At 41.5% G+C, this 136,451-nt stretch overlaps 1 protein-coding gene across 4 annotated transcripts; it reads right to left on the reverse strand.

Moving 5' to 3' along the window:
* Window positions 1–19,094: 19,094 nt before the first annotated feature.
* ERCC6 (ERCC excision repair 6, chromatin remodeling factor) lies at window positions 19,095–99,026 on the reverse strand. 4 transcript variants are annotated; one of them, XM_047825244.1, is made up of 21 exons: window positions 98,931–99,026; window positions 93,235–93,670; window positions 91,275–91,395; window positions 88,604–88,715; window positions 83,835–84,552; window positions 65,812–65,937; window positions 59,953–60,111; window positions 53,299–53,434; window positions 43,337–43,507; window positions 42,713–42,889; window positions 37,992–38,108; window positions 33,877–33,972; window positions 31,196–31,411; window positions 30,153–30,263; window positions 29,627–29,746; window positions 29,105–29,199; window positions 27,283–27,428; window positions 26,490–27,197; window positions 24,519–24,723; window positions 23,849–23,927; window positions 19,095–22,246 (listed from the first exon to the last, which is right to left on the reverse strand). In XM_047825244.1, the coding sequence occupies exons 2-21, from the start codon at window positions 93,654–93,656 to the stop codon at window positions 21,827–21,829; spliced, it is 4,455 nt and encodes a 1,484-aa protein (XP_047681200.1). In that variant the 5' UTR covers window positions 93,657–93,670; window positions 98,931–99,026; the 3' UTR covers window positions 19,095–21,826. The 4 variants fall into 4 exon arrangements, 3 of the variants coding, with proteins under 3 accessions (XP_047681200.1, XP_047681201.1, XP_047681202.1); XR_007145338.1 differs by having other exon boundaries at window positions 22,180–22,246; window positions 23,849–24,187; XM_047825245.1 differs by lacking the exon at window positions 65,812–65,937.
* Window positions 99,027–136,451: the final 37,425 nt, after the last annotated feature.

Raw genomic sequence — 136,451 nt, forward strand, 5'->3', positions numbered from 1 at the left:
TCATATATGGCTTTTATGATCTTGAGATATGATTCTTCTATCCCTACTTTCCTGGTGGTTTTTATCAAGAAAGGAAGCTGTAATTTGTCAAATGCTTTCTCTACATCTATTGAGAGGATCATGTGATTCTTGTCCTTTCTTTTATTGATGTGATGTATCACATGATTGTTTTGCAGATATTGAACCAGCCCTGCATCCCAGGTATAAATCCCACTTGGTTGTGGTGAATAATTCTTTTAATGTATTGTTGGATCTGGTTTGCTATTATCTTGTTGAGGATTGTTGCATCCATGTTCATCAGAGAAACTGGTCTGTAGTTCTCCTTTTTAGTGGGCCTTTGTCTGGTTTTGGAATCAAGGTAATGCTGGCTTCATAGAAAGAATTTGGAATTTTTCCTTCCATTTCTATTTTTTGGAACAGCTTCAAAAGAATAGGTGTTAACTCTTCTTTAAATGTTTGGTAGAATTCCCCTGGAAAGCCATCTGGCCCTGGACTCTTGTTTGGGGGAGATTTTTGATTGCTAATTCGACTTCTTTACTGGTTATGGGTCTGTTCAAATTTTCCATTTCTTAAGTTTCAGTTTTGATAGTTTATATGTCTTTAGGAATTTGTCCATTTCTTCCAGATTTCCCAATTTACTGGAGTATAATTGCTCATAATATTCTCTTATCATTGTTGGTATTTCTACAGTGTTGGTTGTGATCTCTCCTCTTTCATTCTTGATTTCATTTATTTGGGTCCTTTCCTTTTTCTTTTTGATCAAACTGGCTAGGGGCTTATCAATTTTTTTTAATTCTTTCAGAGAACCAGCTCCTGGTTTTATTTATCTGTTCTGTTCTTTTGTTTGTTTGTTTCAATAGCACTGGTTTCTGCTCCAATCTTTATTTTCCATCATCTGCTCGTTTAGGGTTTTATTTGCTATTCCTCTTCCAGCTTAAAGAGAGACTGTTTTAAATGATTAAAGAAATTAGAGGGGCACCCGGGTGGCTCAGTCAGTTAAGCGTCCGACTTCGGCTCAGGTCATGATCTCATGATTTGTGGGTTTGAGCCCCATGTCAACCTCTGCTAACAGCTCAGAGCCTGGAGCCTGCATCAGTTGCTGTGTCTTCCTCTCTCTCTGCCCCTCCCCCACTCATGTTCTGTCTGTCTGTCTCTCTCTCAAAAATGGATAAACATTTAAAAAATAAAAAAAAAAGAAATTAGAAGTCCTGTAAGAACAAGAAACTTTGAAATATTAGCTAACAAAAAGGAAACGAAATAAAATATTTAAAGATGTAAGTCACAGAAATTCAAAATGCAATAAGTTTAAAAGTGAGTTAAATGCCTGTGGGGGGAGAATGAGTGAGAGGGGCAGCTCTGAGGAAATCACCCAGCATGCATCACAGTAAAAGAAAAGATGGAACTCTTTGAGGAGTTCAAGAACTATACACTAGGATGAGTAGAACTGACACATATCAATAGGCATTCAGGAAGGAAGGCATGTGGGGAAGGGAGGAGAAGCGATCTTTGAGAGGTTGGTCACTTTAAGAAATTATTTAAAAAAAAAAGTGAATCCTCAGACTGAGGAAGCAGAAACAGTCATGAGCAGGAAAAATGAAAAATGAACCCATGGCTATACCTCACTAAGAATCATTTAAAAGGCAAAAACAAAAAGAAAGTCTACAGAGCAACCAGAGAGGAAAGACCAATGACCTTGCAAGGCAATGACCATCTATCTGACTGACAGCAGGTGTCGAAAGAGTAATAGAAGAAGCCATAAGACAAGAGAAGGAAATCTTCAGCACACCGGAAGCACATACCTATTAACCTAGCATTCCATACCCTGGTGTAGAATAATAGTTCCAGAATGAGGGGAAATAAAGTAATTTTTCATTCAAGTAGAACATGCCATTACAGTCACTCATTTACTCACTCACTGTGATAACTATTTAGAAATGTACTTCTGAAGCAAAAACACTGGACCTAGAAGTAAGGAGTGAGATGCTCACAGCAATAATGAACAAAGAATTGAGTGATCTGCAGGTACATCTAAGTGAGCTTAAGCTGTACAAAGTAACACTATGATCAGTGGGCATCATTGGAAACAAGACAGACCAAAAAGCAAGACAATGAGCATGCAAGTTAGGGGGAGAGATACAAAAACAATTCAAGGTCCTGTGGCTCTTTTATTTTTCAGAAAAATTATAAAAATGCTGATTTTTTAAAAAGCATATTCAACTTTTAAAGAATAGGGATAAACTACATAACAAGTAAATAAAAGTTAAAGGGAATAACAAAAATTCGGTTAATTCATAGAGGACAGGACACAAAAAATGAAGTTGAGGATTGAAACTAAGCATGATAATAATAAATACAAAAAAAGAAGTAAATACAGATTTATTAGTAACCTCAGTTATAAACTGACTATATTTTCCCATTAAAATACAACAATTTCAGATGGGATTTTTTTTAACCCAGCTATATGCTATTTTGTAAGAGATGCAGCTAAACACTATGACACACACAAAAACAGATGAATGTAAAAAGGTGAGAAAATATAGGAGGAAAATATTATTCAAAAGAGAGCAACTGTAGCCATACTTATATTGGACAAATAGACATGACAAAAAGCATTATTAGAGTAAAAAAATCATACATGATGATAATGAGAACAATTCAACATAAAGATATAAAAAATCCAAATTTGTACATTTCTAACAACATAGTTATAAAACAAAGAAAAAATCAATACAGTTATAAAAAGAAATTGAAAACTCCACATCATAATAGAATTTTATAACCCCCCACTCTGTAATTGATAAAGTAGAGGGAAAAAAATATTAGTAAGGACACAGAACATTTAACAACACAGTTTACAGGTTTTATCTGACAAACAGTTACAGTATACCCAACAATCAGCATCTACACAGCAAAACTGACCTCAACAAATACAAAAAAAATCAATACCATGCAGATCATGGTCTCCAACCACAGTAAAATAACATTAGAGATCAATAACAGGGGTGCCTGGGTGGCTCAGTTGGTTGAGCATCTGACTTCAGCTCAGGTCATGGTCTCATAGTTTGTGGGTTTGGGCCCTACTATTTGTGCAGAGCCTGCTTGGGATTCTTCTCTCCCTCTCTCTGCCTCTCCTCCACTCACGCTTTCCCTCTCTCTCTCTCAAAATAAATAAATCTTAAAAAAAAAAATCAATGACAGTCAACCTCGCAAATGGATTTGAAAATTCAACACTTTAAATAGCTTATGTGGTGAAGAAGAAATAATACTGGAAATAAGAAATTAGAACCAAACAATGATGACTATATAAGCTTAGGAACTTTAGGATCCACCTAAAGTAGCACTTAGAGGGAAATTTATAGCTTTAACTGCATGCACTAAAATACAAGGAAGATTGAAGACTCATGAAGCAAGAATCCAACTCAAAGTGTTATTAAAAGAATAAAAGCCAAAACTCCAAAAGCATAGAAAGAAGAAAATGGTTTTTAAAAACAAGTTCATTTGGGGAAATAAATGAAATTGGACCTCTACTTCACACCATGCATAAAAATTAATTCCAAGGTGCATTAAGTACTTAAATGGCAAACTAAATTTTTTTATAGAAAATGTAAGTAAACATCTTTCTGAATTTGCTGTAGGAAAAGATCTTTTAAAAAAAATTTTTTTCAATGTTTATTTATTTTTGGGACAGAGAAAGACAGAGCATGAACGGGGGAGGGGCAGAGAGAGGGAGACACAGAATCGGAAACAGGCTCCAGGCTCTGAGCCATCAGCCCAGAGCCTGACGCGGGGCTCGAACTCACGGACCGCGAGATCGTGACCTGGCTGAAGTCGGACGCTTAACCGACTGCGCCACCCAGGCGCCCCGGAAAAGATCTTTTAAACAGGAGATAGCAGGTACCAGCATTAAAATAAAAGTTTGATAAATTTGACTGTATCCAACTAAGAATTTATGTTTATCAATAAACACCTTAAAAAAAGAGCAAAGACAAGCTAACTGGGAGAGAATATTTGTAACATGCACAGCCTACACTAGATTAGTATTAAGAATATGAAGAACTCCTACAAATCAATGAGAAGGACAAACAACCCAATAAAAATGAACAGGAGAAATAAATGAAGAAGAAAGAAAACACATATTAGGAAATGTTCCCTATCATTTGTGAGTCAATGATCAAGGGAAAATCAAATTAAGATTAGGAGATTTTATACTCATTTGATCCACAAAATCTAAGACGTCAATAGCATCAACTGTTGGAAAGGATATGAGTTAATAGGATTTCTTATACTTTGCTTGAAGGGATGATTTTTGGAGCAATTCATACAATTGCATTCCTGGCTATTGTCCAGTAAAATATGTCCAAGAGACAGCCCTACTCATGTAATACCAGGAAGCATATATCAGAATATTGATAGGTACTGTATTTATAATTTTAAAAACCTGGAAATAACTGAATGCCTTTCAATAAGTGAATAAATTATTCACCAAATGGCATGTCATACAATGGTGAAAATTGAAGAAGTACAGCTACATGTAGCAACAATGGATGAGACACAGTAGTATAATATTGATAATATTGACTTAAAAAAAAGAAGTCCCGGGGCACCTGGGCAGCTCAATGGGTTAAGCATCAGACTTTGGCTCAGGTCATGATCTTGTGGTTCGTGGGATCAAGCCCCATGTTGGGCTATCTGCTGTCAGTGAAGAGCCCACTTTGGATCCTCTGTCCCTGTCTCTTTCTGCCCCTCTCCTGCTCACACTTTCTTTCTCTCAAAAATAAAAAATAAACATTAAAAAAAAAGTCCCAGAGGGGTGCCTGGGTGGCTCAGTCAGTTGAGCGTCCAACTCTTGATATTGGCTCAGGTCATGGTCTTGTGGTGGTAGGATCAAGTCCCACGTCAGGCTCCCCACTGAGCGTGCAGCCTGCTTGGGATTCTCTCTCTCTCTGTCTCTGCCCTTCCCCACGTTCTCTCTCTCTCTCTCTCTCTCTCTCTCTCTCTCTCTCTCTCAAAATAAATAAACATAAAAAATAAATCCCAGAATATCACGTACCGCAATATTCCCTTTTTATTACATTAAGAGCACCCCAAAATAAACAATGTTCTTTTAGAAATATACACAAATACGGGAGCAAGAAAATGAAAAGCACATGGTCCGGAATAGTAGTATTCAGTTGGAGGAGAAAGCTGAGGGAAGGCGGGAGGAATAAATGGGTAGATGTGAACTACTGGGGTTGTCCTCTCTCTAATGTTGAGCAGTGGGCTCCAGCCTGATTATTATTACATACGTAAACACAATAAAACAGGCCATGGCAGGATAATGATGAGCATCCTGAGCCAAGAATTCTCGCTTATCCAATTCTGAGCACCTGAGGTCCATTAGAAAGTTAATAACATAGTAATCGAAGAAATAATAGAGAGAATGACAAAACCTAAAAGCTGGTTCTTTGAAGAGACTAATAAAAGAGACAAACCTCTAGCACAATAGTGAGATTAAGGAAGGAGAAACACAAAAACAATCTCAGAAACACAAAGGACCATAATTACAGGTACAGTCAAAATTGAAATAACCATTTGAAAATCAGATGAGTTAAGTTTATGCCAATAAATTTGAAAACCTGGATAAAATGATATATTTTCTACAGAACTATAACAATAAAGTAACACAAAAGGAATGAAAATGCAGAATAGATTCGTACCTATTTAAGTAGAATCAATAGTTGAAACTCTTCACACAAATACAGACATATACAGTAAAACAGGTGGGTTCTTTCAAAATTTCTAGGAACAGATAATCTTACACATATTACTCCAAAGAGTTGAAAAAGCAAGAAAACTATCCTAACCAACATGTATTCTAAACAAGAATAGTACACAAAAGGAGAGTCATACCCTGGATTCGTTTATGAACACACATGCAACTACCCTACATAGAATAGCGGCAAATGGTACCTAACAGTATATTCAAACATAGTAGCAAAGTGGGATTTATCACAGGAATACAGTGATGGTTTCACCTTAGACATCAGAGCAGTGTGCTTCATCACATGAAAAGATCAAAGCAAGAAATAAAACCACAATCACCTCAACAGATGTAGAAAGAGGATTTGATAATATTCAAAAACCCTTTTGTGATTACCATTCTTAGTAAAATCAGAGAAGGAAATTTCCTTAGTCTGACAAAAGCCAGCTACCAGAACCTAAAGCAAATATCATACATAATAGTGAAACCTTGAAATCATTACCTTTAAAACAAGGAATAAGAATTTTCTGCAGAGGAAAAAGCAAGAGACCCTACAGATAAAACTAATAGACCTGATCAGAGGATTCAATCACCAGCTGAGAAATATATCAACAAATAATGAGAAAATGTACATTTCTAAAAGGTATTAATCCCAATAAGCAATAAAATCTATAGATACGTTTGACTAAATCTAACAAAATATGTGTATGAACTTTTATTGTTAAAAGTATAAAACCTTACAGTAGGCTATAAAAGACCTACATAAATGGAGAGCATACCATGATTAATGGACTACTCAAATCATAAATACAGCAATTCTCACTAAAATAATCTATAAATTCCATGCAATTCTAACTTAAATCCAAACAGGATTTTTCATAGAACCCAAAGACCTGATCTTAAAATTCCAATGGGAGGAAAAAAACCAACAACATGAAAAGCCAAGTCTGTTCTAAAGATAGAGATGATAGACTTTCTACTTCACATATCAAGTCTTACCACAATGCTACAGAAATTGAAACCATGAGATTTTATATATATATAATTTATATATATATTTATATATAATATATATTTATATATATTTATATATGTATAAATATATATATAATATCATGTACACATATATTGTATGTGTGTGTATGTAAAACCTGTTATCTGACAGAGGCAAAATTATCTGAGGAGAAGAAATAAATAAATCATTCTGGGTCAATCAGCTATCCATATGGAAAAAGAATCAGGTTCCTGTCTCACATCATCCACAAAAACAAATTCCACACAGATTGAATACCTAAATACAAAAAAACTTTAAAACTTTTAATGAAAATACAGATGATCTGGGGCATCTGGGTTGCTCAGTCGGTTAAGCATCCAACTTCTTTGGCTCAGGTCATGATCTCACAGTTCGTGAGTTTGAGCCCCACGTTAGGCTCTGCACCGGTGGTGTGGAGCCTGCTTGGGATTCTCGTTCTCTCTCCCTCTCTCTGTCTCTGCCCCTTCTCCACTTGCTCTCTCTTTCTCTTTCTCTCTCTCTCTCTCTCTCTCTCTCTCTCTCTCTCAAAATAAGTGAATAAACTTTAAAAAATTAAAAAAAAGAAAATACAGGGGGGGGCACCTAGGTGGCTCAGTCGGTTAAGTGTCCAACTTTGGCTCAGGTCATCATCTCACACCTGGTGAGTTTGAGCCCCATGTCGGGCTCTGTGCTGACAGCTCAGAGCCTGGAGCCTGCTTCGGATTCTGTGTCTCCCTCTCTCTCTGCTCCTCCCCGACTCATGCTTTCTCTCTCTCTCTCTCTCTCTCTCAAAAATAAGTAAACATTAAAAAAATGTAAAAAAAAAAAAAAGAAAATACAGATGATCTTTATGACATTGGGGAGAGGGAATGATTTAATAAACATAGGCTCAAACCCTAAATAAAAAGACTAACAGCTGAAAACTTCTCTGATAAGAGATACCTTGCACAAAGTAAAAACACAATCTACTCAAAAGCAGCTTTTGCAACATACAGATAGAAAGACTGGTGTCTAGACTATGTAAGTCAGTCCTAAAATCAGTAAGAAAAGAGTAATATAAATAAGCAAATGATATAAACAGCCAATTCACAGAAAAGGAACATGAACAGTCTCTTGAGCAAATAAAAAGATGCTCAACGTTCCTAGTAATCAGAGAAATGAAAATAAAACAGTGAGATACAATTTCACTATCTATCCATTTAAAATATATTTTAGGGGCTCCTGGGTGGCTCAGTCAGTCAAGCATCAGACTCTTGTTTTTGCCTCAGGTCATGATCTCACCCCACATTAGGCTCCGTGCTGACAGCACAGAGGCTGTTTAGGATTCTCTCTCCCTCTCTCTCTGCCCTTCCTTGGCTCATGTGCTCTCTATCGCTCTCTCTCAAAAAAAGTAAAAAATTTTTAAAAATCATTCAGAGGGTGCCTGGGCGGCTCAGTGGGTCAAGCATCTGACTTCGGCTCAAGTCATGATCTCAGTTTCGTGGGTTAGAGCCCCGCATTGGGCTCTGTGCTGACAGCACCAGGGCCTGCTTGGGATTCTTTCTCCCTCTCTCTCTGCCCCTCTCTTACTCACGTTCTCCCTCCTTCTTAAAAGAAATAACAACAACAACAAAAATGAACAAAAAAATTCCATTTAGTGTATGGCTAGGCATATAGTCAATAAATAAAAATATGCCTGGAAGAACACAGGTCAATTTTAGAGGGTTAACATATGCCAACATTAGGAATCTAGTTACCTCGAAGAGAGGAAGTGAAAAGGAATTGAGATGGTGGATTCCTTTGTCACATTTAGTTCTCTAAGAAACGGATCTGAAACAAATTTTGCATAATCTTCACATTTGCAAAAGCTCGGCAAAATATTCTGCCTTCATGAAAGAACATAACTTAAAAGGTACTTCATTGAAAACTAGTAAGAATCTACTTAGAAAAAGGGGAAATGCAGGGGGTAGGGAAAGTACCATACAAATGAAGATTTATCCCCAGGAGTGAGAAGCTTGAGAGTCGGGGCTGAAATCTCTGAAGAACAGGTGAGCAGTAAGGCAGAGAGTTACCTGGGTGGAGGCAGAGAGAAGCAGCTGGAAACACTATTAAGATACCACCTTCCTGGGGCACCTGGGTGGCTCAGTCAATTAAGCCTCCAACTTCGGCTCAGGTCATGATCTTATGGTCCATCGTCCATAGGTTCGAACTCCATACTGGGCTCTATGCTGACAGCTTGGGAGACTGCTTTGGATTCTGTGTCTCCCCTTCTCTCTGCTCCTCCTCCTCTCACACTCTGTTTCTCTCTCTCAAAATAATAAACATTAAAATTATATATATCACATTCTTGCCTTGATATCTCAGAATGTTTGAGGTTCCAAAGTGTGGTTATTAAATGGAGGGAGACTCCTTTTTAATGCAAATTAAAATTATTCTAAAATGTGACCTATTATTAAAGTTCAACAAATGAAAAAGAACTTTAAATCCACTTTGTCCTCTTAAAGGCAGAACAGCTGTTTACATCTTTCCCTGTTCCTCTGCCTTTTACCTGGATACAAACTCATCTTATATGGTGCACAATTCTGCATCCTGATTTCTTAACAGTGAAATGTGTGGTCCCACAGTTCCCAGGGTCTCTGCAGCCACTCTCCCAGGGGGACATTCTGTGCACCCCAGGTGTCACCCAGGGCACAGATTTTCCAACCCTGAGCGCCCTCGGGGCTGAGTTCCATCCACAGCACCAGCAGCCTGTACCGACTACAGCACAGCTTTACAAAGCCATTTTCCTGATATCATGGGTTTAAAAATGGAGCTTTGGTTATTGCGATTACTGGTTATGACCCACTAAAAACCAAGGCAGAGGAGGCAGAAATGTGAAAGAATGAGGAAGAAACAAATGAAAGCGGGGAGAGATGGTGTTTCAAATTTAAAGTAAAACTTTACCTTGTGAGATAAGCCAGGACCGTCTCCTGGGAGCAAGGGAAACCTGAGGCACCTCTGTCCCTTGCTGACCATCTTCTCCCACCCTTGGTGTTTGTATCCAAACAAGACCCCTGCCCTGGAGGTGTCGGCCTCTCCCCAAAACTAAAGTGGACAGCCACAGTTACAAAGGTCTAACTCCCATCCCCCCCACCTCCCAACCTCACACCGCCCACCACCTCCCCCACCGCCCCGACCCCCGGCCAAGGCTGGAGAGTTAAACGCCTAGTTTTCAGAAGCCGTATCACTGTTTCCAAATTACAGTTAGAGCCCTAAGATCAAGGTTACCAGAGAATGTGAACCACCCTCCTCTCTGGGCCTCCTCCCTGAGGGTCCCCATGTTGAGTGGGAGTGGTCTGGTCTACCCTGTCGTGAAAAACAAAAAATGTTTGTAGATTTCTTTGTACAGTGCCTACAAGCTTGAAAGCACCAAATTCATTGTGGAAAAGAAAATGATAAATGGAGGTGGCCAATATTCAGATACACAGTTTCTCAAACCAAGATTCAAGCTAAGGCGCTGTCCTTTCTTCTCCTCCAAAGAAGCAGCGTGTTCTAACAAGCAGCTTAGAAGAAGTTATTGACAGTGACAATACTAATGAGATGCATCAGTCAGATGTAAAGATGTGTTTGTCTTAAATTCAGACTCTATCCAAAGCCATAATCTAAATCGAAGCTGGTTTTCGACTTTTTTCAAATCTGAAATCCACAAAACAGGTAAAGGAAATAGGCAGAACAAAGGTTTTTAGATCTGAAATCTACAATACACAGATGCAATACATAGGTTTGGGGGCACAGGTCTCCCACACTCTTGCTGGGTTGGTCTTACCAGGGGGCAGGTGGTCGTAGAACTGCAAAGAGCCTCTTCTGTGGGGATGAACTGATTATAGTCCTGTTAGATTCTTCATCTCCCAAATTTCATTCCGATAGTTAGTGAAAAGTATTTTCCATTTACTCTCAGGTTACTTGCTTAGCAAAATGAAATTTTTATATTCCAGGGAAAACAATTTCAAAATTATATTCCAGGCATTAATTTGAGGATTAAAACATGTCCAACAGACTAAAAATGTTAGTTGACATTCTTCTCCTGTAGATAGTTACTTAGTTTGCCTTCACTTCAGACACTTGTGCCAATGGAGGTATAAAATGTCCCCTTGGTGTGACTGGATCATCAGGAGGTTACCTTCCCTTCCCTCACTGCATAAATGAAGCTCCCAGAGATTTAACAACAGAGGACACTGAATGGGAAAGTGAAATTCAACTTCTGAAAGAACCATTCCCACTTGGGCAGTAAATTAAGATTCAGATAAAAAATATGTTCTAAAATTACTCCCATGAATTAAATGTTAATACATTTAGGTTAAAGAAGTTAAATCGGAGTCATTACATGGAGACTGAATGAAATGGTAGACTGAGCATAAATATTTGACACCCCTTCCAGACAAAATATATATACACATATAAAAATAGTTATATATAGTTGTATGAGATATATAGATATATCAATAAGTGTTGGAAGATGAATAAAGGAGGGCCCACTGTGAATCAGAAATTATGAAGCATCCCTGAAGGGCAGACACAATGGGATGAGAGCAGGTGGCGGCTGCCAGTGTGGGAGTGGCTGGGTGCTGAGCCCACAGTCAGCGGTTCTGCAGGCAGCAGCAGGTCATTTTGTTAGGATGAGGCAGAGGTTGGGCCCTCTCCCCCCGACCTTCGCCCACCCCTACTGTGGCCTTGCAGGCAGGTACTTGAACAGAGGGGCTTTGCCATGCCCTCTGCTGGAAGCAGTCAGGAGAAAGGGGGCCCGCACGCACCTGAGACTTGCTTTGGAACTCCCTCCCTAGCAGCAGAGCCCGGTTCCCTCCACAGTGCTCAAGACAGGTTAGGATAAACATGAGCATCTGTAGACAGACCGACAGAGGAGCTCAGAGATATCAATGCAAACATTAACTAAGAATCAATCATCAAAGAGGAAAACCAGCACCATAAAAATTAGTACCAAAACAATGAACTGCAGCACTGGAGTTCAAGGAAAGGAACTGACTAGAGGCAATGAAAGGAGATATTAAAGATAATTAACACACTGGAGGGATAAAAGAGCCTAATGCATCCGTGACAAAGGAATAGGATATTAGGAAAGAAGGACCAATGACAAATTTCAGAAATGAGCAGTATTTTGTGAAATTAGAAGACACACAGCAGGGCATAGACAGACTAACAGAATTAACATTGCTAAAGATCAATTTAATGAATGGAAGGATCAAGCAGAAACATTCACCCAAAAGGACCAAACCCAAAGAGTTTTACAAGCATTCCATCAAATGTTCATATAAATTCCCATGTTGTATGAAATCTTAGAACAAGGTGGGAAGTGTCCCGATTCACTGTCCAAGAGTAATATAACCTTCATACACACACATGCGCGCACACACACACATGTACACACATGTACACACACAGAGAGCACATCAAAAAATGAGAAAAAAACCTGTAGAGCAAATTCCCTTATGAACTAAAGGGTTAAAAATCAAATAAAGTATTAGCCAACTGAAACCAGCAATATATTTAAAAGCAAACTATTATCATGACCCGATAGGGAACCCCCACCTCCAACCCAGTATTGAGAACATCCCAGGATTGATTGAATGAATTGATGCAACAAAAACTAGATCTACTATACTAATTTCTGTAGCAAATTAAGGAAAAGTCTTGTCATCACAGTAAATGCAGAAAATGCAAATGAAAAATTAAACATTCATTCTTAATAAAAAATAATTTGTAAGCTAGGAATAGGAATAAAAGTTTTTAACGCATTAAAAAGTATCAACCAGAGGGGCATCTGGGTGGCTCAGTCAGTTAAGTATCCAATTCTTGATTTTGGTTCAGGTCATGATCTCACGGTTCATGGGATCAAGGCCTGTGTTGGGTTCCACGTAGCACAGAGCCTGCTTGGGATTCTCTCTTCCCCGCTCTCTCCCTCCCTCACTTGTGCTCTCTCTTTCTCAAAATAAATAAAAATAAACATTAAAAAAAAAAGAAGTATCAACCAGAAACAGCACAAATACTCTTAAAATATGGGAAGTGGCCACCCTTATCACCAATCCTGGCTATCAGTGGGCTTGAGAAACTAAGTAAGAAAAAAATAAGAGGTAATAGTATTGAAAAGCAAGAGAAAATTCTGTCATTATTTGTAGATGATATTTGAAAGACCTAGAATATATAAGAGAATCAGCTGTCAAAATCTTAGAACTATAAAGATAATTCAACAGTAACAACAACAACAAAATAATAACAGCTAAGCTCTTACTTTTTGTGCCAAGCACTATTGTAAACCTTTTTTACCAACATGACTAATCAGAAAATACCATAGTTTCAGCAATATAACACATAGGATCATCTAAAGGTCTTTGTAAATAAGAAACATTCTATAATGTAAAAGCTGAGCTCTTCACAAAGTAAAATGTCAGAGCCTACAAATGAAAAAGAACCTGAAGAATATAGAGTAGTGCATGCACAGTGTAAAGTGCTATTTCTGGGGGCACCTGGGGGGCCCAGTCCGTTGAGCGTCCACCTCTCGTTTCGGCTCAGGTCACAATTTCATGGTTTGAGCCCTGCGTTGGGTTCCACGCTATCAGTGTCACTGACAGCGTGGAGCCTGCTTGGGATTCTCTCTCATTCCCTCTTTCTCTGTCTCTCCTTCACTCGCGCACTCTTAGCGAATAAATAAACTTAAAAAAAAAAAAAGTGCTGTTCCTGAAATCTAGAAATTTGGATTTACCACCAAAACATGGATAAGAGACAAGGGAGTCAGAGCAGGACCCCCACTTATAGCCACAATCCTCAGAAAAACAATGGGCTCCTCCTGGAACAAAGAAGTGTTTCTCTTTGAGCCTGAATTCTTCCTGGGGGTGTTTTCCTCTCCTCATACCTCACCCCTACACCCACCCTCTGACAATTTATAACTATAGGCTCACATGGGTTAGAGTTCAAATTTACACACTACCATGTGATCCAGGAAGCTTCAAGCCAAGAAATTAACACAAAAATTGGTCTCAGGCTGATAATATCATGGGACATCAACAAATGCAAAACCACATTGGAGAGGCATGGTTTACACCCACAGATAACCATCCCTCTGAAGAGAATTCACATCCAACGTTAGAAACCACACAAAACAATCCACTGTGGGGAAGAGCCAACAGACACAACACAGAACAGGACAAATACCAAAAACTTCAGCCCTTGCGGTAATTGGATGCAGTCTTTAAAACAACTGCTTAAAATTATAGCCATAAAAGAAAAATTCAAAGAGAAAGATAGTGTGAAACAAACTCAGGAAGGTTTGGGGTGGGGAGCAGCTTTAGAAATAAAAATTTTAGTTTTAAAACTAAAAATGGAGTTACAAAATATAAAACTAAAAATGCAATGGATGGCTTAAATAGAAAACTAGAAAGAAAGGGTTCCACAAGGATGGGAATAGAGAAAACTGGGAGATGCATATTCAAAGAAATAATGCCTACAGTTTTCCAGAATTATTGAAAGACACAAATCTTCAAATTCAGGAAGCACAAAATCCATATACGATCAAAATAAATCCACACAAACTAGAATGAAATGCAGAACACCAATGACAAAGAGATGATACCCACAAAGGAACAGCTTTGAAAACTTAGATAAAATGCACGATTTTGCAGAAAAAAATGTAACTTACCATATTGACTGAAAGCAATATTGAACACCTGGAAATATTTTAAGTGCTTTCACTTAAAATTCAGTGACCTTTAGTACATTCACAATGTTGTGCAGCCACCAACTCTGTTTAGTTCCAAAACATCCTACTCACCTCCCAAAGAATACTGCGTACGTATTAAGCAGTCATTCCACATCCACTCCCCTACTCCCAGCCTCTGGTAACTTCCAATTTACATCTAGCTCTATGGATTTGTCTATTCTGGACATTTCATGTAAACAGAATCATACAATATATAGTCTTTTCTGTCTGGCTTCTGTCACTTAGCGTAATATATTTGAGGTTCACCCATGTGATAATATGTATCGGGCCTTCATTCTTTTTCATGGCAGAGTAATATTCCATGTCATGGGCATGCTATATTTTGTTTATCCATTCATCTGTCCTCCTTTACTCTTTTCTTTTGCATTGAATTCTTTTGTAATGTAGTATTTTAATTTCATTAATGATTTTTCACTATTTTTTTAGTTATTTTCTTAGCAGTTGCTCTAGGGTTTACCATATACCAGTTAACAGAATCTGTTAAAAATTGTTTTTCTAGTTTAATTCCAATGATGTATAGAAACATAATTCCTCTATATCTCTATTGCCTTTTCCTCTTTTTTGTATTACAGTTATACAGATTTATTAATGTTACAAACCCAACAGTACACTGTTATAATTATTATTTTGTCACCTGTCACCATTTCATTAGCCCATTACAGCTCTGCTCCCACCCACCTCCTTTGTGTTGTTATTGGCAAAGGGTTGCACCTATATTACATTTCTGCATGTTATAGGCTCAACAATACAGTACACACATACTATTTTATACAATTGCTTTTTGAATCAGTTTAGGAAAGAAAGGAGAAAAAATATGCATTTATAGTGTCTTTTATAATGACATGATTACTTTTACTGGGGCTGTTTATGTGGACTTGCATTTCTATCTGAAATCACTTGCTTTCGGTTGGAAGAACTTCCTTTAGTATTTCTTGCTAGGCAGGACTGCTAGCAACAGCCTTCCTGTTTTTATTTGGAAAAGTATGTATTTCATTTTTGAATAATATTTTTGCTGGATCTAGGATTCCTGATTGATAGTTTTATTTCTTTGAGCACTTTGAGTGTTGTCCCTGCTTTTTGACCTCTATTGTTTCTTCTGAGAAATTGGTCATCTTACTGAAGTTCCCGTGTAAATAATGCGTCATCTTTCACTTGCTCCTTCCAAGATGTTCTGTCTTTGATTTCAGCACGTTTACTATGATGTGCCTGTAGGTCCCTTTGTGCTTATCCTGCTTGGAGTTCCTTGAGCTTCATGGATGTTCTTCAATAAACTTGGGAAGTTTTCAGCCATATTTCTTTGAATATTTTTTCTTTTTCTCTTCTCCTTCTGGTACTACCATTATGCACACATTGGTATACCTAATGGTATATTACATTTTTATGAGGCTTTGTACATTTTTCATCATTCTTATTCTTCTCTGCTCTTTGGATAGCATCATCTCCATCAATCTATCTGTAAGTTGGTTGACCCTTCTTCCCTTTCAAATCTGCTGAGCCCATCTAAATTTTTGAATGTTATTATACTTTCTAAATTTTTTTTACCATTTATTTATTTTTGAGAGACAGAGCACCAGCCGGGTAGGGGCAGAGAGAGGGAGAGACAGAATCTGAAGCAGGCTCCTGGCTCTGAGCTGTCAGCACAGAGCCCAATGCAGGGCTTGAACCCACAAACTGTGAGATCATGACCTGAGCCAAAGTCGGATGCTTAACTGACTGAGCCACCCAGGCATTCCTGTTATTGTACTTTTTAACTCCATGAACTTAATCCCTGCAACTTGGAGCTAGAGGGAATGAGAAATGCTGGTCACATACTCCTCCCAGTGAGATACTGTACCCTTTGGGAACAGACGAAGGGAGCCCTGTCTTCATGGCTAAATCCACCTGGATTACAGCATCTGTCATCACAGTGAGGTGGGAAAAGGCAGGGAAGAAATGGGTTGTGGCTCAAGAGTCACAGACTCTTGCTGTTCTTACCAAGATTTAGTTGATTTTCTTGACTGTGTCTTCATTTGCAGTATGTCCTTAGGACTATTTCCAGAAACATTAATTGATCTGGCAGGGGAGGGGGGCTTTCTTGATATTTTGTCCAATTATAGTTGTTTTCTGGATAGCAGGTCCATGGACTCCCTAACACTGTCAATCTGGAAGTCTAAAAGATATTTTAATGCTGGAAAACTTGACTGTACTTTATGACACTAAGAGAGATATTTAAAGGAGAAAAACTAACAGATCAGTAGATGCAGAAAAAGCATTTAATAAAATTCAGCACTGGATTTAGGACTGGAAAGAGCATTTTCTTAACCTGATAAAGACCATGTGCTAGAAAATAACAGCAATTGCATATTTAATGGTAAAACTTTAGAAGTTTGTCTTTGATGTCAGGAATAAGACAAAGATGCCAATGGTTGTCACCTACATTATCAGGTTATCATATTGGAAGTATTTAAAGTATGTAAGAATTGGAATGAAAGAAACACAATTGTCATTATTTGCAGTTGACACGATTGTTACATACACGACAATTTATAGACTAATTAGTAAAATAGTTTAGCAGGGTTGCTACATATACACCAATATGTAAAATCAACAGTATTCTTATCAACTAGAAAATGTCTTTCTAATGTTATTTACTGTAGCAACCAAAACTATAGGATAATTAGAAATAAATGTAAGATGTATATGATCTTATTGTAAGTGAAAGACCCGGTGGAATTATGTCTTCATAATAAATATGTATTAAAAATGTCCTATTTAAAATATGGAACTAGGAACTAAGGCATTTTTGGAAGATGAGGGAAATCATTCTATCATATACAATAACCAATTATAAAGCTACAATGATTAAAACAGTGGGTTATTGGCAAAGTTAGATAGGTGGACCAATTTAACAAAAGCCCAGAAATATTCCCATAGTTACATGAAAATTGGATATAATCATAGCGATAGCCTCACAAATCAGGAAAGGATGAGCTGTTTTTTTTAAACGTGCTAGAAAAATAACTATCCATATGGAATTTACAAGACAATTTATGAGAATGTAATAATGACATCAGGTTAGGAAAGGGATCCTCAAATAAGGAAAAATATGTAAAGACTGAATTTGACTACACTTAAATTTAAAACTTCTGTATGATAAATGGTATCATAAGGAAAGTAGATACATGAATGTTATGATTCTCCAAATTTTTATGTAAGAAAGATCTCCAACGAAAACTAAAAATCTATATAATACCTAGGAATAAGCCTAATATGAAAAGTGGCAAGATCTTTATGAAGAAAGTTATTAAAAATGTATCCAAGAATATAAAAAACTTTAATTAACAAAATGAGACCTATCATGATCCTAATGGGAAAATTTGTATTAATTTGAAGAAGTCTATTATCCTCAAGTCAATAAACTAATGCAATCCCAATCAAAAGAACAATACAATCTTAGTGACATTATAAACTGATTCTAAGACTCACCTGGAACAGGAAATAAACAAGATGGCAATGCGGGCAGAGGCAGGGAGGACTAGGAACTTGCCTATAGAAAGCAAAACATAGTACAAAATCAAATGACAGTGAAGAGTGTGGTTGGTAGAATAGACATCTAGATCCATTCTCCTTGAAAAGACAATTTAGCATATGATAAACCTGGCATTTCAAATCGGTGGAGAAAAGAATGAACAGAGAAAAGAACGAAAAACGAAAAAGTTCAATAATAGTTGGGGCAATTGCCTCTTCATTTTTCTTTGGGGGGAGGGACCCTGAAAGATTAATAACCAATTGTAAAACTAGACAAACATGATATGAACAAGCAACACTCAAGAGAATCTACAAATGGCCAAAAAACATGGAAATCTTTGGTTTTCAGGGAAATTCAAGCTCAAACAAGGTATTTTCAAACACAAGGCTTGTTAAAAACAAAACAAACCTCCCAAGATTGATGCTACCTACTGTTGGCAAGGGTGTGGAGAATGGGGTCCTTTCATGGATGGAGTATAAACGGAAGGAAGCAGTTTCACTATATCCATTAAAATTAAAATCTATGTAATTTTTTAAAAAATTTTGAGAGAGAGTGTAGGTCAGGGAGAGGGGCAGAGGTAGAGAGTGAGAATCTTTTTTTTTTTTTTTTAATAATTATTTATTTTTCGGAGATACAGCACAAGCAGGGGAGGGGCAGAGAGAGAGGAAGACACAGAATCTGAAGTAGGCTCCAGGCTCTGAGCTGTCAGCACAGAGCCCGATGTGGGGCTTGAACTCACAAACTGCGAGATCATGACCTAGGCCGAAGTCGGATGCCTAACAGACTGAGCCACCCAGGCGCCCCGAATCTTAAGCAGGCTCCATGCTCAGTGCAGAACCCAATCCGGAACTCAATCCCACGACCTTGGGATCACCCGACTGACTGAGCCACCCAGGCACCCTGAAAAAAATCTAAGTTTTAAACCAGCAGTTCCATGAAGGTAAAGCCATAATTGTAGGGATGAAAAGATATCTTGCATATAATGTCCAATGAAAAGCTAGCTGCAAAAAGGATGACATAATCTACATAGATCACATATCCAAAACAAAACTGGAGGCTGTAATAAACAGACTGTAAAAGGCAGTGGTTAAATCAGGAATTTATTTTATTCTTAAGGAACAGGTAAAAAGAAAGCAGTTCAAGGCTGGCAGGCCAGCTTTTCCAGCCTCAACACACGACCTATGTCGATCCCATGTCACTGCTTAAGGTCCCCCGGACATCTCGGCAAGAAGAGTGTACACCAGTCCCTTATTTAAGGGCCCGATCTGGAAGTTCTGCTCATATCCCATTGCCCAGTCACAGGGCCACACTTAACTATAAGGGAGGCCGGGAAGTCAAGTCTGTAGCTGAGTAGTCACGTACCCAGGTAAAACTCAGGAAATCTTGTCAGTAAAGGAAAAGGGGAAAATGCACATGAGAGCAGCAGTCTCTGCCATGGGTATTTATAAATGCCTGGGACACAGCCTGGAAGAATACACACGACATACAGTACTTATCTCTGGGACAGGAGCAAGAACAGTGAGGAGACAAAGTATTGCCTGAAATTTTTTACACAGTGATAGTATATTCATGTATAAATTAAGGAAGTTTTAAAATTTCAGAAAATTTTATAGCTTGATACCAATATAACATGTTAAATACATTAAATCTATCTACATTGTACAAAGCCTTTAAAGTTGCAAAAAGTAGATTTCATCTAAATGAATAAGTTACTATTATTAAAATCGTGACACTTAGAGCATCGTCCTCTAAGCCTGTCCACCTGGGAGGCATGGTGACAGTGTTCATAGATGTCACACTGAGACACAGGCAGAGCAGCGACCTGCCCGAGGTCCCAGCATGACAGTGGTAGTGCTGAGACAAGAACTGGAGTGAGGACCACCCTGCTTTGACTGCATCATCCCTTTTGATAGCATTTTCTACTTGACAAGAAGCGTGCAACTTCTCTTGCTCAGCAGAGTTCAGATCTCAGACAAGAAAGATAGAATGAACTAAATTCAATCAAAGAACAAGGGGGAAGTAGTTTTCTTATAGGCTGATTATTACAAAATTAAATTAAAAAAAAGAACTTCCCAGTTCTTCCCAGAACTTCCCAGGGAGTTTTAACTCCCTTCTGAGCCAAATTCTCAAGTTCAGGATTTATTGAGCTGTTTAAAAATCCCATCTATGACTTTTGGATAAAGACAGCAGACTAAAGAAAATAATAGCATCTTCTTCCTCTAACATATAAATCACTCTAAAAACAGAATAAGATGAATAAGACAATTTTTTTTTAAAAAGCAGAAAATCCTAGCGGGAATGACTCTCTGCCATCTCCTGTCTACGGGTAGGGATGCCTGGGCCCAGGCTATCAAACAGAACCTCAGATCAGAGAGGTAAAATGCAAATCCTCCAACCAGGGCTGTGTGGTGCCCAGCAGAGGCTCTCCCGGACCCCCAACCCAAGTCCTTTCCCTTCCCTCTGCGTCACAGGGAAGAACATACAGATATGGGCAGAGCAGCTCTCTTGCAGCAGAAGCAAGATGTAAAGAAATGGCATAGGAGGAAGGCAAGCATGATACAGAAAAAGCAGACAGGAAATATAGCAGGCCAGAGAAAACAAATCCAAGAAACAAACTGCACTGTGACCGCTCTAGAAGAAATGCAAGCAATACAACGAACTTAAAACAAGATTTCAGAGCTGAGATGATAAAACAAAGGGCAGGAAACGAGAAAATCAAGGCTAAGAAAACAGAGGATCAGAACAACACCATCACAACAGCCAGGAAACAGCTACAAAGCAAACCTCTGGAGCAGGAGAGTCACAGCAAATGCAAAGCACAAAGACAGATGAAAACCGCTGGACAGAAGATAACACACAAGGGGAACGACGGTGCCTAACACAAAGTAATCAGCATCCTCAGAAAGCAAACAACAAATAAAATAAAAAATGCTCCAAATTACCGCTCGGCATGTGAACAGAGGGAGCAGGCCGCCAGGGTGGTCACTACACAGTAATCATGGTATATCGGCTGTGGTCCGGAGTGACATTTGTGTGCACGTGTATGTTGGTGGTTTCATTTGTACTTACTTCTGGTTCTGCTTAAAGTTTTGTGTATTTTTTTAAGATAACACATTTTATATTCCTAAAAGACAGTCCCCGTAGGGGGTAGGAAGACGCACTTGGCTTAAAGTAAAGCCAACATAAGCTTAGTAACACTACAACCTTTTGCAAGTATAGGTCTTATTTATTACCAAGCTATTTCATGCTTTACTAATGAAAATGCCTGCTGATTTAACAGTATCTTAAAAGGAAGACTATGAGACAGATATATTCATAAGACACCAAATCTCATTTTTTATGGGTAACAAATAAGTTTAAATGTTTAAAACCTATGCCTCCAAAATAAGTATCTGTTACCAGATATTGATGAACTAATTTATTGAACAGGTCTGAATGAATATAAGACATGTTTTTAGCACCAATAAAAGAATTCTTGAGATTTCTGGTCTACAAACATCTAAACGAGCAGTAATGTGCTCCCCGACAGCATCTTTTGGGTAGAGGAACAAATGCGATCCAAAGATTAACTATCAGGTCCCTGATTTTATAACATAATTCATAGTGCCAAAATGAAAACATCAACCCAAGTATTTTTAAAACTTTTAAGTTTTGGAGATGAATGTCTTCTTCCTTGAAATTTTAAATTATGAGGTAGATATCATTCAAAGTAAACATCAAATGCAGCCAACTTCTGTTGACAAACATGATTATTAGTTATAGGATTAATAACCAGAAATTTCCATTAGGAAAAGTCAATCGAAAGTTTAGAAAGTAATGTCAGCAGTATTCTGGCTTGAGTTTCCAAATTCCTTCACCACTAGAAGTCCTATGAAAAGTGCACAGATTTCTCAATAGTTCTCGAAAGACACAAGACTGTGAGGCTGATAACTTGCACTCGAACTCCTGCAGGATCTCCCGAGTGCTGGCCTGGCCATCAACATGGGCCTGAAAAGCAATGAAGTTTCTCATTTCCACCAGCAGATCATCGTGTTCCGTGGTGGCAGATGGCGGAGCAGATGCCTCTTGGTGCGTACTGTCACTTTCCAGTCGCTCTGGCAGAATCAGGTGGTTCCTAGCTCTCATTTTAGCCAACAGTGAAGACGAAGGGAGGGCCCCGGGTGAAGACTCTGCATCTTCCACTTTTCCACTGAAGTGCTCAGAAGCATTATCCTTTCCATCCTTTCTCGTGACGCCGTCCTGGAGAAAGAAGACCACTGCAGTGATATGCCAGCTTCTAATTCACGCTCCTACTACTTCCCCCAAAACACTGAGGAGCCATAAGCAAATACTAGTGCCCAGGGTAGTGAGGCTGACAGGAAAGAATGAGATGGCATCGAACAAAAAGGGGCAGGGGGCATGTCAAGCACTGAAACCCACCCACCATTATATACCATTTTTTTAAAAACCCAATTCCCCCAAACTATACTCTTCACTCCATCCCTTTCTGTGTGGTGAGAGGAGGGGGATGGGCAGGGGGTGGGGTTGCAGCCTCCCTTGGGTGGGAAAGCCGGCTCTAGGAGGTGTGGGTTGTGCAGACTTTTCCTGCCCTTCCTCGCGAGCCCACCCTGATCCAGGCACCGTGGGCTAAGAACAATCGTAGAGCTGCACTTCCTTCTCTTCACTTTTAAATCTTTTGACTCTTTCCTACTTTACACTTCATGTGAGTTTCCCTAGAGCAACAACACAAATCTAACCTTTTTCACATCCCTATTGCTAAAAGAACAGAACATGGAAAGTCAAAGAAACGTTCTCTGTTCTACATGTGTTCATATTAATCTAAAATAGGAGTCTGAGGGGTGCCTAGGTGGCTCAGTTGGTTGAGCATCAACCCAACTTCAGTTCAGGTCATGATCTCACAGTTTGTGAGTTCGAGCCCCGCATCGGGCTTGGTGGTGACAGCTCAGAGCCTTGAGCCTGCTTCAGATTCTGTGTCTCCCTCTCTCTCTGTGCCTCCCCCACTCATGCTGTACCTCTCTCTCAAAAATAAACATTAAAAAAAATTTTTTTTTTTTAAGTTTGAAACAGGAGTCTGAACTTGGGGAGTTTTCAACTTTTATCAGTAACATAACCCTTAACTAGCAAAGACCAAAGAGCACTGAATAAGAGTCTGCTCCAGTCTTTTTTTTTTTTTTTTCAACGTTTATTTATTTTTTGGGACAGAGAGAGACAGAGCATGAACGGGGGAGGGGCAGAGAGAGAGGGAGACACAGAATCGGAAACAGGCTCCAGGCTCTGAGCCATCAGCCCAGAGCCCGACGCGGGGCTCGAACTCACGGACCGCGAGATCGTGACCTGGCTGAAGTCGGACGCTTAACCGACTGCCCCACCCAGGCGCCCCGAGTCTGCTCCAGTCTTTACTCAGTGAAGCACTCAGGGCATCTGGGGGTTACAGGACAGGGAGAGATGGGCACAAGGTTCTAGTGGCTAGTAAATTACAAACAACATCCCAGGCGGTTTTCTCAACCTTCACGTTAGAGGGTAGGGCTCTCCAGAACTGGTACGTCACCACCGAATGGAGCAGGCTGCAGGGGCAGCAACTCCCACATCCTCTATCCCTGTGTTAACTTTCTGAGGGCAAAACAGAGATTCTGCTGTAGATCTGGGTTAAAGACTGTCTTTTACAAAGTTGGCTGGTCCTTTCAGTTTCACATGAAGGTGCTTCATTAATCAGAGCATACAACACAGATACCGGGGGCCATTATGCCAGCGATTTTCTTCACATCTGAATCAGGTTAAATTTTCACAGCAGTTCTATCAATTAAGACTCACATACGAAAAGCAGACAGGCTATCATATTACCTGGCATTTCTCCTTTGAAGATGTTGAAGAAGGATGCTGCAGAGAGAAGTTGGAATTCCTTTTCTGACCAAATCTACTCCTAAATAAGGAAAAGAGCCACAGTAGATGAAATGTTTGCTCTTGTGGACTTAGAGACGAAAATGCCCTTTCAAAACTTAATCTTTTGCTGGAAAATTTTCTTCTTCATGGTTACTGTTTCATAACCATGAGGCTCATCCCCTTCAGTCTTTCTATGTTGCTCTCCTGGGAAGTCACAGCTGCATCTCAAGTAAGAACCACTCAGTATCTTGTTCAACAAGTGATGGCAACTACCCACAAATTCCAGGTAGAAAGATTATTCTGAACAAATGAACCAAATAGCATAGTAGTTACTGATTGCTGAACACTGGCTAATCATCTTACTTAAGTTTAGTTATTATTCTGTATCTCTTATTTTTAACAACATCTCTTGAGCAAAACAGATCATGCCGCCTTCCCTGAAAACTCAGCTTTGGAACGCAGGAGACAGTGTGAGGAAGAACGTAAGACTATAAATGTTTTTCCCCAAGTCATGCAAATCCAGTTGCCCCAACCCCTCCCTGCAAGACTTTCTACCACGCCTGCCCTGGCTTTATTCCTGGCCTAGGCGGTTTGGCCACCTCACATGCATGGGAGAGCAGCAATCTCTTACTTTATTCCTGCTGGTGCACCAGAAACCCCCCGATGGCCTGTCCAGGTGGGAACACCGGACACTGCTCCCAGACACCGTTGACGAGAGAGCCTCAGCGCTTTCAGGGCGTCCTGGGCCACTCGGTTGGCCTCTGCCTCCACCAGCACATAATCTGGATTGGCCCCATCTATGATGGCATCGTGTTTCATGACACTGTGCACACCAACTAGCAAGAACAAAGGAAACAGTAATGTGTTATTCCGGTTTGTACACAATATGTTTTCTTCTATATTGGCTAATCTTGTTGTGGGTGGAGGAAAAACAATGAACATTTTTAGCTGCCATTTGCCAAGTTGACTATCACGACCCAGGAACTTTATAAATGCTGTTGCTAGTCACCTTCATCACCACCCTACAAGGTATGTGGGATTACTAACGACCCTCAACTTATCTGCTACCTGGAAATTTTTAAAACCATCTATTAATTCTTTACTGAAGGGAAAAATGTAAAAATATAAGCCAGAATTATAGAGTTTCTAAAAACTAATGATCATGAAAATGCCACTTATCAGCAGAACTTAATGAAGTTATCAGTGGTAAATTCATAGCCTTAAATATTTATGTATCAATAAAAATGAAAGAATAAAAATGAATTAATTTCTTTTTTTATTTTAAAAAAGCATTTTTCTCTTTTTGAGTTAGAGAGAGAGTACCCTTGGGCTTGTTCCCTACATGCACAGATGAGGTGGGGAGGGGCAGAGGGACAGGGAGAAAGAGAATCTTAAGCAGGCTCTATGCCCAGCACGGAGCCCAACTCAGGGCTTGATCTCACAATTGTGAGATCATGACCTGAGCCAAAATCAAGAGTCACACACTTAACTGACTGAGCCACCCAGGCGCCCCAAATGAATTAACAAATTTCTAAGTCAGTCTTATAAAAATTAAGCCAAAAAAACTCACCAAAACGCAAAAATAAATAAATAAATAAAATAAAATAAAATAAAATAAAATAAAATAAAATAAATAAAGGAAGCACGGGGAAGAAAATAATAAAGATAAAAGCAAAAATTAATGAGGTAGAGAACGATAGACCTAATTAATAAATCAAAATGCTGATTTAAAAAAAAAAAATCACAAACCACTAGCTTAACCTGACCGAAAAAAAAGTGTGGCAGAAATCTACAAAATTAGAAATGACAAGGGAGCAACTGTCTTGAAACAGAAGCAAGTTTCTAAAAAATTACAATAACATTTTCAACGCCTCTATGCAAATAAACGTGAAAACTAAACAAAAGACACCATTTCCTAGGAAAACAGACCAGTAAATGGAAAAGAAATAGAAGGTAGGAGGCCCAGAGGGTTTCCTTCTGAAATGCCATACAGAAACCTGCCCTCCCGAAGTGAGACCCACAAACGGTGATCTCTGGTCACTCGGGCCATCACACTGTGAACGCGATGACTGCAGAGGCCTGAACAAGACAACATTCCCAGGGATGACTACGCTGTGCAGGACTGCCTGTCCTCCCTGGTCCTGAGCAACTGTGGAATCTGCTTTCCTGATTGTTCTCCCTCGATATTAGTGATCAGCTTTCCCACTTCCAGAGTGCCTGCCTCTGGCCACGTCCCTGCCTCTCCCCTATGACGGTTACTTTAATCTCCTGTGCTGGAAAATGACATAAATACAGCATGTCCAGAAACTTCCTATTAGTGTTCAGGTCACACAAATCTACTTACAGCACTGCACCCCTCCTGTATGTGGTTGTAAGTCAAGTACTGTTGTTCCCCAAAGGTTTAATTGCTTTGAGGTCTTCAGAAAAGAGAGGTGAATAAGATTTTCAAAATGTCACTATATTCCAAATCTGAATTTTAGAAGAAAAACTACTTCCGGCTGAGAGCCCATTTGGCCCTGTGAGTAAAGGCTGCTACTGCTACAAAGAGCCTACCCATCTTCTGTTCCTAGCACACCTGTGGCACGTTCAGCAAAAAGATTACCTGACTTTTTGAAAAGCTTTTCCAAGACATAATCGTCATTGCTCTGCTGGCTGGTCTCATTCTCATTTTCACTGTCTTGCTTCTGGTACCGCCTTTTCTTCACTAGGTGTGGAATTCGAGTTCCTTCAAACTTGGCATCTCTGCGATGCTTAGAGTTCTTAGGCTTTTGCTTCAGCCTGCGATGGTGCTCCAGGGTCTCTTCTTCTGGGGCACTATGTTTTGTTTTAGACTTGTGCTTATAAAAATTATTTTCCGTTTGCTTATTCTCCTGAAGAGGGTCTGTTGGAGCCTGGCAGCTTTCTCTTTTGTCAGAAAGACCTTGTTTTTCATGGATGCTTTCTTCACTAGACAGTCCATCCATTTTGCTGATTCCTGGAGAATCTGAACATTCCCCATGTCCACTAATCACTGATGACTCCTCTGGTCTAGGCACTGCACTCGCCTCTTCTCCAGGCCCATCACCACCAGTCAGATCTCTAGGCATTCGAGGGGCATCTTTCAAAGGATCAGATGTTACTTGATCAGATGTTACTGCATTTACTTCAGCTCCTGTCGCTGTAGACTTCTCTTCAGATGATGTGGCATCATTTGCAGATGCATTAGAATCAGGGCACTTTTTGCATATTGAAACATTAGGGTCTGTTCCAAAGGCTGGCAGAAGTTTTCTTTTTAAAAGGCGTTTGGGAGTCTGAACATCTGAACCAGTTCCTATAAAGGGGAAAAGCACACTCAAGTTACACTACATAATTCTGCTGCAATTTATTACTCTAAGTTAAGTTATTTTATGTAATACCTGCAAAAATAGCACTTGTTTCAGTGCTCTGGGATGCATCGGGGCTTGTCAGAGTGAACAGCTCATAAAGATCATTGGACTTGAAAAATCGCCTTTGCTTCGGATCTTTCAGCACTCTATTTGTCAAAAACTGCTTGAAAATTTGTCTAAAAAGATAAAAATTAAACTCGTATAAAACAATGCTTAGCCGTGCCTCAAAATCCTAATTATAAAACTATGACTGATATGATAACTGCAGCTGAACAAATGTCTAAATAATACCCAAACTTCTTGCCTTGGAAAATTACAATTCAGAAAGTACATAAAACATTGGATGGTCTCCCATGTTTAATAGAACCTGAAATACAAAGAATGTCATATTATTTATACCCAGTGAGCTTTTTCAACCTCCAAGATTCATCACATGTCAGACAACACTTTTCTACATGTAATCATGTGATTCACAGCCTCTCTGAGCTGGAAGGAGTCAGCTTCCTGGCAGGTCCCCTGCCCTGCCCTCTTCAGGACCCTTCCATGATGGCATTCAGGAAACTCTCTTAACTGAGCTTTGTACTTGAAGCCATCTCACCCACTTCTGCCTGCTGATTCACTCTATGCTGAAGCTCCACATCATCATCACCCCTGCCCAGACGTCCCCACAAAGCAGTCCTGCTTCTATCACCCAGGCTACAACATGTCTCTCTAAAAGGAAGCTCTCCCTCACGGGACTCAGCTCATCTCCAGCCCTCTCAGAATAAGAACTTGAGGGGGCGCCTGGGTCGCTCAGTCAGTTAAGTGTCCAACTTCAGTTCAGGTCATGATCTCACGGTTCATGAGTTCGAGCCCTGCGTTGGACTCTGTGCTGACAGCTCGGAGCCTGGAGCCTGGAGCCTGCTTCAGATTCTGTGTCTCTCTCTCTGCCTATCCCCCAGTCACACTCTGTCTCTCTCTCTCTCTCTCAAAAATAAACATTAAAAAAATTACAAAAAAAAAAAAAAAAAAAAAGAATAAGGACTTGAAGAACACATACCTATCTGGCAGTAACCCAGTGCAGGGTAGAAAGCAGGGAGCCTTGCTTTAAGAGCTAGGGTGCAGTTTGAGAATAAAGTCTTCAGCAGAGGAGAGGGGAGAAGGTGGCAGTATCTCCACCCCACTGTTAAAGCGACCTCTGCCCAAACCCCTACTCATTGTAGAGAGAGATGGAAAAAGAAACAGGTATCCTGGTCAACTTGTCTCTCAGGGGCATCTGAACCAGGCTACCCCATGCTGATCACACCTGCATGTTATGTGAAAATTTCAGTATGTATTTCAACTCTGTCACTTCTTAAAATTTTTGAAAAAAAGATGGTACACTATAGTAGATAGGTACATTTCTCTTAAATAACAGTTAACATGAAGTTTACACATAAGCAGTCCTTGATGTTTAATAAGGTACGAAGACATTCAGGTTCAAAGACTTTTACTTTTTTTTTTTTAATATTAAGTAAACTCCATCCCCAATGTGGGGCTTGAACCCATGAACCCGAGATCAAGAGTCGCATGCTCTACTGACAGCTAGCCAGGCACCCCAAAGACGTTTTCTAAAAACTCAAAATAAGCCATCTGAGCTTACTTTAATAAGAAAAAATACAAAACAAAAACAACCAAAAAAAACCCCCAAAACCCCCACATATCCTTTAAGTTACAGCAACTAGTGCTCTAAGATGAAAAGACTCTTAAAGCAATGCATGAAAAAAATTCCCAGCTCCAAGCCCTGGAGGCATACTTCTAGATCTACATCCTGCACACGCCGCAGCGGGGAGAGCAGTCTCCAGTCAAGGAGCGAGCAGCCATCTGTACTGACCGGTGGTAAATCTTTTCTTCGATGGTGCCTGCAGTCAGCAGCCTATACACCGTCACTTGCTTCTTCTGGCCGATCCTCCAGGCTCGCTCCCGGGCCTGCGGCAGAGAGATGCATGGTAACAAGCACCCTTCCCAATGACAAGCACTTACCGAAAGAAAAGAGAGACAGCCGGTTGCTTCCTTCCCCTGCCAAAGCTAAAATTTTGGCTACTGATGCTAAAATATATATAAGGCCTATTAAGGAAGATAAATAGGCAGGTGACAAAGGCAGACGGAGCCATCTCCACCTGAAAAACAATGTGTGTAACTTTGCACTCTCTCTCTGTACCCCAGGTGTAGCGATGAATGTTACAGATAAACTGCTGGCGACTCTTCCTGTCTGTGAGACCAGACGGTATCTTCCTCCACGCTGAAGACTGGGCAACAACCAAGATGTCAGCTCCATGCAGAAGCTGACAGGGGCGCCGAAGGACACTCCCAAGTGCTGGCCACTCACCTGTATGCCACTAATACACTCCCTTACCTGTGTGTCTGTACTTGGGTTCCAGTCGGGATCATAGATGATGACTCTGTTTGCCCCCGTCAGGTTGACTCCTATGCCACCCACCCGAGTGGTCAGAAGAAACACAAATATAGATGTGTCCTAGAGGTAAGATGTGCAACATTTAGCATGCTCATTTAAGACTAGTTACAGCTCTTCACCTCTGTCTTTACATACTCTACACATGGAAACCTCTTCCCAATACAAAAAATGGGTTATGTCCTGGAGACTGTGGGTCAGTCAAGATCTCATCCCACAACTCCTACTTTTAGTATCAATTATATTAGAAATATCTCAGAGTTGGCTTTTCAAGAAGGAATACACATTCTTTGTTTAGACACACAAACATACACAAAATACAGAAATGCACAGAGTTTAAAGCAGTAAGTCTCTCCCTACCCACTGCCTATTCCCCATGTACGCATGGCTCAGGTGAGTGAAGCTATTCTCCTTCCTTCCTCTGCACGGAGTAGCACTACTTGGTTGTACTGTTATATACACTGGTTACCTCGTTGTATCTTGTAATCAGTGGTTGTCTTGAAGCTATTGCAGTGGTACCATCCATCTTGAGGTAAGAATACTTTTGGGCTCTAAGGAATACTTCAAGTATGTCCAACATCTGTTTGGGAGAGGGGGGGAGGGGAAAAGAGTTTAAAAATCAAAAATACACTTGCAGTGAGTACTCTCACATTTCTCTAAACAGTCAAACCTTCCCCAACAGGCTTAAATTAAAAGGGGCTTCTTGCTCTGAGGCAGATAAATATAATACTTACTACAAGAGTATTTTTGGCATTTCTCTACTATTAATTCTTCTCAGTTTTGTAAAGAGCAGGACATCTATTTGAGTTCAGACCCAAACCTACCCACACCCTAGAATCACATGGTAAACTTTTTTTTTTTTAATTTTTTAATGTTTATTTTTGACAGAGAGAGACAGAGCATGAGTGGGGGAGGGGCAGAGAGAGAGGGGGAGACAGAATCTGAAGCAGGCTCCAGGCTCGGAGCTGTCAGCACAGAGCCCGACGTGGGGCTTGAACTCACGGATCGCGAGATCATGACCTGAGCCGAAGTCAGACACTCAATTGACTGAGCCACCCAGGTGCCCCTTTGGTAAACCTTTTTAAAAAGCTAACTTCGGGGCGCCTGGGTGGTGCAGTCGGTTAAGCGTCCGACTTCAGCCAGGTCACGATCTCGCGGTCCGTGAGTTCAAGCCCCGTGTCAGGCTCTGGGCTGATGGCTCAGAGCCTGGAGCCTGTTTCCGATTCTGTGTCTCCCTCTCTCTCTGCCCCTCCCCCGTTCATGCTCTGTCTTTCTCTGTCCCAAAAATAAATAAAACGTTGGAAAAAAAAAAAAATGTTAAAAAGCTAACTTCTAGGCACCAACTCTAGAGAAAGATCCAAGCTCCCAAAGAGATCTGTAGGCTTTCCACCTTAGTATCAGGGGGTGAATTTACTTTTAAAATCATTATTTTAAATTACATCTCATTTTTAAAATTACTGGTTGTTAAGTCTTAAAGAATTGTTGTTTCTTGTATGAGGTCTGTATACTCACTTGTCTTGACTGCGAAAATAGCAATACTCGTTGACCTTGTTTGTGCCATATTTTCAACAAGGACTCAACTACTATCATTTTCCCAGAACGTTTCCAGTATCCAAACTGATCTTCTTCTAGTTCCTCATCTGGAATACCTCTGAGATTCTTGGGGCCTCCAGAAAAGAGATCAGGGTGGTTGCAGATTTTTCTCAGAGCTACAAGTCCAGAGAAAATCTATGGTATAAAAGAATTACGTGCATTTGAATTATCCCACTTAAATAACATTCGCTTGGAAAGGGAGGGAAGGATGATATTCAGTATGTAACACAGATTAAAAAGGAATTCTTCACCAGCTTCTTAGCTTCCTCCACATCCACAGCATATTAGGAGCTGGAAGAAATCAACCTTCATTCATCTTCTATCTTGCTAAGGTAAGTAAGTTCTCTAGAAACAAAAACATCCTATTGGACTGAACATCTACTGGTCATATTTAATTTACTGATGATTTATTTTCTCTCACTAGAAAAAAAGGTATGCAGTTCACAGCATATAAAAACTGACTCATCTTTTATGTGAATAAAAAAATGCCCATCTAAATTTGGAGAAATCGGGCAGGTGACTGAACAAATGCATTTAAATATTACTAAGTACACCTCACTGAAAGTTCTGCAGTTGAACATGAGTCAGAGGTTGAAGTTCCATTTACTTTTAACTTTTTTTTTTTTAATGTTTATTTAGTTTTGAGAGAGAGAGAGACACAGAGTACGAACAGGGGAGGGGCAGAGAGAGAAGGAAACACAGAATCTGAAGCGGGGTCCAGGCTCTGAACTGTCAGCACAGAGCCCGACACGGGGCTCAAACCCACGAACCATGAGCTCGTGACCTGAGCCAAAGTTTAGACGCTTAACCGACTGAGCCACCCAGGCGCCCCAAGTTCCATTTACTTTTATATTAGAATATCAGAAAACGTGTCTGCCTGGAAAATATGCAAATGGGAAAGACATGAGGGTGGTTCATTCAGCAGAAGGGCATAAGAAGAGACCAGGAGTGCCTGCCCTCCAGGCTCCCAGCAGAAGGGCATCCTTCACAGCTTTCTGAGTATGACTCAAATCAAGCTCAGGAGTATAAAAGCTCAAGTAGAAAAAGATGAACCATAAGTGAAGTCAACAACGGTAGTTTTAACTAGCAAACAACAGTTAAACAAAATAAACAATAAAAAAATCTGAACAAATCAGGAACATTGTCAAAATTCCTCCTAAGAGTCATCTGTAACTCCCCGTCTGCCTCTAGATCTGTGCTTCCAATACAGTGGTCACAAGCCACAGAGGGCTACTATGCACACACAGTGTGGCTAGTCCAGGGGCACCTGGGTGGCTCAGTGGGTTGAGCATTCAACTCTTGGTTTCAGCTCAGGTCATGATCTTGCGGTTTCATGGGTTCAAGTCCCACATCGGGCTCTGTGCTGGCAGTGCAGAGCCTGCTTGGGATCCTCTCTCTCTTTCTGCCCCTTCCTGATTCGCACTATCTCTCTCAAAAATAAATTAATTAAAAAAATAATAAAGCATGGTAGTCCAAACTGAGATGTGCTGCAAATGTAAAATATCCAATTTTAAAGATGTAGTTTTAAAAAGGTAGAATATTTCATTAATAATTTAAAATGTTTGATTATGTATTAAAATGACATTTTAGATACATACATCAGGTTAAATAAAATTCATTATCAAAATTGATTTCACTTCCTTTTACCTTTTTTAATGTGACTAGGACAATTTAAAATCCCATATGCAGCTGGCATTGTGTATCTACGGGTTGGTGCTAATCTAGACCACCTACGGCTTCCCAATTCAGAGGCACACGAAGCTAAGTTAAGGGACGATTTTGGAGAGATGAATAAATGTGAATGATTGAAGAACCTCCCATAGATGCCAAAGACAGATGAAGTAAGAAACTGTGCGCCATGGCTGAAAGAACTGAAATGACTTCATCTGGAAGAAACAGCACGCAGACAGTACAGGACACGGGCAGCCCATCACCCATTCTCATCTCTTTGTCAACCTCTGTGTATAAGCAGGGAAGTGTGTTTCGGAGAGTAAGGTGTTTGCCACTCAGCTGTACCTCCCATGAGGACAGACCAAAGACTAAGAAGTTTTATGTGTCAAATAAACAAAACACAATTCACACTTTAGGACACTGAAGCACAATGAAACTGAACAGTTTATATGGAGCTTCAAACTAAATGCTGATTATAAAGCCACTATGCTTATTGAATAAACCTTTACCCCCATCTACTGCTGAGTACTGCCAGTAACTAAAATGTTATCACTCGCACAAACATTTATAATCCTAATTCTTCCTTCATGCACCTGCTAACCCCAGCAGTCCAGGGCCACTTCCCTGCTTTCTGCAAAGGACCAGACATCCCTGCAGGACTCACCACTAGAGACCCTGTGTCTAGCACTACTCTTCTGGACCACGAGACGTGGGGCTCAAGTGTAACTGTGCTGCAATACAGGCAAAAGGAAGCATGTCAAATGGAACTGTATGTTCTCTTACTTCTGGAAGGGCTTTGAATTAAGTGACGGTGCACACCCGAATGTTTCTAAGAGGCAACCATGAATCCTTGACTAGTCCTAGTTTCCTTTCCTCCCCTGCTTCCCTGCTCCACATTTCATTTCTCTACTTTCCATTATTTAGCTGACCTGCATATCTCCATTAAGAATTCTGTAAACTTCTTTGGAATCAATAAAATTTTGGTAGACTTTAAGTTGCTCCTCTGTAAGACGGCAAAATAGGACCTATAGGGGAGAAAAAAAAAAGAGAATTTTTTTTTTAAAAACTATGAAAACAATTAAAATATCAACAAAATTTTCCAATTAAAAAAGCACAACACATACAGTTTTAACAATGTACCTCTTATTTTAAAAAGCCAAAATTGTGCCACATCTCAAGCTGAAAACACAGTCACCCCTTTACATCAGCCCCTCCATTTCTGTCATCCATCCACCTCCATATTTCTACCCACTCTCCCGACAGTCCCTGAAGACTGGCTTCCTCTCCACAACAAAGTTCAGGGACAGGTGCACAGAGCCTCCTGCATCCTAGCCTCCAAGAGTTCAGACCATGTCACCACCTGTGCCCCGCTCCCACCTTCACTTCCGCAGACCTGACCAGGGACCTTACCCTCGCCTGACTTGTTCCCTTTCCTGGAGATGGAAGCACAGGTCCGTAAGTTTACCAGACTCGCCCACCCTCCCAACCCAACTGTGCCTGTTACTCCATGCCAGAACATTCCTTGATTTTCTGCCTCTCAATCCTCCTTTCTCCACGTCCACTGCCGCCACCTCATGGCTTGACACTATTCCTTAGTCATTAAAACAAGATATTCTCCTTCAGCTACCCCTTTGCCACCCACTATGTCTGCCTTGTAAACTTTCAAATGAAGACTGACTCAACCACCTGCCTTCTCTAATCCTTTCTGGTAAAGTACTGAGCACTGCTGAAGAACACTACCCATCGGGGCAGTGTCCTGCCACTCTTGCTCCTGGTCTCCAGGGGAAGTCTCTATGCACTCCCCGCTCAGCACCTTCTGTAAACCTAGAACAACTGTGACAATACTCCTCATTCTCCCCAAGCCTCCCACCTACCCACCTTTGTTACCCACCTTTGTCTCAACCTCTACTTAAAAGCAATCAAACGGACAAAACATCAAAAATAGAAACTGAAGCTATCAGTCATGATTCCCTGACTTTCACTTCCTAAAATTCATCTACTTTATCCACCTCACCTGGTTTTCCTTTATCCTCAGAACAGCTTCCTATTTGCGATCGGGGCAACCCTTTGACCTTCACACTGGATCTGAAAACCCTCTCCTCTTCCTTAGGACAGTGCTCCACCACCTTACACTTTCCAAAATCTGAGGGGGAAAACTCCCTGAATGGATTATGTACAATCATCATCCCCACATCCTCTCCTGGACCCAGCACAAGCCTGGAGCACATCCACCAGGAAACTGCCGTGGATGAGGTCACTAATAACTTCCTGGCAGCCGGCCACACAGGGACCCTAGACCTCATGATCCATTTCCCCTAACCTACCTCCTGCCTTTCTACATAGGCCTCCTATCCTCCTGGCTAGTCCCTCCTGATACCCTCTCCACAACACTGCAGCTTTTCTCTTCTCGTTCTGTGCATGGGCCTCAGGCAAACTCATCCCTGCTTGTAACTTTCACCCCTTCCCTGCTCAGACGTCACAACTACATCCCAGCCTAGAACTCTCCTCAGAACCCAAGACTCATTTATAATTGCCTTTTAAGCAGGCAGATATTTCGTGGGTGCTTCAAACGACCCGAATTAAACTCGTCAGCTGTCTCCTCCATGTTCTGTCCTTTCAAGCCTCTGCAAGAAGATCCATCCCATCAACTACACAGGAAACCCCTCCTTGATTCAGACTCATCTTTCCCCTCAGACTCTATAAGGACTGGCTAACTCATCCCTGTGCCTCCATTTTCCTTCTCCTCCAATGCGTTCATATGCTGCCTGAGTAATCTTCCTAAAATATGAACCTGAGTATATGTAATTCCTGATTTCTTAAACTCATATTTCAGTCCTTTGAATACAAAGGCAACAGGGAAAAGCATTTCCTGTTAATTACAAAGTTAACTGAACAAATTATTCACCAGATGCTTCATGTACGCAAATCACTGTTTTAGGTGTTACGTGGCATTTTAAGATGGGTAAGACAAAGTCCCAACCTCAAGGAATTCTAGTCAAGAGCCTCGTAGGATCTTAAAACTCCTGTGTGTAGGTTTGCTGGAGTGTGGGATGGATGGATGCAGTGGGGTGGAAAACCTCCAGGCAGAGGGAACATCCAAGCACATGGAAAGACAAGTGGCTCATGTTTGGAAAACAAGAAGTGATTTGCCTTGGCTACTACATGGAATATAAAAAAGACACATTCTGGGACTCCACAGCAAAAATAAATTGGTGCAAATAAGCTAAATCAGGTATTCTTGATGGAAGAGGGACACTGAAGATAACTGGCAGGAAGATGAGCCTTGGAAAAACTAATCCAGCAACACTGCAATACTGAGGACAGTGCCAATCAATGGTGGGAAACGAGACAGACACTGTGTGCATTAATTTAGGAGGATGTAGAGCAAAGAAGCGAAAGCATGAAAAAGGACAAATAAAACAGCACAGCAACTGGTGGATTTGGAATTAGACAAAGAACAGAGCATTGTGGCCTGAGACACTGGTGGGAAAGAGAGACCTGCAAGGGGAATGCTAAGATCAAGGGCTGAGTTTGGAAATAAGTCTGGGGGAAGGGAAGAGGCAGGGATAGAAAAGCCTTGGTGACAGATCTCCAAGATCTTTTATATTTTCAACACTGAGAATCTATATTGTACTTACTTTCAAAAGAAGGTGTAGTCATTGGTGGAGATAACAGACCACCAGGATGGCCTTTAAAAGGATGCCCCTTGCACCTGTACCCCAATGTTTATAGCAGCACTCTCAACAATAGTCAAATTATGGAAAGAGCCTAAATGTCCATCAACTGAAGAATGGATAAAGAAATTGTGGTTTATATACACAATGGAATACTATGTGGCAATGAGAAAAAATGAAATATGGCCTTTTGTAGCAACATGGATGGAACTGGAGAGTGATGCTAAGTGAAATAAGCCATACAGAGAAAGACAGATACCGTATGTTTTCACTCTTATGTGGATCCTGAGAAACTTAACAGGAACCCATGGGGGAGGGGAAGGAAAAAAAAAAAAAGAGGTTAGAATGGGAGAGAGCCAAAGCATAAGAGACTGTTAAAAACTGAGAACAAACTGAGGGTTGATGGGGGGTGGGAGGGAGGGGAGGGTGGGTGATGGGTATTGAGGAGGGCACCTTTTGGGATGAGCACTGGGTGTTGTATGGAAACCAATTAGACAATAAACTTCATATATTAAAAAAAAAAAAAAAAAAAAAAAAAAAAAAGGATGCCCCTTTTACAACCTAAGTCAGATGACATCATTCCTTGGCTCAGTATCTCCCTGTGAACCACCTCCTCCCTCACAGTAAAATCCAGTCTTCAGCGTGACCAGCAGGCCCTGTTGATCTGGCCAGCCATCTGACTTCTCCCTCTGACCACTGTCATCCTTCTTCCTGCCCTCAGGCCACAATGCCTTCCTTGAAGGCCCTTCCACTTCCATCTACCTAAAATGCTCTTCTTCCAAAAACTCCATGATTCACTCCTTCACCTTCTTTAGGCCTCTGTTAAATGTCTGTTTACCAGAGAGGAGACCTCTAACCATCCCTTACAAGAAGCCCCCTTCCCCAAATCCTTGCCCTTACTCACCCCATCCCCCTCACCCTGCTCATTTTTTCCTCCACACTACTGCTGCCTGCCATGTGACATATTTACCTATGACTATCTCCCCTCCTCAAGAATGAATGTGAGTTTCATGAGAGTGAGCGTTTGCTCTGTTCATTGCTATCTCCCAGGAATGTGACTGGCACCTACTATGATTTGTGGCAAGAATGAGTTGGGGCTTGAGGAAAATAGAGAAGTTTACAAGTGCAGCTGCAGGAATATGTGTGTTAATAAGCAAAAGAGCAAAGCCTGTGGACAGAGGAAGAGTCCTGACAAGGGCAGATGACACAGCAGGCTCACCTGTCACATACAGATGTATACAAACATAAAGCAGCAGCCCAGCAGCACCAGCGACCACACCTGTTAGCCTCGCCAACTTTGCGCATGAAAAGTAAACAGACAGGTACACCCACGCTTCAGAAATGTTTTGGTAACTTCTGGATTTACAGACCTGTTCATTTTTATCAGGCAAAGAAAGGCTCATTTTGACATCTGACTTCATTCTCCGCAGTAGGTATGGATTTATGGTATCTCGTAAGACACATGCACATTTATAAGCAGTTTTAACCTTTAATAAGAGAAAAAGGTAAACAATTACTTATGTTTAAGAAATACATTTGTTCTTACCTCTCAACTGATTCCAATGTTTAAAACAAAATTTTTTAATGACCTCTGGTTGTACAAAAGGGGCTGGAAATGGCTGGAAAATGGTTTGGAAAAATTAGGATAAGCTCCATATATTCCATTAGGTGGCAGATTTCATAAGATCTCATCAGTAAAAAAAACTTACTAATCAAATTTACAAAAAAGAACTGGTAATTCTGTGCCCTATTTCTCCTCCATACTTTGCTTTAATTATTATATAGTTAGACTTTAAAGTAGAGATTGGTTTGGTTCTCGACTACCCTCTAGGGAAAAAACAGCTTTCAAATGAATCTCTGTTTATAATCTTGCATTCTCCAAAAGCTACAAAGAAACTGCTGCCCTGCAAGACTGAAGATCAAAAGCTAACTCTGGGGGAAAGCTGCAGCAATGGGAGCAACCAGATAATAAGCTGAGATTACTGCCCACTGGGGACTTAGGAGAGTAAGTTCAAGAAAAGCCCTATGATCCCAGAAATAAAAGGTCACTGTAGCCTAAGACAGAGCATATGGTTCTGTAATGGAGCATAGCCACATGAGATGGGTATTAACTGTATGTAGAAAAACAAAGACCCACAGCTCAGGAAACACTCCCTCTGCAATTCACTTAAAGGCAAACAACGAATTCAATAAATTATTGATACCTGGAAAAATCTAAATAGGCTTAACAACCTAGTAAGGAGGACTATTTAATGAAACAAGAAAAATTCCAAACAAAGTTTAAATTTAACAGAGTTAGCTGCAAAATGAAGGGCAATAAAAAGAGTATGACTGTGTAATACATACAGAAAAACTCATGTGAAAAAGTAACATGTAAAAAACATTTTAAAAGATCCTAAGAACACCTTACTCGAGTCTGTAGACATGTTATGTGCATGTATGTGTGTGTATCTTGTGTGTATGGGCATATATAAATATAAAAACAGGATTTACTTGGAATAGTAGACAATAAACAAACAAGTTCAATAAACAACTTTTAATTATAGGTAACCTCATAAATGTATCATTCAGACACTGATAAAAATTACCCTGAAGATGATGATCAGGAACATATTATTGCTTGTAATACAGAGATGATAAATTTCAAAACTTAACATGACATTATAGTCCCACCAAGGAAGCAAGTGCACGGTTTAAATTCTCCCTAAAAATACCTACATTATGTTAAGGAAACTGTCCCCACATCCCCACCTCTACCCACATTTCTGATCTCCAGAAGCATGGGTGAGTGGATGATGACTCAGGAAAACCAGGGCTGGGCTGGTGGGTCGCCTGGCTACTCATTCCCACTCTTTCTTCTGTCTGTCCACCCCTCTGGAGAGTTCTCCTTCCCCCACCCCTCCCTGCTCCTGGCCTACTGTGGTGAACTCACAGGGGTCAGACCTCAGAGTGGCTGGGGATGGGTCTGTTTTTCATACCCAACTCTCTTCAAAGAAAGATCTAAAGCTCTGGAATGAGGTGGAGATGGGAGAGCAAGGAACACCAAGAAACCCAATTTTAGCCTGGATGTCAAGCCATGTTCTCAGTGCAACTTTCCTAGGCTATCCTGTGCTTCATGCAATAAAGCTGATTCTATATTTACTCCCCATCTGCCTCTCTGTCTCTCTGTGAATAAACATACATGGTGGGGATCCAACTGTATTTCTCTTAACTATCCCTCCCAACTCGCTAGTACCATGGAAAATAGAGACCTAGCTGAGCACGCCCGTGCTTCCTTCCTACTCCTGTCAAGGTGGAGTGATTATCACTCCCCAGTTCTGCCTGTTCCAGAGCTGAGTGACCTTAGGCCAGTCACCAAACCACTGAGTCTCAATAACCTTGAGCAAGAAATGAGGAGGTTCTTTTCAGTTCTAAAATCCCCGCACAAGCTTACTAACATGCAAATCCAAGAAGCAGTCCATGTTCTTGGCAGTTAATGTTCTTCTCCCTCACCTTCCTCAGCCTAGCATAATCCTCTCTCTCCCAGGGAGCCTTTCTTGACTCCCACAAGCTCTGATATTGCATTATCTCCCCTGATCACAGTCCTCATTACCCTGTACTACGATCATCTGTTTATCACGTTCCCACTGTGCACCCACCACTGGAGTGGATACTATTCAAGGTAAGGTTCTGGTTGCCAGCCACTTCTCATCATTTTAGCCCCAGCCTGACACAATAAATTATCTGCTGACAGACTATCTTCTTGGGATTCAGTAATTGATGGCAACCATGGATGTATAAAAGCAAATGTAAAAACAATACCTCTGCTCCCAAGGACCTCATAACCAAAAAAGAGAAAAAAAGAGAAGTACACAAACTTCTGAAACAAGGCCTTCAAAGAAGAAACAAGACCATGTTTACAGGTCTCAAAGTCTCTCCCCATAAGTGATTTATTAATTCCGAAGGAAGTGGTTAACTTCAAAGAGTTTAGAGATCTGGTAAATACCCACCACCACCAACTACAACCACCACCAATGAAGGGACAGGCCAACAGCGTGAGCCTCCAGATGTGAAGAACTGAGAAACGCAAGTCACAGAGAATGTGAGACAAACCCAAAGTGAGGCACTTTCTACAAAACAACAGGTCTATAGTCTTTAAAATTATCAAAGTCATGAAAGGCACAACAAAAACAGAGGAACTGTTGCAGATTAAAGGAGGACTAAGCAGGGAAAGTACTGGAACAACTGGCAACATGTGAATGACTACACCTCAGAATTATACCAGTGTTGAATTTCCTTCTGATTTTGATGTTTTTACTGTGGCTATGTTCTTAGGAAATACACCCTGAAGGATCTGGAGGAAAAGGGCATAATGTCTGCAACTTGCTCTCAGATGATTCACACAAATCAGTATAAATTTGCATGCACATGTACAGAGAGATGGGGAAGAGAGAGAGAAGGAAAGACCTAACAAAGGTGGCAAAATGTCAGCAAATGCTAACAAGTGGTGAATCTAGTGAAGAGTGTAACAGTTCTTTTTACAATTCTTGCAACTTTCTGTTAAGTTTGAAATTATTTCAAAGTAAAAATTTGTTAAGAGAATGGTATAAATGATGGACAACAAGAACTCAGTGGAGGAAGAAGGCTCTTATAAAAGTTAGTTATAAGTCATTCTATCTCAAAATGTAAAAGGTATTAAAATGGTGTTAACAATCCTCTAATTTTAAAGGGCTAAAATTCTTTCTCTAAATATTTTAAAACACGTAAATGTCTCTTTTGGTGGATGGCTTTATTTCTGGGTCAGTCATGACCTGGCAGGTACAAGTCCTGCAGGAGGTCTGTGCAGAGACCCTGCTCCTCACCGAGGCCGAAGCCTGCCTCCAAGTGCCACAAACTGCCCTCAGGTCAGCCTCCTGACGTTCCTCTCGGAGCAACTCCCCTTTCCCAGTCACCCAGACCTAAAATCTCAGGGTCTGCTGCAGCAAGCTCACCATGTCCGCTCCATTTCCTTTATCTTGTCGGCCCCCACATCTTACTTCTTCTGCCTACAAAGATGCCACTTAGAGCTTTTGCTCTTCACCTTCCTCCTAAGAACCACTGCCCAAGTCCAGGCCCAGGTCCTCATCACCCTCACTCCTAACGATTCCTGAGGGTCCCTCAAAGCCAGCCTCCCTCCCACAACCATCTGCAGCCTGGGTGACTCTCCGAGAGCAACCTCCTTTCAGCCTCCTACTTGGATACCTTCTGTGGCTCTTTGCTGCCTGAGCACCTCTGCCTGCATCCCTTTCAAGGCCCCCATTTCTGGCATCCGCACCTTCCCTGTGATATATCTCACAAGCATCTCCAGTGCAATCAGGCATGTCTCTTCACTGCCCGTGGCCATATAACGTGGCTGCATTCATATTGCTGCCCTAATCTAGAATGCCCTCGCTCTTCTTAGAGGGAGGCAAACCATACGAAACTCTTAAATACAGAGAACAAACTGAGGGTTGATTGGCGCAGGGGGGAAGCAGGGGAGAGGGGAAAATGGGTGATGGGCACTGACGAGGGCACTTATTGGGATGAGCACTGGTTGTTGTATGTAAGTGATAAACACAGGAATCTACCCCCAAAACCAAGAGCACACTGTATACACTCTATGTTAGCCAACTTGCCAATAAATTATATTAAATAAATAAATAAATAAACAAACAAACAAATAAATAAATAAATAGAATGCTCTCACTTTTCTTAGCCTGTTTTCCCAGAATCAGGTTAAGGGTCACTTGAGTGTTGCATTAAGTCCTCTCTGAACAACTCAATCCTCCCTGGCCTCCCCTTTTCTAAGCTTTTACACTACCTTGTAAGATGTACTAAATTATATACTGTCCAGAACTGATTCATCCTTGTTTCATAATTCTGACTGCTCCTGAATACTTTACATGAGTTTTTAAAACTCATCTGGAAAAATATATGCTATCAAGCACAAATGATTTTGTGATTTTTGGCAGATACTGGTTTATAAGCTTGGCCATTTCCCTTATATTATGAATGACTTGGCTACAAAGTATAGTACTTAGTAGGCACATTTAAATATTAAAATGCCTGAAGTGTTACCTGCCCAATACATTACCTGTACTGGGGAGGCATTTGAATATCCCCCCATGGTGATAGGAACCGAGAACTGCTCCATGAACACGGGCAACGTGCCTAACTTTCCTGGGAAGATGAAGTCAAAGAGTGACCACAGCTCCCGGAGGTTATTTTGCATCGGTGAGCCGGACAAGATGATGCGATGAGGGGTGCGGAACTATTTCGGGAAAGAAAACACTTTTTTATTAAATTCACTTTCCAAGGGATGACTACCATCCCAACCCCAAAATACTCCCATGCAATCCTGTTAAATTGTAACACTTTTACATATCATTTTAGTCATCTCCAAAACATGGATACTTTATGCAATTTTAATTCTTCAATTACATGTAAATAAATAGGGAAGAATTTTTCTTATTGTTCAAGCTGAATACTACAGACCAGAGTCAGGTTTGGTTACATCTTAACAAATGACCCCTAAAAGAGACATTTAGTAATGTGAACAATTAGAATTTTTAAAAATATGATAATGGGCAAAAATAAAGAATTTTCTGCATTAAAGCAAAATGTGTATTTCAAATCCTTTATGCAAAGCCCCTAAGTGTGTTACTCTCGATTAAACACTATTTTTCACCTGGAAATCCCCCAGTTATAAAGGTCATACCTGTTTGCAAGCAAGGGTGACAGCAGCATTTGGATTTCGAATTTTGTGCCCCTCATCCAATATCACATAGTGCCAGTCATGCCTGCTAATGTCATCTTGCATCAGCCGAATGTAGGAGTAAGAAGTGATCAAAATGCCATGACAATGAGCAATATCTCGAATTAGTTTCTCCTAAAATATAAAATGGAAAAGCCAGTTTTAAATAAGCTCATTTAAATAAGTTAAATGAGTGTTACTCTTTAAGTGGCAACCTTTCTTATAAATTTTTTTTTTTCAACGTTTATTTATTTTTGGGACAGAGAGAGACAGAGCATGAACGGCGGAGGGGCAGAGAGAGGGAGACACAGAATGGGAAACAGGCTCCAGGCTCCGAGCCATCAACCCAGAGCCTGACGCGGGGCTCGAACTCACGGGCCGCGAGATCGTGACCTGGCTGAAGTCGGACGCTTAACCGACTGCGCCACCCAGGTGCCCCAAGTGGCAACCTTTCAATCATGATATAATCTAATGCACTTTTAAAATATGTATACAAACATAATATACACAATTATACATTATTAGCACTGGAAGTTTACTTTATGTTTCATTAATCTGTAAATGGTACACACAGACTACCATATCTACTATTAAGCGGGGGAGCCTCAAAAGACGACTAGAAAAAGTTATAATATGTAAACACTTACCCAATTTTTATTTTTCTAAAATATCCTTCCGTGTCAATCCTTGTTAAATTTAAATCAACAAGGAGATGGGAAGTGATTATTTTAAAACCAGAAAAAGAAAATGAGAGAAAAACCAAGGAGACAAGACAAATCCAGGAGCTCTACCAGTATAGAACACGAAATCCGAGAGAAGAGAGTAGAAAAGGACATAAAAGCAATGATTTTTTTTTTTTTAAGGTAGCAAAGGGACAATCTCTCCATAATTGTAGGGGGAAGGCTTTGACCCTGGAATTCTGCATTGATCCAGACTAGCAGTCATGCCTGAGAGAAACAATAAATTCACCTTCAGACAGGCAGAAACAGAAAACAAACTAGAGACAGATTGGTATGTTATATATCCAGCCAGTGAGAGGTGACTGCACCAAAGAACATGGTACCTTTCCAAGGGCAGAAGAAAGTGTGTCTAAAACACACAGCACTCTGCAGAACGGCGACAGCAGAGCTCCCTGAACCGAAATGCTCATCACACACAGAGCACTTGCAGCAACTCTATGAAAAAGGACAGAGGTCCTATTACTAACCCCTGTTTTACAGATGAGGAAACCAGTAACAGACCAGGTCACACAGCTGGTAAGAGGAGGACTCACGATTTGAAAGTATAAAGGCAGCCAACTCCAAAGCTAGCATTAACTAAATATTAGGCAATGCTGCCTCATACTTAACTGTAAAAGAAAAAAAAATTTAAGGAAAAATTACATGTAATATATATATACCAGTTCTCAATATAAATAACAGGTATCCTCTGCTTCAAACTAGCCACTTCACTTTTAGGAAAGACCTGTATTAGTATCTGTTTTTGCCAACCAACAGAAATCCAAAGAGGATTTCGCTTTTATGAGAAAAGGTGAAAAGCAAAATTAGCGTTCAGTGTTTGTTTAGCAGGGAGCCATTCTAGAAGCATTATGCACCCCAGCAACTAGAGTGGCGCCACCAGGCTCCTTCTCCAGGAACTACACTCAGCATCTTGGCAGTAAGCTGCCATGCTTGGAAGCGGGTCCATATGCGTTTGGTGCTGTATTTTGACTTGTTTTGTGCATGTTAGCAAGATGTGTCGTAAAGTATCAGAAAAGCCTTAGAGAGGTTATTTTTGCGGACTGGGGATGCTCGTTTTTCCATATAAATTAATGACAAGGGCTTCTTCACTTCATGCCACTTCAGTGTATGAAAGGTTTTATGGGAACGCTCTACTTTTGGGTAGTGGGGAAACCTATATTAAAACAGTAGGTGGGGGCGCCTGGGTGGCGCAGTCGGTTGAGCGTCCGACTTCAGCCAGGTCACGATCTCGCGGTCCGGGAGTTCGAGCCCCGCATCAGGCTCTGGGCTGATGGCTCAGAGCCTGGAGCCTGTTTCCGATTCTGTTTCTCCCTCTCTCTCTGCCCCTCCCCCGTTCATGCTCTCTCTCTGTCCCAAAAATAAATAAACGTTGGGAAAAAAAAAAATTAAAAAAAACAGTAGGTGAATATGAAAGCATTGTTTTAAATGCTAATGAAACTGTTCAGAATAAATCTAAAACACAAAAAGGGATATATTTTTAAGTGTCACTGAAATTCCTGTTTGGTTTAAGAAAACCTAGAGTGTGTACCGGAGAAAATAAAAGTGTACTAAAAATACCACCCTAAGGACAGAAAGGGGCACAGGTGACACACACTGTGTGGTTCTTAATTGTGAAAGAAAAATAGGTTGGATTTACATTTGTAAAAAACAAGCCCACCTACTGATCCACAGTTGCTACTTCAACACAAATACAAGAAAAGAAACAGACTGCAGAATTATCAAGGGGGAAAGGTAAGAGAAAATAGGGGAAAAAAGTCTGGAAAATAGAACACAAAAAATACAATAGCTGGTTTCAGACTAAATGTACCAGGGGTCTCCACAACGATAGCAGGTCATTAGCAGCAAGACTTTCCAATGGGTGGGTACACACAGCCAAACCCTTAGACCCAAACTAGACTGGCACTGAAAGTTGAAAATATGGGAATTACCCAAGAAATGCAAACAGAAACAGGGCAGATCTAGAAATACAAATATCAGACAAAAGGAACTGACCAGAAAAAAAGAGGGGCATTTGATATTTTAAAGGAGACAACACACCAAGGAAGAGGAGCCAGGCATGGCCAGGCACCTGTCTACCAAAAAGCCCTACAACAACCCACGAGCACAAGCACTCAGAGCTGCACTGACGAAACAGTACACCTGCAGCCTGCAGGACAACCGACCACAGCCTCCCAGAGTTTTTGACAGGTCAGAAGAGAGAAAGTAAGATTAAAGAAAACAAAAGGTCAAAAATTAAGATACAAATGTTCTGATGTGCACTCTCCATGAGCTCCTTGTAATAGCTATCCACAGAGCTTTTGACCACACAGAGAATACTCGTTCTTTACGTGCCACTGAGGCAGATATCAAACTAAGCAGTCAATGCAATCTGCTAAAAAAGGAAAATGAGAGAACACGATAAAAACAAAAATTAGTGGACATTTAAAAAAATAAAATAAAAACCCTGGTAGAACTAAAAAAGTAAAAATCGAAACAGCTCACTGAAAAGACCAGACAAACCTCTGTAAACTCAGCCCAGAAAGCAGACTCAGATGCACCGCATGAGAAATGTCAAAGGAATACAACCCAGATGTAGACAATACACAAATATGTATTCTCACCAACACCACTGGTGAGCTAATGCCAAAACCCTGAACACTTTGACAGAAGATGTCTATTAAAAACATAAAGTACCAAAATGGACCCAAGAAAAATGAGACAAACTGATCAGACCAATTACTGAAGAACTTGAAAAAGATGGTATGCTCTTCTCACCAAAAGTCAACCAGACCCAAAGGGTTTCATGACTAAAGTAAGAATCCGTCCTGTTGTTTAAGCTGTTCCAAAAAGCAGGAAAAGACAGGATGCATTTCAATTCATTACTGTAAGACTAGTAAAACCTTGTTTTCAAAACTAATAGACACAACACACACGTGTGTGCACTCCCTACTAGAGATCCATTACTTTATAAATAAAATCTAGTAGTATATTAACCTAATAAGGCTCATCACAGGAATACAAGAGCAAAATATTAGGAAACCTGATGTAATAACTCATGTAATCACAATTATACAAATTTTGTAAAACTCAACATCTTCAAAAATGACTTTACTATTACGTTAATAAACTAGGATTGGAATATTTTTCAATTCAATAGAGTATAAAAGGGTACAATAGGAGCCGAAGAATTTTGAAAGAGAAATATAAAGTGGGAGAAATGACCTTCTCATGTCATAACACACTCAAAACTTCCAAGTTAATAAAACTGCCTTAGAGGATAATTAGGATATCTGGTATGTTAAAGGTTCAACGGGAGATCTGTATTATCATTATCATTATTATCATTATTATTATTATTATTATTATTATTATGACTACTACTCTGCCATCCCCCTATTCCCAATTTTCAATGCCTGCACAGTACTACACTGAAGACCACACGTGATTAACCATTTCCCAACTTTGTACCTTATGATGAATGTACAGTAAAAACCTCAGGGCTCACAGCTTTACAAACACACATATAGGTTCTCCTGGGACTCACCTCCCTCCACTTTGCCCTTACGACGCTGCTATTCCAATGCCACTGCCCCCACCACAGCTACCAGTAGTGCCCACGAAGAAAAGCAGGCTGTCCAAAGAAGCACTACTCTACCTCAAACACCTCATCCCGTCAGTCCTGAGATTTTTTGAAGCCCGAGTAGATGTTAATAATTCCTCTGCATCTAAATTTTCCCCTGAGACTGTGGACAGGCAGCTACCACAACTCTACTCCCATTTTCCCCTCCAGGAGAGCAGTGGCTGCTCAAAGTCATGAAGCAGGTAGGACCCAGGAAGATAGCAAACTGAAATACAGAACGTGAGTGCTTAATTTCTCCTCTAGACCTGGAGCTCTGTGTATACATAGAGAGAAGAGGCGGGTGAAAACAAGTACAAATGTTTGGGGCTTCAAAAACAGCACAAGTCAAATTACCACTCACGTTTATAAAACATCCACTGCATTGTAGCCAAACCCCGCAAATGTAGGCCTGCTTGCTCATGACCCTGAAACTCCTGTTAGATTCAGGATGGTCATTCCATTAACCCCCCAGGAATACTGCTCCAAACTGGATTCTGGACATCACTTCAACAGAGTTAAACAAATGAGATGCCAAGCCCGTCAAATACACACCAGTGGAACCATGTTCAGCTTCTTTTGCAGGTATAAGGATCAAAGTTTATTTGGAAAATTCTGTAATGTTAAGCTATAGAAATACAGAATTTCTACCATATTCAGAAGATATATGACAGTGATTAAGAATCAAAAGGACACTTTTATAAAAAGAGTAAGAATCTTTTTAAAAAAATATCCCTATTGAAAATATAACCTCCACTTAACAGCCACTGGGTAAAAACACCATCTAAGATTATTTGTTTTCACCTGATTCAATCTCAGAATTCTATAACTGCCTAGACTGGAGTTTCAATAATGGTGAATTGTTGAATATTATGGACGTCTCTATCCAAACACTTAAGACAAATCATCTCGGGCGGTTTCAAATTAAAAGCTTGTAAAATATGTAACCTCTCCTAGTTTTTGCAATTAATAGGGTACATCTGCAATTAGCCTGACTTACTGAATGCAGTGCTGTTGTCATTAAAAGATGTCTGTGGAAGTGCTGCTGTTATTATGGAGGCTCAGGAGACCAATCCCTCCTAGAGGGCAAACAGTGGACTGGTAGAAAACAACAGCCATAAATCACACTGTCAGGCAGCGGGGAGAGCGGAGTGGAGCACAGGCACATGAAGGCCATTCACGGTAAACACAGCACGGCAGCTTCCCGGGCAGGATTTACTGCACCTGTAATTAATTAAAATTTCCTTCAAGCTAAATCTTTAATAAACAAGGATTTGTGCTGACAATGAAGAAAAAAGGGCTCCAGCAACATAATTTTACAATATACTTCACAGAACAAGCATAGCATCTATCATTTCTTGTATCAGGTGTATACACTGTCTCTAAAGTTAATAGGAATTACATCACTTTGTGTTATAATTTGTGTACTTGGAATGGGTCTGAAATATTTAGGATGCTTGAGGGACCATGTGGTCCTTTTCTACTTTTATCTGTTATGTCTCTACTTGACTCCCTTCCAGCTCGTTAAAAAGCCAAGTCTTTTGACTCCTAGCATTCCAGAAAACAGGCCTTTTTTTAAAGAACACGTGATGGCGGTTTCATCAAACAGCCACGTTTTCCTGTGGTTTGTTCTTTAATCGTACCTTGCATTTTGCAAAAAGAATTTCAACATGCTATTTCATTGTTTCCATTTGGGGCCAAACGTATCTGGATGTGAGAAAAAAAGGTCTAGAAGTGAATGCCCACGAACGTGTTTGATAAAGCAAGTGTGAACCTTCTATCTAGAATGTATTTATACTCAGTCAGAAACATCAGAGCATCTTTTCTTGACTACTGAGAAGAAGGACATTCTTTGTTTCTAACAGTAAGAATTAACTGAGTTACATGCCAAGGACAACACTAAGCTTTTGTGTACATCTATTACCCCAATAACTCTTCACAAAATTAACAAAAAAATACTCATTTTTCAGGACATCAAACTAGGCTCAGAGAAGCTAAATGACTTGCCCAAGGTCACAAAGCTATCAAACGGCAAATCCAAGATTGGAACCCTAGTCTGGTAATGACAAAATGTATGCTTTGGAGCCTTTAAGCTATTGTTGCATTTCCCACTCTTCTGCCTCTAAGTGCCACAAATTTGTCAAAGTGAGATTAAACTCTTTGAATTATCGAAAATATTCCACATAATTACTATATCCTACATAGCAGGAAAAGGTAGGAGAGACAAAGTGACAACTGTTTCAGAATATAAGCATGAAATTTCTCATTATGTATCTTCCAACAAATTGAAAAAAGGGTCCTTAATAATTAAACTTCATAACAGTGCTAAAGACGCCACCACCCACTGTGAATTATGTGAGAAGTATCACAAAACTGCCTTCTTTTATTATCTTTTCACATATTTTCTTTCCCCAAGAAAATGGGTTAGCTTTTCAAGGTCAGTTAAAAACATCACATCCATTTTTTGGAGCCCTAACAGCATCAAATACGTACAATATCATGTTTATAGTTATTCAACAAATGTATGCTAACTGACTCATATCAAGTTTCTCTCTGTTAGAAAAAAGGGATCATGAAACACAATGAGAAATGGAAAATCTTAGATTCCTATTAGATGAGATTTCAATTGACCATTAAAGATGATTCAGAAGACTGAAAATGTCTTTATCTGATTTGATTGTTTGGCTGAAATATTAGCCACATATATTTTTGCATGGCTCCTGGGTTTGCACTTGATAATTCTAAATTATGCTGTCAATCAAATACAATAGTAACAAAGATAATATAGGGTCACATGGTGAGAGAGGTGGGAAGCTACAAGGCAATGTAAGGAAGAAGAATGATAGATGTGTTCCATTCAGAAATGGTTTGATCATTTGATGTCTGTTCTCTAAATGAAATTTTTTTCTAGTTTTTAAATTTTTACACCATATCAGCTACAACAAATCATTAGGAAAATCAAGACAATCTACTTGAATAAGGAGAACAATTCTTGAATTATTACTTTTAAGTTTTCTAAAGAGAATTTCTCTTCTGTATTTTCTCTATCACTGAATGTCCCTATGCCAGAGCACCATTATCACATTTAGATAGGACAGCTACTGGACACAGAAAGCCCCACCATGGAGAAAAAGAATCTCAGCTGATAAGGACAGAAAGTAAGTTAGGCATTACATGCTGGGTTAGACGTCAGACTAGCAATGACAGAATATTTGAAATATGATTAAAAAACATAAACTGTACTGCAATGTAACACATTATCTGTAAGCCAACAGGAATGCGTGGGGTGGTGACAAAGATCTTCACACATAAATATAAAAGGAAGGGGCAAAGGTATCAAATGTCACTTTGGTGTTTGAATCCAACAGCTGGAGTTCTGATCTCAGGAAGTGTTAGTAACAAGGTCTGTGCAAAGGATTTAAAGTATTTTCAATGTGTCCTCATCACAAATAACAAACTGATACTAACAATAATGAGTAATAAACTGATTGTGTTTCTAAGTCAAGACTAGTCTGTAAGATGCAAATGAACATCTTTTTTATCTTTTGCATAACAACTTACATCTTTAGAGATCTGGAATACTTCATAATGGAAAAGAAATGGTAGAGTTAATTAAGGGTCAGAGGAAAAACACAAGTCTACAGCTTTTCCTCAAAAGTTAGATAAGAAACTTCAGGTTAAGGTCCTTGGTAAATGGTAAAGCACTGAAAAAATTATGAACATTCATATGTATGCAGGTGTCTGTGTGTGCAAAACAACCTCAGAAGATGAAACCACTGTAAACAAAAGTGAAATATCTATTCTTTAAAGTTCTGCCCTCCAAACAAGGAAGCAAGTCGCACCAACAGAGACCTTACACTTATATGAAGACAGTTCTTCAGGGGCGCCTGGGTGGCGCAGTCGGTTGAGCGTCCGACTTCAGCCAGGTCACGATCTCGCGGTCTGTGAGTTCGAGCCCCGCGTCGGGCTCTGGGCTGATGGCTCGGAGCCTGGAACCTGCTTCCGATTCTGTGTCTCCCTCTCTCTCTGCCCCTCCCCCATTCATGCTCTGTCTCTCTCTGTCCCAAAAAATAAATAAATGTTGAAAAAAAATTTAAAAAAAAAAAAAAAAAAAAAAAAAAAAAGAAGACAGTTCTTCAGTTTAAAACAAAAGAGGAAATGCAGGTAAGCCACGATATATGGTGAAAGTGAATAAATGCCCTTCAGTATCCCAAAAGAAAAGAAAAGGTTGAAGAGGAACATATGAAAAGTGTACCTCTTAAAGAGAAGCATCAACTAATGAATCCTGCTGCAAGAGTTTGCAGCATAAAACATTAAGAAACATCAATAGACAGACAAGTGAAAAAAGGCATCAAAAATGTTTTACAGGGTTGACGGAAAGATAGTTACAATTTAGTTTGACTAGAAAGAACAATCTGAACTGTTATTTTCATGCTGTTAAAAATCACTGGATTTTTTTTTGTTTTGTTTTGATCACAGCATTAACCCTACTTCATTAATTATTTTAATTCAGTTTGTTACCATCACTTAAAATTCAAGGCAAAGTCGACTGATTTTAACAGCAGCTACTATAAGCAAGATTCCATCTCACCAACCTTGAGCTACCAAATTATAAACAGTCCTTATTCACTTCTATCAAAAGTTCCACTTACTCACGATCATGAACAAAATGGGACTCTGGGAGGAAAGGGGTACTGGGTGAACCCGCGGAAAGTGGAGTTTAGTGGTTCACATGCATCCACCTCAGTGAAGCAAACATTCAGCAGCTCTTTCAGGTACGCTGCTCTTGTGGGGGGAACACAAGAGCTCACTCAAGAGCCCCAAAGACTTGGGAAAGAAAGAACTCATAACAAACCGCCACTTCCCGTCAATAATGTAACCTGCAAACCCACAGCAAAGAAGGGTAATTATTCATTTAGGCAGAGTCTGGATGGTCAGAGATGAGAATTTAAACGTATAATACAACCTCTCTATGCTACCCATTGGAGCACAGGTAAACTTCCTTTTTAATGTGACTAAAACTACAAATAAGTGAAGAAATTCAACTTTCAAAATCCAGTGGTTATGCTTACATGATGACCAAGAATTCAGAGACCAAAAAAGCAACTTAACTAAAAAAGCAACAAAACAAATTAGGAAATTCGCAAAAAGGAAGATTGTTCTTTCGTCACTAAGAATATATTTAAAAGCACGTTAAATGCATTTACCAATGAGGTGTTCTATTACTCTTTCCTTAAACTGTGTAAGGCCACTAATGCCCAAAATCCAGCTGGCTGACTGTTATGTAAGCCCCGATGTACGGTCCCACTCATGCTAGTAGGCTTGTGGTGCCCCGTCTGTGACCAGTTGTACTTTGCTGGACAACAAACATGTCTCAACACCACTATGAACTGTTAGAATGATAAAGCTTACATTCCTAATTGTTTTGAAAATACAGAGATCTAAATTAAATCAGTGACAATAAGATTAATGCAGAAAAGAAATACGAACATACATGTGAGAAATATAGGCATCAGAGGGAAAACAAATATGTAAAATGGAAGACTTTAAAACCAAGCAAACCATAAGGTACTGAAGTATTATAGTGTTACCTTTTTGTGAGTGTAAGAGCCAGTTTCATGCAGAATTGCCACTCTGAACGGAGGCCACCACGTGTGAAATTCCTTCACCCACTGATGCATCACTGTCGTTGGACAGACAATTATAGTCGGGCCCAACCCCTTGAACCTGCACCCAAAACATCCAAGAAGAAAACACAACCATGAATGACAGCATATGGGTGATTAAGCACTAAAAAACAAAAAAGGAAACAAGTAGAAAGCTAACAGTTTAAAAAAGAAGAGCCTAGCTATGGAAATTTATTTTTTCTTTAAAGAAAAAGCTATTGAGGTTAAAACCCAGTAAGTGAAATCTAGAGTAAAGTAAATGGAAATTGAACAAAAATTACATAACAAAAATACTTTCCTTTCCTCTTCTCCAGATAAGGGAAAATATTACAGGTTTCTTCAAACCAAAGAGAATCTTCTGTTTGAAGCTTTACAGCCTATGAAGAGTTTTCACTCACACAATTTCAATCAACTGCACAGCCCTAGAAAGTAAGCAGGACAGGAATGCTGCAGTGTTCCGGGGCTCTGGAGGCCGGCACGCCTGAGGCAACATGGTTACCAGCAGACGCGGCAAGGCCTAGAGCCAGTCTTTGCCCACCACAGCCTGCCTTCACTGCATGGTGCTGCTCGCTCCTCTGGAGGGCACCACAGTGACCGCTTCCACTGGAAAGCCCATGCCACGAGCACAGCTGCGCTGTTCTCACAGAGCAACAGAGCACTACGTGGCAAGAGGCTTAACGACAGTCACCCACTGACCCAGCAATCCTGAAGAAACATTTATGTACTAGGATACGCACCATAGCATATTTACGTTGTGGAAAAAGTGAGTGCTACCTAAACGTCCATAAAGACAACGACTGAACAAACCATCCCATTTCTTTAATTCAGCACAAGCCAGTGGGTCTGGACTCCAGCTCTGCACACATATGTGTGCTCTTGCACACATAAAGTGCAAGATCCTGGGCACATCAACTTAACCTCTTTGAACCTCAGCTTTCACATCTTAAAATGGGAATAATAATAGTACTGATCATATAGGGTTATATAAAGATTAAATCAGTTAACACCTGTAAAATGCTCACAACAGGGCCAGATAGCAAATATTACAAGCTTGTTAAATAAGATTGAATATCATATAACCATTAAAATCATTTTTGAAGAATATTTAAAAACCTGGAATAATACTCATAAGAAGTCTTTTAAAAAAACCAAATTATGGAATCATCCCATCTCACTTACACACGGAGAGCCGGTGGATTGGTCCTGGTGGCCACTATCTCAACATCCATCTCTCCTCTCTCCTTCCTAACAGAACCACCATTTTGTTAGGTATCCTCTCTTCCTTCCCACACATGTACTTGATGGGACTGACGACTGCCTGGCTGAGGCGAGAGGGGAAAAGCAGGAACCCTGGTTCACGCACAGCAGTCAGCACACAGTACCCCCTGGTGATGCTCACTCTTCCACTCAGGGCCTGGCAAGCCTGGTTCACTCAGGGTAAGGACGGACTTCCATTCTAGGCTGGGGCAGAGTTTGCTCTTTTGGGTGCTCCTACCAATGGCTGATGGGCAGTTGGGTTACAGTGCAAGGAGACCTGATGACTAAGAACTGGCCATAGGAGAAAACTGAAGTCCCTGGGTCCCCGATCACATCACTGAGCTGCTGATCATACTGTGTCCACTGCCCACCTCCTCCATAGGTTCTTAGGTATACTACACGTACTGTGAACATTGACTCGACATAAGGTTTCCCTTACTGGCAGTAAAAATATCCTGATACACTGCACACCACAGGTAACTCACTGCATGTGTACCATCCTGCCCTTTCCCCCTGTTACAGTGGAAAAAGTATCCCTTTTTTGTCTGACCAATCCCTTTGCCTGTCCTTACCTCTCACTCATTCTGGGGCAGAGTCACTGCCACTCTCCCCCTCCCCCACCTTTTTCTGCCCCAAAAGGATGCTGAATATCTGATGCTAGATGCACACTGCATATGCTTTCCCCAAGCTACCTCATTAATTCCCATAGTTGTAATTTCTCCCTTTACACTGATGCCCTCAAATCTAGGTCCCCACCTCAGATCTCTTTCCTGAACTGCAAAGTACCATACTCTTGAATGTCTAATTGCTAGCTGACTTAGATGTCCCCACAGCACCACACATCATTCTTCTCTACCTCGCCCTCCTCCCATGTTTCCAAACCCAATGGAAAGAACTGTCACCCACTGTCCAGGTATCCAAATTAGAAATGCACGCTTCCTCTCTGATCTGTCCCTCTTGTTCTCCACCATACCCAACCTATGCTGACTTCATGCCATGTCTACCTCCTAAATCCCTCTGAAAGGCACCCTTCTCTCCATCTACACTGTTAATGCTCCAGTTCTGGCCACTATCACCTCTTACCTAGGTTACTACACTTTTTAGCACAGTCATTTCAGAAAGGCAAAATCTGAATGTCTCATCCCTTTGCTTGAAAGCCTTCAATGTTTGCCCACTGCGCTTGAATAATCTACACACCTTAAGCTGGCTTATGAGACCACAAGGATCTGACCTCTGCTCACCTCTTCAGCCTCACCTCTCTCACTGCCCCCATCCCAACATCTGCCTCTGTGGTTCAGCACTCCACCTTCCAGTGCTGTCTTCAGTTTCTACAAAGTACATACTCCTCTGATCTCTCAACCTTCCCCTTGTCCCCTCTTACCCTCTTAACTGCCATCTACTTGTGCTTTAGCTCTTGAGCTTCTCCAGGGTCTTCCTCTTTCCCTCCAGATAGGTTAAGGATCCTTCTGTGGTATATCCACACTAGACAGGACCCCATACTAACCCTACCGTGACACATATCACTCTTATCGTAAATGTGTATTAGATCTTTCCTAAGCTCCTTGAGGGTAGGAATGGCCTCTTCTTCAAATGATCTCAATGCCCAGACCACAGGAGATAATGTATATTGGCCTTTTTAAATGAAAACATTTTCTTAAACGTTGTTAGAAAATATACTGAAATGTTAAAAGAGATGATTTCTGAGTTAAGGAATCATGTAATTTTTATTTTCTTGCTACAGCTCAGTAAATAATTCCTGAGCTTAAAAAAAATTTTTTGTAGGTTACTCAGAATAAATCACACAGTGCTTGATATATTAAAAATAATCTTCTGCACAACTCAAAAATACCTAATAGAAAACAAGCCATAACCAAAATGAGGCTTACCCTTATATTCCAATGTGACAAAATGCCTCCACCCACTTCTAAATCCTCTCACCCTTCAGCTACAGTCACTGTCTCTGCCCCTCTGCTCCATATTAAGGTCTCAAGAAGTCAGAGGCTACAACAGACTGACACTTCTCACTGAATTCCCAAGCCAGAATCTGCTCCTCACTAAGGGCAGGTCCCATGCAGGACCTCAAGCTCCCTGGGGAGGGCATGACTTTGCTCTGGCCTCTTCCATGGCTACATTCCTTTCTAAAAGGATTAAATGCACCAGCTTCTTTACATCCTCCAAGGGGAACAAGAGTTATCATCAATATGCACTTAGCAGGGATTAGGAAACAACCAACCAAAACCTCTTTAAAATATTCACAAACTCACTTTCAAGTAAGCATGAATATACATACACACTGTATTCAGTTATACAGCATTTTTTTCTTTTTATCACATGCTTTCTGCAAACGGCTACATTGATGACTCACACTTTGTCATTTAAGGCCAATATTTTATTCTAGCTAATCATCTATCTGGCATTACTATACCCTTTAATTTCTGCCATTTTCCCTCTATTAGAAGACTATGAAGATTTTCACATTGAGTGGAAATCTAGGAACAGACCTAGATTGTTCCTGAACCACAGAAGGGTCAATCAAATCCATTAACAGTCACATCAACTGAATCACCCTTTTCCAATCCTCAATACCAGTGAGATGAGCATAAGAAAAGGCTAAATGTACTAGAATGATTAGCATCAATTACCAAACTAGCTAAAATTTCTTTCATCTTTGATTATCATTGATTATCTAATGAGTTTAGGGCAAGGCAATAGCTCCAACAGTCAAATACTTCAACCTGCAGGATGGAAATCTGCTATACATTGGTTAGAACTTACCAGGAATTACAAAGTAAAATATTTACCTTTGGAAGTTCATTAATTTTTTCAGGCCACTTATTGGTAACCAGAAAATTACTAAATGATATCCAAGACTCTATTAACTGAAGTTTGAAAGGTAAGTAATTTATTTTCTCTCCATCATGAAATTCAGGGGGCCTATCATTATAACAGGAACAGCCCCAGGAAGAGAAGGTAGTATGTATACATGATGATCTGGGATAGATTTTTACAAATGCATGTAATAAGCTACTCCCTCTTTTAAAACCAAACACACATGCAAAATACATTAAAAAACAAAACCAAAAGAACTTCTTTACCATCAAGTTTCTTCTTGGCATCCCAGAGATTTACACTGTTTTAATGATCATGGACCATAAAATTGCAACACGAAGACCATCTCAGGTCAGGGCCCCAAGTCTATGGCTTGCAGGGGTTCAGAGAAAATGTAAATAGCCAAGGAAGCAATGTCAGCTCATGCAGAACTTCATGTGACCATCTGTCTATTTTTCTTTAGGACATAAGCACAAAGAAGAACTCCAAGTTCATCTAGTTACAGAGGTGGACATGTTATAAACTTGTGAGGAAAATGTGATACAATTTGGTCTGGCACATGGAAGTGGAGGGGACCAAGCTCCCCAGTACACCTCTATCCATAAAGGGCCCGGTGGTTTGGGTGATACACAACTGCATCCTGGGAAGCCACTTCTACCAATACTATTTTAATAAAGACAATCTGGGCTACAGTCCAGCATGAATAGTCCACACTATTTCATTATGAAACAGAGGATATGGGCATTGATGGTTAAGTGATTATAGCTGCTGCTCACTGTTAACCCTGATTTCCCTCCTCGTCAGACTGCCACCACTCCAGAGAGCAAGTTTTAATTTTTAGATCAAAACTACACTGCAGGGATGACCTGAGTTTTCCTAGGCCCAGCATATCAGACTCTACACAAGTTTCATGATAATAGAAAGGGAAGGAAAGATAAGAGATGGGAAATAAGAAAATCCCAGATATCATTTAAGGAAAGAAAGACAGTCTTAGAAACCATCAGGGGCAGCTTGGGGCATTCCAGTTATCCAAAAAGAAAGAAACAAACAAACAAAAAAACACCCATGTAGACATGCAGAGCCAAGCCAATCAAAGCGCTTATTTAGAACACAGAAAGCACTTTTTAAAATGCTAAACTGACACTCATAGAGAAGAAAACACACTAACTGTTCATTTTCAACTATGACTTTTCCCTCGGGCTGGAATCTTTCCACCTTTCCCAGCAAAATATGTAATAGAATTCTAATATTGGAAGCAAAACCTCTGCTTCGGTATAACCTCCATGTAATAACAAAATATTTAGTATTTTTAAATCTCCAAATGTTTTTTCCCTTTCTTATGTCATGTAAATATTCCTAAAATATTCTAAAACTTTAAGTAACACTCATGAGAAGGCTGATCTGTTAAATTAATGGAAGAGTAATGAAGAAAAATAAAGCACTACTGAAGATTAAAAAAAAAAAAAGTTCTTTACTCAATAGTTTATGGTTTGCATTTGGCTCCTACCAACATAACCATTTGGTAGATATCTTGCTATTGTTACCCATTAGATAAACCTATTCAAATACAAGGAGCTCTCAGATTATTTGGGTTCAAGAATAAATACCCCACACGATTTACCTACTATTAGTTTTACCAATACTGATTTACATAGAGCCAATTTATAGCTTCAATATGGAAATAAATGCTCACTGTATTTCAAGATAAAATACTTCAATCCCAACACACTGAACTGATAGTTTAAATGCTTATTCTTTCAGAATACCAAAGCTTTAGTAGTTCATTTCAATTCCTAAAGAAAATAAAGATTGCAATCTAAACATAATTTTCTATCATTTTAGGCAGTCATTTAGGCTTTGGCTTTAGAATTGATATAAAAATCTTGAAGATTAGGAGAGGGAGAAGAAAGCAGAGTGAGCAGACAAGTAATTTCATGTAAAAAAAAAAAAAAAGCACTATCTATAAATACTATCGAGCATACTGATTATAAAAGAAATTCGGCAGAATGGCTTCTCCAAAGCTCCAACCTTCCCCATGAATAGACTTTGCACTTACTGTAATGCTCACCTGGTCTCCTGCCAGAACAAAATATTTTAATGTAAAATTTAATAAATGGAACTAAAGGTATTATGCCCAATTTAAAATTCCATATTGTGTAAACTATCGATATTAACATAATTGAGTTTGTAAACAATCCATTTGTAGAAGCTAACCTTAGACACTGTATTGACCCAAAATATCTAGTGGGGCTCATCTGCAAAATGAAGCATCAATGCCTGGAATTCATTAAAAGTGTTACATGTTTAATTTCTCCTGCCCTACAGCTCCATTGTCTCGTAAAAATTTTCCTTTGATGTCCCCCACTAAAAGAATTAAAGGAATATTGTAATTGAAATGTCATCAATAATTCACAAGACCCTCCTCCACAGCAATACATCTGATGAAATATTAATTGAGCTCCACAGACTGACAGTCTGCAGAGGAGCACTTGCCTGTAATTTGAACCACGAGTCCTGATCTTGCTGTAGCTCAGACCTGCCAAGAAGGCAATTATCTGGATGGTCTTGCCCAATCCCATTTCATCTCCCAGAATTCCTCCTGCCTGCTGGCAGTGCAATTCCCACAGCCACCTAACACCTGTCTGCTGGTACCTACAACAACAAACACCAACAAGAAAGAGAAAATGGCAAATGGTGGATAATACAGATCATAACAGAAAGTACTCATGAATTAATCATTTGACTAGGTTCTAGTACCAGTCAGAGAAACATGCCGGATGTGTGTTTTACATGAGTATTATATTTATAAGGTCATACATTTTTGATTACCTAGGCATAAAATCACAAATTTTTCTTTATAGAACACATTAACACATTTCTAATTAAACTGATAGATGAGGTAATTAGGGACTATTTCATTTCTTTTTCAACATTAGAAATAGCTTAGTAAACAAGCAAAAATTTATTGTCTTTTATTCAATATCTTTCTGGAAAAAAATCTCACATATCTTTAGTTATATAAAGTTCCAATAATTTGTCTATGAAAAAGAGGCATTAACATTTACGTTTTCTATCTCAGCAGCATCAAAAAGCAAGACAGAACACCACAATTTACAGCATATACTGTTGAAAAGTCACTTGACAATTACATTATCTTTTTATAGGAAAATTTTAATTGAATTTTGAGGCCATAAACAAGTCTGAATAAAAGGGCTGCTCACAAAATTAGTACATGACAGATGATTCTGTCATATTATTAGCAGATGCAAAAAAAGAACAGTTTAAAGACAATACAAAAAATCTTTTTAATATTTTAAAGCAGAATTTGATTCAGAGAGTTTATCATAAATACAAAAAGATCAGAGCTATTAAAATTTTATTTTTTTTAATGTTTATTTATTTTTGAGAGAGAAAGAGTGTGAGTGGGGGAGGAGCAGAGAGAGGGAGACACAGAATCCAAAGCAGGGTCCAGACTCTGAGCTGTCAGCACAGAGCCTGACGCGGGGCTCAAACCCACGACCACGAGATCATGACCTGAGCCGAAGTCAGATGCTTAACCGACTGAGCTGCCCAGGCGCCCCCAGAGCTATTAAAATTTTAAATAAGGAGTACAAAACAAAAAGAAATAATATGTTCCCCTCTTAAAAAAAAAAAAAAAAGTTGGTATTTTCCTTTCTCCACTAAAGGGATAATTTACAATCTAAAAATGAAGCTTAAAAAAAGGAATAATGCAAGAGGCATTTCTGAGAGTGAAGGAAAGACAATATCATGGAATGGTATGAAAATTACCAAGTTTAAAAAAAAAAAAAATCTAAGGCAAAAAACACTTACAGGACAATAAAATCTACAGTTTTTTCTTTTTTTCCCCCAAAGAAAATACCAAGGCTGATGAGTGCTCCACCCCATCACAGTTTGGGGGCAGCTGGGTGGCCACTGGTTAAGCGTCTGATTCTTGATTTTGGTTCAGGTCATGATCTCCCAGTGGTTGGTGAGATCAATCCCCATGTCAGGCTCTGCACTGTCAGCAAAGAGCCTGCTTAGGATTCTCTGTCCTTCTCTCTCTGCCCCTGCCACGCTTTTGCGCACATGCTCTCTCGCTCTCTCTCAAAATAAATAAATAAACTTAAGAAAGAAACAATACAGGTGGTTTTCTTGTTGGTTTACTGGGTCAATATTTAGTCTAGTATGTGATCTGTCTACCTAGAATCTCTCTGTGAACTCCAGTCCTTGCTGAGCCACACTTATCTAATCTCTTCTTAATTATATGTTATAATTTCCCCCCAATAGTTTGCAAATCAATTCCAAAAGTGTAACTCTAGCTGTTGCCGTTACTATCGTATTAGGAAAACTTTGAATAAGAATGCTGCTGCTCATTAAGTTTGTTAATATATACACTGATTATGTCCCCTGAAGAAGAGGATTAAAAATCAAAACACAGTAAAGTCTAGTATGGATAAAAGAACTTTAGATCCAGGAAGAAGGACAAGTTCTATTAACACACGGTATGTACAGAGAATGATGGCTACCAACTCCTTTAGAAGCCAACTGCTGGGGAGGCAGCTGGCCAGGTGGTTTGGATACAGCCCCACAACCATCCTGCATAAAGATGATCAACCCATTTTATAGTTAGGAAATGAAAGCACAGAGGTTAAATAACTTGCCAAAAGTCACACCGCTGGGAAAAAAAATGAGCAAGCCAGAATTGAAATCCAGAACCTCTCCTTCCAAACTGACTCCACTTAGGAGATAATCTTGACCAGCAGTTCTCAATGGGGAGTTATTTGGTTACCTAGGGGACATTTGGTAATCCCTGGAGTCATTTTTGGCTGTTAAAATTAGTAAAGCATAATTGTCATCTAGTGGGTTGAGTCCAGAGATGCTGTTCAACATCCTACAATGCACAGAATAATTCTTACAACAAAGAATTATTCTGCCCAAAATGTCAGTTGTGCTCAGGATGAGAAACACTGATCTAGGCTAAAAGCTGCTGTGAACCAGTTACACTGGACCAATTTCAGCTGTGGATAAAGATGTGGTTCAGGGGTGCTGGGGTGCCTCAGTTGGTTAAGCTTCCAACTCTTCATTTCAGCTCAGGTCATGATCTCATGGCTGTGGGGTCAAGCCCCATGTCGGGCTCTGTGCTGAGCAGGGAGCCTGCTTGGTCTTCTCTCTCTCCCCTTCTCTGGCTCTCTCTCTCTCAAAATAGAAAAAAAAAAAAAGATGTAGTTCAAAAAACTCCCCCAAAAAACTGATGTACGATCGGAATCACTAAATACTGACAAACCTCCTTTTTCTGAGGTGCAGAACAACTATGAGACCAGCTCCTCCAGGCAGAGCAGGGACCTCAATCTCCCAATGATCATTCTAGTGTTTCACTTTTAAACTACATGGCCTCCCTCCAATAAGGGTGCAACACCTCTCTTCGTTTGGGGCCAATCAACTTAAGGCAGGAAAAATCTAGAGGAGCACTTGAGAAGTCATCAAAGGAATAAAAAGTGGCAACTGGCATGGTATCCCAAAGGGAGTCTGGGAGGGCATTAAGACAGCTGCATCCTATGTGACCCAGGAGAGGCAGTAATAGCGTGCCCGGTGTTTCCTCAGCTCCAAATGTAATCTCCAAGGGTACCTGAATAGCATATGATTATGTGTTTATAAAATGAATAACACTAAAGAAATGGTTTAAGGAAAAGTCTCCATTAGGCGGCCCTGTAAGTCGTATCACGACTTTCTACAAAGGCTCTCAGACTGCACCCGCATATGCTGGCTGAGGCATCAGGGGCCCTGGGTTCTGGTTTCAGCAGCACCACTGACAGACTAAGGTTCTGTTGCTTTCGTTTCCTAATAAAAACTGTAAACAGTTACACACTTCAAATGAAAGCAAGTTAACACAATTCCGTTTTCAGAACCTTTAAAAAGCATATAAAAATTACTCCTTCAGAAAAAGTTAAGGATTTTTTACAGGCTATTATAAAATAGTAAAAAATGACTATACTGTGCTTCCCCCATGAGACTGAAGTATCACCAAATAACCACAAATAATTGGTTTTTCTTGGCACTGTCACACTAACCCAAGACTGCATTTGCTAGTGTGGCTAAAAGTCAGGTCAGAAGACTGAAGTTTGTCATTTGATTGCTACATTATACAGATGAATGCATTTGCTGGGCAAATTTTCAAAACAGAATTTTAAAAGTTAAACACGATCTTGCAGAAAATAGCACTTAAATAGATAATTGTACCTTCTGACTCCCTTGTGTACAACTATACCCTGTTAATTTAATTCCACAGAGGGCGGTAAATACAGCAAAAATATATCTACAGCTTAAAATTAAACTGGCCTGGCTAAAACTTAATCATCAAAGAAAAATGGAGACACATCAATCCTATTAATTTTTCTCATATAGCAGAAGAAAAGGAACAGAAGTTTAATAACACTTATGAAATATTTAAAAACCTGTTTTTGAGAAATGAACACAAAATACTTTCCAGAAATGTGCAATTAAGACTAATTAAAACAGGGGCGTCTGGGTGGCTCAGTCAGTTAAGCACCCGACTCTTGGTTTCGGCTCAGGTCATGATCTCACGGTTCATGAGATCAAGCCCCACATCAGGCTCTGCACTAATGGTGCAGAGCCTGCTTGGGGTTCTCTCTCTCTCCAATCTCTCTGCCCCTACCCCACTTGCTCACTCTGTCAAAAGTAAACAAACATAAACATTTTTTTTTCTTAAAAAGACTAAAACAAAGAAGCAAACGTACTTACATTAACTACTATAGGGTTAATAGTCAATACCCTGAATCCTATATGCTCCTAGTAATCAAAGTTTGGTTCGACTGTGAAATTTCCTTAACAGAAAATCTCACACTTTCACAAAAATGCACTCAACTTGACTCTTGAGCATATTTGCCAACTCACTTACTACATGTGTAGAAGCATCCTTATTTGTTAAATCAATTTAATTTATAATCTGGGTATTCCTTTTGCTTGTACAACACTGATACTATTTGGCCTGTTCCTTAAGAAGCAATCACTTTAGAGCCGACAAAAAGAGAGTTGTCAATAAATGCTGTCTTTATGAACCCTTCCATAGTTAATTTTCATGTGGGAGAAGCAATAAACAAAGAAGCCACCTCTCTGGGGTATAAAATGATTCATCTGCAAAAATTACTAGGGAGATTCTGGCCTGAATTTCCACATAGGTCTTCTTCTGTCCAGTTAGGACAACCCAACCAAGACACTTCACATTTTCAGGATTTCAGCTTTCCTATACATTAGTGGGATAAAGTAACTACTCCCAACTCCTTCTGCCCACCCTCTCCTCATAGAGATAAAAACTGAAACTATAAGACCTCTGAGAGAAAAGATAAAAAGCATGTTATTTTTCAATAGAGATCTTGCACAACTTTTCAATAGAGACTATTTTCAATAGAGATCTTGCATGGTTGACAGGTGAATCTATGAAGGAGATTAAACATAACTGTCTCAAAGAAATTAAGTTCACATCCTGCACCCAACTACCAAGTGATGCTACTAGACAGAAAGCTATTTAATGGTTTAACTTCCTCTATGCATTGAAGAAGCCTTCCTAAATTATCTTGTTAAGTAAATCCCAGGAGTGATGAGACTGAAAATGTGCCTCAGTATTTACATTCATCATAAGAGACTGGCCCAGGCCAGGTAGGCTACAGGCACACATCTATCACACAGCTCCCAGTTATCTGGAACACTTGGCCACTTCACACATGAAACATAGTCTCACATAGCAACTTAATGCTAAAGGTGTTTGCCTATACCTTCTCTTTTGACATTAGAACAACATCTGCATAAAATATTTAGATGCACATTTGGTCAGCTCAGAAGTATTCTACCCTTAGGTACAATATAAAACACTTAGATACTACTCTCAATAGTTTTTTATTTCTACACAGAAGTAAAAAAACAAAAACAAAAACAAAACAAAACAAAAAAACACACCCCAATATTGATTTTAATATACATCTCTTCTTACTTAATCTGACTTAAGAAATTAGAGATTTGGTCCCTTAAATTTACTAAGAGCAAAAAAATAATCTGATGGAGATGGCTTTTAAATGTGTGGCTTCTAGGCTGCAGAGACAGGTCCACATAGACTCAGCAGCTTACAAACATGCCCAATGTGAACATTAGTCAATTTATTATCATCTACTTTTAATGAGCAGCACGTGGCTAGAATTTCATTTGATGGTATCCGTATCTGCAATACATTGTTGCAAGTACCTTAAGGGTCCACAGGTAACTACTGTGTAATTCCTGAAATATTAATTTGTACACAATGGCTTGATGACAGACATAAAGGAAAGAACACACAGCACATACTTAAAAAGTTTTTTGAACAGAAAACCCGGGATTTTAAAATCGTCAAACTCGGCATCGCTCTCCTCAGAATCGCCTTCAAGCTTCAGACACTTCTCTTTGTCCCGCAGCCTCAGCTTATTCCATCTCCTACCATGAAAATAAAAATCATATTTCCATTATTTTGGTTGCATGATTAGAATATAGTTCTAGATAATGCACAAGAAAAAGAAGAAAATTAGAATGGTCTTTTAGCTTTCTACTACCATCATTATCCAAAACACTGATACTCAAAAAAAAAAAAAAAAAATTCTCTTTTCCTTCTTTCTCAATTCAATTCTTATTTGAATTATTATAGCTGCTTTAGAAATATTTCTGGAAGGTCCCATTTCATTATCAAAACTACTTGTTCCTCTCCTGGCATACCCTAAAGGGAAATTTCTATGCTAGTTCCTAAGATATATGAACTTAATTCTAGAAAAGACTCAGTGAAAATTTCAATATAACTTAATCTCCAAAATGACAGTATAACAAAAAATAGATTTCATTTATAATTACTATTTCTGTGCCAAAGGTATGATAGTCATAGCATAAAACAGCATAGTGTCTTGAACATAAAGCAAATTTTTGGTCAAAACTGCTATATATCAGATTAACATATGAGGGGGCATCAGCAATATCAAAGGACTGACAATTAACTTAGAAAAAATGTTTCCACTAAATAAAATCTAAGTTATAAATTTAGTAATAAGATGCTTTTAAGATATAAAATAAGATGAATTGTTACTCAAAAACTAAAAATAGAACTACCCTACGACCCAGCAATTGCACTACTAGGCATTTATCCAAGGGATACAGATATGCTGTTTCAAAGGGGCACATGCACCCCTATGTTTATAGCAGCACTATCAGCAATAGCCAAAGTATGGAAAGAGCCCAAATGTCCATCGATAGATGAATGGATGAAGATGTGGTATATATACACAATGGAGTATTACTCGGCAATCAAAAAGAATGAAATCTTGCCATTTGCAACTACGTGGGTGGAACTGGAGGGTATTATGCTAACTGAAATTAGCCAGGCAGAGAAAGACAAATATCATATGACTTCACTCATATGAGGACTTTAAGAGACAAAACAGATAAACATAAGGGAAGAGAAACAAAAATAATATAAAACCAGGGAGAGGAACAAATAGAAGAGACTCATAAATACGGAGAACAAACTGAGGGTTGCTGGAGGGGTTGTGGGTGGGGGGATGGACTAAATGGGTAAGGGGCATTAAGGAATCTACTCCTGAAATCATTGTTTCACTATGTGTTAACTAATTTGGATGTAAATTCTAAAAAATAAAAAATAAAGTTAAAAAAATAAGATGAGTATTTATATTTCAGAAGGGTGATGCCATGTATGTGTAACGAAAAAATGTCAAAAGATCTGAAAGTCTTTTTTTTAAGTGTTTATTTTGAGAGAGGGAGAGAGAGAGAACACACGCACACTCAGGGCAGGGGCAGAGAGAAAATCCAAGCAGGCTCCACACTGTCAGCGCAGAGCCCAACGCTCAGCTCGATCTCATGCTTCATGAGATCACAACCTAAGCTGAAATCAAGAGTTGGATGCTTAGGGGCGCCTGGGTGGCTCAGTAGGTTGAGCAGCTGACTTCGGTTCAGGTCATTATCTCACGTCTCGTGGGTTCAAGTTCCACATGGGGCTCTGTGCTGACAGCTCAGAGTCTGGAACCTGCTTCAGGTTCTTTGTCCCTCTCTCAAAAATAAACATTAGAAAAATTAAAAAAAAAAAAAAAAAGAGTTGGATGCTCAACCAACTGAGCCACCCAGGCGCCCCTAAAGATCTGAAAGTCTTAACATCAAGACTATTGAGAAAGTGCAGCCATTTCACCAGACTAATTCTGTATCCAAATAACTATGATGAATATTGGTGTCATGAATTAAAAAAATATACATACAAACGTCAAAAGCCTCACTCTACTCACTCTCAAAATAAATGGATGACCTTGCTCAGCATGCATGCAGCTCGCAATGTGAATTACACAAAATGGTGGGAATAGGATAAAGCAATATAGATAAATGCCTTCAAAGTCAAAAGCTCACAGGAAGGGAATGAGAACAGTAACATATAAGAAGACATTTATCCGCCATCGATTATGGAAGAATGCTAAGAGAATACGTGAGGAAATGTAAATGAGAAAGTGGAAATAATATCACACATACTGTCCACTTAAATCAATGTTGTGTTCCGTATTAATTAGCACAGGAGGCCAAATACATGAGTGACAGGCAATCCCATCCAGGTAGCTGCTGGAGGACCTTCAAGTACATCCTCTGATAAATTCTTGCTTTGTTGAGGATGTTAACTCTTCAAGTAACAAAGGGGCTACCTGAGGTTTAACTGTGATCAATAAGGAAGAACTAGCTGATGATCTGAAACTCCTTCAGGGCACTACGAGTACCAAAAAATAAGCACTGTTGGTAATTTCCAGAGAAGAACAAACAGCAAATTTAAGAGGCAGCTTATAGCCGAGCCTAATAACGGTCATATAGCCATGAAGTTTAATGTAAGATAGTCTTTTTATACAAAAATTGTAATGACCTTTTTTGTGCTCTAACTTCTAAAGGCAATCTTTTCCTCTCTTTTTTTCTTCCTTAAAAATTATCTCCGGGGCGCCTGGGTGGCGCAGTTGGTTAAGCGTCCGACTTCAGCCAGGTCACGATCTCACGGTCCGTGAGTTCGAGCCCCGTGTCAGGCTCTGGGCTGATGGCTCGGAGCCTGGAGCCTGTTTCCGATTCTGTGTCTCCCTCTCTCTCTGCCCCTCCCCCGTTCATGCTCTGTCTCTCTCTGTCCCAAAAATAAATAAACGTTGAAAAAAAAAAATTAAAAAAAAAAAAAATTATCTCCATGCAACTGACGAAATGAAGTACGCCTTAGTGGCTATAATCAGCTTTGATCTTCTTCTGAGTTTCCGATTATCTACAAATTTAGTTAAGTGCAATGGTATACAGCACTGGATCTCAACCAGGGGCAATCTGGCCATCCTCCCCCCCACCCCAAGTTAATTTGACAATGTCTAGAGACATATCTGGTCATTACAACCGCTGTGAGGAGTGAGATATACTACAAGCATCTGGCAGGTAGAGGCCAGGTGCGCTACTAAACATTCTGCAATGTACAAGACAGTCCTCCATAACAAAATGTGACCTGGTCTCAAATGTCAATAGTGCCAAGTCTAAATAAAAAACCCTGGTAGATCAGTATACCCACTATTGGAACTTAGAAACCAAAATGAGGGGTGGTGCCTGGGTGGCTCAGTCAGTTGAGCATCCAACTCTTGGTTTCAGGTTGGGTCATGATCTCACAGTTTATGAGTTCGAGCTCAGCATCAGGCTCTGTGTTGACAGTGTGGAACCTGCTTGGGATTCCCGCTCTCCTTCTCTCTCTCTCTCTCTCTCTCTCTCTCTCTCTCTCTGCTCCTCCCCGACTTGCACAAGTGCACATGCACACCCTCTCCCTCTCTCAAAATAAAGAAATAAACTTTAAAAAAAAAAAGAAATCAAAATAATGTACATACATTTCCCTGTGTATATATTTGGATTCTTGCTACCTACTATGTGAAATTTAGCAAGCAAGCAATTTCACATGAGATATTCCTCAGTATCCAAATTCCTTACCATCAGAACTCAAAAACAAACATCTGCAAAACAAAAGATACTTCTATTTAGTAAATTTATGAATAATACAAAACTGATAAGAATCACAGAAATTACCATACTCACTTAAAAGTACTCCATTTTGCAATTACACAAAGATAACTCCTAAGAATCACAAAAATTATATCCACTTAAAAATACTCTACTTTGCAATTACACAAAGATAATTTTACAGGAAGAAAAAAAAAACACCAGAAGATACTGGTTTCACAAGTTTGGCATAAGGTCATTGAATATTTTACATACAAGAGTATCACATATTTAACTCCACTGATAGATAACAGCTATTTCCTTCAACTCAGCCAGTAAATCTTTGGGGCTGTTAAGCTTCCCACTGCATCACTCTGTGTCAACAGGGTTCAGCTTCCTCCTTCTCCCTCCTAAAATGTACAGGCATCATGTCTCCACAGCACACAGCACCTAGGAAACCACATTAGCCACCACAGAAATTATTGCATTCCAGTACCTTCCGCTTCATAAAGATGAGAAGAGCCAAACATTTATTCAGTTTGGCTAAAGGATGACTAAAGATGGTAGGGAAAAATCATTATTGCCTACAAGTATTTGTACCATTGTGAAGACAAATCGCCCCAGCAGAGTCATCCACACATATTAAAGACAGAAAATACCAGAGTTATAAAACCACATGCATATGCGGCTCAGTCTAAGCGATCCTTCTGTTATATAAAGCAGTAATTCCTCATGGGGCTTGGAGCCAGAACAGACCTCTGACCATCTAACCAGTGCCCGCTGAAACAGTGCAGCACCTAGTGCTGATGGACAAGAAGGACCACATGGCAGACTGGGGGCGGGGGGGGGGGGGGGGGGGGGGGGGGGAGGAGTATCACATTCACCTGATGCCTTTCCCATCCTAGATGCTATCAAGAGTCTTAAAGTTGCTCTCAACCTGCCTGTCCTGCAACCTGGCAGGCCGGGCGACCTGTCTGGCCAGCAGGTGTAAAGGGATCTCTGTGCTATGAATAAACTGGGTTTAACACACAGAATAACCACAGGCCAAAACACAGAAGTCTGCACCCGGATGGTCTAGAATCAAATCCTGACTGCTATTTATTAGTTCTTTAACCCTCAGCAAGTAACTTCACTTCTTCAGCACCTAAGTTTCCTCAAGTAGGAGACGGGGAGAACAATGGCATCTACTTCCCTAGATTTAGGGAGGATTAAATGAGGTGTCACATGTAAAGCACTTAGCATGAGCCTAGAATGTAAGTGCTTAACAAATAACTACACTATTACATGTAATCATATCTGCTTACTGAAATCCTCACACAAACACAATCCTCAGAGCTGTTACTATGTTCACGTACAGAGGAGGAAGTGGAGGCAATATATAACCCAATATAATCCATCTGTGATAAGGTAATGCACCACCAGTGTTTATTAACAGAATTCAACAAGTATGTGTGAACAAAAACAATGTTTATTAATCAAATGGATGCTCAGAAATTATGAGTACCATGCTCAACATGAGTAAACACACTTACCCATCAGAAGATACCTGCTGGAATACTTCAATTTAAAAATTCTGTAACAGATTTATAAACAGTAAACTGTCATGAAGTATGGCTGCCTTTTATATGACAGTAACAAAAAATTGATACAGAATGACTTAAATTGGTTGGGGATGGGTCAAGATTAAGATCTGGGCTCCAGTGATTTAAAATCTTAAAAATCAGTTATGGTCCCAAAACGTCTAAATTCTGTGTTTCAATAAGTAAGGCAGATAATGGATTTTAAAAGTGGAAGGGGGCAGTAAATAGTCCAATATTTACATTTTTGGAAAAGAAATAACTTTTCCATGTTTTTTATCCTCGCATTTAAAAACATTCCGCACATGTAATAGTCACAGCTGCAGCCACATAAAAGCAAGTGGGCCTGGTGTTCCCTGGCAGGGTTTCTAACTCTTTGCGGGACTGCCACAGTCAGTCTGCTAGCGACTCCACTGGCAGCCACTTAGAAAAGAACCCAGTAATAAACATAAACTTACAATTCCAATCAGATGCAGGCAGAGAAAATGCTCCCTGGCTTTGCTACATTCATGCAAGAATGAGAACCTGGCCCAGGCTGTGGGGCCTGGGGCTGATACCACAATAATGATCTGTCAGAAGCAATTCGGACCCAGGGCCAGGCTCCTGGCAACAAGGCACAGCTAACCAGTTGAACTACACCAGGAACAACACTTCCTCCAGTTGCTAGGGCACCTTGTCAACAGAACCCTAAGAATACACCTGAGAGCTAGTTGCCACCATTTAAGGTTATTTATTTTCAAAGAATTTCCCAAACACCAAGAATGTTTAAAATATATAAGTGGAAAAACACAGCTAACTGCCATTATGCCATACCTTGCAGTTTCCTCATATCTGTGCTATCTGCATTCCTGTACTGTCCCCAGGCTCCCCCCAAACACATATATCCCCACCCCACATTGAGACCTCTGCCCAAGCCGTGCCTCCAGAGACGCCTTCTTCGATCAGAGTTAGGTGTCCTGTCCTCCAGGTGCCTTCTCAACCCCATAGCACCTTGGACACACCTGGTGTTTCTACTAGAGTACTCACCAAGTGTTCAGCACCACTTGAAAATCGTATCTAATCTTCCCCATTAGACTGGGAGACACCTGAGGCCACAGACTGTTTTAGTCATACTCCTAGAGACCAGTGTAATGCCCACCTAAACACAAATACTCAGTAAATGCTGAATGAATGAATGAATGAATGAGGTTCAGAATTGGGCTGGAAATAAGGAAGACATCACAGACAGAAGCATGGCCTGAAAATGGTCAAAGTGGGTCATTCAAGAATGAGTTTGAGAATTGTCCTATTTTGGGTGCCTGGGTGGCTCTGTCGGTTAAGCATCTGACTTTGGCTCAGGTCATGATCTCACAATTCATGAGTTCAAGTCCTGCATCAGGTGAGTTCAAGCCCCGCTTTGGGTAAACACGAACTCTGCTTCGGGTGAGCCCTGCTGCTCTCTCTGCCCTTCATGGGATTCTCTTTTCCTCCCTCTCTCTGCCCCTTACTCACTTTGTGCCCTCTTTCTCTCTCTCAGAAAAAAAAAAAAAGTCCTGTTCCTTTTAAATTTTTAAATTTTTTTAATGTTTATTTGGGGGGGGGGGAAGAGGGAGAGAGAGAGAGAGAAAGAGAGAGACAGACAGAGAGAAAGAGAGAAAGCAGGGGAGGGGCAGAGAGAGAGGGAGACACAGAATCCGAAGCTGGCAGCACAGAGCCCGATGTGAGGCTTGAACTCACAAACGTGAGGTCATGACCTGAGCCAAAGTCAGACACTTAACTAATGGAGCCACCCAAGCACTCTAGGAAGTGTCCTGTTCTATCTCATTTACAGCCTACCTCCTGCTGCATTCCTGCTCTTTCTACATGTATGATGTTAAAGAACTACTCCTAGATACATCCACTGGGTAAACATGAGTAAGGTCCACTACAAAGAATGAGGCATGACAAGGACAAAGTCAGAGAAATTCTTGATTGTATAAGGAGGAAAAAAAAAAAAAAAGGGGGGGACAAGAAAGGAAAGGAAACTCCTTTATTAATAAAAATTTTGCAAGTTATTTTCAAGTCCTGAATTGTGTTTTGGGTTTTCCAGTGGATTCACTCTGTAACAACACTGGTTTCTGCACACCAGATCTTGGGAAGAATCAGAAGCCCCAAGTTTGCATCCAAGCTTCCCTAGGACCAGGTGGAAAAGGGTGGGCAAAAGATTCAACTTTTTAATGAAAGAATTCATCTTCTGAGAGAGGAAAACAAAAAATTTAACTAGCCCTAAACTACAATGACAATACTAGAAAGGAAATAATGTTTTTGATGGTCCCACCATCTTTTTCTTTAATCTACATATGTAATAATCACAGCTGCAACCAAGTAAAATGAAGTACGTTATTCACTGGGGAGGTTTTCTAACTCCTACAGTTCCTCAGACTTCGGTGGCAGCCCCTAACGGAGAACCCAGTAAAAAACACAGATTTAAGATACCCACTGAGAAGTGAAAACCAGATGTGGGCAGAGAGCTGCATTTCAGGTCTCTAACTGGCAAGGAGAGGTGTGAACTTTAGAAGCATCATTTAACACCACTGCATTTGTCTCCTCTGCCACAAAATGAATCAAATAAAAGTTTCACACAGCACTAAATGGTAACATATGTACTACACCCTTGGGAAACTACTTTTTTTATATACTACATGCATATCAGATGCTATCTTGCAATTAATTATTGGTAGATTACACACAAAAAAGTAAAACTGACAAATTTTTGTTAATTGCAGGTTATATATGAATACAAAATAACTGTTAAAACACCTACTGTAATCTTGGGCAGGCAGGAATTAGGTGTAGCTCCTTAGTCTAGAAGGCCATCACGCTATTCCACCCATACCATCAGCAAAGATTAAGATTATCACAGTCCACTTAGGGAACAATGTCCTGCATATCTAGCACAGCAAGGAGTGTGGAAATCAAGCCTTACAAGGCACAAAAGAATGATCTGGAACACGGACCTTAGAACAGAGAAACCTGTGAGGAAGCAAAGTGTAATCCTCACCTATCCACACTCAGAAGCAAGGAGCAGGCTGTGAAGTTTGAAGAATGCCCCCTGGGCAGAGGTCTAGTGCCCCCTAGTGCATTCAAAGGAGAAATATTTTTTGATTTCTCCCAAAACAACTACTGACAATGTGTTTATATTTGTACAACTTTTTTATCACTAAGTGGACCTTATCATATTAATAAAAAATGTATAAAAGGGAAAAGAAGCCTAATATCAACAAAACTAAGTATATAATAGCTAATGATCTGGCTATGCATACTAATACCAATTGTTAAACTGCCTTTTACTTTAGAAACAGGACACCTTTTCATAGATACCATTATTTATAGGCTCTTCATGATTCTCACAGACCTCTTACCAACTTGATGAAATCTTTGTAGTAAATGTTTTACCTGGTGGGCATGCAAATAAGAGCAGCTAACATTTATTGACTGCCTGACATAAGCCTAATATCTTAGACATATTATCTTTTGTAATCCTCATACCATCTGTGAACAAAGTACTGCTATGACCCTCATTTTACAGATGAAAAGATGTACAGAATCTCATGGTTACTAGGTGAGACTCTGGCACTGGACTCCATGGCCTGTGATTTCTAAGCCCTATGTCACATATCACCTCCTTGAGTAACAACGGCTAGCTCTGGACCAGTTGTGTTTTCAAACTACACATACAAACATCCATATTATGTATATATTTTTTAAACTCAGAGTCAGAAAACAAATACTAAGGAATGACAACAACTAATAGTTACTGATGCTCACCGTGTGCCGGGCACTGTTTTAAGCAATTTACCTGTATTAATTTATTTACTCCTTGCAAACCCTGTGAGGCAGATACTATATTTCATCTTTTTCACAGTTAAAGAAAAATAGGGACAGATTAAGTAGCCTGGCCAAGATCACCAACATGAAGATTCAAACTCAGATAATCAACCTCTAGAGTCTACTCCTGTTACATAATCTTGTCTCTCAAACGTATTTTCCAAACTCCCTAAAACCACCTCTTTTCTCATAGTGCAAGCCAAAGAGTCAATAATCGCTTCTTTACTGGCTACACAATGAAAACAACTGTACAAGAGCAAACCAAGTTCTAAAAGTCCAATTCACAGATGTCTCAAAAGATGTCCTTCCCTACCTCAATATTGCACAGTGAGCCAAAACTCCCTCTTCAATGCACAGTTGCCAACTTTTTCAACAGTAAAATCAGCTTAGCAATTCTTTTGACCACAAATAATCTAGACTCAGCAAACACATAAGACATATTTAATAAACAGACAAACCAACGAACTGCCTATACCAACCCCCAAAAAAGGCAAAATATACCTATCAATAGGAATTGTCAAACATTAGTAGCTTCAGACCGTATAGTAAGAAAATGAACATGCCTGCTCCAAAACTCCAAGGAAGTCATATATTGAGCTGCTTGAAATTCACAAGGGACCTACTGCTCTGCCTTCATTTTTACACTGCAAGAGCCACCAAGCCTGGAGCACTTCAGACCTGCACTGTGAGGGAAAAGTCACACACCATATTGTTAAATCATTCTCAATACAGGGTGAAATTTCAATCTCTGGCTCATTCTGCACTTACTGCAATATCCATGAAAGAAATCTACAACAGAAGCACAATGAGTACAATTTGATTTTTAAAAATATATTCAAGGCACCAAGCTGGGTATTTAATATAGTTTGCATTTCTGTAGTGCAATAGGTTTTCTATTTCAGACAGCTAAGAATCCCTTACAGATTAGTCTAATTTGCTAAATTGAGATACTCAGTGTTTTACTTTTCTTATCTGCCTTTTTATGGTCTATCTGGGTGGACTTAATTGGCACATCTGAGCAGATGAAATACCCTCAGTTAGGAGTCCAGATCTCACCGAGTAAATTAAGACTGATGCAGACAATTATGCACTGAAACTGGGAATGAGAGGTGTGTGCAGAGCACGAAGCAGAATTAGTCTTCATTTGTGTCTTAGCTTTGTCATTTCAAAGAAGCCAAGATTCTAAGAAAACTCTTTAAGGGAGTAACGTTTCCTTCTGTCTAAAATATAGAATCCTAGGGGGGGAGAAAAAGAACACAGGTTTATTTCTTGAGACATTAACTCCTAGAAACTGATGGTAGTAAGAACAATCTTCAAATCATTATGTTTAGGTTTCTTGAATAAATCTAGATTAAACTTAAAAATTCAGATCTTAGACATCAAATGATTTGGAGATCAAATGCTTTTTACAAAAAGTAATAAGCTCTACAATGTAATTTGGCCTTTCCTACATGTGACCTTCCTGAAAGTGCTAAATCATCATCCAGTGCAAACAAAGATCCAATTGAAGAATAAATGAGAAAATCCCAGCGCAAAGGGAGCCAGCTCTAGGCAAAACAAGACAGAGAGGCTCTGTAGGGATAATAAAATGGAGACAGAGCAGCTAGGAGAGGGTTCTAGGAGGCACAGCCTTCAGCAGCATTTCAGGCATGGAATGGGACCCGCAAACAGTGTGGAACTGGTCCCCATCAAGTGAAGGCAGAAACCTGTTGCTGAGGCAACGCTCCTCCCAGTCCATCACACCAACCAAGCTGATAGATCCCACCTGACCCAATCCTCCTCGGATCCCTTTCTCTTCTCCAGCCTTCTCCATTTACTGCTGTCTTGGACAAATTATATCAGCTTTCTGGGCTCAGGTTCCTATTTCCTAGGGTTTGTGAGGATTAAACCAAAGAACCCATCTGACACAAAGCACTGCCTAAGTAGTAAGCGTTAGGTGATGCTACCTATAGTTGTTCTCATAGAACCTTTCTTCCAACCCCCACATGCCACCCTTGCTCAAGCCATCAAGGCCTCCAAATTTCCAAATCCAAGAGACTTCTCCAACATTTATTATACTTGGCTTGACCCCTCTAAGCACCTGAAAATGCTGACAGCCTTTCTCCTCTAGAACTATGCAAGTATACAGCCAAACCCTCCAAACCAGGATCCAAATCGCCTCTGGCCCCAGTAGCTCCAGTGCTTAAGGGGAAGGACAACAGAGATACTGTTTACCCAGATGATTAAGCCTTGCAGTGTTAGAAGGTAATCTGTAAGATTTACATAATATATGGAGTCATTAGCCTTTTCTAACTCAAAGTTAGTCATACAAAACAAGGTTAAAAAAAATGGGGCAGAAAAGAAAAATCTTTAAGGTTTAAAGATTTAAATAAATATATTTATTTAAATAAATATTTGTATTTATTAAAAGCCAGTTACAGGGGTGCCTGGGTGGCTCAGTTGTTTAAGTGCCCGACTTCAGTTCAGTTCATGATCTCACGGTTCACGAGTTCAAGCCCCGTGTTGGGCTCTGTGTTGACAGCTCAGAGCCTGGGGCCTACTTCGGATTCTGTCTCCCTCTCTCTCTGCCCTTCCCCCACTTGCACTGTCTCTGTCTCTGTCTCTCAAAAATAAAATAAACATTAAAAAAAAAGTTACATCAACAGGCATGACTACAGATGCAGGTTACACAAGACCGTGAGGCAAATTCTATCCCCATCCACACCATACCTGTCAAGTCTTCTAGACTCCCTACAATCACCCCAAGTCCCCATCCAACTGGTTTAAGTTTTTGGTTTGATTTCCATTACAGGAAGGGGGAAGCAGCTAAGTGCTGATTCTTAGTGCCACCCTGTGGTCACATCTAGATATTACACATTCCACCAATTCACAAATGCAAGGAAAATGACATTTACAAAACCCTCTCCTGGCTTCAAATCCCAGCTCTACCTCTTAACAGATCATATTGGCAAGTCGATCAATTTGAACAAGGCATGATCAAGTGTTTGAATAGCCTACTATAACTGTAATAAATGAAAGGTACGTATACATAAGATCAAAGCCGAGAATGAAATGTAGACAAATGACAATAAAAAAGAGGTGTAAGTAGTTTTTTTTTTTTTTTTCCATCTTAATACTGTCATAATTTCATTATTTAAAAAAACAAGGAATCATCCAAAGTTCAAGGTGGGGGGTGTGGAAAGCCTTCAAACCATTTGCAGGTAGCAGCTCAAATCAGTTTCAGGCTGTGATCTCAGCAGCTTAGCCCAGAGTACCACTAGATGATATGTGAGGAGACTCAGGGATCACCTACTGAAAAGTCTGTTACCTTGTTTCACTTACTGAGGTGGAGGTGGAAAGGGGGCGGGGTAGGGAGGAGATTTATTGCAGTGGTAATACCAAGCTGACATTGGGCTAGAGTAGAGAAAAAAGCATCACATTTTCAAACCCCAATGTCTTTAACCAACAATTCTTTCCAACTGCATCAAGGGTTTCCTAAATGGGAACCTAGTAAGGGCCTGTAATACTGAGGAACGCCACCAACCTCGCCTCAGAATTAGTGGGAGCCCCAAGTACGAGCGCAGCACTCAGCTCCTTCCGCCCCTGACCTGCTGCCTCAGACACTGCAAGCTGAGTCCTGAAGATGCTTTCCAGGTGATTCTGAAGCATATGTTCTGATAAGAAGCAGATGATCTATTTTACACAGCACTTAGCTGAATGAACTGACCTCAAAGTTCCTCTCCAAGCCCTTTCCTATATAAACACAACCCACTTGTGCAGGGTACATAAAAGAGGATTTTAAAGTAACATATACACCTCAGCACTTTCGACAATAGCCAAATCATGGAAAAAGCCTAAATGTCCATCAACTGATGAATGGATAAAGAAGATGTGGTTTATGTATACAATGGAATACTACTACTTGGCAATGAGAAAGAATGAAATCTGGCCATTTGCAGCAACGTGGATGGAACTGGAAGGTATTACGCTAAGTGAAATAAGTCAGTCAGAGGACAGATATCATATGTTTTCACTCATATGTGGATCTTGAGAAACTTAACAGAAGTCCATGAGGGAAGGGAAGGGGAAAAAAATAGTTACAAACAGAGAGGGAGGGAGGCAAACCACAAGAGACTCTTAAATACAGAGAACAAACTGAGGGTGGATAGAGGGGTGGGGGAGAGGGGAAAATGGGTGATGGGCATTGAGGAGGGCACCTGTTGGGATGAGCACTGGGTGTTGTATGTAAGCCAGTTTGACAACAAATTATATTTTTTTTAAAGTGACGTATAAAAACTGAATCTGCCAAAAGCTACCACCACAGAAAGGAAAAGTATATAAAACCTACTTATACACATTAAGTAATTCCCAAAGTTGACAGTGCATCAGAACGACCTGGAGAAGCTTTTTAAAAATTACGACCTGAAGCCCCATGCTAGATTTCTTGAATCAACACCTCCAATGGCAGGGCACCCAGGTGATTCTGCAAAGTCAGCCTGTAGGCTGGGAACCTCTGCTTCAGTCTATGCTCACTGCCAAGAAAATAAAGCCTGTTACTATTATATACTGTCTGGCACACAGAAATAGAAAGAAGAGCTTCAGGGTATGGGTTTAAGTCAAATTATAAATGCTAGCCCTAGTTGTGTCAACAGGAAACAAAACTTACTTGGAAGGACATCCTCTCACTTAGGATACAACCTGACCTACAACCCAAGTCTGACCCAAGCAGTGCTCACTGCAGCTGGAGAAGGAAGCCAGAGTTGGTGACATTTTTTGTCTGTGCTATCTCTCAGGTTGGCATATAACTGGCATGAATGCTGCTGCTTCCCTCTGAGGCCCCCGTGTCCATGGTAGACATCACTAACGGACTATAGCACTCTTTCCTAGAGATTCCAAACAGGGCCTCAGTCTCCCCCCCTGAACAGACTGCCACTGCCTAAAATGGGAGCTGTCTGGTAAGGTGAGGGCTGTGCCCTACCTTCCTACAGTGACTGCTTAGAAACCAGACATCTCTGCAGACCACAGCCACCACACCACTATCCAAGGCAATCCAAATGAGAAATAATGTGTCTCCAAAGCAAAGCAAGCATGTATTTTCCTTTTCAATAACCTGCACCCTAGGGTCTTTTTCAACATATCTGAACTACTCAACAGACCAGGCCTTGCGCTGGGATGAATCTCCTCCACAAAGTCTTCCCCAAATACCTGTCTGAATTAATTATTCCCTTCACACTGCTTAGGGCCCATCTGTGCCCATGTCCCCTAAAAGACAAATTCCTCTCCGGAAACCCTAGCACCAGTCCTAGAGCGTACACACATTCATGCAGTGAGAGCAAAGATGACACAATGAGAGCTGCCTCGTATCTCATCTGGAAATCAATCAGAAACACCGAGGTAACGAGGGCTGCTGATCTTTGATCACCTCAAGGGGAAAGGTGCACATATGAAATGTCTGGTCTTCTAGGCCACCCTTGACCCATTCCGGCTGTACAGACTGGGTAAGTAACACCTAAGTGTTCACCAGAGACACCTATCACTCAAACACTGCATGTGTGCCAATCCTATTAAGTCTTTATTCGGCTCCTGGAGCTCCCAGGCCCTAGCTTTCTACAACAGCGATGTATTTTAAGAAAAGCTAAACCTCACAACTAAGAGCAACAGCCTAATAGAAACTCTGCTGCTACAAAATTAAAATGAAAAAATAACGATGTTTTCTAGGGTCTGCATACCAATGACATGAGTAGGAACCGACGGAATATTTACTTCAAAGAATGGCTCATCCTTCCTGGTATATCCAGAAGTATGAAAATCAGGGAACACCACTGAGGAGGCAGCCTCAAAATGCAACTTAGTGCAGAGACAGAAGCAGGATACAAATGTGAGACAGACACATGAGCAGTTTAAAAAATGGTAACACTTCCAAGACTGATCTGAGGTCTTGGGGCGAAGTCAGAGAAAAGAAGGATCCTAACAGTTATTAGCCTGTTCCAGAAAAGGTTACGTTGTAGAAAAGTCTTGACAGGAAACTGGCACTTAGCAACACCTAAACACAAAGTTACCAGGTTGGGACTGAACTAGAGCTAAGGGAAGACCTCAGACAGATGCTCCCTCCAGCTCAGAGAAGAAAGGGGATGAGATGTCTAGGAGTGACCCACTTTCACTTCTAAGTTTAAATGACCATTATAATTAACAGGGTTATAACCAGGACAAGTTCAAAAAGGGCACCTAGCTTAGGTACACATTTCTAAACTCTAACCATTAAGAAAAACTCATTTTCTGTGTTGCAAACTCTATGGGGCTTTACTCTGATTATCCATCCTCAAACCACTGCTAAGATACAGAAGCCTAAAGTCTTTTTTTTTTTTCACTCAAGGGAATACCATTACAATTTCAATCTGTCTACAAAGATCAGCAACAAGAAGTAACAAAATATAAAAAGCAACTGGCAGTTCTAAAATGTTCTTAATAACGCTTCTCAGTCCAAAGCATTTTCTTTTAACATCCCCCAATCCAAAGAGTATCAAAGGAGACACAAAACAAACATTTCAATGTGGTATCTGCAGTTTAACAGCCGTAATAACTGTGGCCATAAAATTTTAAGAGCTATAGTATTTTGGTGGCAATTAGAGTTATTGATATTTCTGAAATTCATCTGAGATTTTACTGTAACTTTAGCAAAAAACTGGCTTTGGTATGACTTTGGAAATAATTGTTCTACAATCTTAACATTATTAAGAAAAACGCATTGCAATGAATTTAAACTAAACCCATATTTAAAATTCAATCAAAATAAACTGCTTCTCATCAAGATACTAATACATTTAAAAATTAATTTAATATTGAATGGGAAGAAAATATTGCTTCATTTACAATCAATATGTTGAGATTAACACTTTTATTAATTCTCTACAGTAGTTAGAAAGAGACTGACACCACTCAGCATTCAAGAGCATCCAGTGATATCCTTCAAATACCTCTACAGATATTAAATGTGCAAAGTAAAGTTAAAGTTGCAATGAGAAGTAACAAATGTAAGCCACTCCTCAAGGATGCTACTTAAGGTCTACCACAGTAAGTGTAACAGCTCTAAGAACTGGATTTAGGTCACAGGTCCTCAAACTGTGTGAAAAAAACTATGCCACCTCTGCTTTTAAAAGGTTAGGCAGGGGCACGTGTGTGGCTCAGTTTAAGCATCCTTCTCTTGGTTTTGGCTCAGGATATGATCTCATGGTTCAGGAGTTCAAGCCCCAAGTCCTGGCTCTGTGCTGATGGCATGGGGCCTGCTTGGGATCCTCCCCTCTCTTTCCCTCTCACCCTCTCTGCCTCTCTCTCCCTGCCCCTGCACACTCTCTCAAAATAAATAAAAACAAACTTTAAAATAAATAAATGGGGCGCCTGGGTTGCTCAGTCGGTTGAGCGTCCGACTTTGGTTCAGGTCATGATCTCACTGTCCACGAGTTCAAGCCCCACATCAGGCTCTGTGCTGACAGCTCGGAGCCTGGAGCCTGGAGCCTGGAGCCTGCTACAGATTCTCTGCCCCTCCCCCACTCATGCTGTCTCTCTCTGTCAAAGATAAACATTACAAAAAATGTTTTAATATAAATAGATAGATAGATAGATAGATAGATAGATAGATAGATAGATAAAAGGGTTAGGGAGTGTATGAGACAATCTGGATGTGGGTCATCAGTTCTAAGTAACAGAAGAAAAAATATCAGGACAATCTGCATTCATAAAGGCCCGTGGAAAGCTACAAGAAACAATAAACTAGACCTCCCTGCATAGAAAAGAAGAAAAAACTGTGGAAGACTGGGAAAAAGCCATCCCAGGAGCAAACACTTAAGAAGTAATCTGCTGGGGCGCCTGGGTGGCTCAGTTGGTTGAGCGTCCAACTTCTGGTCAGGTCATGATCTCACAGCTCAAGCCCCGCATCGGGCTCTGTGCTGACAGCTCAGAGCCTGGATCCTGCTTTAGATTCTGTGTCTTCCTCTCTCTCTGCCCCTCCCCACTCTGGATCTGTCTTTCTCTCTCAAAAATAAACATTAAAAAAATTTTTTTAATAAATAAATAAATAAATAAATGAATAAATAAGGGGATCTTTTTATCTTATTTACCTGTTTTATCTTTCAAACAGATCCCCTTTCCCTTGGACCTTGTTCGTGCTTAGTAAGCTCATGTGGGAGACCTGAGGCATGGCAGGGTCGTGCTCAGTGGGACACACTGGTATCTGCAGCATACAGACCATTTTCCGGGGCTCAGAAAAAATATATGGCAGCTGACTTCCTGAATGAACACATTCACCTTCCCTTTTATCTTATTTGCATCTTATACTGAGAGAGCCATGGAAAAAAGCCAAAGTCAATCTCCAGCATAAAAATGACCATGAAAAGGAAGGGTATGCAATGAGCATGAAATACACTTCTGGCAGCATGACGGGTTTATAATTCTGTAGGTGACTACTTTCTCAAGACAAGGAAGGAGGGATTTAAGAAAACAAGCTTATTCTTTCATACACCAAAGCTTAAATTTCAGCTTCTTTTTGGGACAAAGTCCTCCACAATCATTTCCCTGCTTCAAAAGAAAACAAAAACCACCACTATACAAGCCAGTCTTCTCCTGACCCTTGTTACAGGTGACCTCTCTGAGTGTAAAGGCATACATCTCACACTTTAGTCCTCTGCATGCATCTTGCCCTGGCCCTCCCCCAAGCTTTTCTTCTGAGACTCGTCCCAAATCTGAACGAAGATACAGAAATTAGAAGCATTCCGTATCAGCTCCTCTGGGGACTTGGGGGTTCTGCTGGTTTAGGAGGCTAAGGATGCAGGAAGTCCAACCTTTGGATAAACGGGGGTCTAATACATTAACCTGAATCTAGAATCCTTATTTAATAAACCTGCTGCCTAAGACAAAGCAAGCAGTACAATCTCTTTACAATCTCTGCAGACTGACCTTAGCCGCTGCTTATAATAATCTTCATCTCCATCATCTCGGCATCTCACTACTTTCCGACCTCCTCCTCCACAGGTGGCTTCTGCTTCTTCCCCAGAACTTGGAAAAAAGTCATCCCCCATCTCCTGCACCGTGACTTTTTTCTGCCGCTTCCGGTGCTTGAGCACAGGTTTCAGCACGGAGTCAGGGCCTTCTCCAGTCAGCTCAGCCCCCTCTGCCTCCTCCTGCTCCTCCTCCGTGGGGAAGTATTCGGACTCTTCGCTCTCAGAGGTGCCCTCTGCCTTCGGCCTCACGTCAGACTCCAAAGGCTTCTTTCCTTTCGGCAAGCCCACTTTCCCTTGGAAATGAAGAGCCCTTTTCTGCAGCTTCTTGATGTGCTTTCTCAAGCGCTTATCTGCTTTCGAGAGAACTTTGCTTCGCTCACTTGGTTTGTTTTCACTGAGTGTTGCGCTCAGCTCAGAGGTGCCCGAGGCCGCAGTTTTCCTAGCTGCTCTTTTATTACAAGCTTGCTTCTTCCTTTCAAAAGACAATTTTGCTTGATCTGCCAAATACTTTTCAAAGCCTGATGCTTCATCGAGCATTAGTTTTCTAGGCTTTTTCTCCTGTTTCTGAGGGATCTGGGTTCCAAAAGGTGTCATCTGGCCAGTGCGGATGAGCTCTTCCCAAGCAGCCTCCTGGACAGGCATGAGCATGCTGCCGAGACAGGATGGCCCCGGTTCTGAAAGAGGGACGACAATGCACTGGGCACTAGTGTGAACCTTTCCAAGAGTACGACACAAGGACTCACTTATTCAATAAACAGCACCTACAAACAACTCACATTTAAAAAACATACCGTGGATGTACTAAAGCATATTGTACATAAAAGAACACAATAAAATTTATTATAGCATTCATCATACCACGTTCAATACACTCCTATTCAAAAAGGTGTTGTATGGAAACCAATCTGACAATAAATTTCATATTTTAAAAAAAAAGGTGGTTTCTCAATAACTTTTTCTAAAATAATGCATTATAAATACACTCTCTGTGTATCTAAAGACAGAGCTACTCATATACAACATACACATTTCTCTGTGTTTCCTCATCAATTAAAGAGTAGCCCCCAAGGAAGCAATCTCCCAAGTTTCCATGTCACTTCAAATACCAACATTCACATGGACTTAAATTCAAGAGATAGTAAAACAGAAAACGTAAAGAATCAGCATGCACCTACATAGGTAAAACATAAACATTCACTCTGCACTGCCCAATATAATAGTCACCATGTGGCTTTTTAAGTTGAAAATTCAGTTCCTCAGATGCACTTGCCGTATTTCAAGTGCTCAGTGAGCCATATGTGGCTAATGGCTACCATAATGGACAACACAGACGGCATTTCCAGCATTGCAAACAGGTCTACTGGATAGCACTGTGTTAAATGTGCAAAGTTAACTAACAGAAAAGAGAAACTAAAATTGGAAGTTCTGCCGAGCAATATAAAGTCACCCAGATATCATCCCTCTTTCGTTAGTTGAACTTAATCTCTGGCAAAATTATTTCACCCACAGCCAAAATACAAACATAAGTAAGGCTGAACAGGAAGAATCCATATTCTAAAAATCTACATTTCTTGTAACCAGTGTTTCACTAAACTTGCAGTAAAGAACAATACACATCAGAAAGGGCACAAATACTAAATGTACAGCTTAGTGAATTTTCAGAAAAAAAACATACCCATACACCGACATCCAGATCAAGAAACAGAAATCACTACTACCCCCAGATGCACCACCCTTCATGGCACCCTCCAGTCTCCACCCCCCCTAAAATAATAACTGACCATACCATTAACGCTACAAACAAGCTGTACCTAGCTTTGAACTTTATGTAAATGGAAATGTTTGTACTCTTACGTCTGGCTTTTTTGCTACAAACATGCTTGTGAGAGTCATTCTTATTGCTGAATATCGTTGCAGTTTGTTAATTCTCATGGCTGTTAGTATTACATTATACAAGTATACTATAATTTTTCCATTCCACTGTTAATGGACATTTGGGTGGTTTCCAGGTTTTAGCTACTATGAATTATGTTGCTATGAATATTCCAGTACACCTCCTTCAGAAATACATTTATACATAATTCTTTGGGTATGTTAAGCTCTAGCAGACACTGCCAAATGGTTTTCCAAAGTGGTCCTATTAATTTTAAGTTCTACCAACAGTGTTTGAGAGTTTCAATTCTTACCATTTTAGCTATTCTGGTAGTTGTGTAATGGTACCACTTTGTGGTTGTAATTTGTGTCTCCCTACTAACTGATGAACTAGGGCACCTCTTCATAGGTTTACTGACCTTCTGAATAGCTTCTTTTGAAGACAATGTTCAAGTCTTTAGCCCTTTCCTAAGAGTTCTTTAATACACTCAGGATTTGTGTCCTTCAATTATACATGTATTGCAAATATCTTCTCCCACTCTGCAGCTTGTCTTTTCCCTCTCTTAATGCTATCTTTTGATGCACAGTTTAGTTGTGATATAGGTCACTTATCAAATCTTTTTCTTTACAAAAAGCATTTTTGTGTCTCATTAAGTCTTTGCCCCAAAATCATGAAAATACTTTCCTACGCTATACTCTAAAAGCTTTGTGTTACCACTCACATTTATATTTTTATAATCCTTTCAGAATTTATCTTTCTACATAGAGTAGCAGGCCAAGACTCATTTTACCTTCATGTGAACCACTTACCGAAAAGACGACACTTCCCCATAGCACTGTACTGCCACATGCATCATAAACCAACTAATCACACATGGGTGGGTTTGTCTGCTGGACCCTATATTCTGTCCCACTGATCTATTTGTCTTTCCTTGTGCAAATACCCACTGTCTTACTTACTGCACCTTAATCACGAGCCTTGATATTCTGTTCCTCTTCAAGACACACTCTTCTCAGGATGCCTGTGTAGCTTAGTCGGTTGAGCATCTGACTCCTGATTTCAGCTCAGGTCATGATCTCTCAGTTCCTAAGATAGAGCCCCCACATTGGGCTCTGTGCTGACGGTGCAGAGCCTACATGGGATTCTTTCTTCCCTCTCTCTCTGTCTCTCCCAGGTTCATGCGCTCTCTCCAAATAAATAAATAACCTTTAAAAAAAGAACGGGGGGAAGGGTGCCTGGGTGGCTCAGTTGGTTGAGTGTCTGACTTCAGCTCAGGTCATGATTTCGTGGTTCAGTTCATGAGTTCGAGCCCCACATCAAGCTCTGTGCTGACAGCTCAGAGCCTGGAGCCTGTTTCAGATTCTGTGTCTCCCTCTCTCTCTCTGCCCCTTCCCCGCTCATGCTCTGTCTCTCAAAAATAAACATCAAAAAAAAAATTTTTTTTTAAATCGACTTTTCTTGGCCCAATACATTTTTATATCAATTTTAGAATTAGCTTATTAATGCCCCCACCCTCACCCTATACTTCCCACCCACACCCTCTCTCTAAAACAAAAACAAAACAAACAAAAAAACCACTATGGAAATGGTCAGAGGGCCAAAAGGAAAACCAGTAGAGACTGGGATCCTGGAAGGCATCCCAGAGACTGGGATCCTGGAAGTATCAGCTGCTACAGGCAGGCCAGGTGGAACAAGAATGAAAAGGGGCTTTTGGAATTGGGGAAGTCTATTAATCCTGGGCAGTTTTACCAAAGAAGCAAGAGAAGGTACAATGCAGTGGCAGGTTTTAGGCAGCCGGACAGGAACAACGAGAACACGGAACCTCAGCAGGAGAAAGCCTTGGTTACAAGCCCAACAAATTCAGAGACTGAACTTTTAAAAGTCCATGTCTCTAATTTTTTTTTTCAATGTTTATTTATTTGTTGAGAGAGAGAGTACGTGCACACTAGCACAAGAGGGGCAGAGAGGGAAAGAGAGAATCCCAAGCAGGCTCCACAATGTCAACTCAGAGCCCAACACAGGGCTTGATCTCATGAACCACGAGATCACGACTTAGGCTGAAACCAAGAGTCGGGACACTTAACCAACTGAGCCACCCAGGTGTCCCGGTCTCGTATTTTTTTCTACTGCCCTAACTCTTCATAAAAATTGCCCTGTCTTACTGAATAAGTTTCTGGAGCTGGTAGAAGACATTTGCTTGGAAAGCTTAAATGCTAAGAAGCTTCAATCTATATTTCAAGTATTAAATGACTGAGCCACTACCAACAATTTCTAAACACACACCCACACATACACACAGACCACAAAGATATTTCATTTCAGAGCTTACGCATTTTCCCAAAAGGTTTTCCAAAAGACATTCATCCTACGCAGTAATTAAAACAAAATTACAGCCATAGTATAACCTGAATGAAGATGCCTTTTCATTAACGAGAAGTGATGCTTGGAAAGCCTGCCAAACATGTCCCAAAAAGATATGTAAAAGCAATTCTATGAATGTTGACTGATGATGTTGGGCTTAAAAATGTAATTTGATCAAGATGTTAGCTGTCTCTACAAAATTAACTACACAAGAAGGCTAAGCTCCCTAATTTATTAAACATAATAAATTATGTGCACCAGCAGCCTCTAGTAGATGCAGTTAAACATTTACTTTCATTCTTTAAAAACCCCACATGACTTAAAACAGATTTGGTTCTGCAGAAATAGAGAATAAAATTTTCCTAATTCTGTTTCAACACTAAGGCAAAGAAACACATTTTTGGGGAACCCTGGCCATGACTGAGGAGATACCCTCCACCAACTTCAGGCATCAGGCACCAATTCAAGAACAAGGAGACACTGTTCCTCACCTGTATCCTCTTCCTCCAGACCAGCATGATCTATTTCAACTTGTACCTCTGCTCCTCCAAGGATGGCCTGGAGACGTTTTTGTTTTGCGGTGATCTTCTTTAACTGTTGTTCCTTAAATGGTAAATATTGAATACAGAAAACAGAAATGATTTATTGCTAAATACCAAAGATAAATGTAAAAACCTTAATCAAGAGGAAAATAAAACAGAAATTCCATATGTTACTATTATTAGATAGAACCTCATTTGAGCTACTGCCACTTTTCTAGCAGGAAGCAGGCCTCCAAGCATTTCCATCAGGCAGGCATCCCTGTCTGTACCCCCTCTCTTGGCTGGGCAGCACAGCTGTCTATGTTCACATGCACTGGCTCTCCACTGACTTGGGAGGTGGAGCTGCTCTACTCGGTTTTCCCCCATTACACACAGGGCAAATTATTTAGCTTTTGTTTCTGACCTTACCAACCAACGGACTATGAGGTCAATAATATTCTCTAGAATAAGAAACATAAACACAAACGTTCAAACACTTGAAACAGTCAGCCCCCTTTGATAATCTACCATATTTATGATTGTCCTTTATAGTATTCTACCCAATCACAAGATTTTAAAAGGAATATAGGGACGCCTGGGTGGCTCAGTCAGTTGAGCCACTTTTGATTTTGGCCTGAGTCATGATCTTGCGGTTCATGGGATCAAGCCCCATGTCAGTCTCTGCACGGACAGCTCAGAGACTGCTTGGGATTCTCTCTCTCTGCCCCTCCCCCGCTCATGCATGTACTCTCTCTCTCTCAAAATAAACATTTAAAAAAAAAAAAAGGAATACACATTTTGATATACCCTTTTACCCTCCCACCCATGACACCTCTTTGTCTTTTCTCCCTCTACACCACCAGAGCTCAGCTATGCAGCCATTCTTAGGGCCTCTCCAATTAATTAGGCCTAAGGTACCTGGTTCTTCTCAAGGTCAATGTTTAAACACCAAATATGAGTATAGGACAAGGAGAAACACTGGATATAAATGCCACGTTATACTAAACTGCATTTCATTTTCTTCTAGTCTTTCCCTCATTTAATCTCATTTAAACAGATTTTAGGTTAAATCTCATTTAAAAATGAGAAAATCTCATTTCTCAGGGTACCTGGCTTGCCCAGTCAATTGAGTGTCCAACTCTTGATTTTGGCTCAGGTCATGATCCCAGAGTCATGGGACAGAGCCTTGCGTTGGGCTCCATGTGAGCGTGGAACCTGCTTAAGATTCTCCCTCTCTCTCTCTCCCTCTGCCCATCTCCCCAGCTCTCTCTCTCTAAACACACACACACACACACACACGCACAAAAGATAGCCATTCTCAAAAAACAAAACAAACAGCCTGTCTCTCTGAATAGTCTAACCATCAAAGGACTACTTTAGAAAGATAGGAATATACAATTGAGTTACACTAGTACCTAAAATGGCCCAACATTTGGTCCTTGCTGCTCCTTGAAACCTCAGCTCACCAGAAGCCCAAGATTAGAGGTCTCTGCACATTAATTTGCATATTCCAACAAGAGGCCAACGTCCCCAAAGCGGAGACCCTGGCTACCAGAAACCACTGCGAGCTCTGACCTTTGGGCTGCTATTCTGGTGAGAGAAGATGGGGTGGTGAAGATAATGGACTGGTGAGCAGAAAGCAGGAGGAACCGAGTCTATATGCGTCCACTAGTGGAGCTTAAATAAGATATGTAAGAACTTTACTCACTGCAGTGGGTCAACTGCAAGCACAAAAATATCTGCTAGTCATTTTGGATGACATTTTGGATCAAATGATCAACACTAGTCATTCCTATCTACTCCAATATATTTTCATAAAACACAAGTAAATACTAAAAGCTGTTTCAAACCTCATAAAAACAATGTCATAATCTCAGATCTTCCCTTGCCTGAAGTTGTACAACCCTCAATGCAGACCCATCAGTGTGGCTGGGTGATGACTGCAATACCTAATGCTGGCCTCTCAGAACAGTGAGCATGAGTGTGAGAGAGGTATGGCTATACCAACAGGAAACACAGCATACACAATCAGTACAAGCAGGAGCTAAGCAGAAGAAAAAAAGGAAATTCACACCACACAAGGAGACTGGATGAGAGGCCAGCATGCCAAACAGGAGCCTAAGCTGGGTAAAAGAAAGTGGCAAAGCAAGGAAGACCATAATCCTAAACATGAGTAAGGCAGCATGCAACGCCAAGAAGGGAACACTTTCTCAAACATGTGTGAATGTGTTTTTAAAAACATTTTTTTAATGTTTATTTATTTATTTTGAGAGAGAAAAAAAAAAGAGAGATCATGCAGGAGGGGCAGAGAGAGAATCCCAAGCAAGCTCCAAGCTCTCAGTGCAGAGCCCAACACGGGGCTCAATCCCACAAGCCATGAGATCATGACCTGAGCCCAAATCAAGAGTCGGACACTTAATCAGCTTAAGCCACCCAGGTACCCCTAAAAAATATTCTTTGACAGGAGATATTAAAGGGAAACAGCTGAAAAATTAAACATACAAAAGGAATTCAAAATTTTTTATTATAGACACATGCTTCACATATTTTAACTACTTTTCGAATACTTCCTAAATATTAAATGAACAGAAATGATTACTTTTTCAAAAATGCAATACTTAAATGTGTTATTTGGATTCACCTTATTATACTTCTGTCGTTTTACAGAATCTAGTTTCCTGTTGACATCTCTGTTGGTGGCAGCTTGAGGGCTAAGTTGTTCAATAATTTTATTGATTTGCCTTAGGGATGTCCTACATGACCTGAAAAATAAGATACAGTGTCTATTTTCCACTCTGGTAACATTTTTTTTTAATAGTGTAAGATGACAGAAATGCTAAAACAATGTCCTTTTACTTATTAACTAAAAGATAAAAGAAACTAAACCAGAATCCATATTCTTTTTGGCCACATATTGAATTTGAAGGGCTGTTAGAAGGTAAGATAACTGCTAAGCGTTTTCTTTGATCTGGCTGATTTAAACCAGCACATTCCCATCTGTAAGCTGTTTCATTCATTCTACAAGCATTTTAAGGGTCTACTCTATTCAAGAGACTGTGCTAAAACAGTGTGCAGTAAGTTACCCTTTTAGACGAAAAAATGTGTATACATGGTCTGGTTTTTTTTTTTTTTAATTTTATTTTTTTTAGAACACTTTTAGGTTCACAGCAAAACTGAAAGGAAGGTACAGAGACTCCCATATACTTCTTGCCCCAAACACACACACCCTCTCCCATTATCAACAAGCCATACATGGGTTTTTAAAGTCCCATTATGGAAGTCACCCAAAGTTTGGGAAAGAACTAGAAATGCTTATACGTTTTCTTATACAAGTCAGGTATCTGTGACAATTATTTTTCTTTCACAATATTGGAAGACTTACTTGCTGTAACATTACATTTTACAGTGTGAAGGGGGAAAAAATCAACCTATGTTACACTGCTCCTAAAACACAGACCACAGAATGGTAAACTCCCAATTTTCAAAACACAAATTCAATCTTGACACTTAGGTAATTTGCTGTTTGTAACCTTTGTGGATTTCAGGATAAAAGATGTTATCAATGCAAGTTACTGGCAGCCTAACCACGTGTCACCATCGCTCTGTTAACCTGTGTTGTAATTCTGCAGCACTCCGCCGTCACCTATGCAAGCAGTAGGTCAAATGTAAAGGTGTGTTCATTATAAGGAGTCGAGCTCCTCACACCTGGAGGTCAGAGTACAAGTAATCCAGAATGCCTGCTACTCAAGAGGCCAAAAGAACACACCAAGAAGCTGCTGGCAGAAAACATGTCCTTTAAGTTCCCACAGCATGTGTACCTCAGCCTCCCCCATTGAGGGCAGCCAACAGTCCCACCTCTCCCCTCCCCAGCCACCCACATCCAAAACTGCACCATCCCTCCACCCATTCTTCTCCTCCTTCCTGCTTGCCTGACACAGCCTAGAAAACCGGTCATGACAGGGCAAACTGGCAATGGGGAGGAAGTTCAATCTTCCACCTGCCCCACCTTTTAGCCCAGGTCCAGGGCCTGTTTCTCCTCTAAAACACAAATGAAGTCTCCACAGGACATCATCTTTCCTACAGAGTCACAAGTAGGACAGAAGAAAGGAAAAACAAGGAGTTGTTCTCATTATTTCTAGAAATACAAATCTGAAAAATTACCAAAAGACTGTCACTTGGTTTAGACACAGGAAACTGGAAAGAAACTATAGGACGAGAGAAAAATGCGAGGGGGAGGTGGGTGTGTTCCTGGTATCTTGAGTAGGACACATCACACCTTTAGGTACACTTCTCCTGAGAACCATTTTGTGCACATGCTTGTGAGTTTTGGGGCACTCGGAACAGTACTTCTCTCTAGGACGTTATGCATACACAGGCTATTGTTGGCTGGACTGGGACCCTAACTGCCATGTTCAGTGCTGCTCCTGAGGGAAAGGGCTAGGGTTCACACACAAGGCCAAAGACTGCCCTAATTGACCTCATCTTTCAAATTAGAGGTTCTATCAATTTCCTAAATTTCTGGAATACTACAGCTATCATCTGAATTTCTCTGTCACATGTAAACACAAATTCTGCAATCAGAGAAGACGGTCCACACTCACGTGAGGTCATCCAGGACTGAGCGATACTCTTTCTCTGCATCAGCAAGTTGGGCCGCACGGCTGGCCTCATGAATGGCGCTGTCCACCTGCCGAAGCACACCCTGTTCCAGCACGTCCTGGTCATACACATCCACACCCAACCCCTGCAGCTCAAGAGCCTGCGCACTCAGCTCCACCGTCTGTATCTGATGTCTGTCGATGTGCAGCAGGGCTGGCCCTCTCCTCAGAACTTCTGATGAACAGCCCTCGGCAGAAGTGGATGGTCCGCTGGCAGAGGAACGAGAGGGGAGGCTTTCCTCCACCTCTGCATTGCCGTCATTTTCTCGTTTGATTGTCATTTCTTGTTTATCACTGACACACTGACTTTGTAAACAGTCTTGCTCCTGAGCTTGGCTTGAGTGGGGGATTCCTGCATTTTGCATCCTCTACAGACTATCTAAAAGGAAAAAAAAAAAAAAAAAAAGGTATGTAATAAGCTTTTTGGTTATAAAGAGTTGATATTTATATAGTTTCTTAAAAATCTTATAATTAAAGGGGGCGCCTGGGTGGCTCAGTTGGTTGAGTGTCCGACTTCGGCTCAGCTCATGATCTCACGGTTTGTGGGTTCGAGTCCCATGTCGCGATCTGTGCTAACAGCTCAGAGCCTGAAGCCTGCTTCGGATTCTGTGTCTCCCTCTATCTGCCCCTCCCCTGCTCACACTCTGTCTCTCTCTCAAAAATAAACATTTAAAAGGAAAATTTAAAAAAAAATTATAATTAAAGAAGCCTGATTTCTCAAAAGAGCAAATAATAATCCTCCAATTAGATAAATTCAAGTTTCCAAATACTACTTTTCTTAAAAGGGTACAAGCTATACATATTCTTGAGATTTGATAATAAATAAGAAAAAATTAACCAAAAAAGAAGAAGAAGACAACGACGACGACAACGACGACAAACCAGTAGGAAAAAATGCAGTAGCAGCAACAAAAAACATTTGGAGAACCAGCCAATAAAGCTGGCAACCAAAATCTTGACTGACGCCCTGAGTGTCTTCTCCAAATCAACTGAAGTCATTGACTGCTGCTTTCCAAGTTAGCATTTTCACTGCATTATGGCACAAAAGATTCCCAATACAGTGGCATGATTAACTGTGATATGCAAATTTAGTGAAGTAAGGAACAAGCTTCTCTATGACTCTGACACTAGAAACTTTTAGGCTAAACATTTACTCTAATAAACACAAACTACAAACAAGACATAAGAGCACCACTCAAATCTGAATCTGAGAAAGATTAAATACTCTCAAAAATAACCCCATTTCAATGTGCAATACAATTTGCTGCAAATCAGGCTGGCGAAAACAGTTTGGGCCTGATAATAATCCAGTACAGAGGAGGAAGATCCACCCTCACACAATGCTGGTAGGGATATACTAAAGCTCTTCTGGAAAGCAATTTAATGGTATCTATCAAGATTTAAAATGCACATGACCAGGTATTTATTCCAGAGAAGTACTCACATGTATATAAGGATGTGTATTGTAGCACGTCAATGATTTAATACAAGCATTAAGTATTTTCAGTGACAAGGATATAAAAGTCTTGTAAAGTGAAAAAAAATTCCCCTAGGACGAACACATTTATGTTGGTTAAAAAAATGTATATCTGTATGTGTGTGTATGGAATGCATCCAAAGTGATCTGGAGATACATATTAAACTATTGGGGAAGGGGAAGCAGAAGGAACAGGGAGGAATAAAAGAAGCTGTTATATTTTACTCCACATACTCAGGAACTCCTTGAATGAAAATGTATTCACCATATTGACTGCGTAACTATCTAATAAATACATCAAAAAACAATCCAATAACCAACAGCCTGGCTTTTTATCTAACTGTGAATAAAGGAAGGTATCTTTCACCACTGAAACTTTATTCATATGAAATGACCAGAAGATCTCCCAGTAAGCCCCACAGATTTCTCATTAAATAAAACCATTCCAGTGGCCAAACACTAGGATACAAAGATGCCAGGAACTTAGCACCATCCCCTCCAGAGAAGCTCACTTTCTAGGGGAGGAGAAACATGTCAACAACATGGGCAGGTCTGCAGAAGAGCCACCAACAAGAGGCCACCTGGATACAGAGGAAGGGACAATCCATTGGGTCTGGAACTAAAAACAAAAACAAAAACAAACAAACAAACAAAAAACCAAACATATACAAGCTAAAATTTGAACACCTGGCCCAAAGTTTGATACACAGAACATACTCCATATGTGCTGAATGGAAGTAAGGTTCAGAGAAGAGTCTAAAATAACAAGTCCAATGTGACAACTGAGTCACTGGTGAATTCAGTCATAAAAATGAGGGGGGCCTGGGTGGCGCAGTCGGTTAAGCGTCCGACTTCAGCCAGGTCACGATCTCGCGGTCCATGAGTTCGAGCCCCGCGTCAGGCTCTGGGCTGATGGCTCAGAGCCTGGAGCCTGTTTCCGATTCTGTGTCTCCCTCTCTCTCTGCCCCTCCCCCGTTCATGCTCTGTCTCTCTCTGTCCCAAAAATAAATAAAAAACGTTGAAAAAAATTAAAAAAAAAATGAGAATCTCAGAAAGAAAGCAGATGAGAAGCAGAAGGAGGGGCTGGTAGAGAGCTTATAAGCCACAGGTAACATGTCAAGCACGCAGTCAGAAATGCAAATCTTGGCTCAAGAGAAAGGTCTGAAGGAGATGTGGATGTATCAGCGGAGCAAACAGCCCAAAGAATCCTAAGACTATGACAGGTACCAGAAATCCTTTCAGAGGGTAAGACGCTAACACTGCAAAGGTTAAAAGTGAACAGCAGAGTAAAAAGTTCTTCCTTTTTTATGCCTTCTGATTATTTTCAGAAGAAAGGATCAACTTGGTACTCTATCTAATTAGCTAGCCTGCATTTTCAACACAGAGGGCAGGATCCTGGTCAGGGCCTTCATACTGGCTGGAATTAATAATTCCGTTGTCACTGTTCTTATTTAGTTTAAAAACATTCCTTTTTTAGTTTAAAAAAAAGACATTAATTCAATCACAAATCTTTTTTTTTCTTTTTTTTTTTTTTTAACGTTTATTTATTTTTGAGACAGAGAGAGACAGAGCATGAATGGGGGAGGGTCAGAGAGAGAGGGAGACACAGAATCTGAAACAGGCTCCAGGCTCTGAGCCATCAGCCCAGAGCCCGACACGGGGCTCGAACTCACGGACCGCGAGATCATGACCTGAGCCGAAGTCAGCCGCTTAACCAACTGAGCCACCCAGGTGCCCCTTCAATCACAAATCTTAATAATACTGTAGTACAAAAACAAAATTAAAATTACGATGTTTGGAAAAAACTTCTAATAATAGAAAAGAAGGGATGGTTAAAAATGGGAAACGATATGGCAAGTTCATGTAAGGAAGCCAGAAGGGATTTGGAAATTAGGTCACTAATTATCTTAGTAAAATAAGTTTCAGTGGAGCAATGGGGACGAAAACCAGACTGCAGTGAGCTAGGTGAGTAGATCAAGAAATGGAGGCCACAAGTGGGTAACCTACCCCCCCCCCCCAAGGAACCTGGCTGTGGAAGGGAGACAGCTGGAATGACAAAGTAATAATGGGTTGGGGGAGGGAAATTAAGTCAAGAAAAACTATAGAATGCAATAGGGGCAAGGAGCTGTATAGGGAGATAACCTACAGAGAAGGTTGTACAGGAGACAGTAGCAGGGAAAGACCAAGTATAGATGTAAACAGAAGAAACATCTTTCTCCAACTCTGGCAGAAGAATGATCTTAATGTATCTAAATCCGTAAGTGCAGAAGAGGAAAGCTGAGGTGGACCACAGAGAAAATATCCTGCAAGGCAGGAAGTTTGGGCATCTCCTGAGCCAAAGGACAAAGTTGGGATGGAGGCTGGAGAAGAATAAAAATCTGGAATAAATGTCCTATAGAAGAGAAAAGCTGATGGGGAACAAACACTGGTGATGGGTGTGGAGGGCCCCCCAAAACAATCCCCAAGGCTGTACAATTTCCTCCTTCAGTAATTAACATAACAGTCCCAGGGGAAATGTCACTGTTGGGGGTTTTCTGAGCAGAAGTAGCAGAGGACAAAAGGGCATGGATACAGATGCTGAGGAGGAGACTAGTTCAAGTAACTGAACTTGGGGTCCACGCTGGGCGGGGGGTGGGGAGGGGCCGGAAGGGACTGGAATAGGAAGACAGGGAAGGAGAGAGGGAGACATCAAGAAGCCACTTGAAGAATGACTGTGAACCAAAGGGCAAGCTGGGAATGAGAGCTGAACCCAGGAGGTTCTCATCAGAAGATAAAGGGTTTCAGAAGTGAAATAAATCATCCATTCAACAATTTCAATTATGCCAGGCAACATACTAGGTTAACTAGTTTGTCCCCATAGACTTTAGAGTCTCTTGGGGAAAACATACATTTTAAGAATTATACACATGTATACATATTTGCACATACAAAATCTATGCTCATATATAAATTATATACACAAATGTAGTTATAGTAACTGTTGTAAACAAACAGGATTTTTCAGGACAAAATAACAGAGGAACCTAATTGACAGGGCAGAGGTAGGTGTGAGAAGGGAGGATGATAAAGTGATACTCGGGCCAGTATCTGAAGGATGAACAGGATTAATCAGGCCAAAAGTGGAGTGAACATCTTGCAAAGAAATGTGTAATTTCTAAGGCTGATGAGCTGGGGCATTTGGGAAAATGAAAGAAAGGTGGAACACAGTGAAACTTTTTTACTTTATCCTACATGAGTAACTGAGTCAAAGTTGCCGATAAGGACTCCATTCATTGTGTAAATCTTACAGAATATCTTCTAACACTCTGCAACCCTTAATCATCTTGGAAAAACGGTATCTTCATTATCCTCCCCTTTGAGCACTGGGGCTTCTGTGGGAAGAGCTGAATTGTGGTATGCATATTTTATTGTAACCATGCCTAACTGGGGATGGAGTGGGGCATAAGCGAAGATGGAGGAGTTGGCTGGGTCACAAAGGACCTGGGAAAACATTAACTTGGATTTTATTCCAAGAGCAACGGAATGATTTTTAAGGCTTTTAAACAGGGTGATGATGGTTATGACCTATTTCACGTTTGTAAGAGACCACCTGGGCTACTGTATGGATAATGGATTAGAAGAAACAGTACAAGGAGATGATGGGAGACACACGGGTGAAAAGTGACGGCAGCCTGGAAAAGGATGACAGCTATGACGATGGATGCTACGTGGGAAACCAATGTAACAGTATTTATATGTGGACGGCTCAATCCTCTTCCACATACTCCCACTTGACTATGTCAATGCCCAAAGCGCCTGACTTGAATTTACCCCGATCCTCTCTTTCAAGTAACAAACTCCAAACAGGGCCGCGCTGACCCTACGCGCCGGAGCCCACACAAAGCTCAGAAGTGATGTTCCGTGGCTGGCCGGCTAGCCTGCGGCCCCAAGGTTGCTACCTCCCGCCGCCCCAGGTGGGCGCGCGCTACTTCGTCAGTTCCGGCCGCAGGTGCGCCGGCACGGAAGGCGCGCGTCAGGCCCGAGGGCCAGCTCCCGGCCGTCCCCGCGGATGGGATCCTTCAAGGCGGCCAGATGGCCGAGGCAAGGCCGTGGGTGCCTGGGAGTCCGAGCGGGGCCCAAACATCCCCTGCCCGACATTTAGCCCGGCCATCCGAACACTCACCCCAGGGCCGCGCGGCCACCCGTACGGAAACGTAGACGCCGCCACCGCCACCAGCCGTGGAAACTAGACTGGGGCCAACTGCTGCGCATGCGTCTTCAGTCCGCCGTAAGCACCGCCCCCAAGCGTGACCCGACGAGCGTGCGCGGGTGGGGCCTACTGTGCATGCGCCAGGCTCCCTGGAGCAGCGGGCGAGGTCACGTGATTTGAGGGTGCGGTATAGCCTTCAGCTTTTACTTGGAGTCGTTCTTGAGTGTCGTCTGGGCAAACGGTCGGCTGTGTGGTTTGGGCCCGGGCTTCACTCGTGGTCAAAAAAAATACCGCTCTAGGAAGGCGATTATAAGAAACACAAGACATGTTTCCATAGAGAGAAAGAGAAAAGTACACGTGTGCCACAAGAATGTAAATGCTTGCAATTAACCGTGAAGTCCAAAGAAAGTAAGCTTGGGAAGGGAGCTGGCTTGAGTGTTACTTTTCAATAGCCACGCGCGGTAGACGTTGTGATCCCTGTCAGTCATCTGGCACAGCTGTTAGCACGCCAAAAATAGGGAGAGGGCTTGTATATCTCTGTTGCCCCTCCACCTCCCACACACATACTTGGGCTGGGACGGTGTACAGTAGGCTTACATGAATGTCTTCATTGCATTAATGAGTCAATCGTTTAATAATCTGTCCTGATATCAAAGCGGTAAAAAGAATTTTGAGCCAAAATGAGAAGTTTTGTTTGGAGCATTTGAAGAAACAAAATGTCCACACCTAGGTTCGGAAGGAAGGGAGGAAACTGATCTTTACCTAAGGAATAGCCCAGGATGTAGTCTGGCCGCAGTGGTAACGGTACCAAACAAGGCAGCATCTCAGCCCAGGGATCCCAGTGCTGGGAGAGGGTACCAAAGCCAGCAAGTCCTCTGGGAGTAAGAATCTTTGTGTGTGTGTGTTTTGTGTGTGTGTTGTTTTGTTGTTTTGTTTTAGGGAAGGATCTTTGGGTCCTGGGTAGGGAAGTGCCTTCTTCGTTTTGAAGCCTGAAGTCGGGCTATAGAAAAAGGGGGCTAGGAAGCTACTTGGTAATGCTCAGTAATACCCCCATATCGCTCCCGTTAGCAAGGTTAATTTACATATACTTCAAGTCGTCCCACATGAAAATGTACCTCAGTTTTTAAAAAAAGGAATAAAGAATTCTAGTGATCTCCTGAATACAATAATTGAGAATAGAAAGGCATTCATAAAATATTAGTTTTAATGCTTAAGTATGAAAGCTGTTTCTCCCAGATGTATAGTGGTTCCCAACCATTTTGAGAATGAGATCCTCTTTTCAATGGGCATTATTTTGCTGAGCCCATACGTATCAATCAGAATTTGGACAGGAAGCAGATGGTACACTCAAACTGGATAGTTGAGAATTAATAACTTTTACAAAGGTGTGGACAGGGTTAGGAAAACAACTCAAGATTGCACAGTACCCTGGGGCCAGCAAGACCTCAGGAGCTATTCCTATATGTTATGAGCGGGACTGCATCCATCCAAATTCCACAGAAATCATAACCCCAGTAGCTCAAATGTGACTGTATTTGGAGAAAGTTTCTCTAAAAACCCTAAAAAACTTTTATTAAGCTAAAATGAGGTTATTAGGGTAGGCTCTAATCCAATGTAACTGGTGTCCTTATAAGAAGAGGAGATTGGGGCATGGACATGCACAGAGGAAAGACCATGTGAAGACACAGGGAAATGACAGCCATCTACAAGTCAAGAAGAAAGGCCTCAGAGGAGACCAACCCTGCTAACCCTCGATCTCGGACTTTCAGCCTCCAGACTGTGAGAAAATGAATTCCTCTTGTTTAAGTCCCCCAGTCTGTGGTACTATTTTTTGGCAGAACTAACAAGTGAATACATCATCGCTAGGCATGAAAAGCGTAATGGGAAGACATAGGTTCAGAAGAGAATGGTTAAATGGAGAAAAACCAGTTGACGAGAGAAATGCACCAACCCGTGGTCACTCGGTGGGGGGGGGGGGGGGGGGGGAACAAGGGAAATAAATAGGCTAAACTCACTACTCTTCCATTATTTCATTTGCTGCTGCCTCCCATTGGTCAAAGCCGGAGGGCAACAGAGCCTGTTGATGCCACTCTGTATAGATCAGCTTCTTAGAGCCCAGGGCAGGGGAGAGAGAGACGGAGAGAAGGTTTGGAGCATCAAACTGAAATATGCGTCATACTCCACACAATTGTAATTATCCCTTTAGTATCCCTTTAATTTGGAGAAGGTGTAATGAGACAGAGCTACTATTAATTCAGTAAAGCTTTTTAGATGAATTTGTGTTTAGTTAATGAAAGGATCTATGCGCTTTCTCTAAGCCAAGTTTCTCCTGACCTCTGTGGCCTGAGAGTAGTAATAAGGTCACATTAGCAGCAACAACTCAGATTTTGGTGACTCCTGTGCCCACCTGAATACTCAGGATTGCTCTTTTCACTCATGCCCTTATGAATGGAATTTAGCACCCTTATAAAAGAGGCCCCAGAGAGATCCTTCACCCCCTCTGCCATGCAAGGACACATCAAAAAAAAAAAAAAAAAAAAAGAATGTCCGTGAACCAGGAAGTCAGCTCTCACCAGACGCTGAATCTGTCAGCATCTTGATCTCAGACTTCCCAGCCTCCAGAACTGTGAGAAATAAATTTCTGTTGTTTATAAGCCACCCATTCTGTGGTAATTTGTTAGCAGCTTGAATGGGCTAGGCAGAAGAATACAAGAAGTAAGGGTTTTAGTAACTTACTTATAATACTCATTTATGAGCTTAGGTGCTTGAATGGTTTTGTCAACCAAAACCTCTCTCCTCTCCCCCTATATCCACTCGGTCCCCAAGTTCCATTGCTTTTGCCTCCGCCTTAGATTACACACCTATCCCATCTTCTCCATCCCCTCTGTTCAATCTTGACCGCTGCTACCGGTTTCCTACCTCCAGTCTTGTTCCCTACCCATACACTTGCATGCCAATACCAGAGGGATTTCAGACACTTCTGATCACGTCTCTCCCCTGCCTCAGATTCACCCCCACAGGATAAAACCCAAGCTGTTTAACATGTTGTCCAAGCCGTTTCATTATCCTGCCCAATCTAATTTTTCTGTCCTTTTCTCTCTGGATGCCTATGCTCAAGATTTAAGGAAGTATTTACTACTCTAATTGTGATGTGCTGCAGTCGGCTGGACTGGCTAGACAGCCGTTTGTGTGCACCTCTTCCCAACTGTCTTAGTCTGCTCAGGCTGCCATAACAAAATACCATGCACCAGGGGCTTACACAACAGATACTGATTTTCACACGATTCTAGAGGCTGGGAAGTGCAATTCAATTCTGGTGAGGACTCTCTTCTGGGCTTGCAGACAGCTACCTTCTCACTGTCCCCACATGGTGGACAGAGTTCTGGTGTCTCTTCCTTTTCTTATAAGGGCACCAGCTCCATCAGATTAGAACCCACCCCACTCTTAAGACTTTATTTACCTTAAGTACCTTCTAAAGGCTCTATCTTCTAAATACAGTCGCATTAGAGGTTAGGGCCTCAACGTGTGAATCAGTGGCCTCACATTGGAAACTCCAACTTGGCCATGTAGGAGTATTTACACTACAGAAATAGCCAAAATCTGTGAACCAGGGGCTTTGGTAGGAGGAGGACAGTTTATTTTTTCCCAGCCTACCCTAACTTGTTATTTTCAGGTCAGTGTGACTTTGCACATGGGTCTCTCTTCCTGGAATTCTCTCACCCATTCCAAACTCAGCCCAAAGTTTCTTTTTTGTGAAGCTTTCCCTGACCCTCTAAACAGAAATAGGCCTTTGTAGCAGCTCCACACCCTGAACCGGTATTTTCAATATTTCTACTGTAGCACTTACTACTTTGGATTTTAACACATTTTATGTTACAAGCACTTTTACAGCCCTGACTGTGGGCCAGATTGTCCTGAATGGTTTACAAATATTAACTCATTTAAATATGACCAGAATTTACATTGTGCCTTTACTTTCTATCTAGTGTTCAGTGTAAGAAACTCTCTCCCTATGCTTACAAAGCAGAAGGACTAAGTTGACTCCCATGTTTCAAAACTTCAGGGTAGTGTCAATGCCCCAATTTTGTTCCCCATCCCCCATAAACATGGAAAAACTAATGAAAACAACAATAGAAATATACTGGAAGTGCATCGAACACTGTGCAAAATTGATAAATCTAAAAATAGCAATAAAAGCATATTATTTAGAATTATGTTACCAAACACTACAAAAAATAATGTTAAATATATGTTGAATAAATGAACAAATAATTTTAAAGGTGAATAATATATAACAATGAAAAATGGTTATATGATTCCATTGAAATATATGTGTATATATGTGTGTTTATGTGCATGTGTATATATGGTGGGGGAGTACAGAGTGGAGATGAGGAACAGTTTCCCTGCTTTTTTGGTCACACCTCCACCATGGCATTCTGTGTCATTATCTCTTTTAGTCTCACTGTTCCATATGTTCTGTCCAACTTCATCTTTGCCCTTTTTCTCAAATCCCTCCCTGATTAATTTTGGGCACTGCTTTTTTCCTAACCTTTTAGGGCCATTTCAGTAGTCTTCAGCAAGCACCTTACTCTCCAGAGCTGATCTATAAAAGAAAAGAATAAGAAATCTTGTCATCTGCAACAACACGGATGGACCTGGAGGGTGTTACGCTAAATGAAATAAGTTAAACAGAGAAAGGCAAGTACCATATTACTTCACTTGTATGTGGAACCTAAAAAACAAGACAAGCAAAACAAACAAGTGAAAAACCAGAAATAGATTCATAAATACAGAGAACAAACTGGTGGTCGCTAGAAGGGAGGGAGCTGACAGCTCAGAGCCTGGAGCCTGCTTCAAATTCTGCGTCTCCCCCTCTGTCTGCTCTTTCCCCACTTGCGCTCTGTCTCTTTCTCAAAATAAATATTTAAAAAAAAATTTTAAGTACAAACTTCCAGTTAAAAAATAAGTCACACAGGGGGCACCTGGGTGGCTCAGTTGGTTAAGTGTCCAACTTCAGCTCTGGTCATGATTTCACGGTTTGTGGGTTTGGGCCCTCTCTCTCTGCTGCCTAGCTCTCTCTCAAAAATAAACAGTTAAAAAAATAAAATAAAATAAGTCACACGGATGCAAAGTACAACATAGAGAATGCCATCAACAATGTTGTAATAACTTTGTATAGTGACAGATGGTAATTACACTTAAAGTAGTGAGCATTTCATAATGTATATAATTGTCGAATCACTATGTGGTATGTGTGAAACTAATATATCAACAATGCTTCAATTAAATATTAAAAACAAAAATGATAAAATTAATGAAAAATAAATAGGAAAGAAGAAGAAAAGAACAGATATGTATGAACAACGCTCTGCTCAAACTTTAGGAAAAGGTACAGGTTAATTTCAGCGTGCCCTGATTTTAGCGGACTCCACTAGCTCCGTGTAATTTTATCAGCAGTAACCAGCATTGTAACTAAGGTCTGCAGTTGAACGTTAAGGAGATTCTGACGGGAATCATGACGACTCTGAACACATGAGAATAAAAGTTATTGCTGACCTAGTCTTCCTAAGAGTGGAAACTAATTGAGAGTATAACGCAAAGAAGAATTTGGCAATAGTAAGAATAACCTGAGGATGTGGACATGTCTGCAGGATATCTAATTCCAGATAAAATCTGTCGGAAGAAAGAAGAATCACGTGATCTTAGTATGCTGAATACTGTGGGGCAGTGCACTTGTTTATTCGTTATGTGTGAAGCCCCCTTTGAGCAGCCAACTCGCAGAAAGAGCTATTCAACAAATGGCCACTAGGGAAAGCAGAGCACCAACTAATGGGTTAGAGTAATGTCATTTCTAAAAGATGCATCTTATCGAGCGGCTTCTCTGAGCCAGGTGTTCTGTTATTGTGGGGGACACAGAGGTGAACAAGGCAGACAAGGGCCGTGCTCTCCTGAGACTTACATTCTACCAGAGAGGGAAAAAAACCCAATAAATTTATTAAGCAGATAAAAATACAAAGTAGTAAATGCTATTAAGGAAAATAAAATAGGATTATGTGTGAGAGAGTGACTGGAATACCTCTTTATTGGGTATAGTTTCTGAATAGGAGACATTTTGGCTGCAATCTGAATGACAAAACAAACATCACTACCTGAGTATTAGGTAGAAGAGGATTCTTCACAGGAAGCATTAGTGCAAAGAGGCTAAGACAGGCACAAACCTAGCAAATTTAAAGACTAGAATTTTGATTTTATTCAAATCAAATCCATTGAAGGGTTTTAAGTAAAGAAGTGACATTATAAACTTACATTTAAAAAGTATTATTTTGGCATAAGGACAGCCATATAGATTAATGGAATAGAATCAGGAATCCAGAAGTAAACCCACATATCTGCTGTCAATTGATTTTCAATACATATGCCCAGACCATTCAATAGGGAAAGAATAGTCTCTTCAACAAATGGTTCTGAGAAACTAGATACTGACATGCAAAAGAATGACATTGGAATCTACCTCACCCCATGGACAGAAGTTGACTCAAATGGAGTAAAGGCCTAAAGGTAAGAGCTAAAATTATAAATTCTTAGAAGAAAGCTTAGACCTTAGATTTGGTGATGGATTCTTAGATATGACACCAAAAACACTGCGACAAAAGAAAAACTAGATCAATTGCTCTTCATCAAAATGTAAAACTTGTGTGCATCAAAGAACACTCACTGTCTAGAAAATAAAAAGACAACCCACAGAATAGGAGAAAATACGTGCACATCATATCTGATAAAGCACTAGAATCCAGAATATACAAAGAGCTCTTCCAACACAACAACAACAAAATAATTAAAAACGGGCAAAGCATCTGAATCCACATTTCTCAAAAAATGTATGTATAAATGGCCAAGAAGCACATGAAAAGATGCCCAACATCATTAGTCCTTTCAGAAAGGCAAATCAAAACCACTATTTTTTTACATGGTTATTTATTTTTGAGAGGGGGGAAGGGGACAGAGGGAGAGAGAGAGAGAGAGAGAGAGAGAGAAAGAGAGAGAGAGAGAATCTGAAGTAGGCTCCACACTGACAGTGTAGAGCCTGATGTGGGGCTCGAACTCATGAATCATGGGATCATGACCCAAAGTCGGATGCTTAACCAGCTGAGCCACCGAGGTGCCCCCAAAACCATTTTAATTAGTAGTTGCCAAGGCCTGGGGGAAAGGGGAGTTGGAGAGTGATTGCTAGAGTACAGGTTTCTTCTGGGGGTGATGAAAATGTTCTGAAATTAGTGGTAATGGTAATGTTTGCACAATTTTGTGCTTCTGAGGGCTCACCATAGCAGAGAGGACCTGTCATTTACACAAAGGCACAGGCAGCCCGCAGGTCACTGCACTGTTACCTATAGAGCAAGCATACCCACGGGGACTCCAAAGGCTGCACAGATCGCTGACATTCTAAGGGGATGCAGGCATGAGCAAACAATAAGAGAACCACTCCTCCCCTACTGAGAGCAGGTGGTCCTTAAGGGGGGCCCTTCCGTGCACAGGCACATGCCTGTGCCATGCCTGGTGGGCGCAGACACCTGGGGCCGGGAGGGGAGGCCGGAAGGGAGGGATGCCACGTGCTTTCCTCTGCCAGCAGCCCGCTCCTTCTGAAGACCTGGGCAGAGAATCCTAACACCCAAATAACCTGCATATTTACCCAAAAGGACGCAACGGTTTTAACGCCACATTAGAATACTGGCCAGATGTGACCTGGGTAATACTGTCTTGCAAGAGACCACCTTCTCTTTCTCTCCACTTTCAGGAACAGCAAAAGAACCTGAAAATGCAAAGTTGATAGTAATGGTGATCAGAGGGGGAGCAAAAATCACATTTGTACCTTGCTAAGTTAAAACTGCACAATTCAGCCTATTACCTTCTGTCACTCATTTTTCTCTCCCTAATATGTGGTGCTAGCCATGTGCCTGGCCCTTGGAAAGCAGAGGAATAAATGTCTGAGTCTTTGCTCATGTCCTTCTCCTCTGTGGTGATGGATATTCTACGAGTCCTCCATGATTTAGCTCGATTCAGCCCTTTCATAAAGCTCTCCTGACGCCCAACTTCAATCTGCAGGAAATTCTCCTTGTTCTTTGTCCTCAACTTCAGCACAGCGCCGCCCGCACTGCCCCCCCTCCCAAGATAGCTTTGTAATTGGCCAGGTCACCATCCATTTCCCAAGATCTCCATCTCAGCTGCTCCTGCAACTTTGACCCTTTCCCTCCAGGGACACAGATGCCACTCCCAGCTTTGTCCTCTCTCTCTGAGCCACAAGGACCATCAGGTGCTACAGATAAAGAGACGTGGGCGCTGACTCTCAATGCAGCAGCCCCTTGGGGACCACAGATCTCAGAGCCAACAGCTGTTCTCAGGTCGTCGGAAGTGGTGAAGCTTCAAAAACACGCTTCCTCCCGCTTGGCAGAGCCCCTACCCACAACCCACCTCATTTCTGTGAGGTCTGTGTTTAGAGACCCACAGATTCCTCAAGATGCTTTTTAAGACTTCCTGCTCTTGGCTGGCAAATTGTTAATCAGTTTGTGGCAGCATAAATAAAATTAGAGGGTTTAATTAAAACTAATGAATGAGTGAGCGGAGACCAGCCTGGCCGCGTTGCTCTCTGAGCCTCGGAGCAGTAAATAATGAAAGTGTCACACAGCGAGTGAGATGTTTTAGCAGAAGTGTAGGGCCAGCAGAAACGAGGCCACAGAGAGCTCCTCCACCCAAGGTGCAATTTGCAAGTTGGTGGAAACCCCATTTTAGTGTGTCTTATTAATTAATTCTGCAGAAACTGCTCCAGTTTTCTGGCCTTTCAAAAAAAAAAAAAAAAAGAAAGAAAGAAAGAACAGAGTAACACACAGGATGTGCATTCTCTGTGTGTCCTTGGCACGTGCTTTCACAGGGCACTCCTTAATGTCCTGGTCCTTGTGGAGGGGAGCAGGGGGCACGACAGGCATTTCAGGGGCAGGGATCTGGAATTCTGACATTCTCAGCATGTGGGACATAAAAGGGAGAATTGTCCTACATCCCACTTGAGTTTCTTTTTTTTTTTTAATTTTTTCTCACATTTATTTTTCAGACAAAGAGAGGACAGAGTGTGAGTGGGGGGAGGGCAGACACACACACACACACACACACACACACACACACACACAATCCAAAGCAGGCTATAGGCTCTGAGCTGTCAGCACAGAGTGTGACATGGGGCTCGAACTCACAAATAGTGAGATCATGACCTGAGCTGAAGCCAGATGCTTAACTGACTGAGCCACTCAGGCGCCCCATCCCACTTGACTTCCGAATACACTCCCAAAGATTTGTGTAGGTTAAAAAAAAAAGCTATTTATAATTATCTGGGCTTCTACCTGAGCTCCATGTAAACATAAAGTCCTTTTTTGCACAATTTTACTGAGGACATGCTACCACCATGTGAGTGAGGTAAGCTAGGACTTTGCTTGGCAGCATTTTAAAAGTCACATCCCCAGTGGCAACAGCCCTCTTAATTTCTATATTTCAAGTATAACACCTACATGAGTTCTCCTGTAGTCTGTCACTTTTAAGGCGATTCCACACACAGGTATAAGCATGTTACTATTCGTTTGTGTCCAAGTGTAGGCCTGCCGGGGTATTTCCATGTTGAAATGAATATTAACTTATTATGAATTACTTCCCTTGTATTTTACCCAGCTCGGGCATTATACCAATTTTTTAAACACTGTGTGTAGGGGGTGTGAAGAAATATTTGTTACAGAAATGGGTGCGTTGGGGGTGCCTAGGTGGCTCAGTTGGTTAAGCGTCTGACTCATCATTTCAGCTCAGGACATGATCTCAGTTCATAGGTTGGACCCCCAAGTCTGGCTCTGTGCTGACCGTGCAGAACCTGCTTGGGATTCTTTCTCTCCTCCTGTCTCTGCCCCTCCCCAACTCATGCTTGCTCGAGCTCTCTCTCTCTCTCTCTCAAAAATAAATAAATATACATTAGAAAAAAGAAATGGGTGTTTCAGATCAGATGAGTTTGAGACTTTGAGAACCACTGCTCTTGCCAACATGTGAGTGTGAAGATGGTTGAGAGAATTTTGGAGAGTGTCTCTCCCACTGCTCCTTCTGTTCCCTGTCCCCACCACCTCATCAGAGCTGATTCAAGTTTGAGGACACTTCCTGAAGTCATTTCCAAGGCCCTGGAGCAGCTCGTCAGCCTGGCAAGTAGTGCCAACTCTAAACCCTCTATCCAGCTGGCTGCCACGCTCGGTTCTTTCCCCAGCGCTCTCCCCACATGCCCTACACCCAATCCAGCTCCCATGGCTCTTGAAGAAGCCCAAGAATGTTCTTTATTTGGTTTTCCTTATTTTTCCACTCATTATTATGTCCAGAAGTTTGGGGTTGTAGAGGTAGGAGTCCCAGACTGAGCCTGGACACAAGGACAATGTGATAGGCTAGGATTCCAAGATGACCCCCATGATTCCCCCAACACACTGCTGGATATGCCCTGCATAGTCCCCGGGGCTGTGAGTATACTGGATTTTACCCATGCGAGCAGGTTATGTTATACAGCACAGCTGACATTATGATAGATTTTCTATATGGGCCTGATATACTCACCTGAACCGTTTAAAAGCAGTGTTTTCTTTGGTTGGTGGCAGAAGGGGAAATCAGAGATTCCCAACCTGCCACTACTGTATCCAACATGTGGACAAGTCCACATGTTGAGGAATGCAGGTGGTGTTTAGGAACTGGGAGCTACCTCCAGCTGACTTCCAGCATAGAAACAAGGACTGTAGTCCTACAACCACAAGGAACTGAATTCTGCCAAGAATAAGAATGTGCATAGAAGTGGATGTTTGCCCCAGCACCTCCAGACAAGAACTCCATCCCACTGACACCTTGATTTTCAGCCCATGATGCTCTGCACAGTCATGCTCTCTTGGTAGTGCTGTGCCAGACTTCTGACCTACAGAAGTGGCTGATAGTTGATGCTGTTTAAGCTGCATCCAGTAATTTTTTGTGCAGCGATAGGAAATTAATGCAGACAGGCACTATTTTCCTGACAACAACAGAGCAAGATATTTGAAGAAGGATTTGAAAAGTAGTGCCTGTGAGGAGTTCAAGTCAACACCTGGCGGAGGCAGAAACCAGAGGCCAGGAAGATGGAAGGTCCAAGTTGTGGTGGAGGTGGGGGGGAACCAGCCAATGTATACCACACTGACAGGGTACAAGCAGGGGTCAGTTCTCTTGCAAGTGTTTCCTTTTAGGGACGCCTGGGTGGCTCAGTGCATTGAGCGCTTGACTCTTGGTTACTGCTCAGGTCATGATCACAAGGTTTGTAAGATCCAGCCCGAGTTGGGCTCCATGCTGATAATGTGGAGCCTGCTTGGAATGCTCTCTTCCTCCCTCTCTCTCTGCCCCTCCCCTACTTTCTCTGTCTCTCAAAATAAATGAACTTAATAAAATAAAATAAAATGTTTCCTTTATTATAGAAAAGTCACCACCAAAAAGTAGTAAGAAAAACCCAGAAATCCCAACCCTGACAGACAACCATTGTCAACTTTCGTTTACACCCTTCGGGTATCTATGCAATATGAAAGTAAACAATCTGACACAATAATTACAATTAATTTTAGTTGTAGGCTTGCCATGGGTCAGTACTATGCAAAACGCTTTACACATGTTAACATTTAATCCTTACCACACTTAGGAGTACTTACGTATTCATATGTACCGATGAGAAGTATAGTTCTTATCCCCATTTTACAGCACATTCACTGAGACCCAGAGAAACTGCATAATTTTCCCGTGGTCACTCGGCTGCAAGTCTGGATTGGAACTCAGGCAGCTGGACTCCAGAAGCTGAGTCTTAACTGTTACCTCTCTACTGCCCCACATAAACGGGATTTTACAATGGGTGCAATTATACAAACTGCTTTTCTCGGTAAAAGGTCATGGGCGGTATCCTAAGTTGGGTCCTGCAGGAAATAGGTGCTAAAGCAGAGATTGTGCGTTGGAGACTTACAGAGAATGAAGGAAACCAGACTGGGCAGAGGGAAAAACTGGACCACAGTGCAGTGTCAACATGGGCCTTGGCTTATTCTACATGGAGCTTTGGGGTTGGCGTAGCCCTCCAGATTGAGGCCCTGGGACGGTACCTTTTGCCTCTTCCCTCAGGGAACAACACTGTTTTTGATTCACTGTCCTGCCTGGAGGTGGGAGGGAAGCGGTTCCAGAAACCCCTAGTTGGCCTTCCCTTTTGCAAGAGCTCTTAGTACTCCATAGGCCAAGGAACCACTGTGGGAATTTCATCAACCATCAAGTATATGCTTCCCAGATATGCATTTGGGGATTAGGGAAATAACCGCCAGGTAGGCCTGTGAGTCCTTCCTCAAAAATAGTTCGCTTAGCTGACAGGAGCTACTTTGTCCAACGTCTAATGACTGACTCATGCAGGTGCACAGAAAGCAGCCTCTATGCCACAGTTCAAAACATCTGCAAAGGGCCAGCCCACCTCCAGGATTCTGAAGGGATTAGTGCTGCCTTTCTTGCAAATGCATTTCCAGCTGAACTGCCTCCCTCTGACTGCTTCCCTCACTTCCATACTGCGGGGTTACCAAGAGTACTTTCCAATAAACTTCCTCTGCCTGAGAGTCTGGTTCCCAGGGATCATGACCTAAAACAGTCAGGTTCAGGAGTTGTTCAAGGAAGCAGACTTGAAAACGGGATCTTAGGACAATGAGGACCCCATAACTGGGTCAAGAGGATTAGACAGTCCCTAGTATGCTCACTCAGTGCAATTTTTAAATTTCACCAGTCCTGCACTGGAATGGGACAGTGGGAAAAGGATATGACAGGTGCAATGTCTCAGGCTTCTGAGAAGTTCAAAAGAAGTAGTGATCATAAAGACAAGGAAATTGGTTGGCTCTTACTAGGTGCTCAAATCACACGCTAACTTGGTGGCCCATGGTTAAGTGTTCAGTCTCTGCTAAGACCCAGTAACAGGCCAAGAGCTGTTACTACTCTCAAGAAGAGAGTAGTTATCTGTGGAGGATGGCAGGGATTTGCCCTCAAATCCCAAGGGCTTGCATTTCAGTTCACCCATTGGGACCTGCCAAACACTCCAAACCATATCCCTATCTGCCACTCACACTTCAAGTATTTGGAAGTCTGGATTTTAAGAAACAGAGGAGATAAGCACGGCACTTGTTTTTTCTCTTGATTAATAGTTGTTTCCATGATCCATAAATAATGCTTTAAAAATACAGCATGATGCTTTATTAGTGTGGGCATGGATCACACTGTGTTATAAGGCCTGCAAATGTGTTCCTTTCTTACTCAGCCTGAAGGCAGGGACAAAAAGACCCATTGTACCTCCACATCCTCCCTGCCTAATAATGCCTCAGATGTGGTTCTGTTTAGTGTTCATGAGATGGATGGATGTGAAGCTGGCATGTGGGGTCCCAAAGGGGTCTGTCTGCCAGGGTTTCCTTCTGCCTCCTGGGTCTAGCACACTCTTTTAGCTTGGAAGAGTGGTTCCCAAAATGTAGCGTGAGGCACACTTGCATCAGCATCGTGGATGTAGTTGTTAAAGGCCGATTCCCAGGCTCCGTGGATGTAGTTGTTAAAGGCCGATTCCCAGGCTCCCTTCAGGCCACCAGAAATGGAATCCCCAGGAGTGGGCTGGGAACAGGCTTGTCTCCCAGCCCCTTGGCTCCTGTGGCTCCTGGCACATGCTGAGTGGTGGCTTCCAGAGCTCCAGACCAGAGGAGCCATTTCTGAACCCTCCACCCTCAGGGAAATTCCTCTCCCCCTTCATTCTCATCCTCACTGAGACCCTCCCATGTTTGGCTGTTTTCTTTCCTCACATTTTCCCCCACCTCTGGGTTATCGCCCTCCTATCACACCAAACTATTGTGAAGTCCAGTGGTAATATGGTACACAAAGTTACACTGTGTCACATTTCCCACTCAAGAGATGTGGTGTTTTATTTGTAGCTGGCTGTTCCTGCCTGAGTCAGTACAGAACTGATACAGGTAGGGATCCAGGGAACAAAGGTACAGAAATTAGCAAAGGTCCCAGGGCAAATCCCAAATTTAACAAAATAACATTCAAGAAAAGAATGCAAAACCCTCTCAAACAATTAATGCCTTGGGATCACAGCTTTAATTTGTAATTTTTAAATCCTTACTGGGGATGGGAGTTGGGAATCACAGCCAGAGTGGTATGCGTCTTGTTTTTGTTTGTTTGTTTGTTTTATTTTGTTTTGTTTTGTTTCTGACTGATAGAGGCATTGAGGCCTTTGATCCAGGGGAGAAAATGCCAGGCTCAGCAAGATTCCAAAGTGGAAGCAGTTTGGAAATGGTTTGGAGATCAATTCCCTGCCCAAATGGTCTAAACAAACCCAAACCAGAGCTTTTAACACAAATGATTAGAAATGAAAGCAAAAATTTCGTCAAAGCAAAGGTGTGTGTGCAACATATTGGCCCCTTGGTGTCATTTGAAGGAAATTAATGTGGGGGCCAAAGAGATGGAGTCTGCAATATGTAATGCTCCAGAGACCTGCCTGTGATTTTGTTCCTAGTGTAGCAGAAATAAATGCTCCCGGCAAACCTTCAGGGAGAACTAAGACATGTGCATAAGTAAGATTAATCAGTAAAGCTAGCATCGACCTAATGAGTCATCTTTGACATCATAAAACTTGAAAAATACAAGGTTGTAGCTTGTCAGATCTGTGCATGCTCGGAAGAAGCAAAATGGGGGCTGCCCAAGTGCACGGTGGTGGGCAGCTCTCGGGTATATTCGGCCTAGCACAGCAGAAGAAATAGAAGAAGGGCTGCATTGGGGCTGCCTAGGTCTGTTTCTATGGAGACTTGGGATTGGGTGCTGGGGTGGAGAAAATCAAAGGTGTGGGGGTTCATGCACCTTTTACTCTCAGGGATCCCTTTCCTTCTATTCACACGGAGCTCCCAGGGAGACAGTGTTTCCATCCAAACACATCATCCCCCAGGATTTCCTGGGATGCAGCATCAGCTTCTGGGAGACGGGAGAGGAGGGTCACAGAGCGTGGCCAGGACAGGATCTCCATGAGGCAGGACCTTCAGAAGTTTCCAGCCCCCAGAGAAAAGGGTTTGTCATGGCCTTGTGTCTAACTAACCGAGCTGCTGATTCTCCACTCCCATTTGTCATCAGATCCTGTGGGCGGCCTCCACCTAGAATTAACCCTTCCTCTCTGTTGTGCACCCACACCTGCTCACACACAGCCTTGCTTCCCTTGAGCCCGAAAATCTCTTCACATCTCTCCCTTTGCAGTCTGATTATTCCCAGACTCAATCAGGAAGAAGCTGAGGGCCATGTGCTGTCTGGAAATCGCAGGCTGTTTTGGAAGGTAGTCTGTGCCACAGGTATCGTTCGCCTGCCACCCTCAACCATCAAGATACCAAACCTCCTCTTCAGGGAATCATGATTGCATGGCAAGCCAGACCATGGCCTCTTGACCATACACTCCCCAGGTACTTCCTGGTTTGGAAAGCTTCTTTGCTTTCCAAACTTCCCGGTTTGAAAAGCTGAAATCCACCTTTTCTCTGTTGACGGATTCCATGCTGATGGTGGACCGCACACTCCCATCAGTCCTAGAAAGTCCCTCCGTGGTTAAAGCCTCCTGAAAGAACAGCCAGGCCCCTCTGCTATGCACAGCTAGGTTCTGTGGGAACAGTGTCCTCCCTGCAGGGACCACACCAGGTCACTCCAGCGCTGGCATCTGAACCGGTACCTTGACCTCTCCAGTCCTCTGCACACACTGCCAGCCATGCTGTGTGTGGCTAGATGCCTGGCTTATTCCACAAGACTCAGCTGCAGCACACAGCGTTCTGGGCACACACCACCACCCCACCTCCAGTGGCCGATCCCAGAATCCTTAGCAAGGACATCAGATCTGGTCCACTTTCCTGGGCATGTGCACACTCCCTGTCCATTCATGCAACTAGTGGAGGGGTTTCTGGGACACTTCCTCATGACAGTCATTGAATATATAAAAAGGCACAGACTTTGAGGCCATATGACAACACGACTGGCCTGATGTCCTGACTCAGTCACTGATGTGTGCCCTGGGAAAAGAATTAATATCTTGGAACCTTGATTTCCTCATCTTTTATTCATTCAGTGACTATTTACCGTGCCTACTGTGCACCTGCTGTGTTCTAGGCGCTGAGGAGACAGCAGCAAGTAACAAAGATACAATCTCTGATTCCCTGGAGGTCAGAAAAGAGGTCTGAAATAGAAAGAAACTTAAATTTGGAAGTCTTCAAGTGGTGGATGGAAAGTGAAGCCATGAGATCTAACACAAGGGCGCTAAAGCAATATATAAATAGAAAAGATGGATCAGAGTGCCTGCCTGGGTGGCTCAATCCATTGAGCATCCAACTTCAGCTCAGGTCACGATCTCACAGCTCGTGAGTTCAAGACCTGCATCAGGCTCTATATTGAGAGCTCAGAGCCTGGAGCCTACTTCGGATTCTGTGTCTCCTCTCTCTCTGCCCCTCCCGTGTTTTCGCTCGTGCTCTCTCTCTCTCTCTCTCGCTCTCTCTCTCTCTCTCTTTCCCAAAAATAATAAACCATAAAAAATTTAAGAAAAAAAAAGATAGCTCAAGCTCTAGAGCCTCCAACATTTACAGGTCAAGCATGACAAACGAGCGAAGGAGACTGAGAAACTGAGGTAGGAGAAAAAATGAGAAGGAGAAAATGTCACAAAAGCCAGGAAAGAGAGTGTCTCAAGAATTAGGGACTGGTCCATTGTTTTATAGCACCCACTTCATAGTACTGCTTCAAGAACTGAACAGTGTCTGCAAAAGCCCCTATGGGCCATGCCCCAAATGTCCACCTTTTACTATTAAAAGGCCCTATGTTGTCTGCCTCTCATGAGGTTCCTGTTGTGTCCCTGTGGGCCACTCTGTCCCAAATTGCCAGTGATTTTATGCAAGGAAGGACAATCACAGTACTGTTTCCCTCAGGACTACGAGAAATTGTAGTGATCATTGGATAACAAGAAACTTTCAGTGGAATGACCCAGAAGGTTTAAATGAGAGAGGAGAATGGAAAGAGGAATGAATTTATAAACATTATGCCTGAAACCATAAGAGATCCTTAAATACTGAGAACAAACTGAGAGTTGATGGGGGTTGGGGGAGACGGGAAAGTGGGTGAAGGGCATTGAGGAGGGCGCTTGTTGGGATGAGCACTGGGTGTTGTATGGAAACCAGTTTGACAATAAATCATATTTAATGTAAAAAAATAAAAACAGAAATACATAAAAATTCAAAGATCATGCCTGAGAACCGGAATTTTCCCCAAGGATGCAGAAAACAAATTTTGCCCAAGAAAGAGTAAAGGATCATTCTAAGCCTCATTAAGACACTGAGACCAAACATTAGTCCTGATTGCCCATTGATTGATAAAATAGGCTGTCTATAAAGTAGTTGGGTTGACAGAGACGTCAGTAACTTTTGGACATTTTGTTAAAAAGCATGCAATCTGAAACCATTATTTCAACAGGTAAAATAGCCTAGTCATTTCCAAACATCTCTATTGTTCCTCCATGTCTTGAACAAACCACAAGAAAACAACAACACATGAGCTTTAACAACACATGTTGTTCACAACAACACCCATGAGCTTTAAGTACTTGACTCGCATGTGTGGTGTGAGTGTCTGTGTGTGTGTGTGTGTGTGTGTGTGTGTGTGTGTACAGGAGAGGGGAGGAAATTCACAAAAGAGAGTCAAGTTGGGGGATAAATTAATCTTTTGAAAATCTATTTCTGTGTGAAATACTGTGTAAGATGTTTCTGCTTAAATCTTTTAACCCTCTCTCCTTCTCTCTCTCCTTCTCAAAGTACGACGGCTTTTAAAATTTGACATTACAGATACAACTCCTTCTGGCTAAACAAGGTCCTACATCGTATTCCCTATACTAAGTAAAAAAAGAAAACACAAATAAATTGCTATTTTTTAAAGCCTTTCATTCAATTTTTTTTAAGTTTATGTGTTTATTTTGAGAGAGAGAGAGTGAGAGCAAGGGAGGGGCAGAGAGAGAGGAGAGAGAGAATCTGAAGCAGGCTCAGCACTGTCAGTGCAGAGCCCAATGCAGGGTTTGATCCCATGAACGGTGAGATCATGACATGAGCCAAAGTCAAGAGTCAGATGCTTAACTGACTGAGCCACCCAGGTGCCCTTAAGTCGTTATTTTTTTAAATAATGCAGATTCTTTTGCATTCTCATAGACCCCAAGCTAGCCCCAGTATACGATCTGTTTAAAAGAGTCAAGGCCATGGGCACCTGGCTGGCTCAGTTGGAAGAGCCTATGACTCTTGATCTCAGGGTCATAAGTTCGAGCCCCATGTTGGGTGTAGAGATTACTAAAAAAATAAATAAAACTTAAAAAATAAAATATAATAAATAAAATAACCAAGGCCAAAGATGAAAGTTAGTAGCTGGTTTATACCTCTTGCTGATGCTAACCTGACTATCACCTTGAGAGGGAGCACAGAGGTGCCTGTGGAACAGTCCCATCACATCAGAACTTCACACAGACTTTACACTCTCATGGTCTTGCTCCTTTGCCTTGCTCCTTTGTTAAATACCACAGAGCTACCTGGCTAGTTTTCATGTCCATGCCAGCTCTTTGACTGGGTCTGAGTGGGCTTTTTCTCTGACATTACACTGGACTCTATTGACTGTCCAGTGTTCTCTAGCCTCTTCCCAGTCTTTGGTTCTCAGCTTTGTCACCCTGTGCTGGTCCTGGAAGCTCAATTGGACCATGTTCTGCTTTTAGTCAGCCAATTATTCATTAACCTATACACAACACAACATCCATCCACCCACCTGTCCATCCAGTGAGCATTTATTGATCACTTTCTCAGTTCCAGATCCTATACTTGATGCTAAGAAGTCAGAAATAATGAGAAAATCAGAATATGACAAAACCAGATTTTGAGAGGCAGTAATAAGGACTATATTCACCCTCTCAAATGGGACAGCCAAAAATCCAGTCAAAATAACAAGAAACAATGGATTTTAATACGTTGGACACCAGGCAATGAAATATAGAAATTCTTAAGAAGTGGCAAACAATCAAGATGAGCCCTAAACTTGCCTCAGCTTTCCACCTTGAGGGCATTTCCAGCCTTTAATACAAAGAGGGGGGACCCAAACAGAACCAGAAGACTCTTGACAACAGGGAGCTGAGAATCTGGGACAACAACAGCAGCTAAAATTTAGAGGGCAGAGTACCAGAAAAGGATGAGAACTACAGAGACTTACAGACTTACAGTCTCCTTTGAGTATTTAGCAGAGTGTTGACCAGCATGTTTGTGTAAGTAAATTACCCAGGTCTGAGGAAAAAGCCATCCAAAAAGATTGGAGGAAATAATGCCTATGCTTGTACAGTGGCTGGAATAGCGCCTGTTCCTACCAGGCAGACTGGAAAACCTCATAATTCACAATAGAAGTACTGATAATAGTCTTGTCTCATAATGCCAAATAGTTAATCTGAGACTGGGTACTACTCCAGATCCACCAAACAAATCATAAATCAAAACTTAAAGAATCAAACTGTCTCCAAGTAAATTATATTACATCCCAGGACAAAGCTCAGGAAGATTTATAATAATAAAACACATTCAACACCCAAGGAGGCAAACTCATAATGTCTGACATTCAAAGATCACCAGACATTCAAAGAAGCAGGAAAACATGATCCGTAACGAGGATAAGGATGTTATAAAGAGACCCAAGTTAAATTTCTGAGAGGAAAACTGCAATGTGTAAAATGAAAAATACAATGGGTAGGATTAATGGCAGAATATAAATTATAAAGAAAAGAGATTAGTGAACTTATAAACAATAAAAGCTACCCAAAATAAAACAAAGAAAAATGAACTTTAAAAATGAAAAGAGCATCATTGACTTATAGGAAAATTTAAAAAAATTTTTTTAAATGTTTATTTATTTTTGAAAGAGAGAGAGAGAGAGAGAGAGAGAGAGACAGAGTGCAAGCAGGGGAGGGGCAGAAAAAGAGGGAGACACAGAATGAGAAGAAAGGTCCAGGCTCTCCACTGTCAACACAGAGCCCAACGTGGGACTCAAACTTAGGAACTGCAAGATCATGACCTGAACTGAACTTAGATGCTTAACTGACTGAGCCACCCAGGTGCCCTGAGTTATTGGACAACTTTAAGCAACCTAATCTGTGTGTTACTGGAGTCACTGAAAGAGTGGGGGAGCAGACAAAATTTGAAAAATAATGGCTGATAAGTTTCCAAACTTTATGAAAACAATGAACCCACAGATCCATGAAGCCTGACAAACCCAAGCACAAGAAATATGAAGAAAACTACACCAAGACACATTATCATCAAATTATTCAAAAAAGTAAAAAAAAAAAGAGAGAGAGAGAGAGAGAGAGAGAATCTCAAATGCAGCCAGAGGAAAACAAAAACATGTTATGTACAGAGACACAACAATAAAGGTAACCGAAGATTTACCTTTGGAAACAATGCAAACAGGAGCAGGGTGGAGAACATCTTTAAAGTACTGGTAGAAAAAAACATCAATCTAGATTTTTATACCCAACACAAGAATCTTTCAAAAACAAAAGTGAAATAAAGCCTTTTTCTGACATAGGAAGGCTTAAAGAATGTATCATGAGTAGACCTGCAATATAGGAAATGCTAAAGGGTATCCTTCAAACAGAAGTAAAATAATACCAGATAGAAATCTGGATCTATACAGAGAAACAAATAATGTCATAAAAGGTAACTATATGGCTATGTGTGTAATGCTTTTTTTTTTCTTTTATTTAAGTTGATTTAAAAGATAACATAGTTTAAACAAAAATGATGATAATGTATTATAATAATCATAACATATGTAAAGTATATGACAATAGTACAAAGACTAGGGGAGACAGTAAATACACTGTTATGAGGTTCTTTATGCTATCTGTCAGAATTTCTCAATCATACCAATATTGACATTTTGGACCAGGGAATTTTTCATTGCGAGGATTTTCCTCACATGCATTGAAGGATTTTTAGCATCCTGTGCATTGAAGGATTTTTAGCATCCTGTCTTCTACCTTCTAGACATTGCCAACTGTTCTCTGGAGCACAAAATGGCCTCTCATTCAAAACCACCGCTCTATGTGAAATAGTTTAGTATCGCTTGAAGGAACTGATGATTTAAAAATGTATATTACAAATCCTAGAGCAACTACTAATGTCACAAAACAAATAGCTAATAGGCCAACAGAGAAGATAAAATTGAATGTTAGAAAACATTCAATCCAAAGAAAACATGAAAAGGGTTAAAATGGAACAAAGATAGAATACTTAGAAAACAAATCATAAGATGATACACTTGAACTTAACCACATAAAAAAAATCACATGAAATGTACATGGTTTACACTTCCAATTAGAAGACAGAAATTGTCAGACTCGGTAAAAAGCAATACCAAAACTACATGCTAAGAGAAATGCATTTTAAATATAAAGACAGAAATAGATTAAAGATCAAGGTGAGAAAAAACATATGCCAAGATAACACTAATGAAAGAAAGCTTCAGTTGGCTGTATCGATATCAAACAAAGAAGACTTCAGAGAAAATAATGTCAGGGGTGGAGAAGGTCATTTCATACATATAAAGAAGTCAAAATATGTGGAGTAAAACCAATAGAACTTTATTGAGAAATAGATAAATCCACATTCTACTCAGTAATTTCAATACTCCTCCTTCAATAATTGATAAACCGAGCAGACAGAAAATGAGCAAAGATACAGTAAACTTGAACATTTTCAACCAATTTGGCCTAGTTGACATGTATAGAATGTTCCACAGCAAAGTATTCATTCTTCTCAAGTGCTCATGGAACTATTTACCAAAACATTCTGGGCTATAAAATAAGTCCCAGTAGTCCATTTCATTACAGTGCAACAATCATATTTCTGAAGTTATCTAATTTATTTTTTTAAGTTTATTTATCTATTTTTGAGAGAGGGAGAGAGAGAGGCAAAGAGAAAAAGAGACAAAGGATCTGAAGTGGGCTCTGTGCTGACAGCAGAGAGCCCGATGTGGGGCTCAAACCCACAAACCGTGAGATCATGACCTGAACCAAAGGCAGACTCTTAACTGACTGAGCCACCCAGGCACCTCTGAAGTCATCCAATTTAAAACTGCCTTCTACTTTAGGCCCTACCTGTTCCAAACTAAGAACTTACAGGAAGCCTGAAAGATGAGGTTCACATAGAGAAGAACGTAGTCATCTTCAATATTTCCTAGTTTTGCACCCACTACCACCAATGGCTGGACTGTGTTGAACCAAAAAGGAGAGACAATTAACAGAAGGTACAAAATGCCTGGTCATCTAGTAAAAGTGACCCCTGAATACTAGATGTGTAATTGCCAATGTGTTCTCTCATTGGAGGATTGTGTAGGTTCACGGGAAGTCCCCTTTCGGGAAGAACCATCCTCTTAAGAGCCCAACAGCGGCGTGGAGAATAATGGGAAAAAAAAAAAAAGAGAGAGAGAGAGAGAGAGAGAGAGAGAGAGAGAGAGAGACTGGGGCCTTGGAATCAGGGGAAGCATCGCTCTTTCACCTTCCCACAGACTGCAACCCAGATGGGACAGGGACCAAGCTTCAATTATGAAACTAGGGCATTCATTCTCAAAGTGGCCCTAGACCAGCAGCTTCTGCATCAGAGGAGAATTTGTTAGAAAATAAATTTTGGAGTGCGTAACAGACAGAACTAGAAACTTAAGAGTGCAGACCAAGTCTCAACTCAGGGACACCATCCATGATTCTCTCACACCGCAGTAGCTGCCCCTTCCTTGGTACTCAAAGAACAACTCGCTCTCTCCGCATCTGAGCACCTATCCCACAGCTTCTGAGTGGCATGGCCAGGATCTGGACCACAGTCGATTCAAAGTGAGACCAAGGGCTCTCGGTTCATAAGTAACAGTGCTTCCCGTCGCACTTCCAAGGACCCACGGAGAGGAGGGGTTAGCACCTTCCATCACAGCCATTCTACTTACCAACAGCCCAGCTCAGCAGCTTATAGCATAAAGCATTTATTTCTCCCTCCAGGTGGTGGGCATCTGTGACTTATCTGGGATTGAGTAGAGTTGGCTCCAGACTAGGACAAATGTCACTGGGGCACAATTTTCTCAAGGAAGAAGACAGAAGCACAAGGTTCTCAACTACATCATGCAAGCACATGAAAGCCTCTAATCACAGTTCCATCAGCCAAACGTCACCTCAGGGTGGGCAGAGAAATACGGTCAACCAGCGAGCCATGACAAGAATGGATGGGGGAAGACAGTTCATAAATAGTACCATGAAACACAGAATTCAACAAAGAGCTAGTCTTACCAACCCCACTAAATGGTGGGACTGTGTGAAGAGATATACACATCACACACTTTTATTGACCTTCACCCTCGCCCCCAGCACCTAACTCAGTGCTCTGCTCATGGTGTGTTTATGAAAGTAAAAGATACTTTCAGACAAAGACAAATAAAGTCCTGCTCCTTATTTGGGAAGACTCATTCCTCATGGACCATCAAGCACATCTGTCCTTTGAAGCCCAACCTCTGACCTTCTCCCATAGTGTGAGACCCTCCCTAGAGCCCCATGGTGTGAGCTGGGGATGATCTATGAATGGTTATGGATCAAACTGGAAACCTCAGAACACAGAAGGGTCCCAGAGCAACAATCCCCAAGTCATTTTTTTTAACACACCAACACTTATCCAACATTTAATCCCTTAAAATGATCCTCAAGAAAAGTAGAAAGGCTTAGCGATCAAATAAGTTTAGAAAACACTAGATTAGGGGCACTCGGATGGCTTAGTTGGTTGAGCATCCAACTCTTGATTTTGGCTCAGGTCATGATCCCAGGGTTGTGGGATCGAGCCCCATGGCAGACTCTGTGTCAAGCGTGGAGTCTGCTTGAGATTCTCTCTCTCTCTCTCTCTCTCTCTCTCTCTCTCTCTCCCTCTGACCTTCTCCCTCACTGGTGCACTCTCTCTCTCTCTCTCTCTCTCAAAAAAAAAAAGAAGACAGTAGATTAGTTCATCAAGGTTTCCAAGAAGTTCTGCAGTAAAATACATCACAACAGTAAGAGTAAGACTTCCAAATCCAAGTTTAACTTTGTTTAATGTAGCACAGGACCCTGTTCCTCATTCTCAATCTGAAATATCTTCATAAAATGATGCACCCACTGACAGAAGTTGAAGAACTTAGGGAATTAGAAATTAGGCAAGCAAAAGTCAAATTTCAATCACTAGTTGGGCATTTAGTGTCAGCATTTCCCCAAGCCTAAATAAAATAATATGGTCCTTGCTCTGAGAGGCCTGGGAAAATGCCTTGGTTGGGATTGAGCACAGCTGGGAAGTGATCCTCCCGCTCATGGGGATAGATGGACAGTAGAGTGTCCTTTGTCCTTCATCAAAGCACACCTACCAAGACCTCTGTGATTTCTGAAAGAAAAGTGGTCTACGAATCTGGTCTGAGGGAGGAGGACACCTATCTTCTGTTTCAGGTAGATGTTTGAAAGCTCCTTTCTTTAAAAACCCTGCTTGTTTTGTTTAAAGACCAGTTTGAATGTGTTACATATAATAAAGACATACATAATCCATTTTTTAAAACATGCTTGCTTACTCTTTTGATATATGTCTTAAATAAATTAGGGAAAGAGCTTGTTTCTTTATGGTCCTAATAGAACTAAGGAGATGTCTCATAGCTGTCTCTGTGGGCCTACAATTCTGCCCCAGAGAAGGTGATGTTGGTCAGAACAATCCCCACTTTTTGCTGAAACAGCTACTTAGAGGGGCTTGACTAGGGCTACAGGAAAACCCAATGAGTCCCTCCACCCCAGCCCATTGCCAAGCAACCCCCCCCCCCGACCAGTTCTGAAGACCAGAGCCATGTGTGTGGATTGTCTCTGAATCTGAGCTGTCCCTGGAGATAATGCCTGGATGTTACATGGTACTATGTATGTCTGGGCACGCAAGAGTGACAACTTCAGACTACACTTGGTCTCCAGGTGATACGCTGTTTCCATTTCTGGGAGAACAAAGCATCAGAATATAGCCCAGCCCGGGCAGGGACAGACACAGCCCAGGCCTTTGCAGATCCTAAAACACCTACAATGTGCCAAGGGCTTGACAGACCTCATCTTACTAAATCCTCAGGAAATGGAATATCAATAACTCACCCAAAATCACACCAGCAAACAGCAGATCCTAAATTCAAAACTAGGTCTTCCAACTGTGATGATTTCAGATTTCCTGAGTCATCTCAGAAAGAGGTCATTTTATAATTCTGAAATTACCCAGACAAAGCAGAACATTTTGACCCTGCCCATTTAACTTTTGCCACATTTTTAAAAGCTATTTATTTTTGAGACAGAGAGAGAGCGTGCACAAGTGGGAGAGGGAGAGAGAGAGAGAGAGAGAGAGAGGCATAGAATCCGAAGCAGGCTCCAGGCTCCAAGCTGTCAGCACAGAGCCTGACGTGGGGCTCAAACTCACAAACTGTGAGATCGTAACCTGAGCTGAATCCGGACACTTAATTAACCGCCTGAGCCACCCAAGTGCCCCTAACTTCAGTCACATTTTGACCAAATTTCTGGGGGGGGGGGGGGGGGGAGAGAGATAAATTTGTGAAAAATAGTCAACACAAAATACAATTGGTAAAACAACATAGATAAAAATTTTAATTGATTAAAGAATTGATTAATCCTCCCCTAAAGAAAATTCACAGAGGTAGAAGTTATACTGGTGAAATTTGATATGGATTTTTAAAGCCCAGTGGGTAAATAAAATCTTGGGGCACCTGGGTGGCTCAGTCAGTTAAGCATCTAAATTCAGCTCAGGTCATGATCTCACGGTTCATGGGTTCGAGCCCCATGACAGGCTCTCTGCTGACAGCTTGGAGCCTGGACCTGCTTCGGTTTCTCTGTCTCCCTTTCTCTCTGCCCTTCCCCTCCTTGCTCTCTCTCTCTCTCTCTCTTAAAAATAAATAAAAACATCTAAAAATTTGTGTAAAAAATAAATAAAATCATCAAGGAATTTTCAAGAAAATAATTCATCCCAGTGAAGATACTTTCAATGAAATAAACATTAAAACCAAGAGCTAGTGAATGGATGCATAGTTGGCCCGTGAGAGAAAGAGTGTGCCATTCTCAAGAGTCACCAGGCGGTGGCAGCAAAGACCAGTAATGGAATCAAACTGGCCAGTGGTTCTCAAAGTACGGTCTCAGAACCAGCAGCCTGTTCAGGAACGGTCTAAGATAATTTCAGGCAAGGGCAAACAAAGCTGGGAATTTGTTAAAAATACAGATTCCCAAACCCACTCAGAAACTGGTGGGGCCTAGTACTCTGCATTCCAACAAGCCCTCCTGGTAACTCTGATGCCCACTCAGGAAATTGCAACCAAACATGAGTCAGTTTTCCCCCTTTTCATGTGTCCTCCAGGGGCATCTATTCCAGGGAGGGGAGACAGATAGTAAACAAAATCTGTAAACTATGCATATGAGGATTCACATTGGAAGAGAATAAAAGCAACCAAGGGGGATAATAAGTGCTGGGTGCAATTTTAAGCAAGGTGGTCTGGGAAGGCTTTGTTAACAAGCGCAGATCACAAGGTGAGGAAATGAAATGTGCAGACGGATTACTTTCCAAGCAGAGGGGTGAGCACATGAAAAGGACCCAAGTTGGGTGGAACAGCCATGCAGAGGACCTGCAGAGGTAAGGCTGGGATCTAGACCATAGGGCATGGAGGCCACTGGAAGGACATGGTCCTGATGTCTAATCATCAGAGGGCAATAATTAAACAGATGACATCATTCCCCTATTAGATTGTTAGGGTTTCTTTTTAATTTTATTTATTTTTATTTTTGACAGAGAAAGAAAGATTGAAAGGAAGCAGGGGAGAGGAGCAGAGAGAGGGAGGAAGAGACTCTCAAGCAGGCTCCACACTCAGCCCGGAGCCCAATGCAGGGCTTGATCCCACAACTTGAGATCTTGCCCTGAGCCGAAATCAAGAGTTGGACGCTCAACTGACTGGGCCATCTAGGTGCCCCAGATTGTTAGTTTTTTAAGGTAATAACTCTGGGTGCAGTTGGGGGGAAAAGAGTCACCTCATGGTTAATGGGAACGGAATGTGACATCATACTTGTAGAAGGCCATCTGGCTTTATGTGCTATGAGATGTAAAAATGCCCTACTGATTGGAGGAGTCATGTCATATCTGGGACTGTACCCTTAAAAAAAAACAACAAATACTGTATAGGGATTCTTATATTGTTCCTTTCAACTCGCCACAGAAAGCTAGTTGACTCCCAGAGGTTTGGCACACAGCCCCTCTAGTCCCAGGGCTTTGCACGCCAACATCTCATCCCCTCCCCATTCCCACACATGACCTCCCACCTGAGGCACCTTCCTCCGGATGTGGTCTCCATCTTCTACCTGGACAGCACTGTTCAGGGTGTGCCTCTATCCCCTGACCTCTGGCCTTGGACAGCCCACTCATGCTCCACCCCCGCTCAGGAATGAGTTCTCTTCCTCTCTCTTTCCAAAATGCCCGGAACTGATCTTGTAACAGGTGCATCTCTCCATCCCTCCTGCAAGGGTCTGAAGTTGGGCCTGTTGGACAGGGGCAGAGGGGACAACTTGGGCATCTCTCACTCTCACCACAAATAGAGGATCTTATCTAGTGGTCTCCCATGTGGGGTATAGCCTGGACCCTTCCTGAGCCCCTTGGGAGTGCTCATTGAGTCCCAGGGCTCACTAGGGATGGCTGAGGAGGGCTATTCACAGAAGCTCCTGGGCCTGCTATTCTCTTTCTGGCCACTAGAGGAAGAACAGAGGCTTTCTGAGCCCATCAACCCTGCAGACTAACTCACAAAGGAGGCTGGAGTTTGCTCAATACCTGGGGTCAGACAAGAGGTACATTCATTCAATCTGCTATCAGATGGCATCTGAGAAGTTCAAGTGAGGAAATGGTACCTGTCCTCCTGTCTCTTGTCCATTTACAAACCCACAGACTGTCCGCTCTTTGTTAGCATGCAGCCTGCTGATGACCAAACACTGCTCAGGCCTCACAGGACACAAGACATGGGCACAGTCCTTATAAGGGATGTGTGCATTTCTCATCAAGAATTAGTTTGAGGGGCGCCTGGGTGGCTGAGTCAGTTGGGCATCCGACTTTGGCTCAGGTTTAATCTCAAGGTTCATGGGTTCGAGTCTCGGATGGAGCTTTGTGCTAACAATTCAGAGCCTGGAGCCTGCTTCACATTCCGTGTCTCCCTCTCTCTCTGCCCCCCCCCCATTCATTCTCTGTCTGTTTCAAAAATAAAATACAATTTAAAAAATTCCTTTAACTAAAAATTAAATTAAGAAACTAGCATCTTACTGCCTAAGAAAACAATGCTCTGGTTAGTCTTCCTGACACTCAGAGTTGATCATGTTTTCAACTGAATCGGAGTGCCTCGCTGTCCTCCCCACAGCTGCCACTCCTGGCTGCCTAGTCCCCACACACCTGTGGAGAGAAGGAGACCACATCTGCACCTACAAAGTCCCTGTGTCCCTGCCCACGTCACCACCTGGAGCTCCAGTACTAGTCAGGGGATCCCCTCTCCCTCTCACACAACCCTGAGTCAGGCCTCACTATGGAATTGGATTCATGTGGCCAGTATGGTTAGAGTTAGGGTCAATCAGAGGTGTCCCTTGCCACCTGCCCACACCTCATGGGGCCAGTTCTTTCCATTGCAATATAGTTGTTTTTTTGTTTTTTGGTTTTTTTTTTGGTTTTTTTTTTTGTTTTTTTTTTTGCTCCAGAACCTGCCTCGACATCACCGGGAGTTTGAGGGATGAGATTCCCAACTTCCCAGCCCAGACTTGCTCTCTCACAGAGACCTCCTTCTGGGGCCTCATCTTGGCACTGGGCCACAGAGCAGGCCTCGGAGGCTCTTCAGATGTGTTTTAACATCTTTGTCCCTCAACAAGAAGGGGTCAGAACTCTGGTCACTTTCCTCCCTGTGAACACCTCCAGAAAGAGTGACTTTTTATTCATTTGTTCCACGTGTGCAGACATGGTGCCCCCTGCTGGGGACACGGTGGTGGCAGACCTGAGGGGGTCATTAATGCTCATGTATATGAAGCATTAGCCATCATCAACCCTCCCTGGCATCCATGCTCTCTACCTGATCCCTAGGCTCACTCCCTGAGCATGGACCACAGAGGAGGAGAGGATCCTGATGCTCCTCACTCGGGCACAAGCTAACTTCCCTCTCACTCCTGGAAGTGCAGGACCAATGCTCTGGACAGAGTCACCCCGGAGCTATAGCTCAACCCTAGAGGGGAGGTGATGCTCTAGCTCTTACTTTCCTGTTGGTCACTTCCCAAGGGTGTGTAGGGAGCTGGAACTCACTCCTGCAGTGGGCTCTGCGTGGCCTCCTATTCACCACGTTTGCCCAGCCCCTGGAGCCCTGATCCATCAGCAAAGCTACATTCGTGCAAGTTGAGAGCATGGGTTCTTAGGGCCGCCTGCCTGGGTTCTAAGCCTGGCTCTTGCTTCCTAGCTGTGTGAGGTGTCTCTCTTTCATCAAATATGAAATGGAAGAAAATAATAGTACCAGCACGATAAGGTTGTTGTGAGGAATAAGTGAGCCAGCGTAAGCTTTCCAAGCCACGAGTCGCCAACCATTTGCTGGTTATAAAACCAAGTTTGTGGGTTGTGACCAGCACTTCACATAACTATAGTAGAAACAAGAGTATGCCTCACTTTGGGTAGTAGGTCAGTATACACATCTATATGTGTGTGTGGCAGAAACTATTCCCAGATGCTTTTCTTCCTGTGAGGCCCCATGGTGGGCTTGGGAGATGTCAGATGGATTGAATATAGGCCAAAGTGGGGAGAAGACATGCAATCAAGCCCTACAATCCATCTTGCCAATGCAAGGGTAAAGGTATGTGTACGTGGGCCAGAATGTCCCCCACGGTTAGTAACCCATTCTTCCGGGAAAGTGAACATGGACAACAGTGGGACTGGGCATGGCAAGATGCAGGTGTCCTGGGCAGGCCACCATGTGCATGTGGCAGGGAGTGCTAGTAGAAGCAGTGTGAGGAGGAGCTGGGGACATACACTTAGGGCTCTGAAAGCCATGGTTAGCTTGTGAACTTGGCCATAGGCAATGGGAATTTAAAGCAAGAGGATGACCAGTTTAACAAATATCTATTAAGTGCCTACTGTGGGGGAGATTTATGTTTTAAAAACTTGACTGTGAGAGCAGTTAAGGGGGTCAGGAGCTGGAAGTAACACCAGAGGCAGGGAGAATCTACCAAGAGGCTACTGCAATAGTCCTAGCAAGAAATAATAAGGACAGAGGTAAGCCTGTCTCAGGAAGGAGGAAACAGATATAGCCTCTGTGCCTGGAGCTAGATGGTCCCCAATACCCAGAGGAGGATAGTAGTCATGACCCTGCACACAGGATTTGTGGGAGAGCAGTGCTTTGAAGACCACAGAGAAATTCCACAGGTCTCCAGAGAATGGAAGCCACATAGCCAAATGGATAAACCCATGGACATGAATCAGACGGCCGGGTGACCTTGGCACATTAGTCAACTCCCTACACTGCCAACTTATAAAATGGGGCCCAGAAGAGGACTTAGCTCATAGGAGTTTTATGATATTGAAAGCTAATAATGGTAAAAGCCTTTTGCAGTGTCTGGTACAGGGCCAGGGCTCACACTGGGGCTGTTTGCTGACCTCTCTCTTACATCACAGACACGCCTGGAAAAGGCCCTGGCAAGCAGCCTGGGAAAGAACAAACTTCTGGCCACTCAGACACAAGTCAGAGAGACTGGGCTGACTTTGTAGTGTCCCTGCCCCTTCCAGGCCCATGTCTGAAACTCAGACCCATCCATCCGCAATGACGTGGAGACTCAGGGTGGCAAGCGGTAGGCAGGCCCTGAAGGGCCAGCGGTCTTACCATAATGGGCCTCCTCCATGCATCTCCACTGTCTGCATCTGGGTGTCCTCGGAAAAGGTCTCTGTCTTCAGAGGCTTCAAGATGAATGATCTTGAACCTGTGGCCACACTACACAAGCACAGAAGGTTTCCACAGTTCTCAGTGTAGGCGGTCGCTACATACCCATTCAGAACAATTCACTCCCAAACAAGTATCCCCCTTGCATTCTCACTGAACCTTTCTAAATGCAGACAGTGCGCTGGGTGATGGGGATATACTGACACGGCCCGCGTCCACAAGGGACATCCTTCTGGAGTAGTCATCTGCCCGCCTTCTGTTCAGGGCTCTGAGATTTCCCTGCCCCAAACTTACACTTTTCAAGTCTAAATATCGGAGTGACTCTGACTGATCAGTGCTTGCTTTTCTGATCACGACAAGCCTCTAAAAACCAAAAGGGATCTCTGGCAGCCTTCATCTCTCTTCCTGATTTTCCCAGTCATGCCAACCCTGACTGTAAAATGTAGTTTCCCTTAAATATCTTTTTGCCTACCCAACTAGTCAATCAGGGGAGCTTTTCAGGCTAGGCTGCAGTGTCAGTGTGCCTTAAGGCAAATCTATTTCCTGGCTCTCTCCAGGGTACATCTAGGGCATTTTTCAGGTACACTTTAGCTTTCCCCTAAGTGTGCCCCTGTCCATTCCAAACTCAACAAAATTTTGGCAAAATGAGGAAGCCCTATTGTTTTTTTCCAAAAGTGGCACACAGGCTAATTCTTCTATTGCACAGTCATCTATGGGGTGTTGTATCCCAGGCGCCGAGTGCAACCCACCCACCTCAGACCCTATCCTCTGATAGAGGAAACAGACACACGTGAACACACCCTCATAATACAGTGTGACAAATATAGTGATAGACACATGGTCTTGGCACAAAGGAGAGAGGAAACAGTTTTATCTGGGAAGTAGGACAAAGAGGCTTGATTTGATCACAATGGATATGTAAGAGGCATCCAGACAGATAGGAGGGGGAATAACTCACAGCAGCATCACCTTACTTCACAAGGAACCTCATTCTAAACCCTGTGCGGCCTTGCCCATGCACCCATTTTATAGATGTATTAGTAAGGTTTGGGAGGTTAAGTAACTTGCACAAGGTCAGAGAGTTAGAAACTTGCAAAAAAGGGACAATTGTATGCTTTTTTAAATGACAGAACCTAAATCCAGAGCATTTAAGTAAATGAGCTCCAAGTTAGATGGGTGGAAAGTGATGGAATCAGGAATCAGATCTGGGTATTGTATGGTGACCGTGGAAGTAGATGGATTACAGGAGCTCTGTTAGGTCTAGCTAAAAAATTTGGACTCTCTCCCACCTGTGAGGAGGAGGCTGTGAATGGTTTTAACTGATGTTGCAACTTCATATCCACCCCAAACTATCCTTCCCAATGAGTATCAACCATCAATTCCAGTAGGGAAGAAGTAACAAAAGTTTCAGCCACAACAGACATGCCCAAGGGAAATATATTTTATTTAATCAAGTTATTCTATTTAATAATGATATTCTACATAACAAACATTCCTATAACTCAGGAAGAAAAGAACAACCTAATAGAAAAATGGGGAAAGTAAGAGGTGATTTACAAAAAAAGGAAACACAAATGGCCAATAAACATAAGAAAAGGTACTCAGCCAGTTAAAATAATCCTCTAACTAAAACAATATTGAACACCGTTTTTTCTCCCATTAGATTGACAAAAGGGAAAAAGACAAAAAAGAACAAATGTGCTAGGGTGTTGGGAATTGTGTACTCTTCTGTACTACTTGTGGGGGATACATTTTTGCAGATGCTTTGGAGGGCAATTTGGAAATTTCTTTCAAAATTTAGAATGTGCATAGACTTCTGGGATCGACCAAAGTGTTTGTATATCTCTTGAGGAAGCACCTCTACCCAAACACAAGGAAATCCATTGCAACATCATCATGCCTAAACATTAGAAATAACCTAAATGGGGGTGCCTGGGTGGCTCAGTTGGTTAAGCGTCTGGCTCTTGATTTCTGCTCAGGTCACGATCTCATGGTTTGTGAGTTCGAGGCCCATGTTGGGCTCTGTGCTGACAGTGTGGAGCTTGCTTGGGATTCTCTCTCTCTCTCTCTCTCTCTCTCTCTCTCTGCCCCTTCCTCTCTCTCTATCACAAAGTAAATAAACTTAAAAAAAAAAGAAATTACTGAAATGTCTATCATAGGGAAATAGCTGTAAACACTGGGGTATGTTCATAACAAAAAATACTCTGCAGCAGCTAAGAAAATTGAGTTAGTTTTTATGGACTAAATTTTATGGACAAATATTCTTGAGTGGAAAAGGAGAGAACTGCAGAATGACACATTTATAACAACCTTTATGTCAAAATATACATATTTAAACATAAAGGCTGCTTATGTTGCATTTTATAGGTGTTCATAGATAAGTCTAGAAAAGGGTTTAGAAAGATCTTGGAAAATACACATAAAAACAGTTAATGGTAGTAGTTTCTGAGAGGGGGCAGAGAGGACCAGGATTGGGGGCCACAAACAAATATTCACAATGTTCTAATTTCTATGAGTATCTGTATGAGCAATTTCTGTTCACGTATACTTACATGGTTAATTTTCATTTTAATAAATGTAGAGATAGATTTAAAAACCACTGACATATCCACTTCTGTGCAAAGTGCTGTGGCTGATGCTCTGCAGAATACATGACAAGCAAATCTTGTTTTTAGACACACTCGGTAGATAATGCCTTCAAGAAGCTCTCAGGCTGGCAGAGAGTAGAGGGAATAGGTCCAGCACTGTGTGGAATAAAATTCCTGAAGAGGAGTAGAAAAATGCAGTAGGAGTCATGGTGGGGGGAAGGAGAGGGTGTTCACAATATATTAGGAATCAGGGAAGCATCTATTGCAACCAAGGAAAGCTAGAGGCACCTGGGTGGCTCAGTCAGTTAAGTGTCAGACTCTTGATTTCTGCTCAGGTCATGATCTCACCATCATGCAATCAAGCCCCACAAGGGGCTGTGCACTGAGCATGGAGCCTGCTTAAGGTTCTCTCTCTCTTTCTGCCCCTCTCCCTCTCTCTCGCTCTCTTTCAAGAAAGAAAGAAAGAAAGAAAGGAAGAAAGAGAAAGAAAGAAAGAAAGAAAGAAAGAAAGAAAGAAAGAAAGAAAGAAAAGCAAAGCTGGGCATGGGCTAAGAGAACTGCAGTTTCAAAGGTGCAGAGGCAGGAGTTTCAAGGGGCTGTTAGGGAAGACAAGAAAGACATGAAAGGTTGGGGACTCATTGTGGAAAGCCACAATGCTGGAAGAAGAAGCTGGAGTCCAGTCCTAAGCAGCAGGGGGCCCTGCAAGGTCCATAATCACATGGGAACCTGCCTGAAACTTTACAGAAAAGAAGTTTGGCATCCGTGAACAGGTGGATTGGCCAGGTCAGGAGGCAAGGGACAAACTAGGAGGTGACTGACTTCCACAGTTTGGGGGAAGATTAGGTTTAAGGGAAGATTAGGGGTCTGGGGAGGGATGGCCTCAATGGAGGAGGGAAATGAGCCTGAGAGACTCATTGGATTGTGATGAGAAAACAGGAGGGAGAAGAAATGGAGTGATTTTGAGGCCCTGCTTCCACTTCATAAGTGTCAGGAGCCAGAAGGAAAGCAGGTAAGGGCAGCTTTTTCTCTGAGAGCTGTAGAGAGGCGTTCCAAGTCCTGCTCACAGTACAGGAACTTCAGCCCCCTTATTCCCCAATTAGAACCCAGATGTGCAGTGCACAAGACAGGTCTGAGTCCTGAGGACACACTAGCCAAGGGCAGGCAGGCAGGCACGTAGTCCTCCTGGCTTCTAGCCACCAGACTCACAGGCTTCCAGGAAAGGCTGACAGGGACTGCTCTGTTCCTTTGAATCTGAGAATATGTGACTGAGGAAACCTAAATTAATTAAGTGATTCTGAGGCCCTGAGGCCTTCCTGAGGAAGCACACAGGGTGAGTAGTAAGATCAGGGTAAACGGCACCCCTCCCCAAGTACTGGAATCCAAAGAGGCTTCTGAGCTTCATTGGAACTAAGCCTGCACTTAAGTGGTTCCAGGGAGACAAAGAAATAATAAATCAGAAGCAGGTGCCACGCCCACACACCGCCACCACCACTATCAACCTGCTTCTCTACAGAAACATGGTCATTTTGAGTCTCTGAGTCCAGATGTCTCAGTGAAACAATAAATGGAGTGGCCCTGGAATTAACTTGGCCCATGACCTTCTATAAAAGATTCCAGGATGGGCTGATGCCTTCCTCCAAAGCAGCACCCACATTACAAGTCCCTCAAGATCCATTCTGGAATACACACACCATACCTCACCCAGGCACAGGTGCAGGAAGGCTATCCTTCCACACCTTCCTCATGGACACCACTACTCCCCAAGTCCACAGCAAGCAACACTGGGACACCAGTTCAAGTTTGAGGAAAGGACTATGTTCTATCAGACAGAGGCCATAACTGTATCCAATGGATAAAAGGAGAAGAAAAGTTGTCAGGAAATCACCAAGCTGTCTCTATCTACACAAAATAATAATAATTAAGCTCCTACTAAGTATCAGGCATTGAACTAGATACTTTCAAGTAAGTTGACTCATAATCTTCAGCCACCCTGGATCAGGACAGCATGGCAGTTGAGAGCTGGATGCTGGAGCTAGATAGCCTGCATTTGAATCCTGTCTCTACCACCTATGAACTCTCCAACTGTGGGTAAATTACTGTCCCTTGGTGTCCTTGCCTGTAAAAAGGCAATATGAAGTTTGATAAGAGTATTAAATGAGTTAATGTTGTAAAATGCTTAGAACAGTGTCTAGAATGTTATAAGTACTTCTATGTGTCTAAAAAATAATTTTTTTTCCTTTCCTCATTTGACTTACATTGAGTAGCAGATAGGTACTCTGTAGCAACAGTTCCTATATCTAATTGAGAAAGGAGAGAAGAAAATGTTGCCATTTTCTCCAACAGGTTTGGATGGGAAGTTCTCTTTTGCCTGCAAGTTATGGTCAGATAGAGAAGTCTCTGGAAAGGAATTTACCAAGAGTTCTATTGAAGAGCAAGCCACAGACACAGGAAGCCCAGAGGAGCAGGGCCTTTGTGTAAGGCTGGTTGGCCAGAGACGGAGCAGGGACCAGTACCCTGGACAGCTCCCTGCCAGCCAGGGAAGGGAATCCTTCCCAAGTTCTGCCAAGGCTAGGGTCCTAGCCTTTCCCTGAGGCAGGGGGTCCTCAACTCCCAGAGATGCCTGCTCCCTAGTTACTGGGGCTGCTGATCAAAGAGGTAGGGGATTGCCTTCTGAACTGGAAGTTTGAGGGTGAGGGAGTTTAGTGTCCCAGGAGCTTCTTTAGGGACCAGCCAAGCCTTCCTCCTCCCATGGATCTTGATCTGTCCTTCTCCCCTACACTGCCAGGTGTGGCTGCCTTGCAGTTGGAGCAGCAGAGGCACAGTGAAGCACAGGAAATAGGAAGGCATCATGAAAATCACAAGACAGGTGGTTTAAATCCAGGCTCTACTGTTGGGACCTTAGGTAAGTGACATGATTTCTCTCTGCCCAGCTTCCTCATCAGTAAGACAGGGAAAAGAACACCTGCACTGCCCCAGGACTGAGTGAAATTAAATAACACAGCACACATAACACCCTTGGCACAGAGTCCTCAATAAATGAGTCTGTTTCCTGCCATTGGTGAACGGAGGACTGGAGAGTTGGACATGATCTCAGAGATAACTTGGTTCCATGCTCAAGAAGAGTCATGAATTATGAGGGCCAGTGGGCTGGGAGAGGTGTCTGCACCTTGAAGTCTCTGGAAAAGTTTCCTTTCTCTAAGATTCCTCTAAGTTCTAAATTCTTCAGCCAATAGACAGAAAAACATCTGCTTTAAACCGTCCCCCCCCCCCATTAAAGCAGACAGGGCAAACAATATATGCATAAATAACAATTGCTCTGCAGGCTGGAAGACTGACCCTTTATTTGTATTTATTTATTTATTTATTTATTTATTTATTTATTTATTTATTATTTTTAATATAATTTATTGTCAAGTTGGCTAACATACAGTGTATACAGTGTGCTCCTGGTTTGGGGGGTAGATTCTTGTGATTCACTGGTTACATACAACTACTCAGTGCTCATTCCAATAAGTGCCCTCCTCAATGTCCATCACCCTTCTTCCCCTCCCCTGCCCCTCACCCATCAACCCTCTGACCCTTTAAAAGCCTCACAATGGGAGAGTCAGAAGAGGGCAGAGGTCTGCTTTGGGAAGCTGGAGCTGGTATACTCAACTGAGAATATGCAGATTATGATCTGCTGAATGAGGAAGTGTAAGCCACCCACACAGGGGCAGCAGGTAGCCCCCCACCCTCCACCCCCCACCTCCCCAGCAGCTGAGCTCTCACTCTGGGAAAGTGAAACCCATGGGATCACCTC

This window comes from Prionailurus viverrinus, chromosome D2 (assembly GCF_022837055.1).
Source record: "Prionailurus viverrinus isolate Anna chromosome D2, UM_Priviv_1.0, whole genome shotgun sequence".
Taxonomy (NCBI): domain Eukaryota; kingdom Metazoa; phylum Chordata; class Mammalia; order Carnivora; family Felidae; genus Prionailurus; species Prionailurus viverrinus.

What these genes read in the sequence shown, in the direction of transcription:
- ERCC6 (XM_047825244.1), bottom strand. Translation starts at nt 93,656, where the DNA reads ATGCAAAATGCAGGAATCCCCCACTCAAGCCAAGCTCAGGAGCAAGAC. An exon ending in TGCCTGATAAAAATGAACAG is followed by an intron (nt 33,973 to 37,991) that starts GTCTGTAAATCC and finishes TCTCCCCTATAG; the next exon opens with GTCCTATTTTGCCGTCTTAC. An exon ending in AACAAGTGCTATTTTTGCAG is followed by an intron (nt 27,198 to 27,282) that starts GTATTACATAAA and finishes TCCCCTTTATAG; the next exon opens with GAACTGGTTCAGATGTTCAG.